The 123,472-nt window shown below is 43.4% G+C and overlaps 5 protein-coding genes across 9 annotated transcripts; 2 read left to right on the top strand and 3 right to left on the bottom strand.

Annotated features, from left to right (window-relative positions):
* Window positions 1-2,781: 2,781 nt before the first annotated feature.
* On the bottom strand, window positions 2,782-36,163 carry cpeb3 (cytoplasmic polyadenylation element binding protein 3). Of its 4 annotated transcripts, XM_070915790.1 has the most exons (13): window positions 36,127-36,163; window positions 33,646-33,793; window positions 33,348-33,600; window positions 32,874-33,275; window positions 27,076-27,229; window positions 19,281-19,337; window positions 16,245-16,268; window positions 14,656-14,823; window positions 13,868-13,957; window positions 5,929-6,047; window positions 5,426-5,540; window positions 4,766-4,947; window positions 2,782-3,009 (listed from the first exon to the last, which is right to left on the bottom strand). In XM_070915790.1, the coding sequence occupies exons 1-13, from the start codon at window positions 36,161-36,163 to the stop codon at window positions 2,782-2,784; spliced, it is 1,977 nt and encodes a 658-aa protein (XP_070771891.1). The 4 variants fall into 4 exon arrangements, with proteins under 4 accessions (XP_070771891.1, XP_070771892.1, XP_070771889.1 ...); XM_070915791.1 differs by lacking the exon at window positions 36,127-36,163 and having other exon boundaries at window positions 27,145-27,229; window positions 33,646-33,782; XM_070915788.1 differs by having other exon boundaries at window positions 32,874-33,793; window positions 36,124-36,163.
* A 245-nt stretch (window positions 36,164-36,408) lies between these two features.
* Window positions 36,409-60,039, top strand: marchf5 (membrane-associated ring finger (C3HC4) 5). The gene is made up of 6 exons (XM_070915603.1): window positions 36,409-36,797; window positions 46,916-47,118; window positions 55,834-55,964; window positions 56,211-56,394; window positions 56,663-56,829; window positions 57,917-60,039. Exons 1-6 carry the CDS (start codon window positions 36,754-36,756, stop codon window positions 58,031-58,033), a joined length of 846 nt encoding a protein of 281 aa, XP_070771704.1. The 5' UTR covers window positions 36,409-36,753; the 3' UTR covers window positions 58,034-60,039.
* Window positions 60,040-61,439: 1,400 nt separating this feature from the next.
* ide (insulin-degrading enzyme) lies at window positions 61,440-86,444 on the bottom strand. Of its 2 annotated transcripts, none has more exons than XM_070915601.1 (25): window positions 86,337-86,444; window positions 85,194-85,378; window positions 84,409-84,616; window positions 82,841-83,010; window positions 81,589-81,711; window positions 80,333-80,445; window positions 79,942-80,104; window positions 79,702-79,794; window positions 79,451-79,542; window positions 78,992-79,072; window positions 78,264-78,367; window positions 76,717-76,819; window positions 76,460-76,582; window positions 75,929-76,011; window positions 75,490-75,634; window positions 72,606-72,716; window positions 72,250-72,370; window positions 71,083-71,174; window positions 69,710-69,821; window positions 67,461-67,628; window positions 66,150-66,422; window positions 65,170-65,231; window positions 63,134-63,206; window positions 62,964-63,031; window positions 61,440-62,431 (listed from the first exon to the last, which is right to left on the bottom strand). In XM_070915601.1, exons 1-25 carry the CDS (start codon window positions 86,420-86,422, stop codon window positions 62,336-62,338), a joined length of 3,048 nt encoding a protein of 1,015 aa, XP_070771702.1. In that variant the 5' UTR covers window positions 86,423-86,444; the 3' UTR covers window positions 61,440-62,335. The 2 variants fall into 2 exon arrangements, with proteins under 2 accessions (XP_070771702.1, XP_070771703.1); XM_070915602.1 differs by lacking the exon at window positions 75,490-75,634 and adding an exon at window positions 74,616-74,760.
* A 1,758-nt stretch (window positions 86,445-88,202) lies between these two features.
* Window positions 88,203-101,814, top strand: kmo (kynurenine 3-monooxygenase). Its single transcript, XM_070916221.1, has 15 exons — window positions 88,203-88,283; window positions 88,551-88,620; window positions 88,816-88,913; window positions 90,077-90,166; window positions 90,883-90,931; window positions 92,600-92,687; window positions 95,261-95,426; window positions 95,559-95,630; window positions 97,121-97,242; window positions 97,789-97,936; window positions 98,016-98,073; window positions 98,168-98,250; window positions 99,705-99,806; window positions 99,899-99,958; window positions 101,342-101,814. The coding sequence occupies exons 1-15, from the start codon at window positions 88,221-88,223 to the stop codon at window positions 101,486-101,488; spliced, it is 1,416 nt and encodes a 471-aa protein (XP_070772322.1). The 5' UTR covers window positions 88,203-88,220; the 3' UTR covers window positions 101,489-101,814.
* Window positions 101,815-103,369: 1,555 nt separating this feature from the next.
* Window positions 103,370-109,919, bottom strand: opn3 (opsin 3). The gene is made up of 4 exons (XM_070916309.1): window positions 109,506-109,919; window positions 107,010-107,329; window positions 104,292-104,543; window positions 103,370-103,642 (listed from the first exon to the last, which is right to left on the bottom strand). Exons 1-4 carry the CDS (start codon window positions 109,822-109,824, stop codon window positions 103,370-103,372), a joined length of 1,164 nt encoding a protein of 387 aa, XP_070772410.1. The 5' UTR covers window positions 109,825-109,919.
* Window positions 109,920-123,472: the final 13,553 nt, after the last annotated feature.

Below are 123,472 nucleotides of genomic sequence, written 5' to 3'. Positions count from 1 at the left end.
TTTTTTTTTGTCTTTTAACAAAAAGAACTGCTGACCGTCGAAAACTGTTCAGATACAAAGAGTAGTGCATAACAAATATCTATCATAGAGAAGGAACAAACATAGAAAACCTGTCTGGGTGGGGAAAGAAATGTCACAAAAACACCCAGAATTCACTTTCATAGGGATACTTATTATTACTCATGGTTTAGCCTCTTCTTTTTTTGTCTATCGGTAAAAAAATCTTCTGTTTAGTTTCAATTAGTTTTTTTTTTTTCTTCTTGGACAACAAAAACATCTATCTGAAAGCAAAAAAAAAAAACAAACAAACAAAAAAACAGTTTGCGACTAAAAAAAAAAAAAGGAGAAAGAGGAGAGGGACTGCGGGGCGCCAGCACGGGACAATCACAACTCACAGACAAAGAGAAAGAGGGGGGGGCGACACACATTAACTTGCAATGATGTAGGATCCCGTTCGGATTGTCCACAAAACTGCTAAAACCAGTGTAACTAGGCCCCCCCCCCCTACCCCCGCCCCTATCCCCAAACCAGAGCCGCCCTGTCCTCAGCAGCCAATACTTAAGTTTCTATGCATTCAGAACTACCAAACACCCGCCCCCCCCACCCCCTTCCCCACCCACCCAATCCTTTTGATAAAAACTAAAAAGATATATATGTCCACCATTTTTTTTAGCAGGTCCATTACTTCAAGCTTTGCAGGAAAAAAAAAACTGGATAAATATGGTAACCCCAGCTCGCACATCTGCATCTTCTGGCAATGTTAGTTCCACATTCCCACCCCAGCCCAGCCCACCCCACCCAACCCCACCCCAGCCATGTAGTTAGAGCATGTGCAGAGCTTAGTTTATCAATCTCAAGTCTCCAGTAGCTTCAATGTTTCATTTTACCCCCCGCCCCCCCCCCCCCCCATCTTTCCTCATCTAATCGACTGCACCTTCAGCTCCTCTGGAGGCCGTACGAGCGGCGCAGCGTGTTAAAAAGTCGAACGCGTGAGCTCTTTGGTTGCATTCTGGGACGTAAACGTGCGCTTTTTGTCGACGGCGGAACACATAAAAAAAATAAAATTAAAGAATAAAAAAAACCAAAAAACAGAAAAACCCTCAGTTCTCAGTTTAAGCTCACATTGTTGCGTCTTCTCTTCAGATCAGACTCTGTGTTTGTAGGCCTGATTGTGTGCGTAAGAAAGACAGCCGTCTGCGTGTGTGTGTTCATGTGTGTTGAGAGGCTTCTGTGTGTACCGGTGCAAGTGTGTGTGTACAAGAGAACATATATACGTGTGCATACACTAGTTATGAAGTTTCACAGGACTTCTATGTCGGACATTGACGACAGTTAAAGCGAATCACAGTTCTAGGCATACTCAGACCTAACTACATACGGTATAAAAAATTGCACAATTATATCAACAATCACTGCAAAAAAGTACTTCACCTATTATAGACAGTTTTAAATGGTAATCCTACATTTAATTTGATTTGTGATTATTAAGCTTGTTTTTTTTTCCCCCCGTCGCCTGGATGCATTCGCTGCCTGTTGGCGCAGGAACTCGTCTGCTCTGGCCGCCCTGTGGCGGGGCCCGCCAGCCCGACGCGCGGCACAGAGCCGCCATGACCAGTCTTGCCTGTGTCTGTCCAGTTTCGTGCGAGTCGAGCGTACGTCTGTAGTGTGTTGTGCAAACATGGGTAGAATCGAATAGTAGACATGATACTGAAAAGTCTATTGCATGCAGCAACCTGATTGAAATAAACATGCAGTTAGGGGCGACCCACCCCGACCCCCACGAAAGGTAGCCATTGTCGTCTAGAGGCGCCCCCTCCCCCCTATGATAGCTCGTCATTCGACAACACCAGGTGCTTCTCTAGATCTGTTATTAGTATTTTACACCCTAGCCTGAATAAAGTACTTATGGTATCCGTTTATACCATGGATTTAGCAGCAAAGCTATTGCAGCATTACATTTACATAACACCAAAAAATAATGTTATTATAAAAATAAAGACCTAGAAATCGAAAGCAAACTAATCAGATTGCGCATGAGGTATTAATATTTTCAGAGTCAAAATTGAGAGCGAATATAGCCGCGTTGCTTTTACTCTGGGCGATACGATACCCACACTACTGGATAGTTGTTAAATCTTGCTACATCTTATGCCACCTACTTAGCTTTTCTGTATGCATTAATTTCATTTGCCTTTGGTAAGGATTTCTTTTTTACTAGGGGCAATATAACTAAAGCTTTTGAAAATAAGTGCATGCTCCTTTTACATAAAATTTAAATTATCTATATATGTATAGATAGGTACAAAACAAAAAATATATACTTTTTAAATATTTGTATGGTCCCACCTCTGTCTTAGTAAAGGGGGGGGGGGGGTGTGTGCCACAACAGGACGTACCACACCGCCCAGTCAACAGAATGGGGAGCTGAAAATAGCCAGGTGTCTACCATACCATCCTGTGTGTGTGTGTGTGTGTGTGTGTGTGTGTGTGTGTGTTTAGTGTGATTTTGTGCCAAAGTGCAAATTCTAAGCTGATAGACTTTCGCAAATCATTTCCCCGCAATGCTTCATCAGAGGGGAACACTAGACAATGAGTTCGGAGCCATGTGGTATGAAGAGAGTCCCATGTATTTGACGGTATCCTTTTTGCTTTTTTCATGAGGTGTTTGTGGGGAGCAGGGTGGAGTACGTAGGGCTGTGTGTGTGTGTGTGTGGGGGGGGGGGGGGTGCCTCGGGGTCGGCTGTGGGTTCACCGGGGCAGGGCTGACTCGTTAACCCCCCCTCAGCTCCAGCGGAAGGACACATGTCGCGGGCGGTCGCCTCCCTCCTTCACCAGTGGCTTATGAAACTCTCGGCCGGCTCGCGAGTGGATGCTGGCCCAGCAGTACTCGCAGTAGTACTGCAGGCAGGTGACGTTGGCACAGAAGAAGGGGGCGAACTTCCCCCCACAGCGCGCCCCCTGGCACTCGTCACACATCTGGTCGTCCAGGACGTACGGCTTCACCTCCACCTGGGAAGAAGGAGAACGAGAGGCGGGTCACAACGCGTGGCCAATGGAAGCAGAGTCTGTCATCTCGTCAGACAAACGTGGGTCCTGCCATGCTGGGAGCTGCTCTCTCAGCTGCTTGGGGATCTGTCGGCCTGTATGCAAGACTAAGTGTAGTTACAGTGGCAAGCATTACAAGAGTCGGGACTATGATGCCATTTAGCCTTTTGGAAAAGTTGTCATTTGAATTAGTTAAGTATTGTAGTCTCATTTTGAGTATTATAGTCTCATATTTGCTCTTAAAATGATCTGAAATAAAGTGAAATGATCTAGGATAATTCCTTTAAAACAGGTATTCTCACCGTTTTGCATTTGAAAAAGGGTGAATTATTCAACTGGTATCTTCTCCTTCTCCATGTCAGACCAATACATGTATGTAAATGTGTTAAACAGCCATGGTGATCCCAGTGTGTTAGCTCCTTCACGCCCACATCCACTAACCCCATGCGAAGCAATCTCTCTGCAGTTTCCTAAAATAAAGCCAAGCTAGATTGAGGCAGGTATCCTCCCGTCCGCTAGTGAAATGAGTTTGGCCACTAAGCCGGGAGACAAGAAATGAGAGCTCAGTCGTCATGGAGACGCCTCAGCGCATGAGCAGGCAGGGGTGGACGCTAACCTCGTTACGGCGTGGCCACAAAATGAAAGGCTATCAAATCCTTCAACTGCGGGGGACGGTCCCTCTCAGCCAAACTCTGCAACAACTGCGGCGCAACATCCACAAGACAAATGAGCAGGAAGCAGAAAGTCAGGCAGAAACAGCGGCGCTGCCACGCTATTAAACACCAATATCAACTCGGTGGACGCAGAGCTGACCTGGGGTAATGAGCCCTCCATGCCCCATCATCGAGAGCCATTTACAGTTAATGGAACTGAGGCTGCTCAAGGCAAGAAAAGAGAAAATGAGAAAAGTGGCAGAAACAGGCATCCTCGTTCCAGACCACAACTTTAAACTCAAACTAACAGCGATTCTCAAGCATGTGCCCCACTTTCTGCAACGCATATACATTCAAGTGTTAATTCTGTCAACATAAATCATTTTAGTTGCCAACTATGAAGGCCCCTTGATTCTTGAAAATGAAAACAAAAAAAAAAAAAGGCACTATTTACAGCTTAAAATGAAAAATGCTCGCTGATGAACTGGTTCAAAAGGCTGTTAGAATCTTTAAAGGAATGTCTTTATTCACACCTTTTGTGGATGCTATTTTCATTAACTTGTTTTGAACATCATTTGCATTCCGCCCAGTTCCAGTCATAATAAACATCCTAACCCCCGCTGAAGATCGATGGTGATAGCTGAGGTGGGGTGGACTGCCCCGCCCTACACAGGCTCGGCTCCCTGGCTGACGACCAGTCTCTCTCGGTCACGATCTGTCGGCCGACGTGCCTAAAATAACCAGGCTGCAACACGGCCCCGAGTGAATATACATGTATAGGGAACTACTATAATTAAACCAGCCCTGTGTGTCTGCAACTTGGAACATCTGGTCGGGGCTCCGGCAGCCATAGTGATTGCAGAGCCGGGCCGGGCCTTTCCGTTATTGTAGGCTGTGCTGAGCAGTTGGCTGCAAACCCCGGCTATAATAAAAGCTGTGATACATGGGAGAGGGCTCAAGCAGAGTTCAGGCCCCGCAGCATGCCATAGGAATGACTGCGAAAAACCTCAGCCGTGGTTTTCTTTCAGAGGAGGGATGTTGTGAATGGAGCGCGTGAACCCGCTCACCCTTTTGTCGATGTCATTGTGCTGCAGCTGAACGAAGCGAGCGCTGATGGCAGCGATGTAACTCTGCTGATTGGAGAAGGCCACGCGGCCGGCTCCCTTCGGGTATTTGAGCTCGGGGTCGGTGTCGATGCCGGCGTAGCAAACCCCTCCGTACAGTCGGTCCATGATCATGGCCAGCTCCACTGGAGAGAGAGGATGAGGGGGAGAGATGATTAGTGCTACAGCCAGTTTATGCGAGTTAAAGACCATTCTGGCATGTCTTTTGTGCTCTTTCTAAGTAAGTAACTCACTTTTGTGAGTGTCGCTCTTCAAAACTGATGTAAAAATCTACCCTACACCACTAACTCATCAGAGCAGCAGTCTCAAACGGCTGGTATAATTAGCAGGGGTCACATTGCAGACAAGCCAGCGATGTTTATCCCAAGAACAGAAGGACTGTGCCTTCCATTACACCATGAATTCTTAACATGACGACCAGTTGGCCCCCTTCCTGGAAACCCAAGTAGAGGATTGCTTTCTCACAGGGAGAACTTTCATTATAGCCTCCGGCCTCGGCGCTCCATGCCAGCCGACGTTATGAAGCCAGTTTAGAGGCTTTTTGGGGGATCACAAAACAAAAAGACAACAAAAAAAAAAAGATATTCCATTCATATTAGTTACCTGCACGCAAGGGCCGCGGCACCCCCCCTACAAAGATGGTCTTGCGGGGGTCCAGAGGCTGGGAGCCGTCCATGACAAAGTCACTGTCGCTCAGGTTCCAGGGACGGATCTGGACCTGCATGAGGCAAAAAATGTGGTCATTTAGAAGGCAATGTGTGGAATACCTCCGGTACTTTTTTTAGCCATGCTAGCAGCGTGGCTCTATGGATGACAATGTCGGCCTGTCCGCAAGTCCACCGCTTTGGTCCAGACTGAAAAATCTCAACAACTATTAGGTGGATTGCCCATTCATGGTCCCCAGAGGATGAATCCAAATGACTTTGGTGATCCCCCTTCCTGTTTTTAGTGTAGCTTACATAGTTTGGATTCTAATTAATAGAAGCAAAAATGTTTGCGTCCTAAAACCGAGCTGTTGTTTAAGACAGATGGTGGAATAAAGGCGGACATGTGAAGACATAAACCCACTGACAAGTTATTTCACTCGACGAACGTCTGCTGCTCACCGGTTTGTCTTTGATGGTGGGACTGGACACACACAGGTAGAGCTTGCCGTCCTCCTCGATGCAGGCGTCGATCAAGGCCTGAACAGAAGTCTCTTCCTGGAAGAGCAGGAAGGCGTAGCCTGGAAAGGAGAGCAAACAGGGATTTTAGTAAAAAAAAAAAAGAAGAAGCAGATATTCTCCAACAAAAACGATATCTGTTGCATTTAATAGTCATACTGCTGTGACCATGATGCTTTAAACGCCGTCCTCTGGGCAAGAAATCATAGACATGATGGAGTATTTTCTACAGTGCCTACATTGTACAAGTCACAATCCTATGACTAAGCCCCATACTTCTTTCCTTGTAATTATTCATGGTTTCAGACAACTTCGTCTCCACACAGACATATGACCTTGTGGCCTGTCCTTCTGTCCTCATTTGCCTCGCCTGCCTCCATAAGACGCTCTACACCCGGCACCTTGCTGCCTGCGCTGCCTCAGATTAAATGGCTGAGAGTGCTCCGCTCCTACAGGAACCATGCAAAATTGATCAGCCTGACACACTGCGGATCTTCCCTGAGAATTGGTTCAGGTAGAGAGAGTTTGGCGACGTCTTTGCGAGGCAGAAATAAAGAGCAATTCAGACAGTCACTCTGTACTATTGAATTATTTAGCATTGAGAGCGCAGACCTTATCCAAGGTCAGAGCTATTAAGCCGTTTTTTTTTGGGGGGGGGGAGGGACAGAAAGCCGACTCAATAGGGTACATCCATCTCACAACGTTACAGGGTTTGGCGAGCAATAGGGATCTGATTTATACTGAGAAAGGACACAAGAGCCGGGAGCCCCGAAGCCACTTTTTGACGGCCAAATAATAAATACACAATACTTGGCCCAAAGACACGAGGGTGAATTTATTCGCGGCACCGTCAGAAAGCAGCACACGTTGGTGCACACGGTCGCCTCTGAACGGGTTGTAAATTATTAGTGTATTGCTCCGGTTATGTTAGCAGGAGCCCGGCACCACCTGTGGCACCCATGAGTCAGGGGAATATGAGCCGCTGTCTGAGTGGAGCAAGTGGGACGGGTAGATATGCACAAGTGCACACGATCACACATGCAGAGACTACTTTATACCAGAGTACACTCTGTCTCCAACTTGCAGTCACTTCGTTTGTAGCGTCTCTCGAGACTACTACAAAAGCCACGTGTTCCGGTCTCTCTTGAGAAGCCTGCTTTTATAAAATGGTCTCTCAGTATCAACCTCGCAAACACACACACACACACACACACACACACACACACACACACACACAGATACATGCACTCTTGCAAAAAAAATGTATGACGAGGAAGAAGAATGTGCCACTGTCATGTTTCACTTTTAACATTCCTGAGTGGAGCTGCTGCTGCTGCTGCTGGGGTGAGAAATAAGGAGAAAATAAAGCCTGACTCGGCAGACCTAGTCAACTGTGGTATGTGGATCGGTCTGAGCGAGAGTGTGTATCAGGGTAGGGCAGGGACGAAGGGTGTGAGGCATGTGCTGCTGCAGAGAGGGGCGGCGGCAGCGGCGGGGGGGGGGGGGGGGGGGTTAAAAGCAAGACAGGGAAGAAAAGGCAGAGAGCATCAAAAGTGGAATGGAAAAAAGCAGGTGTGAAAGCAGGCGTGCTTGCTGCTGCTGCTGCTCTGAGAGCTGCTTTTGTCTGCGTGTGACTGTCTGCCTGTGACGCGTGTCCTGCTGCATGTGACGCGTCCCCTGTCACAATGACGTGACGGAGTCCTGCCTCAGAGCAGTGATGCCAATCATATCTTTGTGGTGTTTGCGTTGCCACATCAGCAGACCCCTGCTGTAGAAGAAGCTTCAGTGTTACAATCTGTGTGCACAGGTTAGTGGACAAATACGAGATAGGATCCAAAAGCAGCATTTTTGTGGCACCCATTTAACATTAAACTTCACTGAAGTCGAGCTCAAACCTTTAGGTCAGTTGATTAGTGTGCGGACAGAAAATAAATCGGCAACTTCTTTGATCACTTCATTGTCGTGTTCATTTTTCTGGTTCCAGCCCCTCAAATGTGAGGATTTGTTGTTTATCTTTGTTATATATGACAGTAAACTGAGTATCTTTGGCTTTTAAACTGTTGGTCGATTAATGGACACTAAAAATCATTCAAATGAATACATCAAAAACCATTTATAGTTCAGGGAATATTGGCTGCAGAGAATATGGCAACAACGGACATCCTTGTTCCGTACCCCCTTTTAACTGAAGGATGTGCTCTCCTTGTGTCTACAATGGACAACATAAATCATTTTGTTGCTAAGCCATTGGTGATGGCATAATACTGATGACCTTAGACGAGCCCTTGAAAACTAGAGTAAGAAAAACTCCTATTTATATAAATGATGCAACAATTATCCCCATAATTACCCCACTTAATAGGCTGTTAAGTACTTCATGAGAGCCCCAAGGTAAACGAACATGGAGACAGAATCATAATAATGGCAACAATGACAGAAAGAAAAAATCAGCGAGTATGGAGAAGCAGGTGTGTGTGTCCTTAAGAGGACTGAAACATGATGACGGCAACATAGACTCTATAATTATCCATGTGCCCCCTTTGGATCAATACCAGACTTTGCTCCATGCTAATGCATTAGCATAAACAGTGCTGAGCGACTGTATGCATCTAGAATTATGCAAAGTAACCACAGAGGCTCTTACTAATTAACCGTTTTTAGCGGTTGTTATTAGGAGCCCTGCAGAGTCAAGTAACAAGCTAATAAACTCAGTGGGGCTATAATGTTTTCCCTGATAACAAGCTGTTCCATCTTGGCTAAACAAACATTTTCACAATGCAAAACTAATTGCGATCAGCGGCTTTAAGTGACCAGCTAATCTCTGTCTTTCCGTAATTGGTCGACACACAGCCGACTGCTCTCTGCACCAGCCGCAAAAAAAAAAACCCAACCCAAAACAATACACAATTAGACTCGACATAAGAGGATTTTGTGCATCGTCATCTTTCTCCACGTGCCTCGTCATCACCCGACATAAGACCCCTGTCTCTGTGTTGCCGGGTGACATAAAGAGGGTTTGTCATTGGGAGAAGTCATGCGGTTTTAGCACTGACATCCCCCCTCAGAGAAAAAACAACTGCAGTCTTGCACACACACACAAAAAAAAAAACCCCAGCATGAAAAGGCAGAGCTAGCCAGCAGCTCATACAGTCTGAAGGAGGGAACAACGTGTTCCATGACCAAGGGCAAGAGAGAGAGAGAGAGAGAGAGAGAGAGGGAGAGAAAAGAGGGAGGGGGAGACGAGCGAGACAGATGGAAAGAGAGTGAGAAAAGGTAGGGAGAGAAGGAGAGAGGCAGCATGAATGACTGCCATACAAACAGAGAGCTTGAAAAATACATGGGAGGACATGGGGAATATAAAAAGTGTGGAGACGTTGTGGAGCGAAGCTGCTACTTTAATCAACCCTGGTAGAAAGCGACGAAACTGATGCAAGTGGCCTAGAAAGCCTTTTCCGTGTGCCACACGCAATTTGACACTGAAAGTAGACGCAAAGGCCCTGTGCTGACTGCTATTACATCCTCCCAACCTGTCAGAGGAAAGTGAAATTTACAAGTGAGGACGCATTACTTCCAGGCAAAGCTTCAAAATCAAACATTCCAAACAAAAGAAAAACTAACTTGCAAAATCCTAAAAGTTGGCTTCTCTGGTGGCAGCTGTCTATTATCATTCTGCACACTTCTAACAGCCCCAATTCAAGCAAATGCAGGTCACTTTTGAACAATATCATTTGAATACTATCAAAATTGCAATGCACTGGCTTGTGTTGTATTGTTAACTTGGATTTAATATGTCACCTGTCATTCTCTGCTTTTGCTGTTTTGTCTGGTAGGAAAGGCTCCATCAGGACACGGTATGTCTTCATGATCAATAGCCTGAGCAACACGGACACTCAGTCAGTGTGTACACTTAAGGCCTCCCATTAAAACAGACTGCACCAGATTCCATAGGGCTCTATGGCACTTTAATGCTCCTATATTCAGCCTGAATGGTGCTGAGGATCTGTCTTTTTCCATCCGCCTTGCGCAGTGCAGAGGCTTACGCCACGGGAGGAAAGCGCAGATCTGCAGTGGCTCGTGCCTGAGATTTATAAGGCTTTGCTGCTGAGCTCCCAGCACTGTCCAGGGAGGAAGGGAATACGTACACCCGCAGCATTTTCCAGCCCAAAGAGCGCTGCTTACAGACAAACGATAGGCAGGGTGCCTCGTGGGCTGCGCAGACAAACCAATGACCTCATGCAGGACAGAGTCTTTCCTGTACCGGAGGCCAGCAGTTTGACTCATGGGAAGAGAAACGGTTACCTCAACAGCAACCTGATGACAATTTGTAAAATTGCAGTAAAAACAAAGACATTAACTCCATAAACTCCAACCACTTAACCAGCAAACTGCTGTCTAAAAAACAGTGTTAGGCCAGGCTTTACTAGGGTGAATAGGAGACAGGTATTAAAAGTAGAATAGTTAATGGCTCATGCGCTGGTTTGCTTTCTTGCAAAGAGTCAGATGAGAAGATTGATACCACTCTTATATCTGTACGTTCAATATGAAGCTACCACCAGCAGCTGGTTAGCTTAGCTTAGCATTAAGACTGGAAACAAGGGAAACGGCTAGCCGGACTCTGTCCGAAGGTAACAAAAGGCACCTCGAAAGCTCACTAATTAGCACGTCATAGCATACTAGCTGTTTCCCCCTGTTTCCAGTCTCTGTGCTAAGCTAAGCTAACCTGCAGCTGGCTGTAGCTTCACCTTCACCATACAAACTTGAGAGTGGTATCGATCTTCTCAGCTAACTCTCGGCAAAAAAGTGAATAAGCGTCTTTCCCAAAATGTCAAATTATTCCTTTCCATAGCATGAAAATCAAATACAATATGTCAATATGAGTTCAAGGCAAAGCAACTCCCAGAAAATGTTACTATCTCAATCACTTTGGAGTTATGAACCCAGATGAATGGTCTAATAATACGCTGCTAAGTGAAAGTACTGCATTGGTACCTGGTGCTAGCTGATATTTTGCATTATCCACGTAACCACAGTTGTGTCTTTGGAACTGATACCGAGTAGTACACAAACATGTTTCCACTGCTTTATCAAAGTCCCACATTGCTCTCCTGTTCTCCCCATTACCTCAGCTACCGAAAGTTGTGTTGACTTCCAAAGAAATCCAATCCACGATGACTAGATAGTCCCAATGTGCAGCTCTCTGGCTTTAATGGTGACATTTAAATCCAGGCTTATCTCTTCAGACCTGTTTGACCCAGTGACCAAAATGACCGGGAAATCAATCAGCCACTAGCTTTCAGAGAAACATGGGAGGACTTCCTAGCTGCAAACACACGTGTTGGCCTGCTCCAAAAGTCTGGAGGCAGTTTTCCGTGAAAGCATAGATGAAGCCAACCCTCCATGTATACTATCTATCCCATGAGAGAGAGAGAGAGAGAGAGAGAGAAATCTGCTGTAACTCTGCCACCAAATGTAAACAGACACGATACACGATGAGCGGAGAGAAGAAGAAGAAGAAGAAGAAGAAGAAGAAGAAGAAGAAGAAGAAGAAGGAGGAGGAGGAGGCTTGGCAGGATGGATGGAGGGAGTCACAAACATCTGCTCTCCTAAAAACAAACACGGGCCCTGAGGCTTTGGAGCAATTGGAGAGTAGTCAGTGACAGAGTAGAGGAGGGGTGAAATCGAGCGGCGCTAATCGTCTCAATTTGAAGAAGTCACTCACTGGATATAATCCCAACACGAGGGCGAAAAGATAAATCGAGGCCAGAGTAATGCAGTACAATGTAATACTGCCACTGTTGCCACTGCAGCACTTCTCTCTGCTGCCATTATTTGAGCCTCGACATGTGGAAAAGACAAAATACCTGTTTTGAATGTACGCGTTGCGGGCTGATAATGACTGGCTGCAGTCACAAGCAGTAAAACAAAAACAAGTAAAACTTGTAACCTTTCGAAGCCAACAAGTCTGACACACTGTTATTACAGTATGACGTGAGCATTAGCATTTGTAGCAGTTTATAGCTCCCAGCGCTCAGGCTCCAGTGCGCAGACAGCGTCACCTCCTCCTCCTCCTCCTCCTCCTCCTCCTTCTATCGCCAATCACAGACAGAAATAGCTTCCCAACATTTCCAGTTTATTGCCAACCACAGTGACGACAGTGTTGTGTGATAGGAGAGGGTGTGAGCGACAGCACCATAGTGACCAGAGCTCACACTTTCTTTTCTTTTTTTTTAAGAGCCAAGAGAGCAGCGTCAAATATGGGTCCCCCCTATCATATTGTTCATGATAACAATGGTATTTTTTTATATTTTAAAGCAGCATTCACTGACTTTTTGACGACTTGGGGGGCCTCAGACCTGTAAATACAACACCGTCATATCATCTCCTTATAGAGGTTAGATAGTGAACGTGTTGGCTAACAGTTTCCTATTTACACATCCAGCACACACAGAGCAACATTGCATCCATTTGCAGTTGCTTTTTCACTGAGGCGGGCTTGATGAGAGCCGTGAGAGTGCACCAAAACAGTAAAGTCGCGCGCCAGAACACCAAAACATCAAGCTGAAAGCTGCTAAAATGCTCTGTAGAGCTGAGGGGATCTGCAAAGTCGGGTGACACTTCTCTGAGGATTACTACAAATGACCTCCTTCAGATTCACACACAGTCATTTGATCCGCCGTTAACTTAACTTCCTCTCCGAGTCGCCAGTTCTCTCCAAGTAGAAAATGATTCCTAGCCTGATCCTGAGGTCGGGCTGAGCCACAACATGAGTCATCCCCAAACCAAAACACTTTCATAACTGCAGACACACATCGCCGGCAGTTTAATGTGAAGCAGGACGGAAAGTGACAACTATCTTCCATTCGGTCAAGCTTGGAAGGACGTTTTAACGCGAGGAGAGGCTGATGACCTTTTGATGCGAATCTCACATCTGTAAATCAGCCGTTACACAGTCCACGCGACAGTAGAGAGACACACACACACACACACACACACACACACACATGCAGATGTGCACTTGTTCTCAACCCTGAAGCTATTAGTGCTAAGAACTCATGTCACCAGGCATCAGCCCAAGCTCCCTCGCCAGTTAATATGGAGAGTGTGACATAAACAGGATATTTTAGCGGTTTCCCTTGGAGTTTTGGAGTGGGGAGGGTTTTGAATTAGAGTGAGAGATGATTTCTACACAGATGACTAGTCCCACATGTATCCTCCCCTTACATGTCAGCGTCCTCCAGCCACCGTAAGCTCATTCATTCCCCTAAAAGGATGCTGCATTTTTCCTCCTGGCTTTGGATATTAGTAGAGCCAAGCCTATTCAAAATAATCCTCCCAAGCTAAAAAAAAAAAATAAAAAGGGGGGGTTGAAAAATGAGAGTGGGGGAGAAACTGGCAGAGATTTTCGCAGGTCCACCAGATGCAGCGTATTACCATCTGCCTATGGAATGTCAGTTATTTCCAGAGTGTCTTTAATAGCTTTCCTAATATGACACACAGCATCTCCCGGGCCAGAGGGAGTGATGTGGAGGGCTTGGAAGGGGTTGGTGCTACTCCGATCACCTGCCTGAAATTGACACCCGAGAGGCTGCGCAAAAAGGAGAACAACTTTCACTCTCCTCAGGTGCTCATTCAGGCAAACAGCTCTTGGGTCAAAACTCTTGGTGGCCAATTATGGAGTCATGATATACTGCATGTGTCTTTCTGCGAGACGACCGCAGGGGGTGGCTCAGATAAACAGGCACCTCCACGCTTGACCAGCATGGGGTACGAATTCTGGGTAACATGATTCTTTACAAAACCCACACCCGAGGTGATATTTATTGGTGTAGGCTTTGATGTCTGATGGGAAAATACGGATAATGCCCTGAGAAACACTTGTTACCTTTCGGTGGGAAGTAGGATTTGCTCTCAGCTTTGTGGGGCCAGTCCACCACCAGGTGCCCATAGCGACGGAAACTGTTGGTGATTTCATCTATAAAAAAAATGAAGAGAGCAGACAGGCAGGAATGTTATTTCCACAACATTATAAGATGACGTTCATGGTTGTTCGTGCTAAATGCATAAGAAGGACTCTATGCAGAGCCACACTCTGTGCTGAGACACCGTTTCTATTTTTTGCCGTGTTCCTGCTGCAGTAGTAGCCACTGCATTAAACAGGAACAGAGGCCGGGAACATTCAGTCGTGCTGTGGAAACTCATTCATTTTTCAACCAGCTAAGGGCACGTATTGTGCATCAAGTCAGTAGAACCAAACATTCCATATCAACGTTTAACTCTTTGGCATGCTCCAGAGTTGGTGGAAACAATCACAGATCTGGAGGTGGTTCGGTTTTACAGCGTCCGACCTCGAGCAAACCACTGTCCTCTGTAAAGCTTGTCTAAAGTCTGTGGCAACTAAAAGCAGCAGCACGACTAATTTATTCCAGCATCTCAAACCGAGGCGCACAGCTGAGTGAGAGAAGTGTGTGGTACTGCGAGTTGCACAAGACAACGGCCGCCCTGAGACACCTGCTAAAAAGCAGAATCATTTCCCCATAGCATCCCATCATCGTTTTTTCGCCCAGCTCTACTCAGCTGGCATCTGTATGAATCTGCAGCGCTGAAAAAGAGCCTGAAGTTGAGTGAAAACGGATCTCTAGACGTATAAATTCAAAACAGTCCTTTGTTTACCTTCATCTATGTCAGGGGGGAGGCCTCCGACAAAGACCTTCCTGGAGTAGCGCTCCATCCTCTCTCCGTTCTGACAGCGCGTTGGCGAGTTCAGGCCCGGGGTCAAGGAGGGGTCACCATGGCCGTCATCGAGGAAACCATCTTCAAAGGGGAAAAGACAGGAACGACCTGGGAGGAGAGAGGGAGAAAGAGGAGGACGGCAGGAAGACGGACGGGGATAATAAGGGAAGACCGTAGAGGTACAAGAGTGAGAAGTAAAAAGGGAGGGAGGGTGTGACAGACAGAGCAAATCAATCACATCTGGAAACTATAACTGTTGCAGAATCAGTTTGGATGTTGGGATTACCGACACACTTCTGACTAAACTCCTGCCTGTCAACAAAGTGAGATGATGGTCTGTTTTGTATGTGAACACCCATGAACAAACGATGTGTCTGGGTGGCCACATACTTTTGGCCACAGTGTATATCAAAATTATAAATCATGATATCATAATGTTGTCTTGGGAACTTCCTGGTGACCCCCCAGCTCCTAATCCTCATTACAATACCAGTCTTCCTCACCTGTGGGCAACATGCTGAACTCAAGTCTAAAGACACTACATTTCCCACTGGGAGGTTTCCACTGGTGCGGCGATGTCTTAGCAATATTTGAGCAGCAGTATTGTCGTAACAGTGTTTGATTGTGGTGCTGCTTATCCAAATGTGCCATGTTCTATGCAGCGGAACCACATTTGTCTCTCTTCCTTTCGCAGGGTTGCTATTTGATTTTTTTTTACATTCTCACAGAGTAGGGAATACTGCACTTTGTGTCTCCTCCTACGTGTGTTCACCAGCACCTCATGAAAACAGTTTGAAAGCAATTTGATTCAGACATTATTCACTACAACTATGACATGTACATGTAACCGCAGCCCAACATTGCAGTGACCTTGCAAATGTCACACAGCAGCGTCTCTCCTTGCTGAATCGAGACAGTCAAATTAGTCAAAAAAAATAAAAATAAAATAAAAATAAAGCACATCAAATCAGAGATGAGCCATGTTGAAAGCACCCATCTTTGCCATTCAGACGATGAATCACTTCTGAGTCAGCATACTCCTTCACGAAAAAACCTTGAGATTCATTTTGGAAGCACTCCAACCAAACATGCTATAGCATTTGAAAAAGGTTTACTGTTTGATTCCACATATTGCAAACAGATCATGTGTTTTTAGAACTGCTATGACTTTTCTTTGGGATGCATTTGCAATAAAACAGCCTTAATTTGCGCAATTGTTCATATCATAAACATTTCAGGTAGAACGCTGACTCAGAACGGAGAGAGAAAAGAAAATTGGCAGACAGATTGTTTTTTGTTTTTTTTTCCTCTCAACATCAAGCAAAACAAGATTCATATAGACAGATTCGGTGGACCCTTGCCCCATGTTGATTAAATGCACAACATGGAAAACGGTGTGTCAAAATTAATATGATTTCATTCAATCACAGCACAGATGAAAAGCAGATAGTGACACCACACTAAGACCTCGGAAAGAGAGACACGGCCGGCATGGCAAACAGAACCCCAGAGAAAATGCCACACGTTACCTCTTCTGCGGCCATAGCTCCGGGCTGCTTGTCAGCACAGTGGGGGAAGGAGAGAGACACAAGGAGAGAGAGGGTTGGGGCGGGAACAAGGGTAGGAAAGAGATACAGAGACATGGGTTTTGTGGAAATAAACCAAAACCTGGAACATCTCTAAGGCAACAGTGAAACCACAGATGGCCACACCTAAAGTCCGGCAACAGGAGGAGGGTGATTATTGCAGCCTGGCACCCGCCCACTGTAAACCTGCCGCACCTGCCTTGGCAACAACCACATACAGATGCTGCACGGGGGTGGGGCGGGGGCGATAGGAGAGGTTTAGCCACAGAAATGGCCGAGATATTTAGCAGCATAATGCGATGCCCAATAGCCGGAGATCGTAATCTCGGTTTAATGAACCCGCAACGGCTCGCGTCCGTGCTAATCTTCTGTGAATATTCACAAATGAGGCCATAAAGCAAAGTGCATGCAGGACTGAAGGTAGAGCAGGTTAGTCATTATCACGGCCTTGGTGAAATATTAAAAGTTGTTTCTCAGATCCAGGTACGGCAGGCCAGGTGCGAGTGGAAACTTCCCACAGGATAAGGAGAGGGTATGGAGGTGGCTGGCAGCCCCGGGGCTCTGAGAAGGGAGGACAGCATGCCGAGAGGAGGGCAGAGGAGAGCAGGCTGTGACGTCAGGGCTGAAGTGATCTAAATCTATGGCAAGTCACATGTCAAAATGATCTCCATCTTATCTCTATCAGATTTGTAATGCTCATTTCACTGCAGCGACTCAAATGACAACTAAACTGAATTTTAGTGGCGTCATGGTCTCGTGCCCATATATGACCAACTGTTATCATGTGACCTAAGGTCCATGACATCTGAGCAATTTCCATCTGCTTAGGAAGACCATGACATGCGGTTGAAAGCTTCAGGAAAAATAAACTACTGAGTGGACCTTGAGTTGTGATTTTTTTTGTAAAAAGAAGAAGGCAGCTTTTTCCATAGCTTTCAATTGCATCTTACCCCCATACACTGTACAACCACCTGTTATCATGTAAATTCCATCCACTGACAAAGACCATGAGATGCATTCACAAGCTTTGAAAAAAGCAACTAAATAAGCCTTGAAATACCGTGTTTTTGCCATACCGCTGTTTCCAAGATGACAAATGAACCTTCGATGTGGCTCAATATTCACAAAAACACCACGTCTTGTTTCAGGATCCTGTATGAGTGTTTCCTTAATCTCTGAAATGCTCCCACAAACAAACTCCATTCGAATCTGCAAATGCGAGCCACAGAGGAGGCAAAATGGGGCTCAAGACAGTACAAATTCTCACAAACAGCAGGAGGGGTAATACAGCACTAAACAGATCCTGCTGCTCCTCTGAACGCATCGGTCACAAAGCAGACTCGTCGCCTCAAAAACCAATATGGGCCATTGCATTGTGAGGGCCCCATTGTGTGACTTGCCCTTCTGGCCCGCTCTCGGGGAATATATTGTCTCTGAGCCTCTTCTCCCTTGCTATGTTTTCATTAAAAAGATCTGGCTCTCCGATCCGAAAAAACCTGGGCAGTCTCTCTACAGCTTTGCCCTCTCGCCGTCTGGCCTTGGCAGAAACAAAGTCACCTAGCAACCAGGGCAAAATTAAGAAAACGTTGCGCTGGGAAACCATCAGATGCCTCAGTGAGAGAGAATACAAGCCACGAGGGAGAGGAGGAAAGGGAAAAGTGAGGGGTTAAGAATAAGTACCAACTTCAAACTGTGTGGTGTCTGGGAGAGAGAGAAAGCGTTTGAAAGGAAGCTGGGTGATTCCACTGGGCATGATGAGTTTGATGTCTCCAGCTCGGCTCGGCTTCAAAGCCTCAGACACTTCTACTAAGCTGTCAAGTGAACAACACCAATAAATCTGGATAGAGGACCTACGCTTACTACTCTCCACTCTTTCTTCTTCACTTCAAGTGCGAGCACCATCCGGAGAAAGTAGAGCCCTTACAGGTTCTCACAGCGCGAAGCCTCAAAGCTAATGGGACGAAATGAAGGAGAAGCACTGCGTAAAACACTTTAAAGTTGAAACCAAAGCTTCCCTGTCTGCACACATCACAGGCTACAGCGGAGAGAGCCCGTTCTGACAGACTTGGAAGATCTGGGCAGATCTGTGCTTGCCTGAGTATAATCCCATGACACAACAGTTTAACATCAATCCGGGACACGTTCTCCGAGGATACCAGTGATGAAAAGAACAAAATGAGGAAGGAGCGCCAGTGTTGTCAAGATGTGACGGTAGAAACTGCTTCACCGACAAAGATTTTTGTTACACATCCTCTGCCTTTACCGGTTTCTATGTACCCTGTAGGCCGACCGAATATGTCCTAAGAGGAAACAAGGGCTTCGCTGATTTGGTTTGATCACCAGTGAGTTCAGACATCCTTGATATTTTGCTGAGGTTTGAATAAAAAGATGGAAAACATGATTGGCCCTAAAAGAACTAGAGGACAAGGCCATAAAATGTATGTGTAAGACCCTAAGAAATCATGTCCCCGATCCCATCCAAAGACAAATAAAGGGCACCCGGGAAGGCAGAGCCTAGCCTGGAAAACTTTGTGGCATCCATGTAGCATCATGTGGGATAAAGACGTGATCTCTCTCTCTCTGGCTCGCCTCCTGTCACTGTTGGTCATCTGCCGGCTGATGGGACACTGGGGGGAATCTAGTCTTACATGTTGGGATATTTTTAGAAGTGCTATTCACAGGTCAACTGTGCTCCCCCTCCAGTGCTAAGAGGTCTGCCCTGGGTTTATCGTGTCAGGGAATCCAGACATTAGCAAAGGGTAGGCAGGTGTGCCCAGTGCATACTGACACGGGCCCCTCTGGTTAGGGGGGGTGGCATGTGTTTTTCATGGGAACACGTCACAAAAATAGTTCCCATTCTTAATTCTTTAAAAACACAAGGGACAAAAAGCGAAGGCAACACTTCATCAGTTAAACCGAAACATTTCTGATGCCAGATGGAGAAGAAGATGGTGGGCACTACAATGAAACGTAACTTACTGTTCAGTGGCATTATGTGGTCTGCTCCAGGATGGTGAAAGTTGAGGCCCATGCGTCCTGTCGAAGAAAAAAAAAAAGAAAAGATTTTACAAAAGAGGGGAAAACATGGAAATCACTGATAAAAAGCCAGCCTGTTGACAGACATTTTGTTTTAATCTTCCATTCTACTGTTGGCAATGGGAAAATGCCAGCCGTGATGAAATGTTTAACATGAAATGAATAAACAACAAATTTACACAACGTGACACAATGGCAGAAAGGACGACCACAGAAAACAGATGTGAAAAACGAGGTGGAAACACGCGTTCCTTTGTTGTCACATATCTCATATGCACACGCATACACACAAACAAAGGCAGTTATAAGGCTAGGAATTCGACAGAGCGTGCATTCTGCTATGGTGACAATGTGCGCATGCTACAAGGGCCCATCTGTCAGAGCTGTCGTGGGGAGAGGGGTGGTGTGTGGGACGTCTAAATGGAAGTCTTCCTGGTAATCTCCGTCCCTATCATCCCATTCGTTACAGGCCACAAGAAAAATACACTTAAGCCGAGGCAGAAATAGCCTACCTGGTTTGGGACAAAACATTGCCGTCTCACTGTCAACATCATTTGCTGAGGCAGCCACAGAGGCACACCCTTTATCCCTAAACCACTTAAAATTAGGGCCCTCTGTCAAAATCCGCCTACACCAGCTTTTTACTCAACACACAGCAAACAAGCAGCCTACCTACAGACATAAGAGAGACAGTAGGTGAAGCAACATTTTCATCGGGATACACGTCGATATTTGGCAAATAGCCTTTAGATTTAATAAAATACAGCCTTCGTGAGCCACTGGTGCGGAGTGCCACCTCAACTCAATAATGGAGGGGTAAAGGGGGAGACTTCAACGGACATCTTGCTTTACTCTTAGTGTACGTTTCCCCATATGTAACATGGACTTTGAGAGGCCGACCAGCTGCATGTTGCAAGCTGCTATGGCGCAAACAAGATGTGACAACAAGTCAAAAGTTAACAAATTTGGCCACAGAAGACAGATAGTGGGGGACAGCAAGGGGGGCTCTTTCTGGCTCAAAAACAAGAGTGGAACTAGCAGTTAGACCTGGTTGAAAACCATAGAGGCAGGTGGGGTGGGGGTGGGTGGGGGCACCCTGCAGCTCCACAGATGTGGATTTCCACACTCCTCTCAGCCAGTCAGAATCCAGGCAACAGTACAGGCTCTGGGGAAAATGGAGTGTGACAAGCCTATACATTCAAACACACACACACACACACATTTGTTTGAACACTGGATATGTGACGTGGCCTGGTGTCTCATTCTAAAGACCCAAAAGGAGGAACGTCCAGTGTCGTGTCCTGACACTGAGGGTTCTTTAACTCTTCAGAAAGCTCTCCAATAGCCCACTGCGTTCTCTATCTCACCAGCCTTACACCTGATAGTCAGGGTGGCTGCACGGAATCATGTGTACTGGTAAACGCGTGGGTGGTCTATTTGTTAGTCCTACAACCAAATGACAGGGTTTAAGGCCAAATGTCCGACTGGCTGAAGTGTTCTTGAGAGAGAATGCCTTACAGCTCCAGAGCAGACCGCGAACTTTGACTTGGTACCAAGTGCATTTGGTTGAGCAAAAAACAAGAGGATCGATCAAGTACAACATTACACACTAGAGACTATTACGCTCCATTGAACACATTCACAATCAAAGCCATGACTTTGCTGATAGGAGGTGACAGAATGGGACAGTTGCCCTCCTGAAGCCTTAAAATAGCTCTGGGCTTGTACCATCTGCTTCCCCCAGGAGTTGAGTGGCAGGGCCTGAGGGGCCCCCAGAGTTGCTGCTGCTGCCGCTGCTGCTCTCCTGGTCACATTTCCTCACCGAGAGCCTGAGCTATTCTCAACCTCCCATGATGGTTGCACAGCAGCACAGCCACTTGGGAGACACGCCATCCGCCAACAGTACCTCCCCTTCACGCGCCTTACAATCTTCACACTGGACAGTGACCTCGCTGTGACCCCTTTGGTAGAAATGATAGTACGATGGATTAGCTGGACATAGCCAGTGGCCATCAATTTGGGATCTGGTGCCCTAATGGGGATGCTCCAAAGTTGTCATTGTGGGGGAGCATGAGGCCGCCGAGAGAGATTTGAGCAAAGCAGTCAGATTAAAAGAGTGAACAACTGAGGTAGCCTCATAGCGCCCAAATCTCATCTGCATACTCTATCATGGTCATTGTGTTGGACCCAGCATGTGGTCCTGTCTAGGGCGCACAGGTTTTGAGAAATCTGGGAAAGAAAGTAGGGCTGGGACGTTTGGCCAGAATCAGAAACTACTGAGGGCCACATTAGTACTGTGCTTCAAGTCCCTAAGCGGTTACATTTTCACTAGATTCCATGTGGCTGATCACCACCGACTGTGTCCCACCTGGAACTCTTTTCAACTGCTTTGGTCACGTTTTGTTCCCTCTGTTCCACATTATAGCACATATTTAAGCCCCCAATAACACCTCTACGAGAAAGCTCCAGCAGGAGTTATGAGAGGAGAGAGGGTGTGCCAACAACAAGGTGTGGAAATGTTAGCACTGATGAAAAAAACCCCACCTCTCCTGCCCTTCTTGCTGACTACTGCCAAAGAAGCCTTCAATTACCAACACTACACTGGCAGAAAGGGGTTAAAAAAAAAAAGATGACAAAACCCACTGAGGGGCATGTGTTTTGCACACAGCCAACAAATGACTGGAAAGATTGAGAGGGATGGGTGTTTCAGTAAGTTATTTTGTTTGTCTCTGGTTGTCAGAATGGCCTACCTCTTCCCATTCATACCAGCCCGAGCTGAACCCAACAACCCCCGACAGGACGATTACAACAGGGCCAAAGTTCCTTCCGCTATCTAGCCATAACAAGGAAAACTGTATAAAATGATGCACACTTTAAAAACACAAATGGTTGGGGCATATTTCTAGAAATAAATCCCCAAATATGCCAACCGCCCACTGTTATCTAATGTTTCATAAACGTTATAATCAAAACACTATTACATGCCTCTCATGTAATGATAGAGGATTTCCAGAATCCAGTTAAGCCTGATGCGTAACTTGGCAGAGATAGTAATGCTTTCAATAGTGTTTCATGGCTTGTGATATCTGGACAAACCATGATTTTAATAGACAAAACAAGCCCAGACTTGTTTTGTTGCCTGGACTGGATTAGCTCAGCCATGCTTGCAGGAGTCGTGAATGTTCCACTGTAACAAAACTTCCAATAAACCACGCTGTCAGAGTGCAGCGTTCTGAATCAGAATCAGAAATCAGAAATCAGAAATCAGAAATACTTTACTGATTTCTGATTTCTGATTCAAAACGCAGCACTCTGACAGGGTGGTTTATTGGAAGCAAGGTGCGATTTAACCTTTAACACAACCAACAAACACGTCATCTTATCTCTACACAGTCATTACTGGCTGTGTAAAGTACAGGGCATCCCTCTGACACTGAGATCATCTCAAGTGTTGTTGAGTACAAACGGTGGAAAAGTTGAAGAGGTCAAGTCCAGCTTGTCAGCCAAACTTCAGCCCAACCAAGTGATTCAAATATTGACCTTTCACCTCAGGTTAAGCTGGGGTGACCCCTCACTGAACCTAAACAGAGACAAAAAGTTCACATAGAGCTCCTCTTCCAAACACACGTGATCTTTGGGGGAGCTGGGATGGTCATCTTTAACTAAAAACCTCACTGGAGACCTTTACACCACAACTTTACCTCATGTAGGCACAAGGAGTGCATGGTGTGGGCTCTATTTTTGCAAAGGCTTCAAGAAGAGTTATATGGAGACACACCACTTCTTCCTGTCACTGAAGCACCTTGCTTAATCACACCGTTACTCATCTGACCTGTACTGCACTTTTCCTCCAGATAAAAGCCCCTGTGTGTCAGCTCTTATCCACTGACCGATGCTCCTGTCAACAAACGCACAAAGTCAAAGAGCACCAGTGTTTGCTCTCCCTCAAACTACTGACTTCAATTATAGCTGGCACTTTCTGTCTGTTACAGCATTACACCTCATAACGTGCCCCTGTGTTAACCCACGCATGATGGGTGACGCCCAAACACAACACAGCCGGAAAAATCAAGGAAAAGCTGCTTGCGTGAAGCTAAACTAGTTAGCATTTTTCAGAACAAATGCCAGACAAATGAATAGATTTTAATAATTGACTGAATATTTTTATCCAAATAATTTGTAGGGTTACAGGCTCGGCAGAGTGAGCCGTTCTGAATGTTTTTTAACTGCTGTTCAGGACATAATATATGAAATACAATTAAAGGAACAAAAAGGATCTTACTCTTTAACAAAAAGGTCCATCTCTGTAGGGATGGGACGTACTTTTCTCGGGCACAGTTGCCCGCAAAGATTACGTAGTAGCCATGGCAGCCAGTTTGCGGCTGCCAGCTGAGGCTATCTACTGGACCAACTCCAAAACCTTTGGTAACTATTAGTCATTTAGACACCAAAATGTGTAAAAATAGGACCAAAGTTTAAAAATCCTAAAAGCTGCAGTCGCACACACAAAGAGTCAATGCAAATCGTAACAGACGCATGAGTAAGATCATGTGAGTCAGACCAGCTGAGGCAGTGTGTGTGTGTGTGTGTGTGTGTGTGTGTGTGTGTGTGTGTGTGCGTGTGTGTGTGTTCAGAGAGAGAGACAGACATTGTGGGTGGGGTGGGATCCACTGGGACTTAAGGGACTTATTAACACTTCTGTGTATCTGTGTGTGTGTGGGGGGGGGGGGGGGGGGGGGGGTTGCATGCTGACACAGTCTCATGTCTGTTGAGCCATCTTTGCCAAAGACAACCATGACAGTCCGAGAGAGTGTGTGAGGTGAGATTGCTTTGCATGGACTGTCACAGATGATTTACATGTCAGAAACAATGAATGTGTGTATCCTGCTTGTGTGTGTGTGTGTGTGTGTGTGTGTGTGACGATATTGCTGGCAGCAGCAGTGGTGGCTGGTGTCAAACTGGTGTTTTTCCAGGCCAAGCGGAGAATCTCTCTGGTGTGTGTTTTTGTGGGGGGTGCCTGGCTCTCCACACATGAGCTCAGCTGACCCAGTTCAGGAACTCCATGATGACCAGTGTGTATGTGTGTTGCTGCAGAAAGGGCCCGTTTGTTCAGACATCCCTGCGGCCCTGTTCCCCTCACCCAGGAGTAAAGAGCTTTTAGAAAGTTTGAGAGGATTGTGAGAATAAAGTGTCTCTCTCACACACACACACACACACACACACACACACACACACACCCTCTTTGAAGCTGACTCTTCTCCAAACAAGTGCTGAGAAAAAAACTGGTTGAAAAACCTCCTCCCTGTCTTGACAGAGAGAGAGAGAGAGAGAGCGAGAGAGAGAGAGAAGGGTGTGGGTGGGGTCACCTCCCAGTCTCTTTAGAAGACCCACCAATTCTCATTCACATCACAGTACAAGTGCCTCTCCTTATTTAAAACACACACACACACACACACACACACACACACACACACACACACACAGGGACTCATAAAACACTCAAGGAAAAACAACTATTCCTGTCACAATGAAAAGTATTCCAGAAATGCCTGTGATGGGATGGATGGAGGTGGGAACTATTCAGTTGGGAATGCAAAGCTGGGCCTACTGGGTTAATTCGTTTTGGCTGGTGGGTAGTGGCCGTAAAGATAAAAAAGAGCAAGAAAAATATGGTTTCTCTCGTTATCGTCTAGTCTTGTCTACAGACTAAGATGATCTTAGCCCGTAGACTTGCAATGGAATAAAGTTTCTTCTCAGCCTTAAGGCACTTTTGGGAAACAAACCCTGGTCAGTCTATGACATTTTCACTGCATACCAGCAACTAGGAGGGAAAACAACAGAACTTCACAACTGCAGCATTAGATGCTCTGTCATCTTTGCTGCAGTGTGAGGGTGCGTCGGACTAAAACCAACACCTAAACCTTTTGATTTGTTTGCCGATTCAGGAAGGTACTGAGCTCATTGACGGCTTCTTAATCCCCGGTTAGAGAAACAATTGACCAACCAGAGTTTAGCAGGCAGGATTAAGAACGGGGACGTCATTTTCCTCCATATGTAACTTGCTCGCGCGGATGAGATCAGAACACATTAGCTTCACCGTCTCTTTCCCTGTTCCCACTGGGCATGACATTTCTACTTGCAACAAATGACACACACGGATGCAGACAATTGGCACTGTCAGAGAGAAATAGAGACATTTCTTAACAAACGACTTTTGAAAATGACCAGACCCCGAAGAACAAACCCTCCCAGGTACGGCGTTTGTTATACGAAATCAATATTGTCAGAGACATAGGGGTCCGTGGGACAAAATGTGCCCTAATATGTTGTGAGCAAAAGACAAAGTCCTGATCTAAATTACCTCCCGAGTTGAAAATCAGCAGAAGCAGCGGCTATGACTTTTATAGATTACACAGCAGGCCGGGCCGAAAGCACGGAGCCCTTCCCAGACAGTGAGTAGGTACGCTAGCAGGGTGGAGCTGCTCTGTGGTTGGCACGGTAGCTTACTGCAGCCCCGCGCTGTCTACATGACGACAAGAGGGGTAAACAAGCAAAGAGAGCTGCAGGAATGCGCACCCATTCCCATGCACCACTCTCCCCGTCTTTCCGCGTATCTCCACCGTCTCCGTTGGGCTTTGATAAACAATCACGAGGGGGGAAGCCCTGCAGGACATTACGACACCTTTCCAGTCAAGTTGGGCCGGGCCAGGATGACCGTTTCTGCTGCAACAATGCTTTCTCAGCACAAGATTGGGAAAACAGACTCCACGCATGAGAAAGCGACATGCTCTGCTCATTACATACCCCTCCCACCAATCTTTCCATTGTTAAGACGGGAGGATGGGGGATCATAAAAACCCTACACCCAACCTGACAGGGCCCCATCTGGGGGACTGGATCCAAAGTTTTTACAATAGACACGTGACGTGTGCTAGAAAAATATTGGCTCAGAAGGCCTGACATACATTGGATGGCCTTAAAAGGTATTAAGTCAGATTTCTTAACGTTGTTTTCATGGTTTCATAAGTTCTCTATACTTCCCAGGAGATCAAACCTTCATTTATTTTAGTATGAATCTGCATTATACGGTTTAGAAAAAAAATGCTTCTGTGTATCAAGGTTGCTTAGAAACCCTGATTTGATCTTCAGGGTATGACTCAGGCACACAATCACGCACAAAATAAAGCTCTCCGAATTCTGCCTTGTGGTGATGATCATGTCACTGAGGAAAAATGTAAACCGCAGATATACTCAATCACTCAACATTTATGCTCACGACATAGTCAACAGAAGCACACGTCATGTGACATTATCACTTGATCCATTGATTCCAATCAGCAGAGAGCCAACGGGCAAAAAAGCAGAAGGGCCAAAGCAAAGAGCAGTTTGCAAGTAAAACCACATGAGTGCACATTTCTGCACATCTGGTCCCCACACACACACACACACACACACACACACACACACACACACACACACACACACACACACACACACACACACACACACACACACAGAGAAATGATGCGAGATTTTGCAGGTAAGGTTCATAATGTTAATTATTCATTTCAATTTCAAGCAGAACATGATGATCCATACCGGATTGGTTAAGAGATTGGCAAATAGAGCAAAAGAAAAACAAATGTACCCAGAGATGATGTATGCCCATGAAGCAAAAAAAAAAAAAAGAAGAAAACAACCCAAATACTGTAAGCATGGACGTATGAATATTCCTAACCTGCAAAATGATTCCTCCATATAATATCAGCGATAGTCATTGGTGGGCCACCGGCAGGGTGTGGTTTACCTTTGTCATGGTCAGTCCTTATCATATCCATTAAGGAATTCTCCAAAGAGTGCAAGCTAAAAGCATCAAAGGGCCGATTCCGGTCCTGCAACACAGCAAAACAGGAAGAGGGTTAGGGATCGAGTCGCCACAGTTATGAGGCAAATCATCATCATCAACATTATATCATATCATAAATATGAACTGTATACTTGTTCACAATACAAATACAAACGCTCCCGTACCGATATTTACTTTCGTGTGGGGTTAATATTACACAGTGCAGAGTAAAGTGTTGTAACAATGTTGAATATAACAAAATAAAAACATTAAAAGACTAAATGAATAAAATGAAACTGTACATGAAGGACATGATGTTCAAAAACTGGCAAACTTGACATTCTGGTTGGTGGCTTACCTTGCTCAAGGGCAACTCACTGGCAACAACTTGCACGCACCAACAGCTCCCCTTTTTTGTTAAAAACGCAAGACAGACTGGGAAGCATTCTTAGCTAATCTAGACTAATATAAATTAAGGATCTGAGACTGGGGTGGGGGGGGGGGGTGTAGAATGCATGTGTCAGCCCTGGGGATGATGGTGAATACAGGCGATATTGAAAAGGAGATATGAATCTTAGTCAGAGGCTCCTTAAGCCTTTTCATGTCAGAAAGCTACAGTGAAAGCACAAGACAAGATTCTGCCCCGAGGAGCCCCATCTGTCTGGATTTATATAATTCAGTACAGACTTTCTTCACTGTCACGTCTGTAGGTGGAGAGGTAACCAAGGGGCAAATTAAATCTAGGATCAAAGCAGTTAACTCCTTGGGCTTTTTTTTTTTTTGTAATTGATGAAGCACTCCTCGCTTTGCTCACGGCCCTCTGGAGGTTCAGTCGGAATTATCATTCACTGTGACAAATATCACCACCATACAGCTGAAGAGGATCCGACCAGAGCTGAAGCGCTTCCCAGGTGAAAGTACAGATATCAAAATGACACCTTTTTCAGTACCTGACAATGAAACATATCAATAAATATTACTATATAAACACGTTTTTCTGCTAAAAGGAGCCAGAGGTCTCAAATGTTAAATGCCATTGAAATAAAATCAGCCACATAAGAACTTAGAAGAAATTAGTCTCAAACTGACAACACTTATTTAAACCATGAAAGACTTGATCAAATAATAACTAAAGATCGTGGAGAGCAACTTGATGCTATCTAGGCTCTATTTGTCAGTTCCATTGGACAGGACCTCAGTTCCACCTGATACAGCTGGTTTTGAAACTGCTCTGAGATTTGATATGTATTTTGATGATAATGAGCTAGACTGGTCCAACTGAGTCCAGAACTGGACAGTCAATACCACATGAAACACCTCAACGTTAAACCGCTCACTGCTGTTGAAAAGTTTCGGAATGAAGTTATGAGAATGACTTGTGTGCCAAAGGTAAAGCCTGAGAGTGCGCCTAACCGGAGCTGGAGGCTGCAGCCCTGGCAGCTGTGTCCTGTGTCCGCTGCCCAGGCCGGGCCACATTGTTTGCACACCACAGCTATTGTTGCCCATTCGGCTGAGCATTCAAAAGTGTTATTCCCTCCACTCTGGACCCGACAGCGCCACGTAGATAAAAATCTGCCCACTTGGTACAATCGGTAAACACTTAAAACGCTGAGCTTTGAGTTTCCTCCGCCTCCCCTCCTCTCTGACACATGTGGACGAGCACAGTGGGAGGGTGGGGGGGGGGGGGGGGGACAGGTCAGAGACCTCAGTGTAGTCAAATGACCTAAAGAGATAACATACACAAAAAGTCCCAAACAGACTTCACTGTTTAACACATCACACCCGGAGATCACGATCAGAAACAGACTAAGCATTGAAGATATGGCTGAATACCTGTTTTTGATGAATAAAGTCTGCTCAGTGAGGTTAAGGGAGATGGAAAATGTATCATCTATTGTTTTTTTCCTTTAGAAACTGTAAAAAGGTGCATTTGTTTTGCATTAACACAATCAATCAATCAGAAAAGACCCAAAGAGTTACGAAAGAGTATGAATATGTATATACCTCTTCCCAACTTCATTAAACCATTAACCCCACAAATATACAACCTTGGGATATATTTACAATCAGCATAAGTTATGCCCTATGAACCTGTTCCAACTTGGGGTGCAACTGCCAAATTGTTTTTTTTTTTTGATTAACTGATTAATTAATCCTCGGAAATCAAGTCATCGTTTCAGCACTAATATCAATATTCCCAAAGGGCATGAACCAACAGGCCCTCTGTTTCCTGGCACCTCCAGCAGTTGGCTGTGCCTTCCAATCCCAACCTACTGTACATTACATAGTGTATTTAAATACATGCAGGGTTAAATCTGGATTATCTGAAAGTTACGATGAGACAGAATATAATGGCAAGTTTAGGTGGGAAATAAAGTAAGAAATGACCCAAGAAACAAGCTAAAGCACACTGAATACCTAATGTAAATCCCACTGGGGACGCCCTCCTGCCGTTTTGCACAACCATCAGACAGCATTCGACTGTGAGACCACACCTGTCAGTCTGCCCACTGACTTCTAACTTCTTGATCAGATATGACGAGATTACGATCACAGAGGACCACACAAGTCACTTCCATCATTTCGCATCAGGGTATCTCCCGAGAAGCTCATGTGACTTTGCGTCTTGAGCCTCACACTGACATGTCAAGTTGAATTCCGCACATTCCTCGGCCTTTAAGCGGCAGCAGGCGAGTACGAGCACATATCGGAGCACACGGGACTCAGCATTTCACCCTGCGCTTCATCGGGGGGGGGGGGGGGGGGGGGGGCTGCAGAATACTGAGGGAGATCTACAGAATGACAACAAGTACACCTGTCACCAGCTGTCCACATGACAGTGCGGGACCGGTGGTGTGTGTGTGTGTGTGTGTGTGTGTGTGTGTGTGTGTGTGCCTGAGTTTCACATCAGCAAACAGGACGGTTGACATGTGGCGCCCTGACCTCGCATCCTGGTGATAACTCCTCTCCAATTATGGGTGTAATTGCTAAGCAGCTATGTGTGAGCTACAGCCAGGATTGCATCACTGAGATACCCATAAGCCCTTTAAAAGAAATACCCTCTCTGTTAAATTGATATTATCCCTTAATACAAGTTATAGTTCATTAATAAGGCAACTCTGTAGCTATTCCAAGTCTGGTGAAGAGGTATATGCTGGAAACATCACTGCAGCAATGAAAGTACTTGAAATAGGTGTTTGTTCAGTAGAGAGAAACCTCCACCGTATCAGCCATATCATGACAAGCTGATACTGCAAATAATAAAGACAGGAATATGCAAGTAAAGCACCTTATTGGCATCAGGGCTGCAACTGACGGTTACCTTCATGATCAATGTATCGGCCAAACCTTTTCTAGATTAATCGATCCATTGTTTTGTCTATAAAATGTCACAAAATAGTGAAAATGCGCATCACAAGTTCCTATGGACCAAGGTAACAAATTGCCCAAACCAATGATATTCAATTCACAATAATATGAAATAGAGAAAGGCAGAAAACACTCCCATTTAAGACGCCGGTACCAGCAAATAGTTCCATTTTGAGAGTCGATGACTGTGCTTCACCTATCTGCCTGAGTTTCACTTCAGTAAAAAGGCCGCTCTACACAGCATGACATGTGGCCCCTTGACCTTGTCTCCTGGTGACAACTGGAGCTGTAAGCTGGCCAAGTCAAGGGAAAAGAGATAGAAGCACTCAAGGGAGGAAAAGGTGTAATAAAGCCTTAGGGAGGCCTGACTGACACACACACAATCATTATATCCTCAAAAGGCTATACGTTTCAAGCCGGCTGGAATTTCAGCCTGCGCCGGGCTGCGTTTCGTCTGCACATGTAGTCCTCGCTGCAGTAACATTTTGGCTGGTGCTGCGTTCTGCCGAGTCCTCGCTTTGATCGGCTGAACAAGTACTTCTTTTTTAGTGTGCCCGTGACTTAAGTGGAGGAAGTCTGACTCAGTTTTTATGTTAACTTGTTTGTCAGGCAGCATCACTAAACATGGGGAAAACACAAGACTAGCTGTGTGAAAAAGCCATACAGTGTTATAGGGACTGTTCATGTCAGGCTACTCTGCAATCAGACACGTCAATCTAGGCAGGACGCAGACGCAAAGTAAATTCAAACCAGTATGAAACGGACTCTCTGGTGTCCACTATGGTGCTGGTATGGACCAACAGACAGGTAACAATACTGTATGTGAGCCTCTCCCATATCAGCGTGGGGTGTTTGGTGATGGAGCCAGAAATACAGGGGAATATTGGGATAGGACAGGGAAACAGCAATTAGAAGGTAAATTGTGAAAAAAAACATCCTTCCTCTATCTTCCGGGTTGGACATGTGCTCCGTTTCCGTCTCAGGTTCAAACCCCGCCCATTATCCGATCACAACCCAATCAAATGCGAGTACGGGTGTTGCCTTCAAATACTGTCGAAAATCTTGGAATCACGAGGAGGAACTACCAATGATTTTAAAAAATAGCGACAGAAAAATAAAGAATTTTCCACGAGATAAGACGGGAAACCATGTTGAAACACATCGTTAGACTGAAACATTATTATCATTAATAATATTATTATTGTTGTTGTTATTATTATTACTACAACGTGTTGGTGTTTTTACTCTTTTTAATAATGAGCATAAATGTATGCCTCAATGTTCATTCATACTTGACATACATTCTACACAGTCTTCCACAAATCATTTCACTTATTACGAGACATAAATTAAGACGGTTGATGGCTAATGATTTCTCCCATTTACTGTGGAGCACATTCTTTCTACAGCTTACTGCACTCTATTTTATAAAATACATCACTGAAAACAAGAAATCCTTCCTGATATTTGGGGCGAACTAGTAATCAAATGTGCAAATAATAGCCCAGGTCTTGTCAGTCGGGGTTTAGAAAGTTACGAGGAGCACCTGAATGCGTCGAGTGTCCTTTAAACCTCACTAGTGAGGAAATTTAACCATTTAGAGTAATATACCGTGCACAGCGACTATTTCTAGTGTGTGTGTGTTTGAATGCGTAAAAATAGCCACGATCGATGATAAATACTTCAAGGACTCACTGTCTCATTCGATTTCTTTGACCTCCACAACACAACCTGCCTGCATACACGCCATATAAAAGTGTTGACTGCTGCCGGCAAAAACCCGATGGTCATTTATCAGTTCAACTAAACCACAGAAGCTTCGGTATATCGCACATTTAAATAAAGGTCTTTTATAATGAATTATCTAAGTCAATTCAAAATGAATGATTTTGCGGTTGCGCCCTGATGGTAACTTACAATGGCTGTCTGAGAAACATAGGATACTGGCTATGGAAGAATGATTGACAATGAATATTCAAGCGGTAAAATGAATTGTCTAATTGACTTTGACATAGATAGCCTGTCAATCATTATAATATAGGCCAGGCCTATGGGCCTATAATGAATCCGTGGTACTGATGAGTTCAGGGTGACCTTATCCTAGGCTAGCCTACTTTCTTGTATTTTTTATCTCGGGCACTGATGGTTTCCATTGAATATTTATGTAGAACAGTCTACATCGAAAACAGTTCTATGGGTCTATATTTTTGAAGGGTCCACCAGGGTAAGACTGACAACATGTCAAAGTGGTCAACATTTTTAAACACGGGCTGAAGCAATAGAGCTAGGCCTAGGCCTGCGCTTACCGGCGATGTATTTACCTGGAAAGGCAGTATGTTGTTGCTGTTGTCAGTCCTGAAGGCGCTGTCCTCCATCCAAGGCTTGGGGGTGAGGGGACCAGGTCTTGGGAATTTGGGGGGTGCTATAACATTGCTGGTATAGGGCTTTTTCATGGGGGAGATGGGGTTCAGGGGTGACGGCACCCCGACGCCGACTCCGACCCCGACCCCTACCCCGACGCCCACCGCTCTGCGCGGGTCCCTGCCTGCCTGCAGCCCGCTCCAGGGGTTGGAGGCTGTGCTCCATGCGGCGTTTTGGTGATTATTCCAAGCGGACGATGGGGCAGAAGAAGACGATGACGACCCTTTGCTGTTATTCATGATGGTCTGATAAGCGTTTCTCTGGGGGAAGGGGCCTTGGCTGGGGCTGACAGGGGATCTCCTCTGCTGGGGTTGCTGTTGCTGCTGCTGCTGCTGCTGCTGGGCTTGCTGTTGATGCTGTTGGGACTGAGGAGCCAGACCCATCTGGGGGGAGAAATTACCCCCGAAGACCGGGTTGACGTGGTGGGGGAAGTTCTGGAAAAGCATCGTCCCGTTCACCGAGGGTATTCCCTGGAAAAAGCTATCTTCCACCGCGTTTGTGGTTCCCGTGGACCAAGTGCTCCCAAACGAGGAGGAAGGAGAGGAAAGGGGGCCGCCGGTCTCCTGCGGCTGGTGGTGGAAGCTCAATCCGGGCAGGATCGGCGACTCCATCGGCACTTTGTCCTTGCTGCTGATGTTCAGCGCTGAAGCCGCTTGGTTGCACCCGGCTGACGGGCTCTCCGACTCCGATGAAGAAGAAGTGGGCTCCGATGACGGGGTCGGGGTGGAGGGAGGAGGGTCTACTTGCGTCGGATCTTGCTTATGGTGAGGCTGGGCTTTGTTTTTGTCCATCAGTAAATCATCCTGCATGGTTTGCTGAGCTGCAACGAGGGGAAACAGAGACGAGGAGTGATTATTATTATTGCTGTAATTTAGGAGATCATACACCGGGCTCTGGTGAACTGGGACAACTCCGACAAGGATGTGATGTTAGAGGGACCAGACAACTGCAAAGCGAATGCGTGATCACCCATTTAGCCGAAGAGAAGAAGAGGAAAAAACACACTTCCCAGGACTTTACCAGAATGATTCATAAATCCCACAAATTATACACGGAGCATATGGCTGCAGATATTCACCAGATTTCGCCACGTCTCGTTTTTCCTTCCACGCAGGAACTCCGGAGCTGCAATGTGAAACTGATTCAGTGTGTGTTTTTTGCCCAAGGACCTCCCCTATATTCATTTACATACGTCAGTAAATACAGCTGTCCTTCAGCAAGGTTAAAATACAGTTCTACCTTGACCCAAACACTCCGACACACACGACCACAGAGCTTTTTTTTTTTTAAAATAAAAAAACTAAAACTACTTCCATCAAATGGCACACTTCGCCTTTTTTTTTTTACGCAGTAGAGAGTGACGCACCTGAACCACTTTATTACACTGCAAAGATTTCTCATGTAGCCTACCGGCTAAACCTTTACCTTATAATAAAAAACATGATCAGTCTTATTAGACTACATTCGAGCAAGTTGTATTAGACGAAAATGATTTAATAAATAAGAGACATTTGACTGACCAAATACAATTCAAAAGTCCATACATGAATAATATGATTTATAGTTAGGGGTTTTATTATAGCGCATATAGGGACTCTGCCCCAGGTCCGCATTGACACAGCCACGGCTTGGCATTGGCATAATACAAGGTGCATGTAACTTGCATTTTAAGGAAATTATATCATAACTGAAAGCCAATGCTGGAATATGGCTGGAAGCTCTACTCGGTGTCCTCTATTCAAAGTTAGAGACTATATATATATTGAACCTTTCATGCAAAATGATTCTTTACTTTGACAACGCCTTGCTAGAGCCCAATTAACAATCCCACCCTCGAATGTTATCATGTCGGCAATTTTGTATTCACAAAGCCATAAAGTTGCCACATTATTAAATGTCGAGCAGGACACAATCTCAAATGTAAATAGACCCCAATATGCACGATTATTGCAAGCCTACACTGAGCATATTCTGTCAGCTGGGACAGGCACGCAAGACACAGCCATATGCTGTGGCACAGTGTCACATCATCCAAGGTTAACATTTTGCTGAATTAAAAAGCCATGATAACACGGATAAGGCTCCTCTCGGCTGTCGGGACCTGGCTGCAGGAGAGCTAACGTGCAGCCAGCGCCGAGGCCTTTCAATAACATGAACGCAATAGTCTTGTAGTAGACTTTGACAAATAACACCCCAGATGACACGCCGGATAATTTCAGCAGCATGATGGCAGTGATACAAGTTGGACTTTCAAGGCAATCGCGATAGCCTGCATTGCACACACCCCAGCAGATAATCCGTGTTTTCTCCAACCAAGAGCTGCGCTTCCAAGGTCATCAAAGCAGCATAATCAGCAGCATATAGTGGCTCACCTCACCGGCCCTTTACCACAGACACTGGCAAAACCTGACCATTCAAATGCCAATTCATCTCGCCGATCGAGGCATCCGACACATTTCATGAAGCTGTCTTGCCTTGAAATGCCCCTTTAATCCATATGTGTCCCTCCACACAAACGACAAAACAGCATGCACACACAGCGTGGTCGCTTCTCTGCCTGACGTGAAGTTTGAATTACCTTTATCGTTCACCTTTTGGGGACTCTGTAAATAAAGATATTTCTGTTTGCCTCGTCTGGGTTTAGATATGACAAACGAGCTACCCTTGTGCCGAGATAGTCAGCAGTTGCCTCAACAGCTGATTGACTGCGGCGCATGGATGAAGCCGAGGAGGCTGTAGGGAGTTGTAGTTTCTCACTATTGCAGTGGCTGGTCAACATCGATGTATGTTCCTTCTTGACTGCTGCGGTAAAAAAAAAAAAAAAAAAATCAGCTTCAAAGCTGGCCAATAGGTGAGGTTACAAGATGGAGCAACTCGTTAAAGCAGCAATAAAAACAAAATAGTGATGATTGACAGTAACAGTCTCTCTCTCTGCGTGTCTCTCTCTCACGCATGCGCGCGCACATGCACACGCATGGTTTATATTCTAGATAGTGAGCAATAAGTTGATATTAATTGCTTATATCAATTTCGTAGAAAAGCTTGATGTGTTATAATAAAAAATAACTTTCACAATCAAGTAAAGACAAGAAGAGAAAGTGTGGAGCAGTACTTTATCAACAATAATGTCGCCTAGTTAAAACGTCTTACCGCTGTTAGGAGTGTTCTGTAGCCATATGTGCATCTTCATGATGGTTGTATCTTCAAGAGGCCGTGGTCTCTCTTTGGGACATCTGTCGGGAGTGGATTCTGAACATTAATTTGATATTTTTGGCCATAAGAGGGAGGAAAGCATTACGAAACTACATTTCCCATGACAGGGGAACGGTGTCCTTATCAGCGCTGCTCTTGTTTTGATGACGTAGCCACGCACAGACGTGCTATTTTGCGTTACCTCAGAGACGGCCAGTCAATGGATTCAAGCCGTCACGCCAGTGCGATAATATTAGTGACAAACGAGGCCGTAGCCGATGTAAAGAGGACTTTTAGTTGAAATAGTGCATCGGTCGCAGATGAGTGCTACTTAGACTGCAATGACCGCGAAGGAATAGTTTTATGCTAAAGAATTGGCTCGTTTGCAGCTGACGCGCCGTATCAACACAAAGGCCTGTGTAGCTAGCTAGTTAGTTCCTCAGCTAGCTAGCAAGTGATTTAACGCAAACCTCAACAGCGAACTGCAGCAAATTAACAGGCGTGCCATTTTAATGTTTTATCTGTTACGCAGTTAACTTGCTCTACCAACAAGAAAACATTTGAGTATTTGTTGGCGTCTCCACGACAATGGCGGAACAGAGTGCAGTGGTCATGCAGCAGAATTTGGACAGGTGAGTTCAAGTTTAAGGCTAACATGCTAATGGCAGCTACGTAGCTTCACGTAAAATCACTACGGTTGACATAAACGGGGAGAAGTTAACTTTGTTTTTGTCAAAATATTCAGAGACTCGGTGACTAATATGTAGTTATCGTTTTATACCAACAACTGGTTTTAAACTCTGTCTTGAATGTCATTAACGTAAGCTAGTAGGTGTATTTTTGCAGTTTTGAGACACTTCGCTACTACTGACAGAAGATTAATACTGCATTAAGAGATCTTAATACATGCATATTACCTTGAACACATTCACCGTAACGTAAGCATATGTATTTCACTAACGTTTACCTTAAACTAACTAAAGGTCATAGTGTCAACTGCCACTTTTCCCTGTTAACTATTGACCCTTAGACGAGGAGAAGGCTGTATCCAGTAAGATTTCTGAAATTGTCACGTTCATAGTTAACAATCATTATGGCACTGAATGAGAGAACTGTCTGCTTATCTTCTGTTACATAAGACACTGAATTTCATTTCCATGGCAAGTTTACTTTCATTCCCCTGGATATGTACTATCCAAACACACACTTGTGCATATAATATCCAAATATTAAGTAACTCTTAAGTAACTTGATAAGATGTCTGAATTATGTGCATGGAAAAAGTGTGTGTCCACAGATTTGTAAAAGAGAGAGAATCATATTGAGCATACACAGAGAACAAAGGCTGAGTGGATGTACAGACATCTTAAGAGAAGTTCTGTGGGAGAGGAAGTATGAGCAGGTGACATTGGTCACTCGCTAGTACGATGGAAATCTTTTACACTAAATCAGGAAAAAGCAAAGCAACAGAATGCAAACTGTGAACATTTTTGGGGGCAAAACATGTGTTGGAAACCTCTACATCACAAACCTGATTTTACCAAGAAGGAAGTGTGCAAGAGCAACAATCATAGTTGGAAGAAATTTAAGACGAGAAACTCCATCCAGACAGCAACAAAGCAAAGCTGCCATTGGGGTAAATTTATGCTTAATGACAAACCCTTTTTTCGTGTGGTTTTGAGACTTAAAGCTTTAGTGCAGAACATTTGTCACCCCCTTCTGGCGCTATTCCTACAGGTTCTTCCGTAGCCCAGAGCCATGTAGAGAGAGAGTTGGTCATTTCCGTTCTCTAACTAATTACCAAAAAAAACAGTTCTGTATTTACCATTGATGTCTTTATATGTACACATTCTAATTGCCCGCCAAGAACTTCCTGGAACTAACTGAAGTCTACCTGAATCACGTGATGATCAAGCATTTTGAACTTCCTTGATGCGACACTCTCTCTACATGGCTCTGCTGTAGCCATGGTGGTAGCCCACTCCGTTGCTACGGTTGCTCCCCCATTCAGCTCTCGCAAACCCATCATTGCTGGTTGACGTAAAATGCATCACTACTGGTGCACCAGCGCAGGAATGTCGCCACAGACACCAGATTTAAAAACTCTGTATACTGCGGAATATATATAGAGAGATTTACCTGGCGGTGACAGGCTTAATCAGCATTATGTGAAGTAATTTGGCAACGGCTTGAGTGTTACAGACGTTCAGTTATATGTAAAAGTACCTCACTCCAGCTTTAAATGTACATGTTTAGCTTTGCGTCACGCTACCAAACTGTCATAGCTGTCCAACGCCTGTACACACAAGTTGGTAAATTCCTTTTGAAGAAAGTGTTGCAGTGGCAAGTTTTACAGCTGACATAAGAAGTTCAAACATGTCCTCTCCTGACATTGAAATGTCTGACAACACACACATACAATCCTACCCTCAGTACATTTCATCAGGGAAGTCAAGGCACACTGCTGGTCCCTTGGAGCAGTATGAGGCTCTGAACCTTGCTCAAAGCTGTAGCTCGTCACTTTGGCGGTCACACAAGACATGAAATCCACTGCAGCCTCAAATTAATGTCTGAAAATCTGCCCCTTTTTATTATTTGTGATAGCCAGCAGCTAACCTCTCTAGGCACATTCACATTCACCACATTATTATTCTGCCTGTGTTTGGCTTCCTGAGTTGTGCTGGCTAGAGCATCAGTTCCTACAGTGAACATTTCCAGTTCCACAAAGAAATGGTGATGCACAGGCATTTCACAGTGACAAAGTGTAATTTAAGACTATCCAATAAAATATCAAACCAACTATAAGATCTTTTGCAAATATTTACAATGTAGTAATGTTACTCAAAGTAGAGGAGACGAATGTTAGCTCACCTCAGGAGCATAAGTATGTGATGTCATAGTGTAGTATATCAGTGTCACACCGATCAGCTGGATATCTTTAGTGCATTGTGTTTGTGTTCAGCTCATATCAACAGATAGCTCAGTTTGTTGTGGCTGAATGTAGCTTTGGTTGACATGCAATTTTAAGGCTGAATTCATAGAGCACATCTCTAGTGAAAAGTGGATAGTTTAGCTAATTGTTGGGTCTAAGCAACCAAGGCTAATTGAGGGATACAGTGGGAACAGAAAGTTATCTGCCAAGGTCAAGCTGAAGAACATTGGTCATGTTTGTGAAAACAGTGTTTTTGGACTAATTTAAAAGCTCAGTCCGTGTTCAAATGTAAACAAAAGGGTTACCTCACCACCAAAATTCAAAACACATTAGACAACAACACAAAAAGCTGGTTTGTGTTGTTGTTTAGTGAAACTGCTAGAATTTTTGGGGGATGGGTAATTGAAGTCCATGTGATGAATTCAGTAAAATAATAATTATGATTGAATTGGCTGGTGAAGTTGCAAATGTCCCCACAAGCACTGCAGAATAATCGGGTTAGATGTGATAAGGTCTAAGTGAGCAGGCAGTCTTGTTTTTAACTCTAATCATAGATAAATCTTGAACATATTTCACAACTGAGTAGGCTCATGTCTGCCCACTTTATTCTGTATGTAATAAAAGAAAGGTTCCTGGATATGTTTGGGTCAGGATAAGCCACACTGGCTGCTCTCCAAGAGTTATCATGCTACATGTGTGACCAGAATTTTACATCTTCTGTGTGAGAAGATGCTGCAACATTAGGTCCAAGCATGTTGGTGTGCCGTTTCCCTCAAAATAGTCACTGGCATTTGATAGCTTGTGCATTGCGTACTAAAAGGAATTTGTAGGCATTTGACGCAGTACTTTCTGTCAATATTGAACTTTGGAAATAATTTCCCAAGCACATGGTACAGTAGCAGAAAAGAAAGGAAGGGCATGTGAGCTTTGTGAAATGTGCTTTTAGCCGTGTGCTGCTGCGGGTGTGTGGTAGAGGCAATAACCCTGACAGTGTTTGAAGAGCCGATAGCTGGAAGATGTATGTCATGTCCCCTTGCTTCTAGACTGTTGTGCACCCAGCCTCTATCGCTGACAAACATAAGGCTCCGCAGGCTCTTATCTGGGCCTGCCACAAGCAGCCAGCTGCCCCTGCAATGCAGTGTTTCACAAATAGATGTGGGGGACACATTTCAATTCAGCCTGACCTTTTTATTGGCTCTCACACAACCACCTCGTTTTACTCTCATCTCGTATGCTTTTGTTGTCTAGATAGCTGACCCTGTTGCTCTCTATACGAATGGGTATATAAATGTGTGTGTGTGTGTGTTTGTGTGTATGCATAAGAGCTATTGATAATTGACTCATCGCTATATTGATATAATTTATCAAATTGTATTGTTAGGGATTTTTTTTACAGTGCAGATGAAGTAGAATCAACACTGTTATATCAAATATTAGTTAAGTCTAGTCCTGATTTTTACAAATTCATCAGTCATCAGTCTGTTAATTTTGTTTTGTTAATTTCACTTTTTAAATGCTGTCTGTTTATGGACTTCAAGAGCTTGAATTACAGTTAAGTGATGCAGTACTCTCAATTTATGGTTTGTTGTAGCTGGGTGAGATTAAATTACATGTCTTAAGCTAGGTGGTGTTGCTAGCAGGCTTGAGTTATTAAAACCACAAGCTATTAACCAAAGGCCATCCTGTTTACATTATTGGCCCCAGAATCAGGGTTGCATCTCAAACTTTTCTTGATGTTGTTTCACTCTATAACTTTTTATACTGCGAACATTTACAGACAGTGCAATAAAAGGACCGGATATTTAAGACAAACATTATGGCAAGTGAACCATGTGACTCAAATGTGAAAATTCCATAAAAAGGAAGTTTTAGATTAATTGATTGTAGCCACCACTAGTCATAGTCTTCTTAACTTGGTCCATGAGTGGCTGGCTTCCAAATGCCTTTTCCTGGACTCCTGTGCACATCGTAATATAATACAAAGGTCAAGTACACAAATGTGTTATGTGCTGTTAGTTGACTCAGTGGACAAACTTAACTTGTGACTGATAAACAACATAAACACACCTCCCTGAATAATGTTTACTGGTGAGTTGCTGTTGTTTTTGAAATGTCACAAACTATTATATTCTATAATGCAATAGGCATGCAATAACTGCAAGACTGAAATGTTTTTGGTAACACTGTCAACAAAGTGTTGATTTAAATCTGGTAATTGTAGAATCTGGAGTTAATGTTGCTGTATTCGATTGCACGATATTGTTAGGACACCCTGTTATTTTGTCCACCTCATGTGAAAAATACCCAAGACTAGATAACTATCGCATCTTTTCAGAGTCAGTGTGGCAGCTGACACACACCAATTTATCTGCCAAAGACTAATTTAATCAGAAGCTGACACATGAAAGATACTAATCTTAGACTGGGTAGTTGGATACTCTACTGTTCCAGGGTGGCAAACAACCCGGGTTGTTGTTAAACTGACACGGACGAGACTAGTTTGTGATCGAGTAGACGCAGTCAGACATGGAGCAGCCCCCCTAGACCTTAACCTTCCTTTAAGATCTCTGTGGGCCAGAATCCGGTGCTCCTGTGCCCTGCCTTTTGTGCTGAGGAACCTCCAGCTTTCCCACAGTCACGTGGCCGCTGCTGAGTGAAAGGAGCCTTTGTGGAGAGGCTTATGTGCATCTTAAAGAACGGGTGCCTGACTTGTGAGACGATGAGAAAGTAGCTGTCACCCTCATCTTTGTACACAGTGTCAATCACACTGTCATCCTGTATCCCCCTCAGAGCCCACCGTCAGACCCCCCCTTTTCGGTGTTTGTGTGACTTGATGATACAGGTCTGCCCTTTCTTAGATTGTCAAAATTACATCCTCAGCTGAAGTGGAACACATGATGATGTTGGCCTTGCTCGACTGGAAGGATCTACAGTCCTTCATTGCTGCACATTCTTTTGATCCTGGCAGCTTGAAGGTCTTATAATAACTGGTGAAATAAATAGGATAATACACACTGCTGTTTGCCTGCCCTTGAAGTTTCAAAGCAGTCGGTTAGCATTAGGTGGATTAAAGCTCATTGTGGAAACAGAAAAGCCCCACTTGAATTTGCCTGTTTAAATGTAAATAAGTGGTTGAGACGGCAGGTCACCTTGTTTCAGCATACTTCAGTCAAGTCGCCATCATCAGATCTCATGTGCTTAAAGGACATTCTCATGGAAACCTTCCAGAGTAACGGCAAAGTGTGGTAGCATCTGTCAGCATTATGTGTCTGTGGGTTTGGGTTTCATTTGTAAATATGTGTTGTGAACACATTGTAGAATCACCAGCAAACAAGTATTTGCTACACCTGATAAGTCATCAAGTCTGAGTTAAACCATTGTAAACACTGGTTCTTTTTTGACCATCTATTGTTTTTCATGTATAGGTTTGAGCCAGTTTTCATGTTGAATTGCACAGGAATTCTCTGTATCTAGGAGACCATTTTGTACATGTGCGGCGCGGGCTTATCTGCCCGAGTGTTCTGCTAAACAGGGTTGAGCGAGCTGGAGATTAAGTTTTCGAACAGGGGATAGCATTTCGGTGCCGTTGTATTAGGTCCTGTCATGCTGCGGGGCTGGGTTACAGGAATAAGAGCTAGTGACTCAAAGGAAGCGCTGGGTTTTGTTCTCCACTGTCTTGCTCCTGTGGAGACATCTGTCCACTGTTCTACTTAACTTCTCATGCTCATGTTTTATAGCTGCCTCAGTTTCAGTCTCTGTGCTGGTTTTTGGGATATTAACCCCCCAGTGTAGGACATCGAAAACGGCAGCAAGATGCATATTTTTTTCTTACCAGCCTTTTCCAGCTTTGCAATGCAAAAAAGGACATGATTTATGATAATAACAGCTTTGAGTATGGTGCAGGCTCACATACCTGTCAGGAGCAAAGAGGTGGTGGGCGGTTGATGTTTCCATCAGATTCACCACATGTGCCCATCGTGGCCCTTAAACTGGCCATGTCACCTGAGCGCCTCGACCCTAAGGCTCCTCTCCTGCATGGTCATGTTTTATTCAGCACCAGGGGAGTATTGGACGATCAGCCATTGCAGGCAGGCAGCAACCCGAGCAAATAATCCAAGTTGGCCATCCACAGTCTTTCACAGATGAGCCCCCTCTACGCCCCAGTAACAGAGCACACCTGGACCTCAGTGTGACGATGACAGAAGGCCACAGATTTGACATCTATTATTTAACTGTGGGAGCAGGAGGGTTGAAATATACATGCTGCACTATGGGGATTTGCTGAGTCAACTACTGAATAAGTGAATTGAAGCCAATGTGGAAGTGCTGCTAGAGGTGACCACCAAAAAAAGTTTGTTTTGAAGGGACTAGAAAACCCACCAACCACCACTTTGTTTCATAAGCGGCAGTTTGGGGGCATGTTTTCCTTTATTTACAGAATGATGTCTCTATCATAGTAAACTGCCAACAAGAGCAGTAAAACTTCTGGATTTAAACCATCTCCTCAGAAACCTATTGGTGACATGTTCATGTCTTCCCTATAGTCCCTACCAATTTCAAAGTAAACCAAAATCAAACAGTCAAACAGATGATTGATGCACCAAGGCACTGTGGACAATGTGGAAAAACTGGCAGAACATTTATGGTCACAGACAGTAGTTCATTGTGGGAACTGATATTGAGTGCATTTTTTGCATAGTGATTGTCAGTAAACCCACCAGTTATGGGACCCTCTGCAGTCTGGGAATACGTTTAGCAATTAGAAATGTCGAACTGTGGTATGGACTACAGCTCTAATATTCCTGATGTGGTAAGAAACATTTCCTACTTCCTAATGAGAGTAAAAAGGAGGAACAGTAAACTCCAGATATGTCTCATCAGGTCCGACACAGGCACCTAGTTGTTTAAACCCTGTCAGAGAAGAGATATTGCTCTGTCTGGCACCTCTCAACCTGCATTGGACCCAGTTTTAAACCAACCCCTTGCATGATTGATATGGAATGGATAGACTAAGACCTTTAAATTTGTGTTAATGCAGTAGAATAAATCTTCATCTGCGATGTGTATTGGTGGAGGTGATGATGTATGCATGCTGTTCGCTGGGTTTTGTGAATATTAGTCTGCCAGGCTTTTTTCCCCAGATTTATTAACACAAATGTCCCAATGCGGATGATACCCAAAACGTACATAATCACAGCCTGAGAGAAAAAAATAAACATCTCTGTTACAGTTTGTCTCTCCTCATTGAATTTATGCCAGGTGTGTGTGTGTGTGTGTGTGTGTGTGTGTGTGTGTGTGTGTGTGTGTGTGTGTGTGTGTGTGTGTGTGTGTGTGTGTGTGTGTGTGTGTGTGTGTGTGGACTAATCATTGTTTCGTTCATCCAGTGAAATGCCAACTGTTCAAGGTTCAGTGTAATTATGAAAATGAGAACGTAAATGTCACACAAGGATAGTCAGGCTGTAAATGGGTCGGAGGCAGCAGTCAGCACCTGTACCAGTGGATCTCCTAGCAACAAGCTAGTCCCAAGGAAAATCTTGACATTTCGGATTTTAGTTGGTTATTTTTCTTCATTTCAACAGTTATCACACTGGTGTAAAAATGCATTTGTTCCTAGTTTTTATTGGAACCAATAGAACTCCCCACTCCTAGTTTGGGAGCCTGGCTGTGGTAGTGATGGCCTGGTGTTTCTCATTTTCTTAAATCAATTATTCAGGTCAAACCGACGACTATTTTCATTGGTACGTAGCAGCTAAAATAAGAATGTCACTGGTCTAGATTCTTGAACTTAGCCTCATGCAGTGAGACACAGCAGTGGTGAACCTTCCAGCCAGTCGCATGCTGCTGATTAATTATGGAAAAGCAATATAATGTCACAGTCGGAGATGAACTGCGGTAAGGTCAGAGAACTTGGATATCAAATTACCTCCCAGATGTTGGACAGACATGGAGCATGTATTGTTCACAAAAGGAGTCGAATTAATTAGAAGATAGTACAGCAGACCAGCCAAACATACTAATGGCTCCTTTCCTGTTAGTGAGGAGGCTTAAGTTTGAGGAGGTGGGCTCTTCCTGCCTCATACCTTTTTTTTAAGTGGAAGAACAGTTTACTCAGATGGACCTTCACTGTGTGTGGGAGGAGAGGAAGGAGGATTTGTTGTACTTGTGGGCAGGAGGGGGGGGGTGTTAAAATATGGTTTGGCTTGACGCCAGAACAAGTCTGGATGTCACACACAAGGGAGACTGCGTCGCCTCAGTTTGTCTGCAACCAAGCCCCCTTCTGCTTTCACTGCACATCCTCACTGTGCTTTATCAAGGATGCCCTGTGCGAGGGAATATAAGTTTGAGTAGCAATGTGGTTTAATCCTGAAGGCAGTGTCAAAACAATGTAGCTCCAACTAGAGGCAAAGCAAGTGGCCGTATTCAGTAATAAGTAAGAGGAACGGTGTAACGGAAAGTATTGATTTTGATAAGACATGGTATCTGTCATTGTGATGTGATCTGAAATGTAATCCCCTGGAAATTCGTGCCTTGAATCAGGATGGCAGGATGAAAGGCCTGTGTGTGTGTGTGTGTGTGTGTGTGTGTGTGTGTGTGTGTGTGTGTGTGTGTGTGTGTGTGTGTGTGTGTGTGTGTGTGTGTGTGTGTGTGTGTGCGTGTGCATGTGTGTGCACACATTGAATAGTTCCTGCTGGGCTGTCAGATATGCTTGACAAGCAGTCAGCATAACAGCTTGTTTGCCTATAGGGTTTATGTATTGATCTTGGCTGATTTCATGCAGAGGCACTTGCCCAGAGTGTGTGTGTGTTCCATCTAGGCAATTTAGTGTGGAGTTATTCGAGAGCCTTTGATCACTGCCTCTGTCATTGTTCCCTAAATGCTGAAAAATGGCCTTGCCAACACTTTTCTCAGTAAGAACTCCAAATAAGCCTGGTCTAAGCCGAAACCTTCGACTCACGTTTGAAGTGACTTTGTGTTGCTGACTGCCCGCTTTTCACTCAAAGGGGACATGAAAGATTACATTAGTCTTGCTTGCTCTCTTTCACTCTCTCCTCCAGTCTACCACACACACACAAACAGATGTTCAAACACTCGTGCCTCATTGTTAAAAAAGCATAACCTACATAAAAACAACACAAAGCTGACAGGCCAATATAGCTGAAGTACAGCATTTTATTAGAATTCCATGGACAGATGGATCAGACCTCCTGTCATAGAAACCTATCAGAACCATGGACAGCTTCAGGAGGAGAGAGAGAGAGAGAGACTGACTTTATTAAATTATCTTCGCCTCGAATACCAAATATTACAAGGGAAAAAAATAAAAAGCTCACCACCTCTTTCTGGTTTCATAACTAATTCGGGTTATAGCTGATTTTTTTCGCTTCTCAGGGAGCTCAGTCCCTTTGGGGGGAGCTAAGCCCCCCTGGCTCCCCCTTAATTCGAACACTGAATCTATGGTCACATGTGTTGGAGGCAGTTTCTTTTTTTCTAGCTCGCTCCCAGTTTGCCATTGCCAGTGTGTTGTGCCAATGGGCAGGAGCTCTGCTTGGGTTTTCTTTTTGTCCAGCCAAAGGAATTTATCCCACCACTTTGATCTATCTAATCTGGTTGTGTCTCTTCTGAAATCACATTTCCCCTAAGTGTGAACAAATAACTACAGAACCGTAGTGTTAAAGCCGATGACAATTCATAAGAAGTGTAAAACTGCAATGTAATGTAACTACCAAAAATTTAGAAATCTACAACCTTTTTCAGTTATCAGGGTGTGTATGTGTTTCATTGTCTTCATCCCACCTGTGGGTGTGTGTTCGTTTTCAGGAGTTGCTGGGTGTGCTTCGCCACGGACGAGGATGACCGCACGGCAGAGTGGGTGCGTCCGTGTCGCTGCCGCGGCTCCACCAAGTGGGTCCACCAGGCCTGCCTGCAGCGCTGGGTGGATGAGAAGCAGCGGGGCAACAGCACGGCACGCGTGGCCTGCCCACAATGCAACGCAGAATACCTCATCGTCTTTCCCAAGCTGGGTGGGTTGCTTCTCACAAAGGATAAAACTAGGGCTGTGGAGATGAGCTGGAGGCTTAAAAATGACAAGACAACCATGAAGAAGCACTAGCTTAGTTTTTTTATTCTTTTAGGGCCAAGATGCTTCATTGCTGATCAGTAAGCATGGTTGAAAGAAAACTTAAAACAATTTAAAAATGGTTATGGGGACAAGTATTCCTTCAGTTATATTTTCCAATGTTCCTGGCTCTATCATAGTCACGAAAGAAGCAACTTGCACAATTAGGATCAGGTATATTCAAAAATCTGTGAAAATGATGCAGGAATTTGTAATGGATTGTGATGCTAGGTTGAGGGGAAAGGGGAACTATATGCCGACCTGAACTGTTGGCGGTTGAGTTGTGTTGTGGATAATGTAGACGCCAGGTTTTGAGAAGGGCTACTTGACAAGACTATATCTCTGGTTCTGCTGCATCAATTTTGATCTTTTTTGTTTAAACTGTTCATTGTGACAGTTATAGGAACGCAATGCTAGATTGGTGGAGCACTCCTTTTCAAGTGTGGTGCTTGTTTATCCTGTGAAAAAGATGGCCTGTCATCTGGTTTGTTATAAAGCATTAAGATAGATTGAGAAACTGCCAAAAAGTTTCCAACTCGTAATTCTGAATTTGATTTGATTTCGCGACAACTCTCATTTTCCACAACGTTGAAGCAGCTTTATAGAGCAAATTTCCATGTAAATAGACTGCTGAAGCTCCTCTTTGAGGGACCTCTTAATCGCTGCTGCCTGTGACTGTACCCAAAGCTCTGAGAGCTATTCAGCTTGTCTTGCCTGAGTGGATGTTTATTTACTCAAGAGCCAGCATAGGTTCTGTGGTGATCTGGGTAAATATTTCCTTTCAGCCTGACGAGGAACAGAAGGGTGTTCGCTTGTTATATAGCCCAGCTCCTGGCTGATTGACCAGCAGCAGTTTAGAGAAGCCGCTGCCTCAATTATCCTGACACGTCAGAGTGACGAGGGCTTCAGTTGTTCCCAAACACCAGCTATGACTCATCTAGTGAACATACACCATGCACGGCCATGCTTATTTAGCCAGAACCTCCTCACCGTTTAGTTTCTGTCTCAGATCCCCTCATACTTCTCTAAGGCAGCGACTGACTTGTCCTCGTGCTGTTTGTTGCAGTGGCAGAAAACTATTCAATGTACAGCAAAAATAATAGTTTAATCCCATAAATCCTTCCAATACAGCCAAATGTCAAAACCTGGACACATTTAAGGTTAATAGTGCAGAGTTGTCACTGGGTTACCCATCAGCCACTGGGCCACTGCTATTTCAACCTCAGAGAGAAGTTGCAATTTGAGACAGTAGCTGGCCCTAAGACAATGTTAGTCTGCAGGAGGCCTGGCACGGCTGGTTAACAGGTTCATGTATATTTATAGTGACCAAGGCTGTGCTGTCACTCACTGTGGTGCTATAAGCAGAAGGTTTCCTCCTCCACCTCAGTAAATAACCCTGTGTATGTATGTATCTCCATCTGAGCGCTGATTATTGGCACTTGGCTGGCTGAGTCCTATATATTTGTGAATGTGTCTGTCAGGCCCTTTTCCTTTTTATGTATTTGAGGTCGTGTTAATTCGCTCACAGGTCCCACTAGAACTGTCAATTAGTGCTCTATCAGCCCTTACATGCAGAAAAAACATATCCAGTAGAGAATTCCAATGGACATTTATTGGCTCACAAATTAATGAAAAAAATAATCTTTGCATTACAAAACAAATGTATCTGACTAATATGGGGCAGTTGACAAGGTTCCAACAAGGTCGTCTGTAAAATCACAAATAATCGTGCCAAATCAATGCATTTCTGACAGAGACAAAACTAAGAACATTTGGTTTGAGTGGAGATCTTTAGTTCGCATGAAAAATGATCGGATCTTCTGAACAGTTCAGTTGGAGCCTAACAGGAAATAGAAATTAAAATTGGGTTTTGTTGAATATGAAGGAGGCTGCTAAATCTGTCAGACTATACCTCTGCAGGTGCACTGATGCTGTTGGAATTGATTATATATGAAATATACTGCTGCTGTTGTCTGCTTCAGATGCCTACCAGAAGAGATTCAAATCTTGGCCACTTCAATGACATAAAAACAGTTTTCGGGTATTTAACCTACATCATGCTCAAAGTTTTACCAAGTGTTCCATGGAAGTGGTTCACAACAGGCTTTTTTCATGGCAGACATTTTGCCACGTCACAGTAGGCAAATCACAGGTGTAAATAATAAGATTAGTGATGGCTGGATTCCATTTAGCTGCACCAGTTTCAGGTTCCTAGTATTGTGCCTACTGGCTCACTGTCACATTTGAATAGAACAGAGCCTTCAGGTTACACTTGTGCCTTTCCAACTGTGACATGTCAAAATGTCTGCAGTGAAAAGGTATGCATCGTAAAGTTTATTAGAAATATTGATGATTATTTGTACTTGTATTTTATATTGGCCCGATAATGTAGGAAAACGTGTATATGTCCTGATGGTTCTCTGTCAATTGAGTTTCATCAGTTGAAGACATTTTTTTTTTTTCAACTCTCAACTTTACGTCACAGAAATAAAGTCTACATTATTTAGTGTAAGTGGGTTTGTAGTATAAACAACTTTGGGTGTCCATTACTTTGCATGCCCAGTGTTTGTGGCAGGTAAAGAATAACTCTATTACTTACAAATTCATCAATGTATAGCAAAGAGGGAAGCACAAAAATGTGTATTGATTCAGTGGAATTGAGGTGAAGCCATGCCTGACTGGTTGCCAAGCTACATAGTAACTGTACTTGAGGCTATATTAGAACAAATCTCTCAGTTAGGGATACACTGGTTATGCATGTATGTACAGCAATAGAACGTCGCAATGGATGGGCCAGTGGTTTATTTTGAAAGGGAACTTGTGTTACCTTTTGATTTAACCATCTCTGGTTTCCCTTCAGTTGAGATGACAGACTGTGAGGATGTGTGGGAGGAGGCTGCACATCTAACCAGCTGTCTATTGGAGAGAAAACTCAGTTTTGTATGTGAGAGAAGTGTCTAGTAAGGTTCAGACGGTTCCCCTGGGAGTCAGGATATCCTCTGTAAATAAAGTTTAGTTTAGTGAGGCTAAAAGTGGGAGGGTAGTAGAGCTGTGGAGGGAGGATATATTCACCAAGTATCTTATCTTCCCACTATGAGTTGTGTTAAATCGTGCTATAAGTCCATGCGGCTGAGAGCAACTTTTACTAAGGGACCCCTGAGATAAGAGAAGGGGGCAGAGTTGACCCTGTTGCTATGGCTGCCATGTTTCATGTATGAGCCTACTAACTACAGTGCTTGAACCGGTTTGTGTCAGTGAATGTGAAATCAAATATTCATCAAAACACAGGAGGGCGAGGAACAGAATCATTGTGTAGAGATAGAGATACATAGATCTACTGTGATATTTTCTCCAGTCAACCAAACAAATCTTCATTCTGATGGCTTAATTCTATTGCTTGGTTTTGTTTTAGCAGATACAGTGACAGCTTTGAAATCAGCTTTATTTATTTATTCATTGCACATGGTGATTATTTAATGTTCACTAAGTTAACTGTCAAACAAAGTAGGTGGGCTAAGTGGTCTAAAGAGTGCATTTCAGGCAGACGCCTGAGTTCATCAGTGCTGCAGACTGCATGTATCCAGTGTCACAAGTCAAAACATCTCTTACTGGATTGTTTGGTTTTGTTGGTGAGCTGGCTGGATTCTTATGAACTTGCTCACCATCAAAAAATGCTTCTAAAAGTTCATTATCAGATTTTTCCAAAACACTGATGTGACGAGGCGCATTACCTACAGCACCTGACTGATTCTGAGTTGGTCTAAGTAACTTGGTAGTCCTTGCCTCTAACTTCTCTCAGCCCCTTATTTTTAAGAGGTTTAGCCTCAGGATGTTTTGTGAATGTGGCCCCAGATGCAAAAAGCTAACCTTTTCCAACTTTGGTTAATAGATAGAAGGGAGTACTGATTGAAGTTGAATTAATGAGCTTTAGTTTGTTGATTTCTGTGTGTAATGTTCTGAACACAAAAAAAGGAAAAATGTTCCCCTAACAGCTCAATGTATCTGGACAGGAAGTAGAGCAATGGTTGGTTCAATGCACAGACCCTGTTGAGTTTAGCGGAGAGGCACCTCATCATCGGGGAAAAGTGTGTTTTTCCTAATCCCATTAGCTAGTGTCAGACAGAGGTGGCGAGGGAATCGTGCAGAGATGCTGGATGTGTCTGGGAGAGAGGGGTGGGAGTGAAATTGGGTCACGGGAGGAGCTGACGGAGCAGCTCATCAAAGGCTGACGGAGCAGAAAGGAGATCGGAGAGTGGTAGCATTGCTGCCACTCTGCTGACAAATCCATGAAATCACAGCCGTCCTCCAGTGTTTCCCCCGGGACTTAAACGTCACTTTCACATATCATTAGAAGTCAGGTCTGTGATGATGACGTTTCTATATTATAAAGAACAGGATGTACCTCAGTCCTTGATCCTTCCCAGCAGAGTACCACATGCAAAAGTTGCATGCTGATTTGATAAATTTGCATCTCTGACACTGTATGATGTCAGTCTTGGGCCAAACTGCATTTGCAAAGTATTTGGGTTTGTTACTTTGACTACCAGATAGGTGGGTTTCACCACCCCATGACTATTTTGTTAGGGTCTGATTTGAAATTTAGCATTACTTTGACATGCGTACATCGTCCAGTATACTACAGCGTTTAGAAACCTAAACCAACAATGCTTTAAGTTTGAACCAAACATCTCAAACATATCATCCCACATCTGCATTCAGTAGTTACACAGGCAGCTGGGCTCTTAAAGGGCTTTACTATATCTTGTTTCATGCTTGATGAATAGCAACTATTACTAATAAATCTCTCCACCTCTTAGCTGAGATTTTGTTTGTACTGTCTGAGGAGTTCCAGTCTCTTGCTGCAGGGTACGCTGGGCATTAGTGCACTTCAAAGTGAGCAGGAGGTGTACAGCGTCGTCTGTTTTGCTGCATCATTGCTGCAGTGTTCTTTTCCCATTTTTTATTCTTTATTATGGTTATATAGACACCTTGCTACCTTTTTTTTTAAATGTATGATTCGCTTGTTGTACAGCCAGTTGCTCCATGTGTATCATGTTTGGTTTAAAACTTTAAAGCACATATATGTATTCTTCCTTTTTGAATACAGTTTTAGTGACTTGGCTTCACAGGCTGTGGTATTCGCAGCAGCTTTAATTAGCCCTCAGAATAATAGCAATTTCGCAGCTTGGTGACAACACTGGGATGACAGCTTTCAATTTGGGTGACAGAGGCAAGGCTGTGGACAGGTAGAGACGGGGAGCGCTGTTGCCACATAAGTTATTTTCTCAGGGTTGCTGCAGAGGCCAACTCATTTCTAGAGGCTTGGCAGGCATTACTCATGTTTGGCTCCCAGGGTGGGGACCCCCGCCTGCCGCCGGATCAGATGGGGGGTTGATTTGGAGCCACAGATCACCTTTTCTATTAACCCAGGTTTTGATTGTTTTCACTGACTTATGGCACCGGACATACGGAAGCTACCAACACTGCAGCCCACAAAGAGCGGGGTAGCTATATGCTGTTCTGGCCCTGTTCCCACTAGCACCTGCTGCATAGCCAAAGCCAGCCTCTCATGCTAATTTGGCTGGCGATATAATTCTGAGGACGGCGTGTCCTTGCTGCTCCTTCTTTACTGACACTCTGCCTAGAGAGAGTAAACAAGCCAGCTGGAACAGTGTGCTAGCATGCGTGCCCACTACTGAGGAATTGCAGTTGCACTTTTCCCCTCTCTCCCCCCTCCCCTCTTTTTAATTATCTTAATTATGGAATGTGCTGCCAGTGGCTGAAATGAATTGCTCAGCTCTCCATCCTGCCAGCGGCCATTAAGGGCGACCCAGTTCCCTCCGGCCGCGATGGCGTAATGCTTAGGCACGAAGAAAAACGGAAGAGATTCCAACCCTGTCATCAAAAATATGCCATATTAATGCGCTCGAGCGAAGCGAGATCAATCCGGTCGGCAAACACAGGTGCAGTAAAAAGGATCTCTGGAAAGCATCAAAAGGCCGGCAGTAGACGAGAGAGAGCTTCTGCGTTTAGAACTACTTTGGAAATAAAACTGTGATATTTCCATCGCTTTATAAGTAGCTTTAAAAGTGCCAAATGCTTCATGCTTGCTATGGGTTCCTTCCTCAACAAGTGGCCTGTCTAAAGAGAAAGACCTTTAGCATGGGCTGAGTGGATGTACTCGGCTGCAGAAATACATGCACAGCTAACAGTGGCTGAATTGTATACAACTTGTGGCAAGTACTTATGGGTAACAGCCTCACGGTGGCCTGGCTGCACAAACAGCTTAATAAAGTCTGTCTTATGTACCAACTGTAAAAAAACCCATAACCCCAAAATAACCACCCAGCCCCAGAATAAGTTTTGAAAGCTGCTGCTCTTTCTGCACACGGTGTGTAGGCTAATGTAAATGTTGGAGTTAGAGATGTCACAGTTTGGTCTCAGCACTCTGGTTTCCTCCGCAGGCTCATGAAAATGCATCTGCTCAGGTGTTTGCATTAAATCTGTCCACGTCTTAACTGGACTTGGAGGTGGCTCGGCAGCTCTGCCAGTAATCCCCTTGCCAGCAGCCTGTAACCAACTACAACACATCCGTCCTTAACTTTAAGTGATGGAGCTTTTCTGCGCTACAAGGTCGGCCTGTTTTTTTTACTGGCTGCACATCAACCTTGTAGCCTTGTAGCCATGTAAATGAACAGGATAATATATTTGTCAATCTGCTGCTGACACGGCCACAGGGGAGAGTGTTCTTGAACCACGTCCTGCTTTCACAATGACCAATTACTCAGCACTGTTTTAATCCCACTTCACTGATTTATTTCCCAACTAGACAAGACGCGTGTCAAAATCACTATTTTAAAAATAGATCTAAAAAGATTGTAGATGTCACGCTTCCCAAGAGACACGCATGTTTGTAAGAGAGCCTTTTGAAATGACCTTTGAGCCACATAAATATGTGAGGTTGTTTTACATCTCTGTGTAGTGATACATCAAATGTGTATGAAGGTTTGAAAATGCAAACAATTACTTGCAAAGCTAAGCAGCCAAACAGGGTTATAATACAATGAAATGTTCCCTATCATACCTACAGTGTAATAGCTAATAGCACTAACTAGCCCCTCACGGCAATGCTGGAACAAACGGCTGGAGGCAGCGTTTCTAACCAACTTATGGAACTGATGTTACAGCTGATAAAATCGATCAATGACAGTCATCATTTCATCCGACATAATCGACTGTTGTGGGGTAGACACGAGAAGTCTGCTTTTGTCTGTCACTGTCTGAAATCAAGGACTCACTGTCCAAAAACGGCCAAGAATATAGGTAGTAAATCTGCCACCGTCATCGTACACTGTATATGTGCCATGTGGATTATAGTAAGAAGGTGTTTAAGGAAGTGCTCTGTGTTGTGGATCTCATCTTGCAGTTTGAGTTTACAGAGCTGCACTGCAACACACACACACACAAGCCCACAGTGCTGTTTTTCTTGCTCGCGCACTATGGTAGCATCCCCACCCTGCTCTCCTCCCACTGACTCCTGGGCTGGTTATTAATAGGATGTGGATGGGTCTGTCTGAGTGAGGAAATCAGGTTGCCTTCCTGTAAATATTGCATGATTTCCCTCGAGTCGGCATGGAATGCCGGAGAGGAGGACGCAGCAGAGACTTTTCTCAAGTTTTTTTTTGTTTGTTTGTTTTTAAGGTCCTGCTCCTGATGTCAGACAGGGATGTAGGGGCTCTGAAGGCAAGCTTGGACTTCAGATTAATCCTCATTACATGCTTGTCGTGAATCAGCCCAGTTATTTTTAATCTTGGAGGAACCTGCCTGAGAAGCCTCCTCCCTGTCTGTCAATAACCCTGCAAGGTATGCGCCATACCTGGCCTGCCTCTGAGTTTCTTTTCTTTAACTTTCACGTGACTGCATCGTTGTCATTTTTCTTGTTGCAGTAGAAGACTGCCTGACACATGATGTTTATTTAGTGCGAGCTTCCTCGTGTCTTCTGTTCGTTTACTGTTTATGCAATTAGTTCAGCCTTGAGGCAGAAAAGGCAATGATGGTTTTGGCTCTGTTTTTGTAGATGAATGAGAGGAATGTGTGTTGAGTTTGGAGGCTTTTCTAGTTCCAGTGGTGGTTTTACCAGCAGGAGTCTCATGACCCCTGCTGTACACTCACACACTGTTCATCGGCTCGCGTCGTCCCCCACGATACCTTACGCTCGGCTTCGGTGTCGTCTCACAAGCAGGATCTGCTGACTTCTAGAGGATTCACTCTCACGTTCAGATACACCGTAACACAGATGGCTTTGATTGTCTGCCAGTGACAGGATGTTAATGTGTGGCTTTACATAAATCTTTGTCGTTCACTGGGATTCAATTTTAAAAAAGCAATTAAAAATAGTCCATCAAATATTATCATAATATTTCTCATAAAGTCTGATTTAGCTTGTCCTTGTAATAATAACAGTCTGATTTGGCATCAACTGCGATTACTTGACTACAACCTGCACAACCTGCAGGCCCAAAGGTTATGAATGTATACACCCAACGGTGGTCAGACGAACTTCAAAATAAGAGTCGCACTTGAACCACTTGGTCTCACACACTCTGCTTTCCTCCATCAGGCCCCGTGGTTTACGTGCTGGACCTGGCCGACCGGCTCATCTCCAAGGCCGGCCCTTTCGCTGCGGCTGGCATCATGGTGGGCTCCATCTACTGGACTGCCGTCACCTACGGAGCTGTCACTGTCATGCAGGTACGACCAGTGATCCCTCCTGAGAGGTGCTGGTTTAGAATAGGTCTGTTCGTCTAGTTAAGGTTGTGACTCTGACTGTGAATTAAATCCCAGTGTATAATATAAACTATAATGTGCATGTGGTTAGGTACAGCAGCCTTTTTGTGCTCCTTCGTTGCTCCTTTCTTTGATTCTCGTAAGTAAAAGTCAACCAGTTTCACTCCCCTGCTGTAGTTTTCCATTCTGACCGTCCCGTCTGCTCTCCAGGTGGTGGGCCATAAGGAGGGCCTGGATGTTATGGAGCGGGCCGACCCTCTGTTCCTACTCATTGGCCTGCCCACCATCCCTGTCATGCTGATCCTCGGCAAGATGATCCGCTGGGAGGACTACGTCCTGCGTCTGTGGAGGAAGTACTCTAACAAACTGCAGATCCTCAACAGCATCTTCCCAGGTCGGGACACAAAACAAACCCCAGCACTCAGAGATGTGTTCATGTGTCTTTCTTCTTCTTTTACTGCGGCCAATAGAGAGCTCGGACCTTATTCAGACATTGCTCTCATTGTGAAATGATGTGAATAAGAGCAGGAGCTGTAACTGTGCTCTATAGTAGTGTGTTACTGCACGGTATCTTTGCTTATTAGATCTGCTGTACTCTCAGCTACAAATACAATCATGTATGTTTGAACTGGCTCCCTGCCGCTTTCTTTGCGTCCCTGCAGGGATTGGCTGCCCAGTTCCGCGTATACCGGCCGAGGCCAGCCCCCTAGCAGACCACGTGTCGGCCACGCGGATCCTATGCGGCGCCCTGGTCTTCCCCACCATCGCCACCATCGTGGGGAAGCTCATGTTCAGCAGCGTCAACTCCAACCTGCAGAGGACCATCCTGGTGGGTACAACCAGAAGCTGCTCATACATCTAAAATAAAAATTCTGCTGGCGAACAGAGTGCTTCAAAGAATGGAGCTGAATCAGCTGCTGTTTATGTGGATGATTGACTATAATTCCTAAATCTAATTGAGGCACATGCTCTCCTTGTTTTAGTTCAGCTAGTGTTAACCATGTGAAATATGAACCATTCATACATAACAGAAACTCCACCTCCTCCATCACCTAGTGGTGGGGACAGAGAGGTAACCGATACCACTGAACACTCTGTCCTCATCTACTGAGCTCTGTGTGACAGACAGACAGACAGACAGACAGACAGACAGACAGACAGACAGACAGACAGACAGACAGACAGACAGCTCTGCGTTGATGATTTCACCTTTGCAGGAAGGAGGGAGGAAGACCTCGGTTAGTTATCTAAACACGTTCAGACAGAATTCATCTGCTCTGTAGTCAAAACTCATTCCAAGAATCACTAAAATTGATATTATTGAGTATTGAAGTTTTTGCATTAACAGTATTTAATAATTTGGTTACTTCGGGGTCATACTTTGATGTAATTTCTTTTTTTGTTTTCTTCTCCTATTTAATCATTTCTGTAATTTTATTTAAATTCAGGACTACTACTCTTTTGTTACCTTCGGACACGGCCAGGCTCGCTGTTTCCAGTCTTTATGCTAAGCTAAGCTAACCAGCAGACATGAAGGTGGGATCAGTCTTCTCATCTAACAACAAACAAGTGTATTTGAGCTAGATTCCTGTTCAGGTTTTAGCTCCCACACATCAGGGGAGCAGGTTGGAGATTTGAAGGGATTTTCCACTCCATCATTCACACTGAAACTGACCCCACATAACCCACGAATACCATGAAGCACTGTAAATGTTGTAGGGTATTCCTCACTCATAGCTAGTCGGGAAGCAACGAGGAAGATCTCCTCTCTGCTTGTGTGTGTTTATGGGATGTTAGGTGCTGTCATACGTGTGACAGTCAGCGTGGAAATGAAAGAAGATTTTTCTTTAGCCATGAAGCTTTGATGTCTTGAAGCTTTCTTTCAAGACGCCTGTGTTTTTTTTTTTTCCCTACAGGGAGGCATCGCCTTTGTGGCCATCAAGGGGGCGTTTAAGGTGTACTTCAAACAGCAGCAGTACCTGAGGCAAGCCCACCGCAAGATCCTCAACTTCCCCGAGCAGGAGGAAGCCTGAGGAGGCCTCGCAGTCCGGAGGCAGGACAGCCGGACCAACCGCACACCTCTGCCGGAGGGGCGAGGGAGGAGAGGGGAGGAGAGGAACTGTCAAGACTCTGAGCAGAAAGTGCTGGTGAAACAGACTTAGGATCAGTGCCACCCTTACTACCTACTCCTCCCCACACCCACACCCCTCTCACCCCTTCTGGAGTGATTCATCACACCGCCGCTGACATTCATGCAAGGATCCCCACCACCGCCACTACACGTTGTTTTTAAACTTTCGACGCTTTCGTAAGAAGAAGACGGATAAGACACAGACTGGAGCATGTTTGCAGTCACACACACAGACACACACACACACACACAGAGACACACACACACACACAGACACACACACACAACACACACACAGAGACGCACACACACACACACACACACACACACACACACACACACACACGTTTCCCAAGAACTCGTGCTGTGCGACTGTAGGGTGGACGTGCTTCTATACTCACATAACTAACACTTATTGTAAACCTACTGTATTTTAAAGGAACGAAATGCAGGGCATGTGTAATTAGAAAGTTTTATAATAATAATAATAAATAATTGTTTTATAATGTTCATTTTGCAGATTTGAAAAGCCCCCCTTTGCCAATGTTAGGGGTTTATATTGAATGAGGAGTAATGTTCAGTGTGTGGAATGTATTAATGCTAAAACAATAAAATGTGTTGTGAATCAGAATGCGGTACGATAGCCACAACCAGGAAGCATAGAGGGAAAACGAACACCACGGATAGGACGATGACACACAGGTGTGTTTCAGACCCTGCAGTAAGTGAGGGCTGTGTCATTTCTTTCGTTCACTTGCCTTGGCAGTGGTCACGTCGGCTGTCCGTAGCTTTATCTCCATTTTCCAAAATGCTCTTAAAACGATGTGTTTTTAAAGCTTCATCAGCCCACACAGCGCCTCCTGCAGGACCAGCCTGTTGCCATGAGACCGTCTCTGCCAGACGGGGTGGATGGAGAATATGGACGCTTTGGTCCTTAAGTGGCTTTTTGCAGTGACAAAGCATTTTGAATGCGTCGGGTGGCTCTGATGCAGCTCTTTTTACTGGGCGATGAGAAACATTTCAGTCTGGACTTTTGCTGTTAAACGTACAATTCTCCCCTTCACCCCCCCCCAGCATGTGATGATCGGACGGTTGTGTTGCTGCAGCTCAGGTCAGACTGTGCTTCTTAGGTCGTTGCCATGGACACTGGTAATTGAAAATGAGTCACCGGGGTAGCAGTTGACATTTTGGCAGGACTCTTAGGGGGGTGGGATTAAAGGGTCAGTTCAACCAAATGACAAAAGCTGTATTTTCCTCCCTCACTGGTTGAATCTAGCTGTGCAGATAGCTTTATTTCAGCCTGCACCTCAATTGCACTCAAACAAAATCTCATTTCCAAATGTTGTGTAATTTGGGACATCCACAATTACAGGGAACACCATGTCTCCAAAGAAACACCCTTTTTTATGTAAACTTTAAATGCTGTTCCTACTACAGTGTATTGAGGAAATCTCAAAGTCCGGACAAAAGTAAGTGTAAAGTGAAAATAGAGCTTTTTGTAATTTCAGTGAACTGACTCTTTAACACGTCACCTGTAACATCTTACATGAGAGTAAATAGGTTTGTTTTAAACCATTGGGAGCATGATGTGATTTTCAATTTCATGTGGAAAGTTATCAGAACTAAGCCCTGAGTTGCTCATTTCTTCCTCTCAAAGGAGCTAGAAAACATCTGTGACTTCCTGTGAAAAGGTGACTCGGAACATATAACCTGCACATATAAACTGTGCCTGCTTTACAGACGCCCTCCTACAACCTGCAAACCACAGCATCCCCAACACATTCACTGTAAAGGCTCCCACTCTGCCAAAAAAAAAAGAAAAGAAGTTGAAGTCTGAAGTGCGTTGTTTCTGAGTTTGGAGTTCTGTGGTGTCAGTTCTGTGAATAAATGTATTTTTCCAACATTGAAGTGCAAGTGTTGACTGTGCGGGAGGGAAATGTTGCATTAAAAAAGACACAGGGTTCCATTCAGTAGTTTATTAATTAGAAACACACAGAAGACAATAAAAACAAAAAAGGAAAAAAAACAGCCAAACACATCCAGAAATGAAAAACTAATGCTTGAGATTTTCTAAATTTAAAACCAATCACTAGGTACAGAAGGTAAACAGTGCATGGCCCACCCAAGCCTGATATGTAATGGTGCTAGTTTCTACTGAACACGTCGCCGCCCCCCAGGTGCTGCCTGTGGGAGTAAAGTCTACCTGCTGCTGCTGGTTGTTTTTGGGTTCTGACCACGAAAGGCAGTGGCGCCTTTGACAAAATAGCAGTTGATAATGAAGTGGGGCCTCGTTTGTGACTAAGAAAACAAATTGAAATGGTTTTGATCTGGTTGAGACGTAGTAAAATGCTGGAAAACATTGAAGAAGCTTTTGATACGGCACACTCGTACAGGTGCTCCCTTAAATTGTCATTAAAACTATGCAGCATGTGCGAGTGAGCGATGAACTCGGCCTGAGAGCAGGGGTTATTGGGCAGGGGGGGGGGGATAAATCCTAACTCGGACTTTTGGCTATTTGAGCAGGGAGGCTGGCAGCTCCACCAGCAGTGGGGTTTTGTCACAGCCAAGCTGGTTAGCACCTGAGAGAGCAGGTCACGCTTGCGCGGCACTGACATCACTATCCACGCACCAGCAGGCGCTCAGAGCCGACACGGTCCTTCTCCGCGCTTTAGGCTGGAGCTCGGGATCAGTGTGGATCCAGCTGCTGCAGCTACGCAGCAGTGCAGAGCCACGTCTCGTTCTGCCTCACACTGTTCCCAGTACACGTCATCAAGTTTATTGCTTAGTGAGAGAAGTGCATATATTCAGAAAACATCCAGACTGGTGCTTTTCTTCAACCCCCTTTAGACATCAACATGAAATGTGGCTTTTTTTTTTTAAAGAGAAAAAGGCTCGCTGCTTTTTTGACATCGATGCTGTCCTGCAATTTAGGGGGGGGGGGGGTCACATCTCCCAGGATTCTGTCCCGGATCAGACCAGGAACAGCTCAGTGCAGCCAGATACAAACTAACTGATGCCCCCCTGGAAAAAGGCACAAGCTGCAGAAAGTCTCTGCAAGTCTTAGACACAGAGTGTCAGAATAATGACGATCTCCCCGGAGCTTACAAAAGGAAAAGAAAGAAAGAAATACTGTCCGTCTCTACAGCCGTTATTTCCTCTCAGTTTTACAAAAAGAACTTGAAGAGCAATAAGGATTTGATCACATTTAGTGAAATGAACAAAGTACTAATGTAGATGACATACTGAATTTATTATTTGAAATCAATCACTAATAAAATGTAATGTAAAAAAACAAAAAAAAAAACAGCATGGAGGTACCCCTGAGATGTCTGAATTACATACTACTGTAAAAAGCTATTTAAAAAAACAAAACAAAATAAAAACAATTTTCATGGGCATGTGTTTTTCAAACAGCTCCTCAAAGGGTCCCAACATTTTACCAGTTTACAAGCAACAACATTTCAAAACCTGCGAGGATTAAAACCAGAACTATAAAAGGCAGATATCTTCAGAAATTAACCCATTTGAATAAAATATTCCATTTGACTGAGTGCATCTTTTGCGAAAAAACATTTTCAGGAGCGCTGCGGCGCCTCAGAGGCAAACTTACCAGTCCGACAAATAAAAGAAGACCTTCATGGAGCTCGCGTCTCTACCCTCTGCAGCCCCCAGCTCAGCACAATAAACTATCCATTCTCAAAGCAGCACGTCTGAGTAATTCAAATAAAAACGCCTTCTGCAGGATATTTGAACTCCTTTAAAGGGATCTGGCCCTTTTTTTTTCTTTTTTTTTTTAACGTTGTTCCTACTTCCTCTACAACAGCCTACACAGTGTTGTGATGCGTGTGAGTGTTGCGTCTCCTTTAAGAGACTTTAACATGAGGTGAGTCTGACGTGACCTCTATCGTCATCACAGCTATGTCGACAACCACGGCTAACGTTGTGATTCAAATACGCGCATTTGTTTACCAAGCATCTCTTCTAGTGGCTGCAGCCTGCCACACGTGCACACACACACACACACCTTCACATGCACCCGCGCAAACACACTCACACGCCAATGCAGGCCCAGTCAGATGAAAGTCTTCCTGATGGGAGGAGGGGAGGGGGAGTGGAGGGTGAGGCGAGAAACACAGCGGGGGTCCCTCGCGGTCACTCCCCCCCCTCCCCTTCATGCTGCTGCGTGTCGACCTGCCGGCCTCGCTCACAGTTTGGCAGCCATGAAGTTGATGTGAGGCTTGACCAGAGGGAAGAGAGGCAGGCTCCTCTTGAACTCCGTCATGTCCTGAACCAACGTGGGCTGCGAGGGAAAGAGGCGGCAGGTCAGACCAGAAACATTCTTCACCCTGTCCTGCTTCGTCCGTTCCTTCGAGGACGAAGCCCTCCCTAAACTGCATTCAGTGCTGATGGCAAAAAGAACTACATGCACTTCGTTTCCATGGTAACAAGGTAAGGTAACCTACACTGCTTTCTACCTTTGCAGAAGCGCCTACAATGTAGTCGGTGTGCTTATATCAGCAACAGCTTCCTGCTGTCGTTCTGTTTTCACTCGGCATGAAGCACTGCTTCTAAAAATGTGACGTTTTCTCAGTTTGGTGCTGAAATAAAAACTGGACTCAAAGACATTTAGTGTCGTTCCTTTTCTACAAAGCAGAATGAACACACACGTGTTATATACTGATGTCATGTGACATTCATTTTGACATTTTTCTCTTATTGCCTTTTGGTCTCAAGTTGCAAATGTCACTCACATCGGAATAGAGTGAATATGTGTCAGTAGCTGGGAAAGCAGTCGGCTTAATGAACGTAGAGGTAAAGAACATGATCTTTACCTGCGGCAGGGAAGGAGCAGGGGCCAGGTTGACATCATTCTGAGCGGGGAACTCTCCCACTATTGGACCTGGTGAACACACACAGGGACGTGCAGGTCAGCCCGACACTGAATGAACCCACCGTGACTAAATGAAGCCCGTGAAAGAAACGCGTCAATACAGATACTCACAGGAGTCCATCTCTCTGGACAGGACGTGCACGGACACCTTGTGTCTCTTCGGGGCTTCGACTGTCAGCCGATCCTGAAGGGACACAGACAGAGAGGTTTGGAAAACACAACCAAACAGCATCATTACTAACACCAAAATGTAGAGTTTTATTCATTATTTAAATGGCCACATATAGTCTTGGGGAGGAAACACCCCCCTCCCTACAAAACTCAAAAATATTTCATGTAAGTAGCTGGAATGACTCATCACTGTGTTGCTGCCACAGAGGGCGAGACTCAGTGTGGCCTGGACGGCCGTGTGTTTTTCACAGCGAGTCTGGGATCAGTTCTGACAGCCCTGTGGAGATTTAGATACACAGTCGGGCCTCGTCACTGTCTCTGGATGGAGGATTACATTAGACTGAAGATTTGGCTCGTCTGCAGTCAGACAGTGTCAACTCTGGCGACCAAAAATGGAGAGAAAAAAAAAAAGAAAGAAAAGAAAATGCCCCTGCGATGGCAGCTGATACGACATTAGAAATGCATTAGGTTTATTCTGCATGGGGCCTGTAATGGTTTCTGCAGGGCTGAGATAATGCCAATTCTTTCAGCAGCTATGTGTCTTTGGCCCTTTATCCCCCTTGAAACGGGCTGGCTGGCTGTCATTATGGCAGCTGATATGCTGTGAGCGTCCTGTGTCAGTGTCACCTCCACGGCTATGAATAGAAGCGGGCGGCGGGAGGAGATGAAAGCCAGGAGGGCAGACTGAAGCCAGCAAAACCGCGTGTGTCTGGACACACACAAACAGATTTAGAGTAGGCGGTGTGCTCGTGCTGCATATTGGACCGATACTGCTCTTTTATCAGAAATGTGATTGTCATGCAGTCTTTGAGCATTTACAAACAATGAAAAAAATGTGTATTTTGATTGCTGCCGTGACAGTTTGGCAGCTGTGCTTATTGGCCGAGCTCCACAATTAACTATCGGGAAAATGTAAATGTCTCAATGAATGCTTGAACCGCTGGTAAGGTTTAAAAGAAAATACAAATCTGGAGTGGTACCCTGAGACGAAGACATCCTCAGGAGACCTCAAGGTATGTTAAGTTCATTAAACAGTGTTCTGGAGCTTTCGATCACATCACTTAGTCTTCATCAGCAGATGGAGTTTCTGTTTTTCTGTATGAACCGACGCTTTTAAGCCAACATGTGTGGGAAAAAATGGAGATCTGACATCTGGGCAAACTGATCAAAAGCTCCAGAGCAGCTACCAAATGGACCTTGTGGTTAGATTGTTTGTTTCAGGAAGTTGGTTAAGAATTTCTCAAACAGAAGTGACACACGGTGTAAACACCGTTCTAAACGTTCAGGTCAGGCGTCAGATATTGTATCAGTGTCAGTGCCAATTTCATCATTGTAGAATTGTGACTATTACATTCATCAGCTCAAATGTGCATTTAACAATGATTGATAGACCTTAAATATCTCACGACTCTTGCATGGCATAAAATGTAGGGTCATTGTGGTAATTTATGTGGCCGCCTCCTAACGACACCTCTGCAGTCAATACAGCAGTAACCACAGCCGCAAAGTACCGCGATTAAAGCCAAATGAGCGCCGTAATTTAAGGCTGCTCAAATAAAGCGGTGGCTGCTGGGGGAGTCAGTGCACCTGGGGATCCATTTCATAAATATCATGTTGCTGTTTCCATATTAAATAAGCTAAAATTCTCAAAGCTCAGATTTGTTTGGTGTTTATGGGTTTAACATCCTCTCCTTACAACACGTGAAGATTTGAATATCTGACCTCATTTAAAAAAAAAAAAAAGGGAAGCCATTAAACTAAACTGATTCATCATCCTGTGTCTCCATAGGGACTCTGAATGGCCCATAACATGAAAGATGTTTCAATGTGGGCAAGATGTATATTCTTTATTTAAATTAAAAAGAAATGGAATAGAAATAAGCAGATAATAAAGACCGGCCTTCAATGATGTCGGTAATGGTTTGAGCTCAGGCCTGGGACGGAGACGTCACATGAAATAAAGCTGAACTACTTACTCTGTAGAAGTGCATTATGTTTTCCTTTGTCAAAGTCTTCAGATACGCCACTTCAATGTTATCTGCAACACAACAGGGCAAACAGAGGTGTTAACATGATTAACATTAACGTCACTATTGCTCAGCAGTTTCAGTCCATGACAGTATAATAAACTCGCAGAGACTTTGAAGTTTGACCCATCATAGTGAAAGTCGGTCAGCTCATTAGTGCTGCATAAAAACGCAACTGAAAGCACAGGGTGTTAAAAAAAACAACAACACAGTGTTGCATGTCAGTGTGTTGAGCAGTCAAGTCTCATTGCCTTGTTACTCATTTTTACTTATTATTCAAATCAAGAGAGTCTCCACTGCTGTGATGGTAAATCAAAGCTTTTTTAAAAACAGAATCTAACCATATTAAACAAGCATGTTTTTGCACAAAATGACTGACCCAAGCAAAGGGAAACAGTGAGCTGCCAGCAGCTCTCTCACAGTCAGCCCATGCAGCAGACTGTGTGTAAGCTTTGACTAATGCCGCGTGTTGTATGTTCTTTTTTTTTTCTTCTGCGCCCTTGGCGTGGTGCGTGTTCGCTGCCCTCGCTCGCCCGACTCTTCTCCTCGAACACTGCGAGTATCAGTAATCACCACCACTCCCCTGGCAACCTTTCAGTGTTGCCATCACTCAGGGCTTTAGGCAGATTACCGGTGAATCAGGCCCATTACAATCCATTACGGCACTCAGGAGAGTGCTGCAAGAGAGAGGTGTGCTACGGCTGCACATTATTCCAGGCTTTAATCGATCCCAATTTGTGCAGCTCTAAGCAACATCCCGCTCACCTCTGGGACTGACCAAAAATATTGATAACTCTCAAGAACTTGTATTTGACTTTCCACGTAACACAAGCTGTTTGTAGAGAGAGTTTGGAAATGTATTTCAATATTTCGCCTGAAACCTAAACATAATTAGCAGTGAGGTGAAGTGGACTGTTGGGAGGCCTCACCTCGGTCAAAATTATACTGCTGAGAGATGATCTCTCCCCAGTACTTGGCACACTCAGCAGACAGCTTCTTAGGCTTGTCCAGGCGGCGGATGGCCAGGGCCTGGATGTGCTTCTGGAAGGCTTCATCGCCCATCTCCTCCACGGCCTTCTCCATGGTGCAGAGGAAAGCCTCCACACGGCTCTCCAGGTAGTGGGGCGCCTTCTCCGACTGGATGATGAAGCGCAGGCCTTGCACTCCGTTGGCACGCCGGGGCCCACTGAACACGATGTAGCCTGGATATGTAGTGGATATGCAAGAGCTCAGCACAGAAGATCAGACTGTTTCTCTAAACTAATAACGTCATGTACTTAAACCTTTTAAGTGGTTTCAAAAACATTTCATTCTGGCACTATATGGGAATATTATTAAAGCACTACTTCCAACTGCGGTTCAGGGACTCAATCCATTCATTCCCCAAGTTATTAAACATCATCATGGCTGACAGCACTTTAGAAACTTCCCTTACAGTTTCTGGTCTTTACAGAGGAGTATTTAATTACCACATGCAGATTAAAGCTGCATAATTCTCTGAGAAAAGTGCCTGAATAAATATTCACAACTTGGTGGCACATTTTTTCCTTGTCTCTACACACAGTGCAGTATATTGAAATGTGTTGCTACTAGTGATGGCTCCACCACTTTTTCATGTCCGATACCGATACTGCAACCTTGAGTGCAACTAACCAACACATCTAAAAACTAACCACTGTACTCCACTAAAGGAAGAAATACAGAGCCCACAACATGACTCAGTTATGGACAGTACGGCACACATGGCATCTTAAGGCACTCACAACTCACACTCGAGGCTGAGGGTCGAAACAGAAACTCTAGTTTCTTTCATATGTAACCTCTTGGGCAGAACTGTATGTAAAAGTGCAAGTGTTTAATCTGGTTCAAGTTTCCAACGCTGCTGCTGCCGCCCTTTGAAACACTTGCATTGCATAAACTGCACTCTGCTGTTTTGCTTATCTCTTCCTTGAGTTTAAAATGATGACACGATGACAGCGCTGCTGGCAGGTCTCACTCACATTCAAGCTACTGTTCACGTGACACAAGCTGCTCACCTGTGTTACTCGTGACACATCTCTCTTTACGGCATGTCGTTCAACGTTCACGATAGTTTAGGCTGATGGATAGTATCTGATTATACTTTTTCCCCCCTCCGATATCCGATCCAGTGATTTTGGCCAGCATCAGACCGATACTGAGTATCGGATCGGCACATCCCTAGTTGCTACACATAGTGTTTTTGTGTCGTGTGGGCTCACCCAGCTGTTCTTTGGTTCTCAGGGTGTTGAAGCAGGGCTCGGAGATGATCTGACAGAACAGCTCCAGCAGCATGTTGTCGTGGGTGGTCTGCATGTCTGTCTGATAGTAGATCTCAATGCCACAGTTGTTGTGCACCTCGTTCCTCTGCTGGTAAACATACCAGCCACCTGAGAGGAGCACGACAATATTTGTTCATTTTCTTTTTCAGTGCTGTAATCATACAAAGCAAACACATTCACTCGGAAATGCATTACTGACACAGATAAAAAAAAACAAAAAAAAAGGTAGGACTCTCAAGCTGGGCCTGGAAAAAAACGAAGAAGTAAAGGAAATATTCAAGTTCATTTGTAACAATATATTTTATTAATTTTATGTTTTTGTATTTCAAGATTATTGAAGACCCCTTTCCCTCCCATCTTCCTGTCGTACTGCTCCAGTTTTTAACATAAAACAGATTGTGGAACAGGAAATGGAAGACAGACTACGATAACATAAGAATTTAAATGTCTTTCTCGTATTTGTGTGCCGATTTAATTTAGATTATAAAGCCTGGAACAGTTCTGGGCCGTGCTGAGATGTGTTGAGAGCTACACTCAACATGTTAAACAGTGACTGAGCAGAAACCAGCCGAAGTAGTTTAAAGCAGAATTCTTTCCATTAACCCCAAATCCACAGTGATCCATGAACTCAGGCTGGTGAAATTCATTTCCCTGCTTATCTACCTGTACCGCTCTATATAATCCATTCCGAAGATGATCCCTGTATGTATAATCGGTTCTTTCAAAAATAATCAATGCTGCCTCAAAGACTGATGAGCTGTTTCAGTTGTAGATGCGCAGTTCTGCTTGAGGCATAGATGAGTGTGATACAGTCAAACAGTGAAGTTCAGACAGAGGACGGTGGTGACACTCTCCAGAAATCGGAGACGTTCTGCTGAATGCCAGCATCAAGCTTTTTTTCTCCCCAAATTGCTCTCCTCTAGCCTTTCATCTGTACTTTAAAAACTTTCTTTTGAGCAGAACATGGAGAGGAGCCATGAGTTCCAGCACAGGGAAAACTGCTTCCTTTTTTTTCCTCTTGCTCGACTTCACTTTGTTCGAGTCCATTGTGATCAGGCTCACTTTGAATGCAGGACAGGTCGAGGCCGGGTAACGCAGGTAGCTTTTATGCATATGCTGACAGAGCACTTTGGCTGCGCGCTCAGGGGGCGTCATGTCCACAGTCCTCAACATCTCCCCCAGCATTATTCTCAACACGTCAAATTAAAGTTTTACTTGAGGTTTGCTTAGAAAACATAAAAAGGGAAGCGTAAAGGTTTGGGGCAGATAAGCTCTTAGTTTAAATCAAAAAGCTAATGTGGAGTGTGCACATCTCAGGCTTGTGTGTCGAGGGAGTATTTTGTTTTTGCCACAGCTCGTTAAACATCACGCAGCGTTCAGTCAACTCCAAAGAGCGTGACACACTGAACTGGGCATTTAAAGCAGTAAGTTGTGCAATCAATCATTATTTTACCATATAAATTACAGACCAGCATTTCATGCCTTTGCTACAGCAACAGAACAACATAACTTTGTAAATGTACTTGTTTTCTAGTGTTGGTCCTTGTTTTAAAAAGCCTGTAAATCTTTCTGATTTTACTTGGATCACGTGATGCCTTGAACAATGTGTGACTGGCCAGATTCATGTGAACTATCTGCTCTCAAGCTTTCAGCTGTGAGAGTAATACCGTGTTTCTTGGATAGACCTTCGGCCAGTCAGTCATTTCATAAACCAACTTTGTGTTTACATCCTTTACATCCTTCTCCTATGCTCCTGCTCTGTGTCTGACTGGCAGTCTGGAGCTGAGCCTGGAAAATCCCTCGGTGAGACTCAGGATGTCTCCAGGTGGCCCAGCACGAGCCCTGGTTTTCCCTCTCCACATCACTCCACTTTCCTAATGTAATCAGAAAGGCAGCACAGGTGCTGTGCTTGGCGTGTGTGCATTCATCTTTGTGCTGAGGGGAAGGTGTGTGCGTGTCATAATGACGTCCATTTCCACCCGGTGACTGTTCTGTTCCTCTGAGGGAAATGAGGGATGTTGAATGTAATCAAGTCTTTACAAACTCAACACGGCATCACTGATGACGAGGGCAAGAGCGCTGGGTGAGGACTCTTTGGCATGGTCGCCATGGAGACAGGCATGACTGGCAGACGATGATCAAGAGTGCTTAAAAGTGTGTGTGGCATGCAGGGGGAGTACAGGACCTACCGTCTGGAACCTGCACCTCTCTGTAGCGAATCAGTTGGCTCGGGAGGAGGGGCTTTGTGTGAGCGTGCTCAATGAGCGTGTCCTCCACCATTTGCAGCATGCCAAGCGCAGACTAGAGAGATGCCAGACAGGGAGAGAAAGCAAAACATTTATTTTAGTCCACAAAAACAGGATTTTTTTTAAAAGGAAAATTCTACTCACAGAAAAACATTATGTACCGTTTAGCTCTGATGTTACGCTCTCTCCAAGACTCAAGACACTTTCCCTTAACCTGCCTCCTCTTTCAGTTAGTGATTTTCTGTGCACACTCCCCAGCTGTGGGTTCTACGTGACCAGAATTAAGTCATCGTGACCATTTTCCACCCTCAATTTGTATCGCACACTGATGGTACACATTGGTAAGGGATTGCTCTCTCAGCCTTCACCTAAAAACTGCAGTGATATTCCACATTCAATGTACATTCCCCCCCTTTATTAACTTCATTAACATTAACTTCATTTGGTAGTGAGATGTCACCACTGAGACATCTGTTGCTACACTTCTACAGAGACCGTGAGTGGAATTTTGTTTGCTCAAAGCATCACACACTTTTTTTTTACACAACGTGTGTTTCCAGAAACAATGTAGTGCTTACTCAGGACAATCCAGAGAGATGACTGAGCCTTTAAAAGTTACTTAAAAGTAGACTTAGTGTAATAGCCACGTGTGTATAGAATCCCTTTGGAACATGTTAAGATATGTGGGGTGTATATATGAGATGGACTTCAGCTAACAAAGGGATTTAGAGGTCTCTGAGTCGGACTCTGACCCACCCACCACATGGTAATAAGTTTAGCTGTTCTTTTAAAATCACTGTGTTAAAATCATTTTAAGGTGATGTTTTCCTGCCCTCTAGCTTTGCCAACATTAATAAGTACAATTTTCTCATTTTACAAGGCTTCTCTGCAAAACTACTTGGTCAGTTCTTGCTCTGGCGTTACAGGAGCAGGCACGATGGTGACGAAATGGATCATTGCTCCCACCAGAGAGTCTAATTCTCTCTCCACCAGACTGTGACGCTGTCATCGTTACAAGGCGGTGCTGTGATGGCTGGGAGGGCTGGCACCTCGCACAAAGTTTTACTTGATCGCAGGCTCTTAGAAAAGGTTTATAATCATCTGTGATACCATTGGAAGGTCAGATAAAGTACTGGAGGAGACTCAAATGTTGTTTGAGAATAAAAAAGGTGTATTGCTGAGTAACAGGCATACACAAATTTTACAACACTGATATGAAAGGAAAGCTGCACTATTGCAAATTTACAAATCCGTCAAGGCAGAGAGGTAACAAAATTCTAATTCCTTCAGCTGGCAGTAAAAACACAGTGACAAACCTCCTTGGTGATGTTGCCATGGAGAAGGGCTTCAATATGTAACCGTGACAATAGCTGTGGTATGAAGGCCTTGAGGCGTGGGAGAGTTACATCTGGAATACAGATCACAGACAACAGCAATCAATCAAAGAGCAATTTCCCAAGCTGCTATCAACAATCAGAATCAGTACAAAAAAAAAAAAACACAGAATAACTGCTGTGTGTGTGTGTGTGTGTGTGTGTGTGTGTGTGTGTGTGTGTGTGTGTGTGTGTGTGTGTGTGTGTGTGTGTGTGTGTGTGTGTGTGTGTGTGTGTGTGGTGATTTCATCATACAGTATTCCCATCATGAACAAGACAATCATGCAAGCCTGGTAAAACACACACTTACACATTCAGTTACACATGCACAAAAATCTAGTCTGTCTCAGTGGGCTGGACAATCTGAATTCAAGCAACGTCTGACCCAGATTCAAGGATGAGCTACAGGGACACACACACACACAATTTATATAAATGATTGTTTGTCCACAGCAACACCAACACACGCACACAAGGAAAGGAGAGACTGAAAGTCTCATAGACCCCAGACAGGGGACGGCAGGAGGGTAAGGACACTGATAAGGGAACAAGCCGTGGTAATTGGAGACCCTGGCGACTGGGCTGCAGGCTTTGACCCTGCAGGTTAATTGAGTCTCATGTGAATCCGAGGATAGTCTGTGTAAGCACCGTGGTAAAAATATAACAATCTGCCCTTCAGGTTCCAGACTGGCACTGCGGAGAGGAAAGACTGCAGCTAGGGAGGCATCTGCTGGAGAACAGCCTCAGCATTCAAATGAGGATTTAAGGAGGAAAACAGAAGAAGAAAAGACCTAAAGTGAGAGGAAAGAGTAGCCGTCTATTTACCTTAACTTTAACCCAGGAACTCCAGCCGACCAGAGAAATAGTGACGTATCTTATGGCCATACGTTTGTCGTCTGTTATTCAGCCTCATACAGTCCAACTAGCTACACAGCCCTAGCTTCCACTTGCGCAGTTCCAGCATGACAAAGGGCTAGGCTGTGCGTTTATTCTGTGTTTCAGTGAACTCAGTTTGGCTCGCAGTAGAAAGGGGCTAATAAGCACAAGCACTGGGACTTTGAGACAGAAGTAAAGAGAGAAAAGAGCACAAGATTAAGAGAAGCGTCTCACCATCCAGAGCCTCTCTGAGCTCATCTTTGGTCCAAGCAACCTCGGTCATGAGTAGACGGAGGTAGTACATGGCGTGCTGGTGAGGCTGCTCGGCTCTGAAGTTATTCAAAGACCTCATGTACTGCAGGGAGAAAGAGAAGGAAAAGTCAGTTCAACACAGACACTTTAATTGTTTTTTTCCTTTAAATGACTGCACAGTATCAAAACTACTACTACTACTGTTACTTGTATTGTAAGGCAGAGTAAAATATGTTCTGAACACCCAAGGGTTAAAGTCAGCTGTCCAATACATTCGTTCGATTGATCGTGACTTATCACAACTTTGTACCAATGACGTAGTTGCAGTCGGAGCTTACCGCTTCCTTGATGATGTCGAAGCGCTTCTCATCTATCTCAAAGGTGGCCATCTTCTCAATGATCTTCTTCAGCAGGATGTGCTGTTTGTCACTGTAACCTTTAACAGACAGCTGCAGCAGGCAGTGACAGAGCACAGGCACATTATCAACACAGAGAAAGGCAAGGTGAGCCGGGCATGATCAGTGGTCTTCCTGAGTTTTTACAGTTTCATTTGTGGATTTGAAATTTCTATTATAATGTGTCCCAAAGTACTGTAATTATTGGCTGTCCAAATGTTTGTCAAGAAAAGCTCATCCCTCCCCCGCTTAAGATGAGTCACCACCACTACAATAAATCTCACAAAATGTGTAACAGTATGTCTAAAATGTTCCAATAAACAAACTTCTGGTGGAATATAAGTTTAAAAACAAACAGGCGGCTAAAATGAAGAAAGGCTGATCTATACTAGGAAGCATCACTTCATCATCTACTGCAGTGTAAACATAATTCACTGTAGTCTCTCAGGGAGTCAGAACAGACCTAGGTGGTTAATGATGAGGTTTTTCTATGTAAATGAGCATTTTAAAAATGGAAAAGAACAGTCAAGGTTATTTAAAGCCTCCACTTTGCAATGTCATCCACACCTTATGGCCCTTCATGATTCAGCAAAACCCTCCAGCTACATGGCTACGCTCTCAGACTTATCCCATTCCTTCCTGTCGCCAGGTCCCCGCGGGGACACCTGTTAAAAGTAATCTCTCCTAACATCATTAACCTTGACAAACATCCGGCCAGTCCCACCAATACTGCTGACTTAAGACAATTACACACAACGTCTCACACAGCTACACAGATCGTGTCTTGAATAGCTGTCCCTAAGGACGCGCCACAATCATGAATGCACTGGGGAGAGGTCGCTAATGAATGCCGGTTACTGGGTCATATGACAAAAAGGTTCCGAATGTTAGGGCAGAAGTTAGAAAGCTTGAAAGAACAGAGCAAAACACCACCGCAAACCATTTTAATTCATAGGTAGGTTGTTACTTTGCTGTGCAACACACACACACAGAGATGAGAAAATTGCTGTATTCATAAACTGGGGAAACAAAGGGGGGCCTGATTGAGCAAGTTGCTCCTTACTATGCCCATCAAACCTCCTGGATACAAATCCACTTCTAACGTCCTTTGTGCACTTGCAAATGTGACTATAAATATGTCAGAGAATCTGCATCATTTGGCTTTATTCCTTGTGTTTTGCGACAGAGACACTTTTTCATCCACTCCCTGTGTGACACTGACACAATAGAAGCAAGAGAATGGCAGCCAAAAGACCCAAAAATAATTATGCAGAGTAGGCACAATCGTGCCATCTAGTCTGTTTCTCCTTTCTCCTGCACATGCACTGTCTGAATATATTACCCTGAATGAATTTTGGAAGTGAATCTGAATTATCAGTCACTCATGCGTCCTTGATACACAGAATCTGCACAAAGTTTTAAATATGGCAGTTTTATTGCCACGGTGGCCTAAAATGAAAACCAATTATGTTAATTCATTCATTTAAAAAAACACTAATCTGAGAAATGAAACTCTTGTGACAAAGACTTAATTTGAGGTGTCAAGGCAATAAAACAAACAAATAAATAAATAAATAAATAAACAGAAAACATTTGCTGTCCTGATGAAATCTGATGAACAGATTCTCTCAAACATAATCAGAATTCATTGAGGTAAATCTTTAAAATCATAAGTAGAAATAAAATGCTGTATTAGCGAATAACATTTCCAGAGGACTATATCTAGCTATCCTACAGCTAATAGACATTACTAAGTTGGTGTTTGCAGAGAATGCAGTAGCAAGCAGAGATATCCATAAATCCCTCAGGTTGGACAAACAGGACACACAGCACTTCACATAATCAAACGGAGCGTAGAAAAACCAAGCCATTGCCACACTCTGTCAAAGCCTCAAAGGGGACCCTTCATTGGCACCCCCACACTCCCCTCTAGACTTCAAACGGCTTACTTACGAAGATGGCATTCATCCCTGAGGCTACGCCATACACCAGCCCGGCCAGGCGGGCTGCATATGTATACTCTTTTAAATCATCCTTCAGTAACCTGAGTAACAAGTAGGTCATGTTGCAGTGCAGGGGGTCTGCGTATAGGTAGCGACTGATGGAAGGGGGAAAAAAAGAACAAAAACAAAAAGACATGTTTGTTGGGAATGACAGGTTGTCCAAATCAACACTAGACAATGGCAGGTATAAGAAGAATGATAAGAAGAGTATGTATATGCAGCCTCATGACCAGCTTTCTGTCGCGTAAAAACTGTCAGTGGTGGCATGAGTCTTCCAGAAAATATAGTTGTCTGTTTTCAGACTGTTTTAAATCATAAAGTCAATGTTGTTGGAGGAACGCCGCTTCACCTGATGCCATAACTACAGCTGTGCATTACCCTTAATACATCTAAAAGAAAGAAAAGGACAGTGACTCGATATGCCTGACAACGTGAGGAAATAAACACCTCTTAAGTAGCCATAAGGGTTTTCGCGGGAGGTGGGTGAGCAAAAAAAAGGGAAGAAGGACTGATGAAGAATGAAGAGGAAGATGCAGACAAAACAGAGGCTAGACCAGCCAGGTCTGGGTCAGAGAAGTCTCAATTGTCAAAGTACTTTCACAGTACAGACAATAACAGAAAACTATCATAGTCCATTGTCTGTTATAGTCTAACTTCTCATTAATCATCAAACCTTCCAATCTGGCCATAGAGGTGGCTTAAAATGACCTGTAAACCCAGGCCTGGCTGAGCCACAACAGCCCAGCCTGAGGATGATAAAGGTTGGGGGACGTGAGGTCTGGGATGCAGCATGAGGGCGATGGGGAGCGATTTTGAATACTTACATACATCCCATAGACGGTATTTTGGAGGTCATAGTTCAAGCCAGCTAGCTCGGCTGCATATGCATACTCGTTGAGGGAGTCCTTGAGGAGCTCCAGGTATAAATATGCCATGTTACAATGCAATGGGTCCACATACGCAAATGGGCTGTAGAGAAAATGGCAGTGGTCAAACAAAGCATAGAAATTTTGATCTCTACACTTTCTCACAGTCGGAGCTGAAGGTACAACAATTATCGTACAGTACATGATTGTTGACATAGTCATTAGTATTAGTAACAGTACTTTTAGGTATTGTTTGTTATTGAGAAATAATGAGAACTAATGAGCTTTCTACGTGTAGATGGTTGTAAGCTGTTAAGTGCTAGCAAGTAAAAGGTTGATTCAGTGGGTGGGACGTCGTGCCGAAAGTTCCAGCTGAAGTTCATAGTTAGTTACGCACCTGAAGAACTCAAAGTTCAGGCATGCCTTGGGAAGGAAGAACTTGTCATCCTGCTTGAACCACACCTTGCTCATAGCAGTGTCCTGGAAGAAATGACCACCACACACACACACACACACACACAGGCAGTTCTCATCTCATTTCATATTCATTGAAAGTCCATCCTGTGCAAAGCTAATCGTTTGCAGTCCCTGGAAATGCCAGCAAAGAAACACTTCAGCCACATTTGCTTATTCACACACATTTCTAACAGTAGAAATGAAAGAAAAAAAGGCACAGTGGCTTTAATTTAGTCTTTCCATCAGAGAACGGAATATGTACGCTGTTGTTTATCGCTTAGTTCCTCTGATCCTGACATGACGGCAACAACAATACTAATCGCGTTATGTCTCAATCAGAAAATCTTATTAATATATGAAAGCATAAGAGATTTTTGAACACTACGCAGTTAAGCAAGGTTTGTCCAGTGCAGGCAGGTAATGAAGAGTGACGATACTTTGATGATAGAGCTGCGCAGCAAACAACACTTGCCTTGATTAAAGTGGGGACTGATGGAGAGTCTTTCTCAAGAGGATAGATCTCGAAGTTGGTAGGGATGAACTCGTTTTTCATAGGTAATTTGAACTTGCCGTTGAAGTCTGCACTTGCCCATTTCTGAAACACAGGCGTACAATCAGCAAGTAGTGTCTTAGAAAACGTACGCAGCAGTCATACATTCATTACAAAGCAGAAAGAAAAAAAAAGACTCCCAGTATTGTGTGTGATTTGATTAGAGCACTATGATTCACCTCGATGGTCTCCTCAGAGATGGCCTCCTGTTTGTACTGTGTGCCATACCACTCTTCAGTCTTGTCCGTTTGCCCTTCAAATGACTTTGACACCACTGCAACTCTGGAAAAAGGAAAGAGTGAACCAGGTCATGTTACACGGATACAAAAACCTCTCTGTCAGAGCTAGTTTGTAACCACTCCACAAGATGAGACGTGAGTGCTTTTCTATTAGTATTGCATCTGGATCATGTTTGAGGTAGCGGAGATCCATTGACACGCTGTCTGCCTCTAAGTGATGAGCTATGTTTAGAATTCCTAGATGCTCTCAGTGTGCTGCATTTAGAGTGCGTTTCTCTGCTACCCGAACATTTATTCAATCAAAGTGGCAACAGTAGGTTATCATTTGGTAAACAACAACTCGGATTCAATGGATCAAATAGTGTGTATTATAATTTCTAGCTTTAGTTTAATGATGCAGCCTCCCAACTTGCTGCAACTTCACATCCAGCTGCTGATATGATAAGGAAGTACTGCCACGAATTCAAAGCAGCGCTGGCGAAACCCCAAGGTTAAAACAGCCACTTCAGTAAAGGAAGAGACTGGCATGCAAAATGTCAGGGTCAGCCAATGAGTGCATGCAATCTCCTCCTTGGTAAGCATTAAGGAATGGACTGGATACAAGTCGGCACTTTGCTTGACACAAGTAGCATCCCATAAAATAAATTAAATCTACAGTAGGCAAGACTTTCACATAAAAATTAACATTGTGCTATTCCTGTCAGGAAATTTCATGCCACAAAAATGGCTGAACCTCTTCAACTACTTCACAAAAAAACAAATGTAGGTCCAACTGCATAGTTTACTGAGATCATCTTAGCTAATCACTTGGTGTTTAGGTCCAACAACACTTTCACTTTGGCTGCCAGGTTTACCAACATAAAGTAGCAGCTCTGCTTCAACACAACATACTAATAGACTGGCCGATATCTTTAAATAACATGGGCCATGTATAAAAAGTTAGTTAGAAAACATTTTATATTGGCCAAATTGTTTATAAAAACTCCTGAGGATTTCAGCATTTCCAATTCAGAAAGCAAAACTTGATAATGTATTCCTGAGCACACACATCCATCTCCTGATGTAACAAACTGAACCTTTGAGGCTGCAGAGATAATCACATCTGTGAAGTTGTCTGGCATTACTTACTTACTTTTTTTAAAGGCAGAAAATTGAAAAGCTGTTTCATCCACATATCAAAGTAGACCAACAGCACTTTGTCAAAGCTGGCAGGCAGCAAAACTTATTTATTATCAGAGTCTATTATCCTCTATATTATTATCCTCTATAACATATAGCAGTTATAAAGATACAGCAGACTTCCTGCATCTATTTATCAATAAAACAGTGAAATCAATAAGGAAATAGGTTGAATTCTGTACACAGTATACATAACATTATTCACAACAATGCCCACCATTACATATTATAATTCTGTTATACTTTAGAGTAGGTTTTTAATAAAGAGATTGTTACTGCTTGTGTAAGACTGATGTTCTCCCACTGACCTGACATGTTCTGGCCTCAGCTTATCCAGCACCATCTCGATCAGATCTGGCCTGAAGTCCTCCAAAAGGTACTCTGCTGCCAGAACCTCTTCAAGAGGGTAGTACTGAAACACATAGAGCAGGAAGCTGTTAGCATTGTACCGCTTGAGGACAGGTAATTAACTGTAAAACATTTGTGGAAAAGGTTTCAAATTTAAATTCTTTCCTCCACTTTTTCTTTAAGGCCAAATAATAATAACAACAACAACAACAAGTCTTCAACTGCCAGTAAAACATATTTGTTGTTAAAGCCCTAATCTTAATGGTACCCAATAAATCAATAGTAACTGAAATAACTGAAAAACTGAATCAAAGCCTGCATACTGTTGCACTGAATGTCCCAGTATGGGTGTAATGTGACAACCTCCTGCCACTTGTTATAATAGAGGGTGAAAAAAATGATTTGCACTACCAAACGTGGCGAGAAGACATTCACAAGACAATTCCTGTAATTAGTGCAGCAGTGACCATTAGTCAATGACCCTTGCTGCGACAGTCATACAGGAACTGCAGTAAATACAAAAGCGCAGCCTATTTCTGACTGTGCCTCTGCACAATCTCTATTCTCTCAATACAGAGTCAACAACAGCAGCAGCAGCAGGCAGCCTGATGACGACAGCAGGTACAGACGCAATGAGCTGCATTGTGTCTCCCTGGAAACAGCTTTTGCAGACGGAGAGGGGACCTACGTGTAGTAACCCAGCCACTTTGGAAGTATAGCCACGGGGTCGCTCCTTGTCCTTGAACCTGAAGGCCACTTTGTTTAAGTCCTACAGAGAGAGAGACAGAGACACGGAGGATGTAACAAGTGAAGTCACACCACATACAACAGTTACATACAGTTGAGAGAAATTTAGAGCCGGATTCTAGAGAGGGGAACTACACGTTATTCTTATCCCTTAGAAAAGATCATTTTTGTAAAAGCAGACTTTTACAGTGTAACATGGAAAATGAATACTACCCAACTTCATTTGACGTAGCTACACAACATATATGATGGTGAAAACAGCCGGCAGGTTTGAATGCATCAGTATCTGCTGTCAGTGTCTTTGCTGCTGTTGGTCTCTCCACTAACCAGAAATAAGTGGGTCAAGTTTGTCCTGCCCCTCTGTCTGAAGTGTGGTCGCTGAATAGACAACATTAATTACCTTGCACTCCTCAAACACCCACTCCTGAGGTCCCTCAGTGCGCAGCTTCTGGATATACTGGAACATGTGGAAGATGATGTCTTCGACGTGCACTGCAGTGACACATATAACATGTCTCCATGAACATTATTTACATTTAATTTACTCACACACAAATCTGACCACAACAGGGAAATAATCCCATGCAAAGCACATCAGAAAATGGTGAATTAACTCCAGCACACGTACAGCCGTACTACCGTACTACTTACAGAGGCCCTCCTCAGTCAAGTCCACATTGATGATGAAGAACATGAATCCTCTGGCTCCTTCTTTTTGCCCTCCAACAAGCGTGTTCACCCAGCCTTCAAAATAATAATCATGGTCATTTCTAGTTAGTCATTAGTACATATTTCTTTTCATTTTAAGATTAAAAAAAAATCAAACATCTTGATAGGTTTAATAGGACACACATGTCTGTCATTATCTTGGAGCTCTCCTTCATGTCCTACCTTTAGATTTGAGCTCAGATAACAAACTTCCGGGTCCTTCGTGACCAATAAGATGTCCCAGATAATGTCCTGGGTTAGATTTGTAGTACTTCTGTAGGTCCAGGATGGGGAAAGTCACGTACAGATTCCTGATGTCTTTAATGGGCACCACTTTGTAGAATTGCTATGGGAGAACACAACGATCAAAAAAAAAACAACTTGTTACTTAGGAAGTCATTCAATGCGATATTTTAGAAAACATATTTTGATGAGTGATAACTGGCAAATGTTTTCATTATCTAGAATGAATATTGAATAAAAAAAACTAATAAATACGACGTCATTTAATAGTGGCTATGGCCGTCCATTATAGTAGTGGGGGAAACATTGGTGAGACGAGTAACTGGCTCACTTTGAGGTGTTCTTCCTGGAAGGGGTGCTCAGGGAATTCTGGGATAGGCACGTTCTTGTTCTCCACTTCTCCAAACAGCTTCACCACCATGGAGGTCAAATCATCTAATGATTCTGTAGGTAAAGAGGGATAAAAAATAAAGTTGACTACATTTATTGTTTAGCTTAGATTTACTCAAAGGTTATAGACAATAAGTAGCTCATGTGAGTGCAAAGAAGACCCAATGAAACTATAGTATTTCATCATATTTTGACCATTAATAAAGTATTTCTGTTCAACTCCCATGGTATTTTTGACCAGTAAATGCACAAGAAAGCTCACTAGACGTCCAGCAGTGTAGTAACGGAGAGCCACTTTGAGCCATTAATCATGTTCATCGAAGATGTTCTTATAAGCATTTCTGTCAAACTGCATCTCTTACAATTCAAATGAGAACAATGAGATTTTGCAAAATGTAAATTCCAGCCAGCAATCAACCTACCAGTAACGCTTCATTCAATAAGAGCTAGCTCAGAATTTGAAGACTGGAAAAAAAAAAAAAAAAGACTGGATACAAGGGGGTTGAGAAAATCATTAACTTGAAATCAAAAGGTGTTAATAGCTAGCAATCTTAACTTCAAGAAATCATTACCAATCATTCTGAGATGTTGGTGTAACCTTTTGAGAAACACGTCCGTCCTTGGCTTTTATCTTAAAACTATGCAATATCATCTTTGGTTTGTTGGGAAATTAGAACTTCAACACAAAGCCTGTTTTAGATGGCCAAACAGGAAGAGGGTGCCGTTCTTGTACAACAAAGGAAGCAGTATCCCTCATAATTACAGAGGATTGCATTGACTTAAGGTAAATAGGAAGATATATATATATATATTTTAAAAAATCAATCAATCAATCAATCAATCAATCACCTTCACAACAACAGCAAAGAGAAGACGAACATGCACAATGAAAAGGGCATACTGTGGACTAACCTTTAAGACATACTACAACCTGTCTTGACAATTTGTTTTTGGTAATTATACCGCGGTACAGTATCACAATTGATTTGACAATGATATGTTGTATTGCTGTATAATAACTTGCATATAAAACTAGAAATATTATGGTTTTGGCCTTGTACACCAAGTCATGCATGACTTGCATATTTTGTTCCTCTTTGATGTCTTGCGTAATTGACAGTAAAGGGGGTTGGGAAGTCGCAGGAGTGCTGAGGAGGCTGAGTGAGGTTCTTGCAACATTTAAATAAGAACCCTTACCCCTTCCTAACACACAGAGTCCCATGAGGTTGGAGGAGTAGTATGTAGAATGAAATTTCAGTAGCTCCTGACGGATGTCAATCCCATCTTTAGACGGTCGGGTCTCAAGGGTCAATTTGTTCCCTATAAGAGAAATAATACATGAATAGTGAATATTTGTTTTCCCACAGTGTCTCTGTGACAGAGTACAAGTGTAACGATCAATCTTTCAGTTCATAAAAAAAACCTTCAGGTTCACTGTCCAACTGCAATTCAATGTAGTATAAAATGAACAGATTCACAAATATGAGCAGCATATTGACAGATCATTAGACAGGGTATTATGAAGGATGACAGATAACGATCACTGCACAGGGTGGAACAATGACTGTTCCTCTTATTAGAGCACAAAGGACGCTGACGTAGACAAAACGTCAGCATAGTCTTCCTGAGAACTGCATAAATATTCAGAGCACTACAGTATAAAACTCTGAGTCATTCGATGTGAGAACATGAGAGGTTGGGTGACTTCCTTATTGTCAGTTTATGATGACCCAGTGACAGTAGCCTGTCAGGTACATCAACAAGCTGCTTAACTGCAACTGCAGCCCACATCTAGCACTTCTGAGGCAAGTCATGTGGCAGTGGTTGTTGTTTTGTTTTTCTGTCTGCCTCTCAAAAAACCTCAATCTGGAGAAGATTATGTTGGTCCACTAAGAGTGCATGACATTCAGGCCTGTCTGAGCCGCTTCTATTCTTAACTGGAATAAAGATTATAAAATTCAAGACTGCCATCAGGTGGCTATTTTGAGCTTGGAGCCGCTCCAAGTCCGTGTCATTCTGATGTGGGAATTCACTGGCCTGGAGTAAACTCCCTTCATGCTATGAGATGCTTTCCCTCATATCAGTTGAGTGAATCTCAATACGAAATGGTGGGCTTATACACATTTTATATATTGTCATAGAACATCTGGCAAATATAGATAAATTGGGGTACTTATGCAGCCTAATATCTCATAATATTCACCATGATGAGGTCATTATTAAGCTGAATAAGTCGTTAAACACTGCATGGGTGGTGTAATATGAATCTATTCAAATATTACACAACTAAATTCAAATTTAATTCAACATTAAAATACAAACAGGCCAGTAGACCATCACACAGAGAGAGACAGATGGAGGCAGACTGCAATATGCAGGAAGTCAGAATGAATAACATGATCATGTTCACTTTAAGTGAGCGTTGGTGGCAACTCTGGAGATTTTCTACCTGTTCCAAATTTACTGAAGGGGTGGTTGGGGTTGCCAGTGGCCTTCTCCAACTGAAACAGCCTCCAGGCATCATTCATCAGGTTCTTCTCATGCTCAGAGTCCACAGCATTCACCTCACGGTCCTTACAGCTCTCATCAAACAGTGGGCACAGGAAGAATTGGGCAAACCTACGGAGATCGCAATATGACAGTAAAGGGAACATTAAACAGTATAGTTCAGCATGAAGAATACATGTTCAGATGTATAATAACACTACTTAAGGCTGTGTCACTTTCAACATTCGCTCTTTCAGTGGTAGCCTAATGCTGTTTTGGGTTAAACAAAGATTGTTGGTGTGTAGGACCATTTGTAGACACAGAAAGGGATGAATGCAAAGTGAAACTGCCATGCAAATGAGGAAATGGTGAGCAGACACTAAATTTGAATGTTTTTAAGCTACATCCAAAGTCATGTCTAACACCCTTGTTGGACCTGACTAAAAATATACCTCTGTCAAGCAGCTTGTTTAGATCAATAAAACTGCAATCACACCATGACCCTTGATACTGAAATGTGTTTATTTCGGTTGTTATTCTTGGTGAAATACACCCTCCAACACTCACACAGTCTTTAACCCACCAGAAAGTGGTGGAACAAAATCTTGCTCTTTGATTAGTTACAAAATGTGTTAATTTCCTAGAAACTGTTGATAAATACAGTCATTGTGATTAGCATAGGGTATGGTTCAAATAATGTGGACAGCTAATGACACATATGATCCTTTCAAGCAGAATGCTCTTCCATTTTCAAAGAGGCAACATCATCAATATTTCAACAAACTCTGCACTGTCCTTTCCTACCACTACAGTCCAGATGGCCTTCACAATTCACTGGCGCAGGGGAACAATTAGCCTATGACCCATAAACAGGTGCTTGCTATATCATTCATTTATAAGTAGGTAAGCTTATCCCAATGGGTTAAATTCTGACACCACCTGACCGTCCTCTCCAAACCACCACAGCTGACACGTGAGCAGAGACCCCTGCAGGGCTGAGGACATCAGTCTCACCCTGTGTCTGGGGTTTCTGGCCTCAGTGTGGGTAGGAACTATGCTGATGGGTACAAAGGAGAGCACAGTGAAGCTGGGTCCGGTAACCAAAGACGGACAGACAACGACCTGGCAGCTCACTTGGATTAACACCTGGACTCCCAAGGGGAACATTGTATACTGATAACTAAACAACCATTTAAGCAAAGAGTTGACATCTGTCGTAATTGGACAAAGGTATTAGCATCCTAAAAAAAAAATTAAAAAAAAGACATGTATGTAAATGTGGTGGACAAAATATTAGTGACTGTTTGAATGAATTTGAATTTGACTGGCTATCTAGTAGTTAGTGTCAGGTTTGCTAATTATGACATTTGCAGAGACCAAGTCCACACAAATGAACACAGCAGAGCACCCCCCCACCTCCCAAAAAAAATAAAAACCTTAAGGAAACACTTAAGATGTACACAAGATATATGAGACAAATTACTTTTAGTACAGGGCGAAATGAATTCCATCAAATGAACAGGACAGTACCTATCTAGTGCTCCTTCCAAGTGCTCATGGGACACGTCAAAGTAATAGTTGGTGTGCTCTCCACTGGTAAAGGCATTGGAGCTCCCTGCGTGCTCGCTGAGGAACTGGCTGTACTCATTCTCCTTGGGGTACTTCTTTGTTCCCAGGAACAGCATGTGCTCACAAAAGTGAGCCAGGCCCGAGATATTTCCTGGGTCCGACAATGAACCTGTAAATTTAAGAAGAATTGCCACAGAAAATCAGTTGATCAAGCTGTAGCTATCAAACTGTGTCTGCCAGATTACTCATCCAGACTTGAGAGGAAAGCAAAGAGTCAGTAAGAGTGGAAATAATCCCAGATGTGTAATAGCACAACAATTGCTAAATTCTTACACAGAGAATTCACTTGTTATGTAAGCAATGATTTTAATAAACACAGTAGTCACAACATTTTCTTCATAGTTCTGCTGGGCAACTTTTTGATCTGTAAATAAGACATCAGGTAGGTAAACAGCATATTATGTTTACAGGTTTATTTGTGGCAACTGAAATACTGAATAACAGAGATCAAAGATGGTTTCTCCAAGCCTGGGACAAGAGTACGGCCAGTATCTGTGCATGTAACTATGGCAATCTGCAAAATACAATTTTTTTTTCCATAGTCTACATGGCAAAAAAATTGTTACATTTTTTGCATCTTTTCTCTAATGCTTTCCAAAACTGTGTGATAAGGGTCCCTGTAAAGAGGAAAGCCATATGAAAGTACATGACTACCTGGCAGGACATTAGTGATGAAAGACTTTTACCTATGTGGACATCCAAAGCAGCAGAGGATTTGTCTGTTGTTGGGTCACTGATGAGCATGGCCTTGAGGCCATTGGTAAACTCCAGGCCCCTGTAAACCCGTTTGTCCTCGGGAGAGCGAATTATGTCACTAACCACCCTGTTCACAGCTGGGTCGGTCATTCTGAGTGGCAAGGATGACACCAGCCTGCAGTGGAGGGAATCAAACGGGAGGGAGTCAAAAGTTTAGTAGTGCAGTTAGCCAAGGCGTCTGTCCTGCTATGTTCAGGAATTTTAACATTATCTCTTTTAGGTAAGGCACAGAATGTGGGAACAAAAACCATAAGTGACATGTTGTGTATATATAGCCACAACTCATGAACAGCCCTCAGTAAGGTGACCATAAGGCTTTAACAGATGCATGTAACATCATTATGAGAGCTAACGTTACTGATATTGGCGAACTCATGGTTTGGTACAGACTACCTTTGCAGGAATATGACAATCAATTTAACAATTTAACTCTGCAAACACCGCGTAGTTTTGAACAGCTCTAAAGTACAACCAACAACTTGGATAACGAATTTGTATTGCTACTTTGCTATTATAACAGTGTCCGCTAGAAAACAAAGTCAGCAAAAACCTATTGATGACAAAGACAAAAATATTTTTGTAAATCACAATTTAGCTACTATTTGGTAGTTGGCTGAAAATACGAATACAACTGCTCCGCCCAAAGTACAGAAGAGATTAGCTATCGTTACTCGCTAACGTTAGAGGACATTAAATAATCCCACTCACAGAAGGCAAACTACCATTAGCTTGCTAAATTAGCAACTAAAGCCCCAGAAAGGGGAGCAAACATCCAGGTGGCAGCCGGGTTTGTTTGTTTAAATCTGTGGTTACCTTTATTCCCCGCTGTTGTAAAGCGTTATACAATTTACAGATTATACAGAAGCTCCGCACTCTACCCGTTTTTAGCTAGCGTTACCACCTTAAGTAGCAACAAAGCTAACACATCATTCTAGCTAGGGAGCTTAACTTAATATAGGTCAACAAACCGGCTTTAACGCCCCGGCTCGCTAGCTAGCTAGCCTACCGCTTGGTGTTAAATTAACACAGTTATTTTTAACAAAATGTTACGACATTTTCCTGACAACACGTACCTAAAATCTTGGTTAAGACGGAAACCGGTGTCTGCTGACTGGAGATATCTCGTAAACTGGGCCGTTCGGTTAATGCACTTAAACATACTTTGCACCCATGAAAAACAAACCTTGGCTTTCACAGCGCCATATTTGAATAGACAAATACAATCGAACACAGAATAGAGCTTAATACAACGTGGGTGGTTATCAATTCTGCAATGAATTCAGACTGATACACGTGATCACGACAATGGCTACCAATTACACAGTTTAAAAAAAAGTGACTGGCACGCGGCAAATTGTCTAGCATGTTTCTGAAAATTACGTTGTGTCATTGAATCTGATATCGATTAGGATAGCCTGCGTGTGGATTTCCGTTTACGTTCAGTGTCTCGGATCAGGTTTCAAGCTTTGTCCTGCGCATTCAGCTGTAGATACACTAAATAGGGAGAAATTAACACAGTTGATGAAAAATTGTCAAATAAATATATATAGAATACTAAACGCAATTCCACTCTTCCCTTTGTGGAAATTTAAGGTAGCATAAGGTATAGTTAACTGGTGATAAAGTGTATTAGTAGTTAGAGATCCTTGAAATGTATGAATTTAAAACTGCAAAGATATTAGTAAATTGGTATTAATAATGCATGGCTGGCCTGATCCCCTGGATTAATTGAAGACTTAAAAACTATATTACTGTTATTATTTATATTTTTGTTATAGTATAGTTTTTTGACTATTACTTCTTGTATTATTGATTGTATTGTTAAATGTAAGTTAATTGTTCAGTAAAGCAATTACTAGTAAAAGTAGCAACGTAAGAGGTCTTACTTTTAGAATTCTATTCCAGTTATAGTAAAATATGAGCCGCAGAGGCTGGATTTTAAATGTCGTTGTGATTTCCGTGGATTACGTAGAGAAACTAGTTGCCATTTGTTGTCTCATCGCATACACAAAATATGCTGGATGGATTCTAAACATTTTATAAAAAATATAAAAAAATAAGGGAAGAAAGACTGAGCGAATGACACAACTCCGTAAGTTTTTCTTTATTTTAAAGGCAACGAGATGGGCAAAGATTATACTTTCCTGGTAGTGTTGAAACTCCCACATACATTAAAAGCAAATGAACTAATTGACACTGTAGCCAAGAACTAGGCCTATTTGAACATGAGAAAAAATAGGTTCAGGGCACTTTCATTCCTTTTTTTTCAATCATCCCTCTTCTTATCTGTACACGCACTGTATGTAGCCTATTTACTGCTCCATTAATAATAATAATCCTTTTTTTTTTAATTGTGGTTATGTAGCTGAAATTGCTGCCATCACACAGCCACTAGATGGCGACCGACTTCTTTACTTGGACGTGTCAATCACATGCACTACTACTTGAGACATTATGAGCAGGAATCCATCACACTAGTAATCACATTACTTTACGGTTGCACATGACCCCTGGAAAATAATGGCCATTTATTCTTTTTTTTTTTTTTACTAAGAACGACACAATAAAGACACAGGATTTCATTTTAGGAGCTTTTTTGACAACCTATTAGCAGGTCGTTTTAGGATCTTTTTAACGCATGTTTTTGCACCCGCAGGCTTAATATCCGATAGGCAGGCAGCGCTTTTCTAAGACGTTACTGTAAAGTCTTCATGTTCCACCCAAATAAGTTGAGCAAATAGTATCTGGTTTTGGCCCTTTTGACACCACAGCGGTGTTTTGGCTTAGTCCTCAGTTATCTGTAGCTTGTATTTGCTTTGAAGAGAGGAACTGGTTTCGAGACGGACATTCATGGGACTCGCTCTGCTCCTCCTCTTTTCAATGCTCACCCACTGCTTCTATAAATCACTGTGAGCTGGACAGCCAGAGGGTCAGGCCACCACACAGCAGGAAGCACAATGGAGGAACCAACCGACAGATCAACCAAGAAAAAAGTTGTTGCAGTGGTAGGCGGTGGTTTGGTAAGAAAAGAAAATGAAAGTGGAACAGCTTTTTAGAATGTAAAGAAGAGGACTGTCTTTTTTTGGATGTAGCAGTTAAATGTGTATTTGCACTTAAAAGTGTGGAATAAAGGAAATGAGGTTAAAAAAAAAAAGATAGAATGGCAATACTGCCTATACGGTGTTAATATTGTATAGTTAAGAGATAATCATTTCTGTATGACAGTGTAAAGTATTGATTTTGGCACACTTTTCAAAGAACTGCCCTTATTCCCATTCACCCTTTAGGTTGGAGCACTGAATGCCTGCTTCTTTGCCAAAAGAGGCTTTGATGTGGAAGTCTTTGAAACCCGGGAAGGTAGAATTCAAAGCTCTCTTTAAAACCTACTTTGCTAAGCAAATAACATTGTCGCATCACTCCTCTCTCTTAGGACTAGAGCCACACATCAAAATAACAATATTCTTGAACGGTGTGCACACACGTAGGTGAATGGTAATGATAACCAAAAGCTCACAAAGGTAAGACTGAAACATTGTGTCTGATTTTTGTCAGATATCCGGAGCGCCAAAGTTGTGAAGGGGAGAAGCATCAACCTGGCTTTGTCTCACAGGGGCCGGCAAGCACTGAAGCATGTTGGAATGGAGGAGAAGGTATGCTGATTACGTATATTCACTGTTTACCTAGTAAGGTGGAAATGAGGTAAAGTTTCTCCCAGGACTGCCGGGGCATGGTGGTCTTGCTTTTTTATTGGTCTAAAACAGGGATACTCAACTTGCTTTGATGGGGGGGGGGGGCACTTTTGCAAAATGACAGGAGGCCAGTCAATAAAAAACATTAATAGGCGTCAGGCCTTTCTGCCAGCAATCCTTTCTAAAACGTGATTAACGTTGTGAAACGGTCTCAGTTCGGTTAGGTTTAGACACCAAAACTACTTGTAGGTTTAGGAAAAGATCATGGTTTGGGTCAAAATAATAAGTCAACGTTGACGGTCTCCTGGGTGAAAGTCCTGTCTTTCTGCCCTGAAGGTAAACTTCTCCCATGTGCCCTGCTCAGGTCAGGTGTACATGAACTTTTCACAAAAATCAAGTCTCACTGCTTCTGCGCAGTGCACAGATTGCTGATAGCCTAACATGCAACTTCCCAAGTAACAACCAAGGGACATTATTGAACATTTACTAATTGGTATAAACAAACCCACCGAGCAGCCTATCTGGCAAGAAGCGAATTGGTAGCATATATGTTTAGGTCATCCATTATTTCTGCCCATGTGACCGTATAGTCCTCTTAAACCACACATCATAGACAGAAGTGGAGGCAAGCGGGTGGAAACCCTTCATTTTTTTTGTTTAGCTGGATTTCTAATAATGAAATATTAAGCATGTGACCAAGCCCCAGGGAATCTGTCCACCCTGCTTTCGTAGCTTGCAGCCTGTTCATGGTGTCTTATCTGAGGTCAGCAATCTTTTTGTTGGTCCACATTTGCTGCACTGACTGTGTTATGCACGCCTGAGAACTCTGCATCAGACCCTTTTTTTTTTTTTTTACACTTGCATGACTTTTCAGCATGACAAAACAAGGCCTGCTTTACAAGGTTTGCACATATACTTTGAAGGGCAGATACTGGGTGACCACATGGAGTAGCCGGACTGTCCACGGCATGATACCACTGTTTCCACTTAGACCACTTATAAATTAAGACTGAAAACAAACATGAATTTTGCCTGTGCAAAGTATAATATAGTATACAATACATATATTTATCCAAAGTGTCATTTTTAAAATGTGACCCCTTGTATTAATCATTTTTCCTCAGATTGTCTCCCAGGGAATCCCCATGCATGCAAGAATGATCCATTCCCTGAGTGGGAAACAGTGCTCGATCCCTTATGGCAAGAAAGGCCAGGTAAGCTGGCCATTGTTGTGATGTGAACATATATTTTATCATGCAAAGCACAGAAAGAGCCAGGTTGTGACCAAAGTGACATCGTATCCGCTTGCCAATTACAAAAGAACTGTATATTCTTAATATTTCTGTGCATAGAACTATGCTAATCATTCTCACGGAGGAGGTCCTGCAATGTAGCCTTACAATAAGACATTCAAACTAGTAACAAGACAATGTAATGACCTGTATTAGCTAGTGCTAATAACATATCTTAGATTGGATTGTTATTTGCTCACATGCAACGGCACACAAAGAAACTGCAACATGTGCGCACACGCTGGGGTTTGTTAGCAGAAGTGGCTCATGGATGCACCAAATGATGAACAGTACAAGTGACAACTTGTGCAGTCAGACTGACATTTTGTCACATATCAACAGAAGTCCAACACAAATTAGGTTTGTATGCAATTATAAAATGTGTCTCTGTTATTTGCATGTATGGCTCGTCCGTCTGAAAATAGTTAATCACACTGCAGCCGATTTGGCAGGGATTCTTAATCTCATGAGAACTTGCATGGTTAAATAAAACAAAAATGTACAAGCAAGACAGTGGAAGCATGTAGAGTCATGAGTGCAGAGAGGCTCCTGTTCCCTTTTTAAATGAACAGTGTTACAGTGCTGTTTGTGAAGCTGTGGTAGAATTGCACTGTAATGCAGATCGTTCCTCCTTTCAGTTCATCCTGTCAGTCGACCGAACCAATCTGAACAAAGAGCTGCTAACAGGTAAGAGCAACGATAGTGTCTCCCCGTTGTTCAGCTAAAATAGCCTTGGAGCATTAATGCTGAACACGGTGTCCTCGATGTCTGCTGAAATCACCATATTATAGCCAAGGCAATGTTACATTCAAATGATGCACCTGTCCTAAAGGAAAATACCCAAAAAAAATTTGACTTACAAAAAGGTTTAGTCCCATCTCAGACATGCACCCCTCACGGTAATCTGATGGCAATTTAACATGTCGTTTTCATGTCTTAAATGATGGAATATGATGCCGAAATGTATTAGTGGATTCACTAAATTAAAGTGAGACTAAATAACTTTTTGCTGAACTTAACTACTGCAGCCACAAGTAGCAACTATGGGACAAAGCTAAATGCTAAAACATAGCGCCATAGTAGCACAAGTGGAGCAGAGTCATAGGCCGCGTCCTAAATCACTCCCCATGTACTATATATTAGTATATAGTGTCCAAATGTGTGAACTTTATGCACCCTAAAATATTCCCACGATGGAAGAAAAAAGTAGCGTTCATGGCAGGTACACTTCCCAAGTGTGCAGCCTTCTGCCCGCAATCCCACAATGAAATGCGTCACTTTTTATAGATGCAGATGTGCGACTCTCGCAAAGTGACGATGATTCACAAGTGTCCGAAATCTCACTGTAGAGTTAACTACTGGGCGTCTGTTGTATAGGGAGTAGTGAGTGAGCCAACGAGGTAGTGGTTGTGAACACAGCCATAAAGTCAGTAAATGTAATATTTCAGTTTGCGAACATTAGCTAACATTAACCGCCGTAAGCTACTGGGTAGCAGCTAACCCCCCCTAGCGTATTGAATTGAGAGGAACTGTGCCTTTTCTTGCTAACAAATGCTACTTTTTATTTGTGTCAGGAAGAATGTGCTATTTCTTTTTTCACAAGTTACATAGTATCGCCAGTCAACTTTCACAAGCAGCACATTATACAGTATATTAATACATATTCTTGAATTCTTTGCGTCTGTACCCTCAATACATTATTAATTCATGAACTCTGCACAAAGCTCCAAGTTAGAAGACGTACTCGCTCTCCGCACCGATTGTCCTAAATGATGCTGTTTGCCAGCGAGCTGAGCCTCACCCCCCAGCAGAGAGTCCCTGTGCGTTAGCTCCATGCGAGCCTTTAAACTGCATGAGGACTTCAGGGGACGTCAGGGCATGTGTTAGTCTTTTTCTGGCTAGAAAGATTTTGCCTAATATTTAATGAAGCGCCTCAGCGGGCGCTCGGAGATAATGTGCGCCTGTGTTTAATTACATTGCCCGAGTGCGCTGAAAAAGAGGCCGATTGTGAAGCCGTCGCTCTTATCAGGGCCGATCCGGACTCCTGCAGGGAACACTGAGATAAAGAGATTTCGGAAAGAGTGACAACCTAAACATCGGTTTCCACAAAACCAGATACACTGACTGCTGCGTTGTTCACGAGATTCATGCTAATCAGCATGAGAGTTGTTGCCCTTCAGCGGGGGATTGATTGATTTAACTGTTTGCTCACAGTCGGTGTCCTTCCTGCATTTTATTGGAACCGTGAAGGCTTCGTGTGTATTTTAACAAGACACTGCCCGTCACAGTAAACTGCTGTTACGTCGCGCCTGCATGTGTGATATAAGCTCCTTTTGTAACGTTTTACTCCCACAGAGGCAGAGACATATCCCAACACAAAGCTGAACTTTGACCGCAAACTGCAGGACTGGAGTGCTGAAACAGGGCTAATGACCTTTGTCAGGTAAATAGTTACCGATCTTACACATGTGCACCCCTGCACTCACTGCACACACACACACACACACACACACACACACACACACAATACATGGAGGGCAATCGATGAGGACGATCCGCTCATTTGGATTCTTTGTTTTAACAACGGCTTTGTTGATCATGTTCCCTCCGGGTTGCTACATGTACACACGTGGCCTTGTACGTGTTAACTGCCTGAGATCTGGGTGGGTGATAAACCCGTCTTTTTTTTTTGTTGCTCTGTAATTGGCTGTCCTTGAGGTAAACGTGACACACAATTTACAACCCAATTAACACTGAAATACCTCCAGGTCTTTTTAGTTGTGGGAATTCGTGTACCCTTGCAGGGGATTATTAACACAGTTAAACTGTGTTTATAAATTGAATTCAGCCTTATCTAAAATGTGCAAAAATCCATTTGATGTGTGTGTGTGTGTTGTCATTTCCATTTATTCATTCATTTTGAATGCCTGGTGGTCCAACATGCACCTAGTTAAAAAATGTGGATCAGAATGAGTCACTGTGCCGTTATTGCCACAGTGAACAAACACTTTCATGCACTTTAATTGAACCGAGTTTTACCTGAAGGCTGCGAGTGTGCCTTGAATCCAAAACTCACCTTACACGTCCAGGGCGCATCCATCCCTCTATCCTGTAGTTGAACTATGACAGCTGGTATAATTAAATGTACCAGAGGAGCCCGATGCCACTGAGCCAATTCCCATACTAGCCAGGAAATGTTCACAGATAGCCATCAGCATAAAATAGATGTACATGACCCACTTTCTTCTTATAGTCTGCTCTATGATCGTACAATAATCTACCTTATTGTTGTAATTCTAATAACATGTTAATGAGGTATTATCTCTGATCACTGTGGTGGGCAGACTCAATGTGAAATCAACTTCCCATGCTGCAGCCATGTGCGGTTAACAAAAGGATTATCACCGAGCCCCACAGCAATATAATTAGGAAGCCACAGATTTACATTGCACTAGGACAATTTACAGATTCATTGGGCGCTGTGCACATTTTAGCGTTTTCATGCAGCAACTGTAATTTCAATGCCTCATTGAACTAATAATACATCCACTTTGTTAAAATTCTCAAAATGACATTGAACAGCATCATACAAGATGTGACTGTGAATGCATGAGTACATACAATAATGTCTATGGGGTCAGGAATAATATAATTAATAAGACTCTGCAGCAATTTTGATTGGTGCCTAAATGGTTGGAATTTGGCAGTAAACACATCGGCACGTATAATTAAATTAGATGATGGAGTGCCAAGAATATATTCAGATGTACTTAACATTGAGTTTAACAGAGGAGCCAGCATTTCCACTCGGGTCTTTAATGTGCGCCGTCCCTTGAACAGAGTCAGATCTCAGAGCCAACATTTTACTTTGGAACTATGACAGGAAGCTTTTCCATGTGGCACATCAGACTCCAGGCCAGGGATGTTGGGAGTTCTGACTATCTGCTGGAGAAGCCTTTAAAGGCAATGAGCCGATGTACCAAGCAACATACTGTGTGTTTATAGTGTCCAGAGATGCCATCATGTGTAACCACCATGGCTTTGAGTGAAATGACTATGAATCAGAAAAAGCCATGACCTTTAATTAGGTATGTTATGCAGATACTGTAATAACCATTATTTATTTAAAGTGTCAATGAAATACTGTACATTTGGTGAGCAGCTTGTAAGTAAGTTAAATGAAAAGATAATCTTTTATCAAAATGACCTCTGATTTTAAAATTCACGGCCTGACATCGTCAGACGTTAGCCGATGGGTTCCCAGACTGCATTTCAGCCAATGCATGCTGCCTCTTTTGCTCTCCACACAGACGGTTCTACGTGCATGCAACCAAAGCCCGCTAAAACGTGATTGGTCAATACTACTTGGACTACAAATGGAAACCAGACCGCTTCCGATAACAAATTCTTGTCCCTTGCCTTCAGGTTCTGCATTCATATGCAGATATCTGTTTGTAGAGATTAAGTTTTGTAAGGCCGTTTTCATTTCTCCATGTGAAAAAATATGAAATAGGTGCACGGAATAAGTGCAGTCGTAACATTGGAGAATACAAAAAGTATTCCAATGTCCCAATGGGAAAGCAAAGGTGAACTCTTGCAGAGGAAAAGATACTCCCAAAGTCCTCTGTGTGCATGATGAAAAGGCCAAGTGTGAGAACGGCTCAAACATGCAGCTCTCAGTCTGCATCAGACTTTTTCTCAGGCTAAACATCCACAAAGGAACACTTTGTACACACCTGGGTTTCAGCCTGGGTGACAGGAGCGTGGGCATTGGGACATTACTTCTAAGAAGCCTGGTGAGGGTGTCTGACTGAACAGTTGCCTTCGCTCATTAAATTATTTAATGTGTAGACTGCTTACTGGTATCTTTTGTAATGTCAAGGACCCTCAAGCTGAGCATGAAAAGGATTAACCTGTTCAGTCAAGCTAGAATCTAGTGATTTAGCTTATATACATAAGGATGTCGGCATATTGTGCATTGACGTTGATTTGTCATGCAACTGCTGTGTTTCTCAGGTCGGATGGCTCAGAGGAGGAGATCAAGGTAGACCTGATTGTAGGCTGTGATGGAGCTTTTTCTGCCATTCGCAAGCAATTCCTCCGTCGCAGCCGCTTCAACTACAGCCAGACCTACATCCCCCACGGCTACATGGAGCTCACCATGCCACCCATCAATGGAGAGGTCAGTGTTCTGTACAGTACCCTGCTTTTATTGAAGCTAGTGTCAGACTCACAATGTTCAGGCGCCATTGCAGATGTCCTCTTGTTTATTTCATTTTGTTCGTCCCACTTTCATCATCATCACCGTCTCCAGTTCGCCATGAAGCCTAATTATCTGCACATCTGGCCCCGAAACACATTCATGATGATCGCCCTGCCCAACATGGTGAGTGTGGATTTTATTTCCTTCTCTCTTGTGTTCTGCAGCTGCACTGTTTCTCAAGCTACAGTTGTAAATTGAGCAATGTACGCTGTTTATTGTTGGCAACAACTGGCCGTTACAGAAAGACAAAAGCATAATCACTTCAGAACATTTCAGGGCATGATTGACCTCGGGGACGTCCTCATAGAGTTAATTAGCCTCTTTTACAGACGCTTCGTAGCCTGCAGAGGCTTGCTCCTCAGAAATCTTACCTACTTTTCACACAGCAGTTGTGTCCTCCTTCTCATCAGTCTCGCTGTCTGTTGTTGTCAGACTTCTCTCCGTCTCTCCTGTCCTTCTGAATCCCACAGTGATTTTTCTGCGTGGCTGACTCAGCTCAACAGTTTTGTCCGTCTCCCCAGTGAGACCAGGTTAAGGCAGCTGACTGTGGAGTGCATTTGCAGTGTCATTCACCGGCCTAATTCCCAGGAACACATTATGGCTTAGAAAAAAAATAAAACAACACATCCGTGCTGCTGCTGTGGATGCCATGGTAACAGAGACAGTGCTAAAAGGTCCTCGGGGAGGACTTTGTGATGTTGATGGATAGGACCTGCTTAGATGGGCACATAATGGCACGCCCACAACCTCAGTGCACTTTCATCCATCACTTGCACTGGGTGGAGTTTGGCCGTTACATTTGCATCGAGGATGGAAGCTTCTATAATGAGTTCATGATGGAGGATTTTTCAGACCCATGAAAGTCACAAGTGAACTTGTATTAAAAATATAACAAATGTCTTGTGTGTGTGTGCAGTATACCACAGGATGCAGTGTTTATTAAAGGTTGCCTCTTTTTTTGTGAGTGCAAGGGTTCATTCTGGACGTTGGGAACACACAAGCGAACCTTCTGTTAAGTATATTTTATCACAGATTACGCTGCATCGGTAGAAATACAAAGAGAGCATATAGAATAGGGCAAAACTGCAATAAATGTTTGACACTGGTGTGAATGCAACCAGACTGTGGAACAACACGAATGTATTAGATTAGATATTCTACAAAATAATGAAGAAGAAATCTAAAAAATGATGATGTATTTTCAGTATGAGTCTTACCTGTTTTTTATGTCGTGCCATAACTGTTTGCAGTACTTGGGTTTATTACCAAATGTCAGCATGCCAACACACTAAACTGAGGTGGTGAACACAACACCGGCTAAACATCAGCATACGACCATCAGTGGTGGAAAGTAACTAAGTACATTTACTCAAGTACTATACTTAAGTACACTCTACTTGAGTAGTTCCACTTCATGCTACTTTATACTAAATTTGAGAGGTAAATATTGTACTTTGTTTTACTTTATTTTCCATGTTTTACCTTAAAGGTTCATCTTGTAAGTGTTATGTCTCAGTGTAAACAAAGGTGGCTCGATGTAACTTGACCGGAAGTGTGTCACAATGGATTTGAGAACTGACAACAGACTGCACTGTGTTTGTTTTCTAATTCAGGACAAGACTTTCACCTGTACCCTCTTCATGCCCTTTGACGAGTTTGAGAAGATCACCACTGGAGATGAAGTCATCGAGTTTTTCCAGAAATACTTCCCCGACGCCATACCGCTAATAGGAGTGTAAGTGACTTTCTCACCTCCACCCCTAGCTCTCATTTCTGCTCCCCCCCTTTTCTCACCCCTCTGCCTTTATCTCTTCATCCGACCTGCCAAGCCGTCCTCTCGTACCACTTTCATTTCCCATCACCCCGTCGTCTCCAGCCACATCCGCAGCCATGGTCTATGAAGTGTGAAATTGCAGACTTACAGTTACACGGCTTTGTGCGGGGAGGTTTTAATTTGAGGTGAATCGTGTGTTGTGGGTGACGGAGAGATGCTGGAGTCATGAGCTGTAGAATCGCTCGAGGCTTTCATTCACTCACTTCCTCTCCGGGTTAGCTCTATTTGGAGTGCTCAGGCATAAACAGCTGAACACATGCTTTGGTTCCTCTGCTTGGCTGTTTCACTTCACCAGGGCAGACAGAGCATGGTTGTTTTAGCTTACTCAGATGTGACAGATGCTTTAGTAGCAAGCAAAACCCCGAGTCTATTTAGAAACATGCAACTGTCACAATGAATTGCTCAAAATGAGTTTGTAATTGCTTTATTTCCGTTTGTGTCCCGCAGTGATGCTCTCAAGAGGGATTATTTCCGATTGCCCGGGCAGGCCATGGTGTCTGTCAAGTGCTCCCCATATCACATTGGTGACAAGTGTGTTCTTATGGGCGACGCGGCCCACGCAGTGGTGCCTTTCTACGGGCAGGGGATGAACGCTGTAAGTAACACTGAATGGAGGAGAAGAAAGGACCGCAAACAATAAAATGGAGACTCATTCATCCATTCATGCTTTATAGGGCTTTGAGGACTGCATTGTCTTTGATGAAATAATGGAACAGCTCAATGAGGATTTCAGTAAGTACTTTTTAAATGTACAAAGATGAGAGACAAAGGATGAACTGACAATTCATAAGAAAGTCTGCCTGTCTTCCTTTGTGTATCCGCCCAGGTGCTGTACTGCCCGAGTATACCAGGGTGCGGGTTCCAGACGACCACGCCATTGCAGACCTGGCCATGTACAACTACATCGAAGTAATGCATATTCATTCAATATGTCCAATTTAACCACGTACTTTAAAAAGCATATCTTTATCCAACATTGCAACACGTGGGGTTATGGTATCTATTAGAAATGGAGGTGGTAACTTTGACACAAAAAACGTGATGGACGAAGTATTGAGCTCTTTTACTTAGTGCAAAGTAACAATACCGCAGAATACAAATGCTCCATAAGTAAGTCATACGTTCATGGCTTTAATTGATCCACAACCCTGCAGTTCCCCTCAGCTCTACAGAACGTCATAGCTTCTTTCAGCTCTTTGTATTGGTTCTCTCTCACCGCTCTCTTATCAGCGTTGATTCTGATTGGTTCTTCGCCACCTGCCCAGCACCAAACACCAGACAGACACAGTTAGCGACGAGCTGGTGAACCTGCTGGAGCATTTAGCTGCTGAAGAGCCAGATATTTCTCTCAGGAGTTGGTAAGAGCGAGAACAGAGCTAATATAGAGTGAATAAACAGATACAAAGTAGATGTAAGGTCTGATTAAGAAGCTGAGTGTCTGTATATTGTGTGCAGGACTTTTTACTTTCCAACAGAGTATTTACACTGTGGTGTTGTTACTTTTACTTTAAGTAACTAGTACTTCAAGGACTTTTAAGTAAAGAATCTGAGCAGTTCTTCCACCACTGGCTAGGTCAGGCCAGAGAATGGTGTCACCAGTCAAAACATCATTCATCATTAATCCTGGACTGAGTACATGTCTTACATGTAAAATCCTAATCTGAAAAGTAAATGAAATGTACAATGAAGGTACAATGTTTCCCTCTGAAATTAAGTTAAGTACAAGTTGCATAAAATGGAAATACACAAGTAAAGTACAAGTACGTCAAAATTGCACAAAAGTACAGTACTAGAGTAACGTCAGTTACTTCCTCACTAACTGTGGGCAACAATCAGTCAGGAGAAGTGACTGATTGAGAGTGATGCAGTCTACTCCACACAAACAATGATTCACTGTGAAGATGTTAAGAACTAAGTGGCTCCTTCGACCTTTAACAGCACCTGCCACTGCCAGTCAGCTAATTTAACACCAGTAATTAAAGAGGTCATTAATTAATAATTAATAGCTTATACTGTTTGTATATGAGATGTATGGACAGGCCATTCACAATCATAAGAAAGTCAGCTTGGGCTCGGGGTGTTCACTTATCTGTAGATATTTACACTCCATCACATCCGACAGGTAGACAGCTCCCTAACCGTCTGTCTATTAAAGTTCATGCGTCAGCACTGTCCTTGTTTGAACAGACCTTAAAAACAGGCCGCAGCACTTTGTTTTAGCTTAATCCCCCTCTGCTGCAGTTATGCCCAAGAGAGTAGAGGAGGCCGTCTGGAGATTCTGATATGGCTGTGTGATTATATTTAACATCACAACACGAAGGACAGATGGTTCACTTTACTAACGTGTGCTTTTTTGTTTTCAGATGCGAGCCCACGTCAACTCCAAATGGTTCCTTTTCAGAAAACATGTCGATAACCTCCTCCACTTCCTCATGCCAAAGACAATAATTCCACTTTACACAATGGTAAGCGTCCTAATAAACACAATGACTGTCACAGTCACATTGCTTGGTCTACCACCAAGTCTATATCAGCTGTTGCCCTTCACTGTCTCCAGGTCACTTTCACTAGGACAAGGTACCATGAAGCTGTGGAGCGCTGGCATTGGCAAGACAAAGTAAGACACTTCTCTTTAGACTCTTTAATTTCATCGTTCCTGCATACAATTGACAGTTTTAGGGATATTTCATACCTTTGAACGTCTCAGTATTGTAATTCGAGACTCTTTTGAAGTTGCAGTAACTGAGCATGAAAGCATGATGTGACTCTCACTGGGTAAATACTTCCCCTTTTAGAAACATTTGATTTATTCTACCACAAACACAGAGCTCTACGGCACAAAAAATGTTTCTGATTCCTCCCATTTGGCAGTAGATGAGACCTTGGCACTGTGTTGACCTGTGCTGATGGCTCCTGCGCTAATGGTCCGCTGTCAGACAGGCAGTGGGGATTTCGCAGCCTCCTCTGTAAATTGTTTAAACTCGTAGGGATGTCTGGACAAAGGGCAAAATGACCTCTATGGGAGGGGGGTGTCCTACTGCTGTATATAAGCAGCACATACAGTAGTAGGACATCATTGTTAACAAAATAATAAAATAGTGTGATATTGACATGGACAAATAGAGTTTTTTTTTTTTGTTGCCTTTACCGATGGCAAAGTCAAACTATTGGATTTACAGACATTCACGGTCCCCAGAGGATGAATCCTACTTACTTTGGTGACCCTCCAACTTTTCCTCTAGCGCCACCATGAGGTTGACATGGCTGACTGGCAAATGCTAACACGCTAAACTGAGATAATGAACATGATAAACATTATACCTCTTAAACATCAGCGCATTGGCTTTGTCAATGTGAGACAGTTCAGCCGCACAGAGCTGCTAGCGTGGCTGTAGTGTTTCCTGAATGTTGGTACTATGAAGACATCACTCATAGTCAAATTTAACTTGAAAGTACTAAAAAAAAAAGACTTTGTGTTGTGAGTGAGTTATTTGAGAATAGTCAGTTTGCGTTACATTAATAAGCGGTTGTTGATTTTCAGAGGAATTTCTTCCAAGAAACCAAGGTCCATTAAACCTTTAAAAAGTTAAAAGTCATTTATTCTCCACATTTTTGAATTGTCTGCTTTGTTTTATATGATTTTAAATGTATGTAATTGTGTAGTTTGTGGACACATTTTTACATGTTCAGCTGATGTGCACTGGTTACACCTGCAATTAATAGGAATTGATTATCTCTCTGCTCAAAGTACCAATTACAATGAGTCCTTCCTATGAATTTACCTTAACATGTCAGTTCCTTTCTACCAAATTGTTTAAAAACTATGGGACCCACATGATAAAGTGTTACCAAAGACGTAAAGTAAAGCATGACGGGGCGTTTTCTTTGCAGTTGTGCTGTGCTTAATGCTTTTGAGAGACTGTTCTTCCTCTAAATGGAATCCATTTACAAAGCCTTACGGGAGGGTGTGAGGAACAACTTTTTACATTTTATTTTTCAGGTGATAAACCATGGCCTGCTGTTCAGCGCTACAGGAGCTGTTTTGGGAGGCTCCTACCTGCTCATTAAAAACCCTCCCGATATCAACAAGCTCATCATTCCCGCTGAGCAAATGTGGAACAGGCTTGTGGCCCTCAGGAGCCCCTGAGCACCAGCTCTGCCTCCGATCTGACTGATCTGATCTGACAGACAAGTGCAAAGACTGGAGCATCAAACGCTAGAATGAACTGAGAGCATCCACATTTTAATTAGAGTTTGATTGAATCCTCTAATGAATACAATGAAGGCTCTGCAGGCAAATTAATGTATTGTAATAATGATTGTCATAACTTATACCAGTCAGAATGATTGATAATAACATTTTCTAATATTTCATCAGTGTTTAACTGATAATGGTTTGACTGAAGGAGCCCAAAAATGGATTTTTTCAGTTTTTAATGTGAAACAAAAATGTCAGTAATGAGCTATGGTACGTATGCCGTATGAGTTTATATAGACACTTGTACATGAATGGCAAATAAATGTTCCCTCTGCTCATAGTTCCTGTCTTCGGCACCATTCCTCTCAACGTCATCTACTTTATGCAGAATGAGATCAACAAATTCTCCAATACCTTCAGAGGGGATCTGCAGATTCTGGTGATAATTCTCTGTAGGTTCATCACTACAAGCGACCCCTTTCACATTGTTGTAACATTATCATTTGATATATTACAAAATACGTGGGAGGTTTTGTGTTAGACTATTTCTTGGCAGGGCGCAGGGACACAAGACCCTCCCACAAGACCCTCCCACAAGACCCCACTGTTACACAGGTTTGTGTACGGGTTAAACAAACAAGATATACATATCATAAACAGCAAGCTTTAGGATTTATTTCAAGGGAAAATAGGGCCTGGAGCGCACTGATTGTGTCTTGTCTGTCCTCGGAACTGGGAACCACCTGATCCAGCTGCGTACTGCTGGAAGATGCACGCAGAAGCCTGTTTCGCAGCCAGGCGAGCTGTTTCCAGTCTTTATTCTAAGCTAAGCTAACCATCTCCTGGCTATAGCTTCATATTCAGCGGACACCCGTTAGAGTTGTATCAATCTTCTCATCTAACTCTTGGCAGCAAACAAGTGTATTTTCCATGTCAAACTGTTCTTTTAACTAACCAGCATAAAAACAAAGACCACTCACTCACACACACACACACACACACACACACACACACACACACACACACACACACACATCTTCACTTATTAAGGGTTTTATCAGCTATGGAGATCCATTCATCAAGTCTATTCATAGCTGACAGCCCAGGAGGTTATGAAAGGAGTGTCTCACTGGAGCATACTGAGGTCCCGGTCTAATCTCCTCTTATCTAATTACACTCCTGTAGTCCTCATACATATAAATCCACCAAATGTCATTTCACAGTGACTGCTCTCGTCACACTGCAGATTTAGATTGAAATGAGATAAGGTACACAAGCTAGGTAGCTTAAAATAGCATCTCTTTATTGAATCCATATACAATAGTGTCAGTTTGTGTATTATGGTTTATGGCTAAGGAGCTAAGGCTTATTTTCCATTTTACACACTTGCAGTTGGGTACCAACCAAAGAAATCACATGTTGATCCATACTCGGGTCCATAACTCCGCCGGCCTCTAAATGCTCGACGCGGTTCTGCAGTTGTCACATATGCTGTGTGGCATATTTGACAAATAAGTGTGATTCTTTACCAAAGAGAAACATTAGACTAGTTCTTAACTACATCGTTACGTACTTATACCACCACAGCTGGTGTTAGATGAGGATGTCACACTTTCATACTACCTGCTTAGACAAAACACTGTCAGGAAATAGGTTCAGTTGAGATCTTGGGCTGACAGTTGGATATTTACAATTAGTTGCAACAAGTCTGTCACTGTGTGTAGACGCAGACATGTCCAGGGAGGTCAGACAGGATTATTTTGGCTTGGAATTGCATGTTAGGTCCTAAGGCATACTGAGTGGTGGGGTGAGAAGTCCAATCCTGGTGAATCACAGTGGCCTCACTTGAATGACATTAACCTCCTGGGAATCTGCAGCCTTGGAGGTCACATCCAGGTGGTGGAAGTCATTGCTGGTGATGATGAAGACAATGGAGGAGGAGCTGAAGGTCACCCTCTTCTTGGGTCGGTCCCTGCTGCCGCACGCCCTGGACACAACGATCGGCCGGATGGGGCGCTCGACAGGAGCCAGGGGGCGCTCTTTGAGGCCGCGCTGCAGCCAAGAGAGCCGCGAACAGAGCAGCTGCAGCAAACAGCGGCGGAACTGTGAGAGGATGAGATGGAGGAGATTAAAGGGTGGTGTTTCACAGAGGGATGGAATAGCCCCCTTTCCTCACTAATTTGTCTGTCAAACCAAGACAGACAAATGACAATGACAATGACAATAAGTGACAATTTCACTCCTACGCACACAATACATGCATACTGTAAATATTAAGGCAGTGGACTTACAGGAAAAAGTACTATGATGAGTATTTTATTCTCATTTTGAAATAGATCTTTTCCCACATTTTTGTCCTCTCAAAAATGTACTTCTGGGAAATCAAATTCTGCACTATTTTGTGTAGAAATGCACCTACAAAAAGTGTTTCTTTTACAAATACAAAAATACTTTCTACTCAAACCACAAACTGAAGCAGCACAAGAGGAGAAACAAATCATCACTCCCTAATTGAGATGCCATTGATTTGCCCTATTTGTCCAAAGAGAGTTCAGTGGTGCTGTGGTTACTGGAGGGTGAAATAATCGACTAAAAACACAGGAAGTGGCCAAGCAGAACTCTCCAGCTACACAGAGCGGAGAGGTACACAGTGAACTGATGTCCCATTATTTGTAGGTCTTAAAGTCGACCCAGAATTGAGAGCTTCTTCCTGCAAACATGAAAAGGTCTTTACTGCAGTAGAACTACAAACCTTTCTGCTCATGAACACATAGATGAGGGGGTTGTAGGCTGTGCTGGACTTGGCGAAGAATGAGGGGATGACGGCCACTGTGGGAGAGACCATGCTCTTCCTGCCGAAGGCCTCCATCATGGACACGACAGCGTAGGGCGTCCAGCACACCAGGAAGCAGGAGATCATCAGGAAAAACATAACAGCGACCTTCTTCTCGTACCGCAAGATCTTGATGATCTGAACCGTCTGGAGGTCCTGGATGGAGCGCAGCTACAAGAAACAAGAGAGAGTAAGATGCTATCCTGAGGGGGACTTCGGCCTAGCAATTACACTACTAAGTTTCTCAAATTGCTCGTCTGACTGTTTGTATTACATGAGGTTTAAATGTCATCCCAAAATAATCATGCAGCATTTGTCAGGAATGATTTACATCAGCGGTTTCCAACCAAGCCAAGTCGTGCCTATTTGTAACGCCTCGTCACAGGCTGCAAATGTAACAACAATGCAATAGCAATGCACACAAAGAATGATGATTGCGTCTTTTTAATGTCCTGAAAAACTAAACTTTCCAACATTTCCCAGTACTTCCCAAGAAAAGACGTTTTTTTCTTATTTTGAGTAGCAGAAACGTTTTTCATTGATTCTTTCCTATCCCGCTGATCATCTTGCGACCCCTTCAATTTCTCTTGTGACCCTTCGAGGGGTCCCAACCCCCAGATTGGGAACAACTGACTTAAATTACCTTGAATGTATTTGTAATCCAGTGTAACAGTAGCACAAGTGGAGAAGAGCCAGTGAAGTGCATTATCATACCAGACCAGGTAAAACTGTAGCAGGTTATTGATTTGAGAAACAGTGTCTTTATTTCTAATGAATTTCACTATTTACTTGCAAGAGGAAGAATGTGTAAGTTACATAGCATCGCTTTAAATCATTAATAGAAGAAGTTTTATCAAAACAGAGAGATTTCCCTGCTTGTAAGTGCTCACTATACAGCATTATTACCATAATCTTGGTTATAATTGATGGCTCAGGGAGACAATATTGTAATACCTCAGACTCGGTGACTGACTTCAGATAAAGTGATGAGATGATAAAGCATATGGAATTTTCTTGACTCCCTCAAGACAGCAGCTTCTGTTTTTATTCCTGAATTGAGTTTTTATTTATGTTCAACATTTCTTGTGATCTACATCCATATCGATGTCCTATCGTTCTACAGGCTTTCAGATATCTGCAGCGAGTTTTTCCAACAGCATTTGTATCAAGCCAAGCCAGAGTACTTCTCTTTGAAGATTTTCCTTGCATCTCCCAAAATGCTCTGACGTATGATGAGTCCTCCCAGGCCTCTGAGGTGTTCAGGGAGTTTTGTGCTCACACTTCCTTCAAGGTTGTGAATACTTAGGGTAGGAAAGATCACAGCTGCACCAAACTGTGACGCAGACAGACATCTGGGTCATTTGATGAGAATTGCATAGTGTTTTTCCTCATTTACACGTTTGCTAACCTGTTCAAACACTTTAGTGGCCATCTGCTCGTTGGTACAAACAGATGAAGATGATATACAGGCCCCCCAGTTTCTATCACACCTTCTCAGACTTTCTCCTGTGTTTTTGTAGGAATCATTAACCTGAACATAAATGCTTAACTCATACTCATGTCATATATCACCAGGTTGTGTTCTGCAACTAAAGACACCACTGATACTGTACTCCACTTCTAAAGCTTAATATAGGCGCCATGAACAATGAGCTTTTCAATGATTTCCACTGCACAGAACGAGCCCTGAAGGCACTGAAGCATATTATGATAATAGAGCCCATAATGAAAGGAGTGAAAGGCAGCACTTGGTCAGGGAGGGTCAAGGACTTTTCTTTTCATTAAATGAAGCGTCTGCAAAGTCTGTATCTGTACAGACTTTGGCTTAAAGTAATAATATCCCATGTATTCAGCATTCATCTAATACTTTATTTTACATAAAATATGTACGTGCTCACTGCTAAAAAATGCTCAGTTATAACATTTGAAATGGTGAAATACTGAATCAGTTGAAGCTTTAATTAAAGTAGTCACAGTTGAAATACAAATACTGAAAGAAGTTAAAATGGAAGAGCTGATAAAAGCTACATTTTCCCTTTGAATGTGAGCAATAAATGAAGTTGAAGTACAAATGCTGAAAAGAGTTGAAATGGTATAGGTGATAAATTGAGCAGGAAGTGCTGAAATAAATTAGTGTCAGTTCATGTGTAACTGAAAGACAATGGCGGTTAAAGTTGCAGCAAAAATTGCGGAGCAAGTTTTTTTGTTGTTGTTTGAAGGTGAAGACCTGAAAGGGTTTGAGGTGTCACTCAAACTGTACACGCTTAAAGCAGTTGATCTGTTGTTATTAGATGTTAATAGATTAAAAGATGAAAGCAGTTGAATTGTCGGTAGAAGAGCAAAAAATGAAAGCAGATGAAATGTCCAGTAAAAGTACAGTTCAAGTGTGTTGAAGTGTATATAATCTGAAGGTTGCCTCAAATGGGACGAGATGGAGTTAAATTTGTTATAATTTACATACTTTTTTTTATGGGGGAGGAGCACAATTGTCATCTTTAATGTTTCCATCCCAGAGTTTGGTCTAAAGGTTTTGATCAGCAAGTCTGTGTAATTCATTCTGTGTATTAGTTGAGCCCATTCATAATTTATTAAATATGCTAACAACTGAACAGAAAAAAACACATTTGCATGATTTACCATTTGCACTGTATAGAGGATGTTCCCGTAGCAGTAGATCATGATGCCCACAGGCACAAAGAAACAGGCCAGGAGGAAGAAGAGGATGAAGGAGGCATCATTTGGGTCCTTAGACGCCCAGTCCAGGGAGCAGCCCAGCTGGTGGATCTCCAGCGTGTAGCGGTTCCACCCCAGCAGAGGAGCCCCAGTCCAGACCAGGGAGTACAGCCAGATGTGGCCGATGGCCCGCCACGCCCAGGGGAAGTCCACCACCTGAGCATGGACCACCCGGATGTAGCGCTCATAGGCCAGGGCTGCCAAAGTCATGATGGAAACGATGCCTGGCAGTGGAGGGAGACAGACAACCACGCTGAGTAATGCAGAGCGCGCACAGCAGGATCTGGGTCAGAGGCTACTCAGCGTCTCTTTGGACCAAACATGTTTCATCATACTCTGTGTAAACAGAATCCTGAACATCTTGGTGCTGAACATCACATTCAAGCATCTTGTTGTCTCGAAAACTCACAGAAAGAGAGTCTTCATTCCCACGCGCCTCTAAGACCTGCATCTGCATTGTACAGCCTGCCTTTTCCACACAAAGTGAAGTGGTTTGGTTCTGATGGCGTATGCATCTTACATTCAAATATCTGTAGCTCTTATGTTCATCTTGTTCCCACTTTTATACGGCATGTAAGTCGAAGAGCACATCTGCCTGCCAGAGTCATAGTACACTATCTAAAATTGATTCTGCGTCTTTTTAGTCAATAAACATCACACACGCCTACATAACCTCTATCTATATATCTATCCAATCACATACTCGTAAGACCCTCTACATCTCTTGATTAATGGGACAAACACAGGAAAAGTGTCAATGAACAGACACACAAATTACAAACACACTACACAGTGACTTGTTTCAGCCGCAGCTACCCAGTTAGGGTTTCAGTAGGACGTGCGAGCATTGACAGAACTGCCAGGGCTTATTGCTGCAGCCCCTGTGGCCCGTGTGTGTGTGTGTGTGTGTGTGTGTGTGTCAGGCACACTGACACCAACCTCGTCTGAGTAATACACATGATAAGGCGGATAGATGACAGCATGTTCGTGCACTCAAGAGGACTAGAGGACACAGAGTTTTTATATTACAACCTGTGTCAGCAGGGAGCCATATACTGTACTCATTTCACCAGGTGCAGGTGCTGGGAGCCCGGCTCTTCAGATCTGTGATGTTCATAACAAATCATGCCTGTATAACCTTGGGGTTTTACAACATGTAAAAAAGACATACAATACACACATTACATAGAGTATGAACATTTTCAGCTGCTGTACTGTGCTGTGACTGACAAAGGAGGGGCAGGTGAGTTATCACCATGTGGTGTCACTGTAATTGAAATCACCATGCCAGGTTTGTCCTACCCATCTGAGTGTGGGCCAAAGCAGCAGGACACCACATCCTTTCCGTTCAATGTCATTTAAATGATGAACGAAGACATTCCTACATCTTGGATTAAAAAAAAAAAAATAAATCTGGATGCAAACACCAATGTTGCATGCTTTGGATTTCAAATCCTCATCTGTGGCATATTTGCAATGCAAACCAGATCAACAAAGTCAGCGTTGCAGTGTTGCCAGCTGTGGTGGCACACGACAGAGGCAGGCAAACGTGTTCTTTCGATAGATGTGCAAAGAAGCCAATGTCAATTAAAGGACAATAAGATGACAGGGCAGCCATCCAGTGCATCTCTGTATTTGGTTTGCTGATAAAGCAGCAAAAGGCTTGAGGCTTTCACTCTGATGAGCTCATTATCACACATCCATCCTCCTGAGCTGTAATTCCTACAGGGGTGGGTCCTGGAGAATGACCCTTAGTGTTCATTCACAAGTCACTGCAGTCACAGTTACGCTGGTAATAAATGGACAATCATGTTTCAGTGAAATGGAAGCTGTAGGCGCGATGGAGGTGGCAAAAAACATTTCTCTGCATGAAGCAATGACCTGCAGAATGTGCCTCACTTTATATAAGAAACACACACACAAAAAAAAAAAATAGCATATAATTGAAAGGGATTCAAGGTCGTTAGATCTTTTTTACAGCAGCTCAGTTAACTGTGTTTTAGCCAGTCTGTATCACAAGTGATGTGAGGAACTGTGCACAAGAGCTAACAGGGAGGAGAAAAAAAATGATGTTCAGCTTTTACCTATATTTACATGCATTTTATAGAAATTCTTTCTATTTGAAATATCCTGCTTTCCTGCGTTATATAATAATCTATGTTGTGGATGAGCTCGTCTCTGCCTTCTGCATGCTTTCTACATTACATTAGGCTGCATTTGCTCATCTTGTGAATTATGTCAGAATGTCTTAGTGACCACTTGTGAGGAACAGATACTGAAGGGAAATGAGGGGTGAACAGTTTAATACAACAGTCTTGAACTGTTTTAGTAAAAAAAAGTTTCAATGCACGCAAGTGTAAATAAACACTTGGCTCCTCATTCTCATTTGATTTCTCTCACCGAATAAGCTGTTGCTGAAGCCGTCCCAGACGCATGTTGCCTGGCTCCAAGTCCACCCGCCTTTGACGCACGAGGCGAACGTAAAGTTTATCCCGATGACGGAAACCAGCAAATCACTCAAACTTATGTTGACCAGTAACAAATTGGTGGGCGTCCGGAGTCTCTTGAATTTGCAGTAGAGTACGATGACAACAACGTTATTGCAGAAGCCGAACACTCCAATGGTCCCGATGGCGAAAGCCAGAAGTTTGTAGGTGCCAAGTGCGAAAAGGTAATGTTCCGCGCTTCTCCCGGCTCTGGTGTCGTTGGCGGGATTCATCGCGCGGATGAAAACTTGGTGTCACGCATTGTGCTGCGCGCGGGGTGAGGGCGCGCGTCCTTCACACGAGAGACTGTGGGCTCCACACGCCGCTCCTCCACGCGCTCCCCGCGCTGCTGATTCAAACCAACCCGAGGCTGCCTTTCTCTGAAACTGGGTCAATGTACCGCCGTCAGAGCGCGCGGACTGTAAAGCCCATATTCCCGGCTGTACTTTCAAAGTAAAATCGTTTTTTGACCTACATGCTTGGCGACGAACACGGGCCGTGTTATGTGGTGTTTAAACGTTTGAAATATACACAGAGGAAGCATTTAAGAACAACGTTTCTAACGTGCCCTCTGATGTAAAATAAATAAATAGATAAATAAATAAATAAATAAATGCACAGGTGATGCATTATTTCACTTTATGTTGTGTACGCTTGAATATTTCACACTTTTATTTTGAAACCAAAGTCTGCAAAAGAAATGTGATGATGTGGAGACCAACTGGGGACTAACTGTGGGGACCAACTGGGGACTAATACTTTATATATGCAAGACTGCATATTTCACCTCTTTCACACACAGTGTTTACATGTAGTGTTTTAAAATATTTTATGACTGCATATTACATTAATTTGAAGTTTGGAAGCAATCATTATCATGTACGTATATGAACACACAAACAGGGGACACTCTTTTATGGACAGCAGCAAAGTGTTCTGGCTGCTGAAAAGATTGAACTAAACACTAAGCATCTGTTTCTTTTCACAGATTTCAGACTTTTTTTCTCACCTGTAGCACAGGTTACATATAGCACATTTCTCACACCCCAGCTACTCACTGGAACCTCGCAGGTGAATCTATGTATGATCCTTCCTGTGTGAAATAGTACACTTTTTATGTGTGACTGTTTTTATTTCTGTGGTAAACCATTTCTTTATAGGAAGGATGCAAAGTGTCATGACTGTGTAGGTTTTTAGTATTGGGGGCCTCTGTGGGAAGGCCTGGCAGTGGTCAAATCACTTCCCAACTTCCTACAGTTTCACATGCGCCGGGCACCAAATGATGGCAACACAGCAACTCTGCTGAATGCGTTGTGTGTCTGCACCTCCTGTGACATTTGGATGTTTGCTCTCCTTCCACCAGTGGTCGCGTTTTGTTCTCCACACAGAAATGTCACTGTGTCGTGTGTTGGATTCACGCAGCGACGTTGTTTGGGTCTGACCTCATTTCCCAGTGCCTACAGGTTGATTCAAATTAGCGGATCTCTCTCGAATAACAGAGGAGATGAGAGTGTGCTTTGGGGATGTGCTTGACACACAGACTCTAGGAATGTTTTAATCATGCTGCAGCTCACCCACTGACGCACTTGTGATGTTCATTCACAGTTTGAAGGTACTTCATTCGAGGTATAGATGACGCTTTATCCTCATCTTGGTATATTCAAAGTTGCCAGGATTCATGCAGTAGTCTGGCACTGTAATAAAATGCATTCTCCTTTTTACACCAAGGGCGTTGTTGCGTTGCTGAGGTCAGTGGTTCATTTTCTTGGAATATATCATCTCACACCACATGGCTTCCTTATGATTAATATTGACCTCTCAGTGTAAAGACTGCTGCAGAAGAACTGCAGTGTAATAATGCTGCTACACTATGTAAACCAGCCGCACCACCAGTCATCCATAGATGTCCTGTTCAGGCCAGCAACGCTTCAAAAAATAAATAGCAAAATCCAAGTAATAAACAGGTCAGCGACATTCAAATAACACCAGGAAGAAGAATTCCAATAATTGAAATTATTCAGAAATTAAGCAGGCTTCATCGGCAAGAGATCCTTCACATCTAGGTTGTTCTTTTATCGGTTGGTCTCTCTAAACAAATTATATAGCCTTTGCTGCTGACGTAATCGCCATATATAGCCTACTTGAAGGCAGATGCTTCCTTTTGAGTTTCCTTATTCTTTATATCTCTGGTCAGAGTTTCTGCAACTAGGTCAAGCTGCCAATCAGAGAATTACATGTGCATTACAGTCCGTCTGTCTGTCCATCTCTCTCGCCTCCTATTTGTTTGTCTCCCTTTCTATTTAATGAGAGGCCATGGAAATAAAACATAAACAACAGGTTATATTGAGTGGGGTCTTCTCTGAGCATATGAGCTTCACTGTTTGACAAAGCGTGTCTGTTTGCGTACACGCAAGCAACCACTGCTGTGCTCCCTGGGATGCAATTACTGCGGCATTACAGTCATTGTACTGTGAATTGGTTCTATAATTAATATTTAAGTGGTTTTTCCACTGTCACAAACATCAGTACTTCAACATCACAAAGACCTGTACAAGTTGCACACATCTACACATAATTCAATACCATTATACCTTTACTGACACTCTCCAGTCACGGTGCAGTGGCTCACTGAGTAAACTGCCGTCTGTCTCTCGTGTACAAGCTGGTGTGGAGCTCCAGAGACGAGGTGATAATCAGGGCCCGTCAGTTTATTCAATCATTAGAACCACTGTTATGCACGACCACCCGGCTGCAGGCGAAACTGAAGGTGTTCATTTGTTGACTTTTTCACTTTTGCATTCTGCTGGAAAGGCAATTCTAGTCCTAAATGTCTGTTCTTTATTGGATATTAAAAGCACAATTGTTATCTCCAATGGAAAAAGCAAAGTCCTGCACCAGAAAGAGCCAGAACAAGGGAGGGAATCATTTCAGAGCTGTCAAAGAGATCAGTGCAGAGTGGGGGTTTAAAGAAATAGTTCAACATTTTGGAGAATGTGCTTATTCCCTTTCTTGCTGTGAGTTAAAAGAGCAAATCGATACCACTCTCATGTCTGTACGGTAAATATGAAGCTACAGTCAGCAGGTGGTTAGGTACAAAGAACAAAATGTAAAAATGATGTGCTGTGGTTTTAAGAGGCGTTATCGGCTGGTCGTTTTTACACTTCAGATTAAACAAACGAGATATAATCATGTTAATTAGTGAGATTTTTTTCTGTGGACAGAGCCAGGCTGTTTCTGGTCTTCATGTTAGACTGAACTTATTGCCTGCTAGCTCTAGCCTCATAGCGTACAGATGGGTTTGATCTTCTCATCTAACTCTCTGTAAAAATATGTAGGGACTATTACTTTAACGTTTTTGAAGCCGGTTTGGGATCAAGTATTTTAAAATATGTTTAAACATGTTGAATTCTTTTTGTGTTCATTTCATTGCTTCTAACTATGGCTCTGGCTTGACTCATCAAATTACCCAAATGATGACGCAGGCAGTGATGACCCTGATGAGCTACTCCAAAAGTCCTTGACAGATCCTGATTGATCCCCCCGACTCCACAGAGTGCCGTCACATCTGCAGTGGCGCTATAGGAGCCTCCAGATTTGCATACAGACCACATTCATTGCTAGAGCAGCTGGAGCCCGCTCTTGTTTTTTTATTTAATGCATGTGCCGAAAACCAGCTTCTCTCACATGATTGTGTCATGTAATTCCCGCACTCAGCGAGGGATTAACAGAGAGCAGAATGTGAATTTGGAAGTGGAGGACAGGGGATGGTGCAGCTGTAATGCTCTGCTGTATACAGTGCGTTAAAGAGTTAAAGGAAAGTGTGCTTTTATCTTCCCACATCTGCTTTCACACTTTTGTAGCAGCTAAAATGCTTGTGCTTTTCCAGGCTTGCTGCTGGATTTAAGCTGTTTACTATCTTGAAATCAATCGAATCGCACAGCGACTGTCACTGTCATTACCACACTGAGACATTTATCCTCGCATTGCATCGTATCCTCCTCGCTGTCACTGCAAAGTGTCTTTGAGAATTCGCCAAAGGAGCGCCACTGTCTGTCTGACCAATCAAAATGTGTGAATGTTGGAGACCAGCAGCGTCTTTGACATGTAAAAGTTGCATTCAAGGTTACTCCAGGGTAAGATAAAATAGCGATGTAAACAAAGTCTGCAACAACTTGTGTGGTTGTTGGATCAACCAGAAAACAAGGAATAGAGATAAATATCGGCACATGCAGATGATGTGCACATGTGCAAGGTTAGACTGCGGTGAGACAATGTCAGGAATGTTCCTCTAAACTAGTTAAATCACTTTGTTCTAATGTTTCACGAGACCCAAGTCAAATCGCAGGCAGCTACGAGGCCAGCCAGAATTAAACTGTAATCGCCGTGAGTCACAGATTGGTGGCCCAATTCTGCCCCCGCAAAAACGCAACTTAATTATGGCGGGCACTGATGTCAGCTGAATTCAAGAAATAATCTTTTAAAGGGATTCAGAGCCGGAGACTGCAGATTAACACGCTAACCTTTGTGGTGCATCTTTATCCAGTTATGAATAATTCATTAGAGTAAACCATATCTTTCTCTCGCAGTAATTGCATGAGATAGATGTGTGTGTGTGTGTATTTATGTGAGTAAGTATTACTTCAGAGCAAGTGCTGCAAATGTGAGCTGGGACATGTGTTAACATGCCGTGGTGAGAGACACATGAAAAGGTTATCATTGACACTGAGGTCTGCACTTCTCAGAGCCACAGAGGAGCAGTGGAGGTATTCTTGGATGCTTCAGATCTATTTCCCACCCCCGGAGGTTTGTCTCCTCCAGTGGAGGCACCGATCCAAACGGGTTTTGTTGTCAGGCTGGTGTCTGGTATTGCACCCAGTGTTTTCGAGCCAGGCCAGTGTTATCGAGCGTTGAGAGATGCAGAGGTAGTTTCCAAAAGCAACATATTCAAATTCATATGCACGATTGATGAAATGACTGTGTGTAATGTGAAATGGGTTGCTTGTAGTAATTAACTACAGGGAATTATTACCCGACTCCGGCAGGTTCACATTAACCTTGTTTCCTATTGTGGCAGAAAGCTCTAATAATCAGTACTAAACTGCAGACAGACACAGTTAGCGGCTAGCTAGCAACATAACGGAGCATTTGGCTGCTAAAGACCCAGATATTTCCCTCAGGAGTTAGTGGAGACCAAAACAGAGCTAAAATTGAAGTGAATATTGGGCTCACATCCGTCTGTTGACCAACAACATAACTGTTGTGCCATAAACCATTTTTCAATGACTTTTTCTCCACGTTTGAAATAAAACACTTCATATATTAGCGTGGTAAAAAAAAACGACTCACTTTGAGATAATCAGAATCAATAAAATCAATAAAAGCCAAAGTTTTCCATAGACAATTTTCCCGCTGCATGTGAGCGGGTCTTGATTTGATCTCAAGCGTTTATGGAGTTGACAGTATCTGTGTGCACATCCCCTGCTGTATTCCCATAGCTTCATGTAATGTGTTTTCAGTGGCCTTGAGATGCATTTGTGTTTAAAAATGATGGAGGAGAGTTTACTTTTGTTCCCCACACAGACTCCTGACCTACATCTTCACAGACATAGTCTGAAGCTGTTGTGTCAGTGCAGCATTTGCTTTTGTGCACGTCTCTCTCTTTTGTTGATCTCTCTTTTGAGCGCTGACATCCTCCCCCCCTTCCTCTCAAATGTTTTCTTCACCTTTCTCTCTGATGTGACTGACATCTCTGGAGTTTTTTAGTACAGCACTGCAGAAGGTTTGAAGTCAGCACAGAATACAACACACACCTCCTCCTCCGACGATGACTGACTCACGTATCAGTGCATGCCAAAAGTAGCTTAGAGTTCGTTTTTGCGGTTGGTTGTTTTCGCAGATGCACTCTCTTCATACGTGGATTTCATGTGCCCGTGGACATTAGGAGCCTTCAGGACACACTCACCCAGTGGGACCTGTCAGTGTCAGCTGCCTCTATCCTGCTCAGCTCAATCAGCCTGCCTCCTCACCTCACTGCTGGGTAATCTCGTGCCAGTCAAGTCCTGCTTTCTAAATCTGTCATAAGAGCAAGAGTGTTTGTATTTGTCTCGGGCCAACTTCTCTGCAGTGGTCATCATTTTATAGCTAACAGCTTTACAGATGACGTCTCCTCACCTCGCTCTGAAACATGCACTGCGAGCAACCCTCAGTGTCATCTTCAATGTCCTTCGCTGTCACGGTGAGAAATGCTGATTCATAAACAACTGGTGGCCCTCCTCTTCACATTGATTGGATTGATGTCCCCAACACACACACACACACACACACACACACACACACACACACACACACACACACACACACACACACACACACACACAACTGCACATTATTAGAACAACATCTCTTCAAGACTTAATTTACAAAAGGTAATTTGTGAGTTTCACAAACAGGAGTGGTGGGTGGCTTTAGCAGAGGCCAAAAATGTGAACTCCATCCTGGGAGTCTGGAGGAGGCTCCCCTGAGATATTGCAGCTATTTAAAACCAATTTATTGTGATTTCACAATTGATTTGCATAATTAATGTCCATCTGAATTGCTTTCCGTCTTGCAGGTCAGGCAATTACAACACCCCAGTCATTATGTTAGATGTGGTAATTTGCATCTAAAGCTCTTCTTCGCTTCGCCCCGCTTAAGGCAACTTACTAAACATGACTCCACTTGCAGACACAGCAACATGTAAATGAATTTGGAGGAAAACATTACAAAAAGTATGTTATAATAACCTATTGGACCGAGTTATTGCTCCATTAGCTTATAATTAGTTTGGTACAAGCTTTCAGTTTGAACGGCTGGTTTATTGTTGCTGTGCTACAATAACATGGGGGGGTCAGGCCTGTGACGTAATGTCAGCATTACTCTGTATACGCTCATAATGTACTGGAAGTGAGGAAGTAACCAGATTCTTGCAAAAGCCTCTAGGAGGATAGTCTTTTATGATGGTGTGATTAGTGAGGGCCGTACTGTCTGGCTCACCATACATGTTCACAGCGCTCTGTGTGGTCGAAAATGCATGTTAAACCTCCCACATTTTTACATTTTTTTACCCCAAGACAGCCATTTAAAATCACGGTGTCTGAGAAAGAGGTGAGTACAATAACAACATCATGGCTGGTTGCCCATTTTGCAGGCAGCGTTCAGTTACCTGTGTTACGTTCCTCGTTATTATATTCAACAATAAAAACAGATTATAATGGTAGTCAAATTACTGAATCTGTTAGTCTCAACTATAAGTGGAGGGTGCAATCAGAGACCCCAGCTTTTGCTAGCAGGCAAAAGCAGATGGTATTTTACCGTGGGTCCATATTGTTAATGCGGCATTGAGGAATGGAAAGAGAAAAGGTCATAGCAGAAACAGCAGAGCACTGGGACCGCAAAATCCAGGATTAGTGCACGCCAGTGTCAGACAATACAGTAACTGTATTTCATTTCCTACCGGGACTCCAGGGGTAGAAAGGAAGCAGACGACTGGAAATCGCGGTGAAAGTGGGAGTGGAGCTCTAAAAGTCAGGTAAATGTCAGACAGCGACCGGAGCAGGTGGGGTATTGACACAGACGCTGCTCATAGAATATCTCATTACTTGTATTGATGTTTCGGTGTAAATGTACTCTCTATGTTGGACATTAGCATGCAGCACCTTCGATATGTGCTACTTGGACTGATTGGTGACTGATCATGGAATTACTTAATGGGAATTATTTTCATTGTTAGCTTTGATGCAGAGAAACCCTGACAGAAACACAGCAGAATCTCACGAACACCCACACCAGAGATGGATTACACTGAGGCAGCCGCTTGCTGTGGGCCAATCCAGTTAAGTTCCCTCTAACAGCCAGAGTGAACAGCAGACAGCCATTTGATATGACAGTGTTGCCCCCGTGGTGAAGCTGATGATAGATGATGAAAGGAACTCTACAGACTTCCATTCTCACTCGGCAGACCCCCGCAGGCACTGTAAACTTATGCTCATACATGTGGGGGGTGAAACCAGGTGACATAGTCAGAGGATGGTGGCCATCCGATCCTCCCTGAGTCGCCGTCACTGCTCAGCCAATCTCCTCCTAGTGAGAACAGACCTGTGGCTGTGTCCCGGTCAGGTTTATAAGTGGACAGAGGTCAGATGGAGGGCTGTTTGGGGGTCGGGACAGTTACTTTTGACACTTTTAAAACTAACAATTTACTTAATCACCTGCCCTCAACAGGGTTCGTACAGCTTTTTAAGGGTAAAACTCAGCACCTTCAAGGTAACTAAACCAGACTCTTGAAGTCTTTATCATCAAATCTAAATTGTTGCTATAAATGCAATTGTGAAAAATAGAAGTTTACCGAAATCCGAAACCCACAGCAATCAATTCAATTCATATTAACTTGATGATTATTTAGTGCTTGCTGAGATGCCAGGCGACAAACAAATATGATGATGGAATCGTTTCATTCCAAATATTGAAATATGTTTGGTTACATGAGTGATGGTGTGGATGAAGCACCAGATTATTAGGGTAGAATTAAGCATTTTCCAAACTTTCAAGACTTTGTATGAACCCTACCTTAATAGAAAATTGTTACTATTATTAAAAGTCACATACTGAGATTTTAAGGATTAAAATGATCATGAAGGAAGGTTCAAATGACTCCTCTGTCAGCATCTAGCTGATGTGCATATCATTTATATTGCACATTGACCAAGATAATTTGAATGCAAGACAATACAGCATTTCTGCAAGGACTCAACGGTTCAATGACAATATGGCACTATACTCTCATTTTACACTCATTTAAAATTCAACCATTCGAGAAGCAAATATAAAGGAAATGCAGCACTGCGATGACAAACTATACTGTTGAGTGCAGTGAATTACTTCCAGCAGTGGAGCCCCTCTGAGCCAGGAGGGTGTACAGAGAGACCAGCCAGTCAGGCAACCAGGTAGCCGAAGAAATGCTGTCAGTGCACAATCATCGAGTAGCAGTTTGCTTAACAATCATGGTTTCTTTATAAAGAAGCTTTGAATGCCACCATATACAGTACATCACTTTTGTAATCATTTAACTGGCATCTGTACGCTGATGTTACCATCTGATGACAGTCTTGGTGAGTTATTAGCTGTGATTGCCGCTGATCACATTGTGAGTGCTCAGTCTAACAGTATTTTACATTAGAATTACCACAATATAGTAAAATGAAGGCTATACAGGGAGTTCAGTATGGGTGTGTGTGTCTGTGTGCTTCTTTGAAATAATACTTAGACACTGATGCTTAAATGTCAGTTGGTTAACTTAGATTTAGAAAACCATTGTTCCTGGCCAAGAAATACGACGGCACGTGACCCCCCCAGCAAAACTGCACTACAGACTAAACAAATGAGGTGTAATGTTTTAAATGGAGAGTGAGCTCAGTTGAGCTTTAGAGGGGCTGGTAGGCAGATGTTGTTACTTGGACAGAGCCAGACTAACTGTTTACAGTCTTTAAGGGATTAGTTTAGCTTTCCATTTAAAAGCAAAAAGCAGGAGGAAACAGCTAGCCTGGCTCACTACAACTCACTCTGCTGGCTAATCAACACATTGTGTCTCGTTTGTTTAATGCCTACACAAACCGCGGCGGGAAAAAAAGGGGATTATTTCTTGGACAGATGCATTGATTCAAAACAAAATGTAGAAACGCAGAGCAATCCTTCAGAACATTAAGCACCCCTTTCAGGATTTCCTCAATTATTGCTTATATGGGATTAAAAAGACACGTTTGCAAATCATGTTCGTATTTCCTGCACGGCTCCCCTCGTAATCAAGCTTCAAAGAGACAAATTAATGAAGTGCTGCTGTGGTGATGAATGAGTACATCTTGTCGGGGTTTGATGCCAGTCACACACCAACTTTGCAACATGAGTGAATTTGTCTGCTCTAACATCCTGCAGGAAGATTGAGTCTGTGCCATTTGTGTTATTAAAGGCCTCAAAGCTAATTGAAATGTACTGCTTTTATTATCATTTCTCACCTACTCCCGCTCCAGTCACCTTGATCCATGTGTGTGCTGTGTTTGTGCATTGTGTGTTCCTGGTCAGATTACTGAAATGCCAACATGGCTCAGCCTTTATGAATATTTATATTGCGGGTAGGATTCTTGTGTTTCCTCAGACCGACCTCTTTGTCGCTCTGCCCGGGCACCGGCCTGAGAAAATAATATTCCCTTGCCGACTTCATATCTCCAGCTGCCTCAGCAGTGCGCTTCATATTATGGTGAACGTCAGGGAGACATGAGGGAAAGAAATGTAGAGAAATGGGTTTTTGGCTGTAAGGGCACACTTCAAACTTCCAGATAGGCTATTCTATTTCAGGAAAAGTTAGTGTAAAATAAAATCCACATGCAATAATGTGCAGCAATAATTGTGTTTTAACTGTGTCCTTTTGATCGTGTGCTGTCAGAATGTCCTCGAATGAGAAGACGGGTGGTAGTACTTGACTGTGTGAATTGTAAAACTTCCCCACACAAAAGCAGGTCTCATGAGTCAAATAATATTAAGTATTAATATTAAGCAAGGAAACACACATTTTTCAATTAATGGGATACAACGAAGAAGTGGTGACATTTTCTTACCCAAAAGGTCAAAGGTCAACTGCACTGTGACATCATAATAACTTTCTTTCTGTTTCAGCAAACTCTATGAACGTATTGCTGTTTTGCTTTTGCTCTGCAGTTTTTTTTTCTTTTTAAAATGTATTTCTTGAAGTTTGACTTTCTGATGCTGTTTTGTTGAGTCGTGGCGGTGACAGTGAAATGAAAACGTAATAACTTTGGTGATCCTCTGACTCCTGCAGCACCATCATCAGGTCCAAATTGAAATTTCTCCAATACTTTGGTTTATGAGCCAAAACCTGCTGAACTCATGACATTCCCATCAGCCTCTGCTGTACTTGGCGTTCAGTGCTAATCTAAGATAATGAACACGGTCAACATTATACATGGCAAACACCAGCATGTTCGCATTGGCATTGTGATGTATGAATTTGTAAAAGTTGTGCAAGATATTTGTTACCTCATGCTATACTGAAACTAGCTGACGTATTGGTCTTACTAGCAGCTTATGTTTTCACAAATAAAAGCACTACTAATAAACATATTATGTGACTGACTTTGTGGATTGTGATAGCCTGACATCACCAGACCAATTTGCGAATGTGAATTAGCCTGGAACCTCCAAGGGGCGTTGTTAATGGGCGCAGGCCAAAATGTCTCTGGACGCTACAACCAATCAGAGCAATGAAACATGCGACGTAGAGCTGAGCGCCCTGTTGGAGGTACAGCAAACACATCTTTCTTATCAACAAAATCTTTAAGTGCAGTTGTTTGTTCTTCTTTTAGAGAAAATATACCGCCCACGTCAGCGGCAGCCGTCTTTGCTGTTTACGAAAAATGCCTCAGCTGATCTCCTCTGTCAGTCACCGTATCAAACCCGCAGATAAAAAGCTGTGATTGGCCCGACCTGGGCCGGGTCGGTTGGAAATCTGTCTGAACAGAAGGGGGGCCAGACGCATCTGCCAGAGCAAATAAAACATGGCCTTGCAGATTTGTCTGGTTTCCAGATCGAAGATTGTGATGCACCAGGTGCAACCAGTAGCCCCTCGCAGCGGTTAGATGAATTCATTAATTAATTCAAAGCCTGCCTTAGTTTTGTCTTAACAATCATTGGCATTTCATGGAAATAACCGGAGCAGAAAGATAATAAATAAACCTCAGTTGTCATAGCCCACCTGTGGAAATCAAATTCCCACTAAAATAATACAGCTGATCCTGGGAATGATCATTAGAAAGTCTTGTTTATTAAACTGCTCCAGCCAATGTAACCGCTTCACTGAACTGGATTTGAGTTGAATCATTATTTTATTTCACCGTCTGGCCAAACTGATCAATTTCTTCTTATCATATTCATATTCATATTATATTATCTCCTTAAATACTGGCTAAAGAAGCCCACAACTTAAACCACTTAATTCTCCCCAAACGTGAACCTGGGAGTCTCAGAGCATCTTTCCAAATCCTGCTGTTACGCTTGACTGTCTTTAATTTAACCATCTAACCTAAGCAGATTTGAGTCAGTGAATTATGGTCAGCCGGGAGGAAAATGCAAGCCTTGATTTATCGGTAAAGTTCAACAGCATGTAATGAGGAGTGATGTAACCGAAATCAATTCCGTCTGCGTCTGTCTGATGTATGTGTCGGCCATGTCTAACTGCAACCTGTTCCCGGTTATATAACGCAGCAGGAAAACAGAGGAGCAGAGGAGGCTGAGGGCGCTGGGGGAGTTAAGCCTCCTGGTGGACACGTCCGGCTCTCAGGAATCTTATCAATGAAACGAGGAGCCGGGTCAAAGGTGCGAATGTGGAGGTTTGAATGTGTCTTGGAAGAGCCAAGAGGAAGACAGAGGCAGGTATAAGACGATCGGCTCATCTTTAATACATCACCGTTCGTGTTTGTGGGAGCAGAGTCAGAGCTGTGTTTGAAGTCTTCTGACCTCATTAGGAATCGATTTGCTGATGGGGGATGAGGTCTCTTCTTCTGCAGGCCTTTGGGGAGTTAGACCCCGAGGGAGGAGGTTTGGATGTTTCTTTGATGCTTGCATCGAAGGGATTGTGTGTTTCTTGCCAGCAGAATGGTCCATTTTCAAATCAGAGACAGCTTTATTGTCTGTGGCTCTCCTCTGCCCACCCTTTGTTTTCCACCTTCCTCCACTGATTTTTCCAGGTGGGGGATCCTCCATCCGTGTGATTACAGCTAAAAAGCCTGCTGCGGGCTGTCTGACATTTCAACCAAGTGACAGGCGATTTCTTGTAACCAGCAATCAGTCGCAAATGGCCTGACACGGCCGCACGGAAGAATATTAATAATTATACGGGAGCCAAAAGAGCTTAGCCACAGTATTTCAGTTATTGATCAGGAAATTAGGCCGCTGCAACAGCTTCCAAAAGTTTACAGATGCAGCAACAAAGGAAACTAGTCCGAAGCATGCAAATGTTATGAAATAGCAAAAAACTATTTACTCACAAGGCATTCATTTCTTACTTACATTTGATTCTAATCCAAGTTTCTACCTGGAATTAGACTTATTATAAAGTAAAATAAAGATCAAATATTCAAAGAAAATATTAAAAACACACGGGAGGCTCTAATAATAATAATAATAATTTTCACACAGTCTCTTAACTAAGTGGCACATATTAGTGCATCAGGGTGTATTTTGTCTTGCATAAAGCGTATTACATGCTGCGGTAATGGCACGCTCCCCTAACAGCAGGTGTTTGCTGTGAGTGCAGACCTGGAGCGTGCGCAGGGTGGAATTTACACCGTGCTTACTGTCAAAGCCACAGTTCTCCGAGGGAAAGCCAAAGGGAAAATATATTCTCTTTACGTTCAGACAAAGAACAGACGTCTGTGCAGGAAATTGCTTGTCGAAGGCGAACGTTTTCTTTGACCTTGGAGATACATTTGTTCTTAAAGGCAACATATTATGATATAGTGGCCTTTAATTTGTCCCCGCTCAGCTTATTGCTTTGCTTCAGTGTCACCGAATGAGTGGTGATAGCTGTTCATAGTATCTCAAAGGAGAAAATCAGTGCAAAAGTTACAAACTGCTCATGTTTCTAGGCAAAATGAGATGGACAATAATCCCTCCAAGTTCATTTCATCTTATAACCTACTATAGATACCCCTCACGGTGCTCTGACTGTACGCCGTTCCCAAACTGGCCCTAACTTCTGTGGGAAGGATTACCTTTTTCTCTGTAATTACCACGGCAAATGTCACTGAGGTTGATTCAGGATCAATTTCAGTGTTA

The sequence above is a fragment of the Enoplosus armatus genome, chromosome 12, assembly GCF_043641665.1.
Source record: "Enoplosus armatus isolate fEnoArm2 chromosome 12, fEnoArm2.hap1, whole genome shotgun sequence".
NCBI lineage: Eukaryota > Metazoa > Chordata > Actinopteri > Centrarchiformes > Enoplosidae > Enoplosus > Enoplosus armatus.
The sequence above is the reverse complement of the archived record's forward strand: the minus strand, read 5'-3'. Positions and strand labels throughout refer to the sequence as shown.

What these genes read in the sequence shown, in the direction of transcription:
- cpeb3 (XM_070915788.1), bottom strand. Translation starts at nt 36,163, where the DNA reads ATGAAGATGCACATATGGCTACAGAACACTCCTAACAGCG. An exon ending in GCCGCGGCCCTTGCGTGCAG is followed by an intron (nt 4,948 to 5,425) that starts GTAACTAATATG and finishes CTCTCTCTCCAG; the next exon opens with TGGAGCTGGCCATGATCATG. An exon ending in ACAATGACATCGACAAAAGG is followed by an intron (nt 3,010 to 4,765) that starts GTGAGCGGGTTC and finishes CCTTCTTCCCAG; the next exon opens with GTGGAGGTGAAGCCGTACGT.
- marchf5 (XM_070915603.1), top strand. Translation starts at nt 36,754, where the DNA reads ATGGCGGAACAGAGTGCAGTGGTCATGCAGCAGAATTTGGACAG. An exon ending in GAGCTGTCACTGTCATGCAG is followed by an intron (nt 55,965 to 56,210) that starts GTACGACCAGTG and finishes TCTGCTCTCCAG; the next exon opens with GTGGTGGGCCATAAGGAGGG. An exon ending in ACCTGCAGAGGACCATCCTG is followed by an intron (nt 56,830 to 57,916) that starts GTGGGTACAACC and finishes TTTTCCCTACAG; the next exon opens with GGAGGCATCGCCTTTGTGGC.
- ide (XM_070915601.1), bottom strand. Translation starts at nt 86,422, where the DNA reads ATGTTTAAGTGCATTAACCGAACGGCCCAGTTTACGAGATATCTCCAG. An exon ending in GAGAACCAAAGAACAGCTGG is followed by an intron (nt 66,423 to 67,460) that starts GTGAGCCCACAC and finishes CTACATATCCAG; the next exon opens with GCTACATCGTGTTCAGTGGG. An exon ending in GCAGTATAATTTTGACCGAG is followed by an intron (nt 65,232 to 66,149) that starts GTGAGGCCTCCC and finishes GTTGTGTTGCAG; the next exon opens with ATAACATTGAAGTGGCGTAT.
- kmo (XM_070916221.1), top strand. Translation starts at nt 88,221, where the DNA reads ATGGAGGAACCAACCGACAGATCAACCAAGAAAAAAGTTGTTGCAGTG. An exon ending in CAGTGGTAGGCGGTGGTTTG is followed by an intron (nt 88,284 to 88,550) that starts GTAAGAAAAGAA and finishes TTCACCCTTTAG; the next exon opens with GTTGGAGCACTGAATGCCTG. An exon ending in GCCATACCGCTAATAGGAGT is followed by an intron (nt 97,243 to 97,788) that starts GTAAGTGACTTT and finishes TGTGTCCCGCAG; the next exon opens with TGATGCTCTCAAGAGGGATT.
- opn3 (XM_070916309.1), bottom strand. Translation starts at nt 109,824, where the DNA reads ATGAATCCCGCCAACGACACCAGAGCCGGGAGAAGCGCGGAACATTAC. An exon ending in TCCTCTATACAGTGCAAATG is followed by an intron (nt 104,544 to 107,009) that starts GTAAATCATGCA and finishes TGTTTCTTGTAG; the next exon opens with CTGCGCTCCATCCAGGACCT. An exon ending in ATGTGTTCATGAGCAGAAAG is followed by an intron (nt 103,643 to 104,291) that starts GTTTGTAGTTCT and finishes ATCCTCTCACAG; the next exon opens with TTCCGCCGCTGTTTGCTGCA.